The sequence below is a fragment of the Carassius auratus genome, chromosome 2 (assembly GCF_003368295.1).
Source record: "Carassius auratus strain Wakin chromosome 2, ASM336829v1, whole genome shotgun sequence".
NCBI classification, from domain to species: domain Eukaryota; kingdom Metazoa; phylum Chordata; class Actinopteri; order Cypriniformes; family Cyprinidae; genus Carassius; species Carassius auratus.
Genome location: NC_039244.1, coordinates 12353411 through 12459026, shown reverse-complemented (window position 1 = coordinate 12459026; position 105616 = coordinate 12353411). Strand labels below are relative to the sequence as shown.

The 105616-nt window shown below is 37.1% G+C and overlaps 5 protein-coding genes across 9 annotated transcripts; 1 reads left to right on the top strand and 4 right to left on the bottom strand.

Moving 5' to 3' along the window:
- Window positions 1-17624: 17624 nt before the first annotated feature.
- Window positions 17625-24728, bottom strand: LOC113115877 (olfactomedin-like protein 2B). Its single transcript, XM_026283573.1, has 8 exons — window positions 24337-24728; window positions 23082-23348; window positions 22864-22971; window positions 22033-22194; window positions 21452-21641; window positions 20113-20550; window positions 19838-20014; window positions 17625-19048 (listed from the first exon to the last, which is right to left on the bottom strand). Exons 1-8 carry the CDS (start codon window positions 24481-24483, stop codon window positions 18450-18452), a joined length of 2088 nt encoding a protein of 695 aa, XP_026139358.1. The 5' UTR covers window positions 24484-24728; the 3' UTR covers window positions 17625-18449.
- A 3530-nt stretch (window positions 24729-28258) lies between these two features.
- Window positions 28259-46532, top strand: LOC113115870 (ADAMTS-like protein 2). The gene is made up of 18 exons (XM_026283558.1): window positions 28259-28387; window positions 32785-32921; window positions 34155-34230; window positions 34456-34558; window positions 34794-34939; window positions 35394-35517; window positions 36196-36276; window positions 36375-36550; window positions 36667-37084; window positions 38161-38500; window positions 38870-38973; window positions 39053-39179; window positions 39325-39538; window positions 40186-40341; window positions 40444-40614; window positions 40963-41139; window positions 42825-42972; window positions 46009-46532. Exons 1-18 carry the CDS (start codon window positions 28289-28291, stop codon window positions 46128-46130), a joined length of 2919 nt encoding a protein of 972 aa, XP_026139343.1. The 5' UTR covers window positions 28259-28288; the 3' UTR covers window positions 46131-46532.
- Window positions 46533-50057: 3525 nt separating this feature from the next.
- LOC113115849 (glycogen debranching enzyme-like) lies at window positions 50058-75879 on the bottom strand. Of its 4 annotated transcripts, none has more exons than XM_026283531.1 (34): window positions 75773-75879; window positions 74777-74922; window positions 66748-66958; window positions 66504-66673; window positions 65805-66008; window positions 63755-63936; window positions 63542-63653; window positions 63338-63464; window positions 63125-63227; window positions 62953-63050; window positions 62697-62836; window positions 61699-61886; window positions 60785-60908; window positions 59236-59399; window positions 59067-59168; window positions 58823-58978; window positions 57812-57962; window positions 57521-57645; window positions 57158-57270; window positions 56275-56409; window positions 55893-56023; window positions 55627-55763; window positions 55340-55473; window positions 54586-54761; window positions 54277-54379; window positions 53650-53875; window positions 52967-53078; window positions 52751-52886; window positions 52514-52626; window positions 52030-52241; window positions 51159-51256; window positions 50982-51069; window positions 50762-50895; window positions 50058-50662 (listed from the first exon to the last, which is right to left on the bottom strand). In XM_026283531.1, the coding sequence occupies exons 2-34, from the start codon at window positions 74853-74855 to the stop codon at window positions 50545-50547; spliced, it is 4602 nt and encodes a 1533-aa protein (XP_026139316.1). In that variant the 5' UTR covers window positions 74856-74922; window positions 75773-75879; the 3' UTR covers window positions 50058-50544. The 4 variants fall into 4 exon arrangements, with proteins under 4 accessions (XP_026139316.1, XP_026139306.1, XP_026139333.1 ...); XM_026283521.1 differs by lacking the exon at window positions 60785-60908 and adding an exon at window positions 60418-60541; XM_026283548.1 differs by lacking the exons at window positions 60785-60908; window positions 75773-75879 and adding exons at window positions 60418-60541; window positions 75180-75313.
- Window positions 75880-79825: 3946 nt separating this feature from the next.
- Window positions 79826-85174, bottom strand: LOC113115842 (uncharacterized). The gene is made up of 4 exons (XM_026283510.1): window positions 85147-85174; window positions 81018-83040; window positions 80840-80928; window positions 79826-80618 (listed from the first exon to the last, which is right to left on the bottom strand). Exons 2-4 carry the CDS (start codon window positions 82930-82932, stop codon window positions 80523-80525), a joined length of 2100 nt encoding a protein of 699 aa, XP_026139295.1. The 5' UTR covers window positions 82933-83040; window positions 85147-85174; the 3' UTR covers window positions 79826-80522.
- A 4516-nt stretch (window positions 85175-89690) lies between these two features.
- LOC113115835 (palmdelphin-like) lies at window positions 89691-98865 on the bottom strand. 2 transcript variants are annotated; one of them, XM_026283497.1, is made up of 9 exons: window positions 98804-98865; window positions 96396-96447; window positions 95957-96037; window positions 95740-95858; window positions 95248-95362; window positions 95114-95138; window positions 94896-95012; window positions 93299-94174; window positions 89691-90679 (listed from the first exon to the last, which is right to left on the bottom strand). In XM_026283497.1, the coding sequence occupies exons 2-9, from the start codon at window positions 96438-96440 to the stop codon at window positions 90639-90641; spliced, it is 1419 nt and encodes a 472-aa protein (XP_026139282.1). In that variant the 5' UTR covers window positions 96441-96447; window positions 98804-98865; the 3' UTR covers window positions 89691-90638. The 2 variants fall into 2 exon arrangements, with proteins under 2 accessions (XP_026139282.1, XP_026139271.1); XM_026283486.1 differs by lacking the exon at window positions 89691-90679 and having other exon boundaries at window positions 92717-94174.
- Window positions 98866-105616: the final 6751 nt, after the last annotated feature.

Genomic DNA, 105616 nt, shown 5'->3' with positions numbered 1-105616 from the left:
TAATTATGTATTAAGTAATGTGTATGTAATAAAAGTATGTAATCCCACAGCCCATTAATGAATACACATTCAGATAATTAACTATTTGATAAAGTATCAATGTATTCATTGAAATATTTAGATTCAGATTTGTATAATTAATTTAAAAAGCCATGTAAGGCAAAGCAGAAGTGCTGGGGCCTGTACCATGGTGGTAGCTGAACAAATTCAGAGTTACAGGATTAGTTTTGAGTTGACAAAACCAAACCTCTCCAATCCGGCTTTGTTGGTACCATGATGCTGTTCATCAACTTTCTTTGTCAACTCAGGCTTTGATCCTGAGTTTGTGGAGCGCGTGTACATGAATGTGTGACATCACTGGCGAACAACCAATCACGAGCCTTGCAACACAAAGCTGTTTGATTTACTTCTCGTGAGAGACCCAGCGAGATTCAAAACTAAAGGTTAAAGGTTTTGCTAAAGGTTAAGAGATTGAAGAATATGACAAATTTAAATGTCATATGAAAAATGAAGGAGGACTTATAAAATAAATTATCTTGCTCCATCAGTGTAGTCACAAGTGGAACTTGTTAACTAAGTTTATACATTTTGAAAAAATATAGTGATAGAGACTTGAACATGTAAGGTCAGATTTGTAATTTTTAAAATAGTGCAATCTTTTGATACTACAGCTTATTTACATTACATTATATGTATACATTAATATGTATTTAAAATAATGTATAATAACTGTTAAACTAAAATGGCTTAATAATAAGGATAAATAATATATGAATCACAATAATTATTTAAATCATAAAATGACTCAGTTATTATCATTAAAGCCAGACTTCTATTTTTTTTTTTTTTTTTTTTAGCATTAGTGACCTTTGGAGCAAGATAAACTGGAGTGACTTTGTGTCAGACATGTGTCACTTCTCTCACATCTGATTGGTTCACCTTCAGTTTGAGACCTTGAATCCAGAACATAACCTGCCCCGGAGCAGGTTAGCCGTGCAGCGTAAGATACCATGGCAACGAACACCGATTAAAGCCGAGCTACTTTCATAGTACCTAAAACCCAGGGTTGGCGGAAACTAAGCTGAAACATAGCTGGCTAGCCACCTAATCCAGCTTCATGGTACAGGGCCCTGCTGTGGTGACTGCTCACCTGATGAAAACACAAGATCGGAATTTACAGGATGCATATACTATGCATATACTAACCACTTGTGAGAGCATTATTATTGAATAGAGTTCCACTCATTTTCTCAGAATGAATGAAGCATTTATGGACCAGCTGGCACCCCTTACGAAAGGAAAATATATTTACCAATATATTTCTTAAAATATATTGTGATATATTGTAATATATTATTTTCCCTTTTTAGGCGCCACAGATCTGTTATATAAACAGTTTAGGTTGAAGAAAATGACAGAAATATACTGGTTTGTACATAATTTCCTTTTTTGCTTAAAACAGTGTACTGTGATTTTCATTCAGCTTTCTACACCCTTTAATATGAATACACTAATGAAAGAAAGTTATACAGAAGTCACGTGTTTCGATCAATTCAGAACTCCAGAATGTGCCTAAAGATGTCTTCGCTGTTGACCCTGCACAAACCCAGAATGCAGAAGCTGTATAGAGATGTAGAAAGTGCAGGTGAATTGTTTTTAGTTTTAAAAAAAATTCTGTTGATATCCTCTCAAGTTATTTTGAATTCACGACACTGCAGTCACAACCTGCTGTTGTCTTGTTCCCTACAGATGCACACTTTTCCGTCGCTCCAGCATTCTCCGTCACTGTGTGGGAAGTGGAGCCTCTGCGTTCTCTCATAAGAAGATGAGGATAGTGAGTGATAGTGAGGATCAGAGACAGTGCACATCTTACTTTATAGAGCCGTTGCAGTGGATGGAGCCTTACTGGGTGTTATGGAAGACAGGTAATACCTCACTGCTTCACACATCTGGACACACAATTAATAGAATTATCAAAACATTGTTCTCAACTGTACATTTGTTTAATGCTAAGCGTATATTCTTTGATTATTGAGAAAGAAAATGGAGTTAGATTTAATATTGATTTATCCTTTATTTAAAAGTTAAAGATATTGCATGATATTTTGTGCTTGGGAGGCCAGAGATTGTATTTGCTGTGCAATAAATGTGTGTACTTTTCTGTTTCTTTGTTTTTTAAATGACATTTCCAAAAAATATCTCTCTTGTGGCTTTTGTGTCCCAGGTGTAGCTCAAAGCTGGGCTCCTTTAACTGGTCTGGTGAGCAGTGTTTGTGTGGGAGCTGGGTAACACCAGCCTTGCAGATGCACAAGAACAGAGTGGATTAAGTCAAACACATCAGTATGTCTGAACTCAAATGACCCGCCATTAAAGATCTGTATCATATGAGTTTCTAGTGTCACAAGCTCCTTCAGAAATCATTTCTCATAGGCTAATGTACTGCTCAGGTAACATTATATAATTATCAGTGTTGAAAATCAGTGTTGCAATTTTTTCAGGATTGTTTGATGAGTAGAAAGTAAAAAAAAAAAAAACAGTTTTAAATAGAAATCTCTTGTAACATGATCATTTTCTTTACTGTTACGTTGTCTTTTTAACAGTTTAATGCATCCTTGTGAGTTTTTTTTTAGAAAAAAATCTTACTGACCCTAGGACTGTCGTAATAATATATCGATTTATTACACAATATATGTACAAGATCTCAATAATTTTTGGTGATGCAATATATTGCCCATTATATTTACATAAAAATGTGTAAAAATTTACATAATGTGGTGTAGTTGGTGCTAGTTCAAAATGCATATACAAAAAAGTTTAATCTGCAGATATGGCCTTGTTAAGTGCTTTTGTGCATATGGAAATATGCAGAATACTGGGGCAAAATATCTCAAAACAAAAAGTTGTTATCGCGACAGGCCTAACTGACCCCAAACATAAGTCTATATTCAGGATATATTTAATTGGTTCTGTCTTTGTTCATGAGAAGCCGAGTATGGTTAATTCAACCAACTTTTGCATCACACTGTAAATTAACAAAGATCTCAATTGTGAAAAACATGGGTTTTTCCATCCTGTAGGTGGCGACAGATAGCTAGTACTGTACAGTTGGATTACATTTTGCGTGATAATCAAAACTGAGAAGGACAAAGGAGTATTAATTTTCGTTTACAGTGGTGCTATAGATGACATATGATCAGCATTTAATGCAAATGTGAGACTATTTGTCTTGGTTATGAAGTAATAGATGTGTTAGTGTAATGCGTTAATCTCTTCTAACGGTTTTGGCTTCTGGCTCGCTTAATCTGCTGCTGTATAAAAAAAAATAAAAATAAACTGCTCACAGAAATTATAAATTGCACTGAAGTGCCACACAGAAAACAGTTCCTCCATTGGAGATCATGTACTGTATATTTGTTTGAAATGTAGCACTAGTACAGATTCATGACCATGTGGTTTCTTCCTGGCCCTAAGTTCATGGATGTTTATATGATGTTTATTGAGGGAGTCTGAGTGACATTGTGGGTGGTTATGGCATTGAGTTGTGAGATCCTGTTGTGTTTATGAGGGTCATATCCTTCATGTAATGACCTGAACTCTCTCTGTGAAGTGTGAAGGAGTGAAGAGCACCCGCTGCACACGTGCATAATAAGTGAGACTCCATCAGCTGAGAGAGGAGCAGGATTTCAGGAACACACTCCTCAAAATGAAATTCTTACACAGACTAGTTGTTTTTGTTTTGCCAAGAACATTTAAAAATTAAAATAATCAATTGGTGTTTGGCAGGAATATACGTGGTTTATTTGGTTAGAGCTGAGATGGAGGTGTGGAAAAGCTAGGCGTCTGATTGGATCAGAGACTCACTTAAAGCTGTAATTCGGCACTTTTGTGCATGTACCAGTCTTCACCTTTTCAATAGTAGCAATTTAGCTAAAAAAAAAACTTAGAGTAGTGTAAATAACAGTTTTTACAGACATGCCACACATCTGAAATTAAGAAAAGATGCTGTTCTTATAAGTCAAGTCGAGGTGAGTTTATTAATATTAGTACATTTCGTACACAATGGTAATTAAATGTGCCTTTACATAAAAGAAAATAAAATAATCATGAAAAAGAATAACGAAAATAAAAACGTATTTATTTTATTTAGACTTATTTAAAATGAATTTAAAACAGTTAAAAATAGAAAATGATTTTACTTAAAATACAGTGAATACGTAAAATACAGTGCAGTCGGTTCGGACATAGCACAGTGCTCATTCAAGAAATGCACAGCTAAACAGATGAGTTTTGAGTCTAGATTTAAATGATTTAATGTTTTAGCACATCTAAACTCTTCTGCAAGCTGATTCCAACTGCGGGCAGCATAGTAACTAAAGGCGGACTCCTCTTGTTTTGTGTGAACCCTTGGTATTTCTAACTGACTTGACCCTAATGATCTGAGTGGTCTGTCTAAGTTTATATTCAGTGAACATATCTGCAATAAATTTTGGTCCTAGGTCATTGAGTGATTTATAAACGAGTAAAAGTACTTTAAATCCTAAATGTAACTGAAAGGCCAGTGTAAGGACCTGAGGACTGGTGTGATATGCTCAGATTTTCTGGTTCTAGTCAGAATCCTGGCAGCAGCGCTCTGGATGAGCTGCAGCTGTCTAATGGTCTTTTTGGGAAGGCCGGTGAGGAGCCCATTACAATAGTCCACCCTGCTGGTGATAAAGGCATGAACAAGTTTCTCCAAGTCTTGACTGGAAACAAAACATCTAATTCTTGCAATGTTTTTTAAATGATAGTATGCTGATTTAGTTACTGATTTGACATGACTACTGAAACTAAGGTCTGTCTCCAGAATCACACCAAGATTACTGACTTGATTTTTATTTGTTTGACCCCTAGAGCCAAGGTATGCATTCACCTTGAAAACTTCATCTTTGTTTCCAAATGCAATAATTTCATTTTTTCCTTGTTTAACTGAAGAAAGTTTTGGCACATCCAACTGATAATTTCATTATTGCATTGGCAGAGGGAGTCAATGGGGCTGTAGTCATTTGGAGATAAGGCTAGGTAAATCTGGGGATCATCAGCATAGCTGTGATAGGCAATTTGGTTATTTCTCATTATTTGACTTAGTGGGAGCATATACAGGCTAAACAAGAGCGGTGCAAGAATTGAGCCTTGTGGGACTCCACATGTCATGGACGTCCACTTAGACATTTGCTCTTCCTAGACTCACATAATAACATCTCCCTTCTAAGTATGACCTGAACCTTTTGAGAACCATCCCAGAAAGCCCAACCCAGTTTTCCAGTCTCTCTAGAAGTATGTTATGATCGATAGTGTCAAACGCAGCACTGAGATCTAGCAATACCAGCACCGATATTTTGTTGAGTTAGAATTTAAGCGAATATAATTTATTATCTTTAATGAGTGCTGTCTCTGTGCTGTTATGCGGTCGGAAACCAGATTGAAAATTGTCCAGGTATCCATTTGAGTTTACTTATTTGTTCAGCTGATTAAAAACTACCTTTTCTATAATTTTGCCTATAAAAGGAAGATTTGATATTGGTCTATAATTGCTGAAAATGGTGTTATCAAGATTGCTCTTTTCAGGAGGGTCTTAACAACTGCAGTTTTCAGAGAGTTGGAAATGTCCCAGAAATAAGTGAGGCGTTCACCACTTCTAAGAGATCTGCTTTTAAGCAATCAAGCCACACTTTTGAAAAAAGATGTGGGAAGTGTATCAAGGTAGCAGGTTTGACGATTTTAGGTGCTTGCACTATTGCTTCCCAAAATTTTTTCTATCAATTGCTTCAAAAGTAGACATATCTTTTTGAAACTGTGACCAAATCTGTGTGACCTCTGCATTGCTTGATGATGTGCTAATCACCTTCCTGATATTGATGATCTTCTCAGAAAAGAAGGAAGCAAACTCATTGCATTTTGCTGTCTGAGAGCATTTCACTGGGATTCTGACTATAAATGGAACAGACAGTATTACCTTAATTGTGAAACTGGTATTGGCTGGGTGTGTGAGACTGAAGCACAAGAGAGTGTACATGTAGATACTGTACACTTACCTATATTACACTGTGTCCCAGTGTAAGGACTTTTTTCTATCAAGCATTTAATATCAATATAACAGTTGTTAAGCCTGGCTGTTAGCATTTTCAAAAGTAATTCCAAAATCAAAATGTTAATATAACATAAATGTGTAAAAGAATAAGACAATGTGCCACAGCATATTCATAAAGGCATCCTGTTTACTGTTGAAAACATCAACTCTCCAAGTAAATACAGTTTTAAAGAGATTTTGTTATTTAGGACCCTTGAACAGTTGTTCAAAATCAAACAAAACTATGTCAGGAAACATTGTTCAAAATATATTTGTGTTTTAAGAAAGAAAGATTTAATTTTTGGGGGGTAAACTATCCTTGTAAAATGACCCACATATAATATTTTACTTAAAGCTGCAGTAACTTTTGTAAAAATATATTTTTTACATATTTGCTAAACCTGTCATTATGTCCTGACAGTAGAATATGAGACAGTTAATCTGTGAAAAAATCAAGCTCCTCTGGCTCCTCCCAGTGGTCTATTGCCATTTGCAGAAAGCCATCCGCTCCCGGTAAAAAAATAACCAGAGCTGCGGTCCGTAACTTTGTTTGTGTTCAAAATGTAAAAAAAATGTATATAATAAGCGAGTACACCATGAATCCATTTTCCAAACCGTGCTTTTGGCTTGTCCTGAATCACTAGGGTGCACCTATAATAAGTGTTTATATTCGGACTATTTTAGATTGCTTCGGGGGCACCGCGGCGGAGTAACCCAGTACCTTTGTGATTCTTCATAGACATAAACAGACAGAAGTAGTTCCAGCTACAATGTTCTTCCGCAAGACGCAAGCAGTTCTGTTTATTAACCAAAAAAAGTTAATAAACCGACTGCAGTCAAAAGTTACCGACTGCAGCTTTAAATTTTATATACAGATGTGCATGATAGCAATACATATGCTTATAATGCATATAATTAACATTGGCAAAAAAAAATTCTTAAATGAGTCCATGTAGTTACACAAACAAGCTATAGACAGTTTCCCTCGTTCTTGAATGTGACAGCAGTAGTAAACCACAAAATTATATGGATCAAATGTTGAGCACATGGATGGAAAACAAGGAGAGGAGGATCTCTTGCAGAATTGCAGCTCTTTTATTTTAAAAAAAAAAAAAAAACACAGGAGAAACCACATGACAATATACTGTAGTAAAGACAAAGAACTGAACTGAATGAGTGCAAGATGTTACACAAAATAAAGTTGATGTAAAACTATGGACAGGTGTAAGAAATCAATGAACAAATCAGTAACCATGGTAACAAATGTAAGGTGTCAGTTTTTGGTATTGGTATTTTCTCTTTAGTTTATCACAGAAGTTAAAAAAAAATTCTGCCCTTGTTTTAAATGAAATGTTTTTTATTTTGATCTATTAATATTAATCTATAATAATATTAATATAATAAATAATAATTATAATAATTAAGATTCTGTTGTCCAAACAATTAAAGTGGCTGTCAATAAATATTTTTTAGGTAAGATTTCTTACATTGTTGTCTTAGACCTAAACTATCATATGGGCTTCAGAAGTCTTGGAAAATACAGTAGCACAACACAATCACTGAAATTTATAACCATTTTGTTTTGGTGAATTGGTGAAATCGCATGAATTTGTACAATCTCATTTAGACATTTTTGTACGATCTGCTTGTGCTCCGCTGAGGGTTCGGTTTAGGAGTGGACCTTAATGTTTAGTTTTCCCCCCCTATAAATTGTATTTTTCCATGAAACAGATTTTCATTTATGGGTGAATTATTCCCCACAGTGATGTTGACTACAAACCAGACTGGCATTTTAAATTAACAGTTTAGCCCTTTTACAATATGAAACGTCAATGTTTTCTATGAGCTTTTTCAGCAAGGCAAGAGCTGATTCTCAACTATATCCAGCACATTCCATTTTGTCCATGTGTCTCCAGCCAACCCTGTTCTGCAGTCCGCATTAAACACATGGCATGTATTAAGACACTGTCTTAAATAAATTAACCTTGGATTAGTTTTAATTCATTTCAGGGGATAGACCTCTTCATGCCTCGTCTCCAAATGTTCCCCTACAGAAATGTGATAGCACTGATACATGCTTCTTTCAACCAAAGACACAAACTGCAAGTGGCCACAAAGCAGCTGCAGAAAATTGAATCAAGCTGATCCGTCTGCTCTATCTTTAGCATATCTGGCATGAGCAGCTGCTCTCATTTTACACATATAAGGTCATCATACTCCACTAATGACCAGTTAGGCAATTTATTTGTACCTCAGACCAGTCATTTCATTAAATAATTGTTTAATGTACCATTTCATCTTTATATCCATCAGAAACTACTGTAATATTTCAATAGATAAATACTTCACTGTCATCCTTATGACAAAATGTGTTACTTTTCACCAAGTCAAAATCAACATTAACATTAACGTTTTGAAAGGGGTCTCTCATGTTAACTTAAGCATTCGATAATATTTTTTTTTTTAAACTGTTATTTTGTGAAATATCATTACACTTGATCCTTCAGAAATCATTTTAATATTTTCGCATGTTGGAAACAGTCGGGCTACTTATTCATTTTGGCGAAACCATGATACATTTTCATTGACGAATAGAAAGTTTTGTCAGTTTTGATCAAATTAATGTGTCCTTGCTGAATAAAAGCGGTGTATATGTGGTGTTAATTTAAACAAATATTATCTAAAAATCACCAAAAATTAATCACTCAACTAATGATCATGAATGTTATTTGAGTGAAACTGGCAGGCTTTGTGTATTTTTGCATTTTGGTATTGCATTTGTGTACTTAGCCTTTTTTTATAATATAATCTTACAGTCCTTCATCGTTTTTTCTCTGGAGCTGTTTGATCTTTAATGCAGGATGCGGTCAGTGGAAAAGCACTCCGATTCCCCTGTGTCCCCCAGAATTTACAGCATCTTTCTCTTTGAAACCCAGATTTGTTTCTGCGGTTGTTGAGGAGGTAGACGTGAAAGCCCTAAAGTAATTCTCTCTTTAAAGGCAGGATTTTCTTCTGTCACCAAATGTAAACAGACTCTTAGAGGTTTAGTCAGTTACTGTGCTACTACAGTATAACTGATTCACTTATCAAATCATTAAGAATGCATTTGGAAAAAAAGTGTTCCTCAGGGGTGGCCTCATAAACTCTTTCACCCCTATTTAAAGTGCAATAAGTCAAAATATTTGGCATTTGTTGAAAAGGCTCAGGAGACATCCAATACATCCTGTGTCAGTGGTCTTTTTTTAGGTCATTGGAGAGCCTCAGAGTCTAATACTGAAGAAGCTTGTGTTGCCACAAAGAGGATATTTGTGAGGTTTTGCAACGTGTTTTTCAATTGAGAATTGGTTCTTAAAGAGTTTGCTGCAGTAAGCAGAGCACAGAGAAAACAAATAGGTCTACAAACTTGCACGACCATCAGATTAGCATTAAAAATTATGATTTAACTAAACAAGATGTATTCATTTTGCATCAATTGTTTGTTGTGTTCGTCTCAGTGTTTACAGTAGCATGATTCGAACAATAAGGTTCCTGTCTCCATCTTGCTATATTTACAAGTGGGTAGGTTTTTTTTTTTTTTGCTGAGCATGATTGCTAAGGTTTTTTCCTCAATACATAATCAGTCCTTTATTCCAATTCCAGAAAAGTGTTTTTTTTTTTTTTTTTTCCTACGGACCACACAGATGGCTGTGCTCCCAGATTGAAAAGGTTTCTTTGGAAACCAAATACAACATTGTGGTTGGAACCCAAACTGCTTTAAAGTCAACGCTATTAGATGGCCCACACAAACTGACCCCAGAGCAGGTCTGAAGATGAGCTGAGTGAGGGCTTTCTGCTGCAGGAGGACACTGAAGTCATCCTCTTTTGACTTTTTATGTGTATCTGTGAATGGATGGACAGTGAGGATACATCAAATTACTTCTCCATTCCACACTATATTCCACAGCTATAATATAATGTTTGTTAATATCTATGGGACTTGGAAAATTGCTTAATTTTTTTATAGCAAGCTGTGATAATTAAGCTACATTTAACGACTGTATATGTCATTCTTTCCATTGCTGCAGCGGCACCTGTTTGTTAGGTGTTGTTTGTTAGGTCTGTAACTCATCATACCACATGTTGGCTGGATGATAGTCTTTTGTCAATTCAGAAAATGTCTGGACACTGCAAAATATAGACTTATGCAATAACCAGCTGAATGAGATTTAGCTGCCGTCTGGCCTCAGTTTTCAGGGTTATTTAGAGATTTGCCACATTGTATTTGCTTTAGACAGTGCAGAGTAGAAAATGACAACATAAAACTTACATTTCCAACTTGCTTTGACTCCAAACCCACACTGAATTTAATTGTAATTTTGAAAAACAAATGGCTATTCATCTCTCATGTCATGCGTGTGTGTTTCTGAGACACTGATTCTATAATCAGTGAAATTGTCAGTCACACTTATCCTGCTTTACAGGCTTTGATTTGTGCGCATGGCTTTATTTTTCAAGTCTCTTGAAACCACCCAGTCAACGGGAGCACAGAACCCCTGACTGAAAACACTGACCACATGAAAGGAACCTAAACTACCTTTGAAATTCTGTTACCAATGCAATATCCATAGCCAAAATAAGCCAAGAGCATTTTAATTGAACTTGATTGTTTGTAATAAGGCTTGACAACCAGAAGACACAGAGAACATTGCGGAAAATAGTGAGCTGGTAAGGGTGCAGTAATACAGTTGTACAGTCATGGAAAATGCTAAAATTACTAAAATATCTTGGAAAAACAGTCGCTTGAATAGTTCCGAAATGGCCTGTTTTACTCTGATATTCTCCAAAGTGTGTTTGTAAGAAAGTGTTTTCTAACATATGGCATATTTCCATGGGTCCTGTACCAGAGATTCTAATGGAATGCTAATTATAAATCTCTTTAGTTCCCTAAATGTCCGGAAATATAATGTCTTGAAAATAGTGGAAACCCTGAGAGAAATCCAAACAAGTCTGACTTTGGTTTCTTGATAGTATGCTCTAGTAATGTTGTGATTCAATGAGAGATGCTCAATGCTGCATGTCGTCCATTGTTCCGTGAACAACCTTCTTGAATTAAGTTCATATTTTCATTTCTTTCTCCTCATAAATGTGTGGAAAAGCCACCTTTGAAACAGCAGTTTCTGATGGATGCTCTATAAAATTGGCCCACCGGTACTCTGGGCCGCTCGGACTTTCCATTCGCTCAGGCTTCTTGGAACCCGGAATGCTGAGATGTCAACTGAAACAAACACGCTTACATTTAGAAATAAAGCGCTCAGTCGAACCCAAGCTGCCACTTCAATTCCAACCAATCTCCAATGTTTGTTAAATAAACTGAGAGAACGAATGTAACTGTAAGCTTTTCCTGGCTGTGCTGCTAATTGGCAAGCGCTGTTGTTTGCTCTCATCGCTGACCGCCAAGGATTTGCTTATTAACAAAAGTCTGCAGAGTTTATCATAAGTTTTAAGTACCCCATTCAAATAGAAGAGATTTCAAGATAACTTTCAAGCCGAAGGTCAGTCATGTGACTTTGTGGACTTGTGTGCATCAATGCATAAGTCTATATGTACAGCAAGAAGCAGATGTCAGGAATGTTGTCTGGTGTTGCTTGTCTTTCAGGGTCTTTTAAAGTTGCTGAAAGTTGGCTTACGGGTGCCCCTTAACTGTCAGGCTTGCTTGTGTTTTAAGATTAAATGAATAGTTCAGTATATTTAACAGAAATGTACTGAAGCATGAAACTTGTAAGTAATTTCAAATTTTTGTGGTTAATTAGAATGTTATGTTTTTTTGTATTGTTAATCAGTATTATACAATTTTTTTCACAACAGCCCTTTTAAGAATCACCGATCTCAAAGCAGTCTTTCTTCTTTCTATCTCAGCACATTTGGTAACCTCTGTGTAGTCATCATCATGGGGTGGTCTGGTGGGCTTCTGGGTGACGTATGAAGATTTTCAATGCAGTTGGTCTGTGTGAATGTGGCTGATGGAGAAGTGGAGTGTAAAGAGCAGACCTGCTTATGTAACCAGAGTCTCTCTCTGAGTTATGGCCCAGCTTTCTAGTTTTGGCAGCCCTTCTGCTGTAGAGTGCTCCCTGATGGCACAAAATTACTCCACAACCACCGCAGACCTTCATCCTGTACAGATCTCAACGATAGCATTTATTAATGTCACAAGGTCATCTTGGCTCATTGCTTTTTTCTATTTCATCCCCAAAGTCTTTCAATGTTAGCTTAATAGTGCACACAGCTCTGCATAGTTTATTTTATTATAAACAGTGAGATCTGTTGCTCAATCTGTCAACAGTAGAGAGTTCAATTTAACACTGGAAATGGCTGCAAGAGGTATTGTGTACTTCTTCCCTGTTGATTGTATTGTTCAAGAAACCTCTAACAGGAGTGTGGTTATTGGTCTACTTAGTTTTGGACCCGTTTTTCTTCGGAACCCTTTTATTATTTTGAAGTGCTTTTCTAGGGACTGTTCGGAGCATGTGAGGAAAGCTCTCTACACACTGGAGAATATATACCGTAAGCATGCTGTCAAACATCAGCTGTCAGTCTCATCTTACCACATAATGATCTTACAACTGCAGAGCCCTTACGAAAGGAAAATATATTTACCAATATATTTCTTAAAATATATTGTGATATATTGTGATACATTATTTTCCCTTTTTATTTTCTAATATTTTATATATTTGAATACATTTAATAATATATTGATGATACATATATTATATAATGTATTGCAAAATATACAAATGATTGCCACTTTAAATATACTGCAATATATTGGAAAAAAAAAATATAAGAATATATACCTAATATATATACATGATATTTTCCAATATACTGCAATATATTTTTGTTTCATAAGGGAGAATCCTTTTTGGCCTGGTTTCATGCTTGTCTTTCTGTCTTAATCAGTCTTACTTTTCAAAATTGTTATGACCAGTCTGAAGGATAAAAATTAGATGACTCACAACATTAGACTTAGCAGTTTATGCAACTGTATAGCCACAGTTTATTGTTTATGTCTTCTAAAGTCACAAAATTAGATCTACAAATGGTAGATGTATTTATATGTGCATGGAGAACCTGAATGATAAAAGTTGAACTCTTTAAATTATATTAGCAACAGTTGCTGTGGGCTATATCTTTTTTGCTAGCTGGATGAAACATCAACACTTCAAATTAATATTGTTGCGTGAATTATACATCTGGCATTTACTGAATTCTTATCTCATCCAGCCTTTCCACTAGTTTTTTTGGTGTAATATAAATTCGCTATAGCTACGGTTTCAGGGGAGGTTCACCCTGTAAATGATTTTAACAAATATCAAGCTTTTATTGGTCCTCAGTTTTAACACCCCATCGAGCTCAATGAAATGCTCTGTAAAGCACAGGCTTGGAAAGTTTCACTTGTTTCTGACTTAAGGAGCTTTGGAAATCAGCATAAACGTCACCTTGTATGAGGACAGGACGCGAGAGAAAGAAAAATCTTTTGCACGTTTGGTTCTTCAAATCACAGACAGGCTAAACCATACCCATTCTAAACATACCCATGGGCCCCAGCAGGCACATAACTGTAATATATAGAAAAATCATGCATTCAAGCAGTAGATATCGGTGACGTGTCACACAGCTGGCCAGCAGAGCTCTCTCACTACTATCAAACAGATGGTGCCTCATTTTAAACAGACTATTAGAGCTTCATCAGACTCACAAATGATCTCCGTTCAGAGCCAGGGATCTCACAGATGAGACTCTACATGGGAGTCCTTTTCTCCACCTGCTGTTATTTCATTAATCACCCTGTACAACAGTGTTTGTGACTCTACATCATTCTCCACCGGCTGCAGGCGGAAGAATCCCCTCTTCTGTGTAATGGGAGAGTCCTGAGAGGGTCATGGAATGTCAGTGGAAATCCTGGACGTGATGAGGCCTGATTTCTGAAAATCAGTAACCGTGTGTTGATTCAGCTGCATCTGAATGTGCCCTGACTTCCAATGTGTTTAAGATCTAAATCCTGTAAATATGAATATAAATAGAATTATATTTCGAGGCTGACTAGCTGAAACTAACTAGAGTAATAAAGCATTTAACTATAAAAAGGTTGAATGCAATTTAGCTTGAATGCAAGGTAAGTCGCTTTGGATAAAACCATCCGCTAAATGCATAAAAGTAAATGTCAATGTTCAATTCTGTTTCTCCTTGTCCGCTTCTTTATATGCTACCAATTAAAGTTTTCAAGATTTATTTTTATTTTTTAAAGAAGTCCCCTCGTCAAGTTGGCATTTATTTAATCAACGATACAGTAAAAACATTAACATTGCAAAATATTAATTCAATAAAAAATAAAAATAAAAGCCTTTTTCTTTTTTTCTTTTATTTTAAAATGTATTTTATTTCTGTAATTGCAAAGCTGAAATTTCAGCGTCACGTGATCCTACAGAAGCCATTCTTAAGTGTTGATTTGAAACATTTCGTAATGTTTTTATGGAAACTGATATTTATTTTTCAAAATTCTTTGATGAACGGAACGTTCAAAAGATCAGCATTTATTTAAAATGGAAATCTTTTGTAACATAAATGTCTTCACTGCCACTGTTGATCAGTTCAGTTTATCCTTTCTGAACTATTAAACTATTTAAAAGTTTTAAAGATCACAAACTTTTTGAATGGTAGTGTGTGTTGGAAAATGTAATATAATTATGAGCAAATGTGGAACTGAGAGAATATTATACAAGCATATTTGCAACCTCCAAAATAATAAGTTGTTTATTTTATTTTTTTATTAAATGAGTACTGGAGCTGCTGTAACAGGTGATTGTCTGTGGAAGCAGTGGAAATATGGAAAAACTGAATAAATGTACAGATGCTTTGGTTGTTCTTTAAAATAATTTATAAAATAAAACTTGCTCTTCAATGAAGTTGTGTAATATTTTACTAACATTTGGTTTTTCTTCAGGTACGATTGATGTAAGTATTAGCATTATCTCAGAATACACAATTTAAATACACAACACTATTTAAAATTGATTACAGTAAAAAAAAATTAAAATAAATAAAAAATCAAATGTTTTGCCTTTTCAAACCTGCAGTGCTCAGTGCTAGTAAAAAGCATGCCATCCTTATAGCCCAAATGGGAATAACTGCATTCACTTCAAAGAATGATCTGTAAAGCCTGATCTAATACAGATACAGCGTGTTGAGTTCCCCTCTGAAAGGTCTCCAGGAATGCTGTGTTTGATGGTTGCATATACAGGCTGATGAGGTTTGGTAAAAGCATTCTCTTGATCCTAATCTGACAAATCACCATTGAGTCTCACAGTGAAAGGAGTCCTAATGCCATGCAGGGATAACACTCCCACATTTAGCTGTATTCAGACAGCTCCTCTGAAGTTTCAGACCTGATTTTCAGCGTTATTTCGAGCTGATGACTACTAGATGAGCAGACGAATGTGTTCTGTCTGATGATGTGCCAGACTGGGGCTCATGGGAACTCATGAGAGAAAATCACCATGCCTGATTTCAATCTCTGGACTTTTAGAGTGGCAGTTCTATTATGAGGTTTATATGCATGTGTGTAGTTTCTCGTGTGTTTTTTTTTAATGCTCTTGACTGCTTATAAAATATACAGTTATGTCTTACAAAAAAAACAAAAAAAAAAAACAAATTCAAGCCCAGCCCTACTTTCAGCTGTTTCAGACAGATATAGGTCACAAAAGGAAAAAGAAGCTCAACTTCCATTTCATGTTGAATTTAATAAGTACTGGCAAATACCGTATAAGTAAGCCATATGTTGAGTGACTGTGGCACAAAAGCCTAAACCGAATGGTACTTTTTCGGGTTTGGATGACCAGTTGTTTTATCTGGGAGTTAGTGTATTAGGAGAAAAGATCCTAATACAGAGTTCCTTTTAGGTCAAAGCTAAAGAAAAGAAGTTCTGCTCTCAGAACCTTCATGGGCTGATTATATGGTCAGACCACATTCACGTACATTATACCACTGTTGCAGTGATAGAAAGCACAGACTGGGACCACATTGGTATGGTAAACTGCTCTGGGATTGAAAAGCTGGAACTAAAGGCTTTGTTGGATAGCAATCGTGAAAATACAGCCATCCAACGAGACACAGCATTTTTCCATAATGTCTGAATGTAATTGGCTCAGAGTTTCTCCACGTCCAATGACCCATGAGTATATATGAATATACATTTGCTAAATCCTACGCTATCCTTGTAGTTTAAGGTGTATTGATCTAGCCAAGGACTAAATAGAATGATACAGAATGTCCTGCCCCAACATCCTATTTCAGTTGGAAATGTGTGAACACAGGGAAGGACATTGTAAAGCCATTTCACATAGTCTATAAAGACTATCTTAAAAGTCTGGAGCTGTTTTTTCATGGCCTAGTGGTCGAACCACCCTGGTAATTGTGAGTATGAAGAGGCCCACAGTAAGAATCAGACAAAAACCCAAACATATTTCTATAGTTCTTGACAGTATGGTGGGATTCATGACCTTCATCACTCATCTTGTTTTTCTGCACAATGTCAACACAGTTCATTCATTTTTCATTGTTGGTAGTAAATGTTTAATTCATAAATGTTTCATTTAATTTTATTGTTTTAAGCCACGACAGTTACCAATGATTTCTTACCAATGATTTCTTTGGTAGAATTATTTATTTTCACTTGATGGCTATTCATTTTGTATTTTGGTTAACAAGTAATGTAGTAGGTCCCTAGCTGTCAAGGGTTCATGGTAAAGGGTTATTGATCTATCCAACAGGAGAATGAGAATAAGAGCAGGGAACCCCATCATCAACATGAATGAATGACTTTGGCTGACATCAGACTGTGTTAGCATATGAATTCTTTGGAGTAGTGTGACACCATCAGCTTCCTCAGACCTGCAGCACAGCCAATGCTTTTCCCTGCCATTTTTCATAATGCTTTAAGGTCATTTAAACCACAAGGTTGTCATATATGTCATACATACAGTATATACATTATGTTGAGAGCTGTCACTTCATCTTATCTAAATCTCTATTAAGTTTTTCTTTTCCACTCAAGAAGTCATTTCCTCAAACCAGACTGACATTAATGGAGCAGATTTAACCAAAAAGGAAACTGAATGCACACGTTTGATAAGGAGAAAGACCGAGCATGCTGTTTTTCATTGAGACCATTTCAACCAAGCTGAATGCAAATAACTGAGAATCTATTTATAGGCTTTTATTTATAAATGATATTCCGATCACAGGTCTCCCTTTGATTTGTCAGTTATATAATATATAATATAACAATGCTATATATAATATTTAATATACATGGTCTGGTCAAATGAAGTAACAGAATAAACACGTAAGTTACTATTTCTTCCCACTATACGTTTGCATCTTTGAACATTTATAGTGTTGTCCAAACCACGGTACTTGGTACCAATTTTGAAATGAACTGTTAACTGTTTAATAAAATGTCCAAAAAGGTTTTGCTTTCATACCTAAATTTGTACAGAGACGGGTTACATTTACTGCCATTCGTACTCACCACTGAAATGTTGGTATTGTGACAAAAGTAGTACTGCTTTGTAATAGTGATTTAAAAAAAAAAAAATTAACAACCACAAGGTGCTCTCAAGCTCAAGATCCTTCCTCTTTCTCACTAGGTTTTCTTTGGAATTTTTCTGAGGAGAGAGGCACAGTAGAGTTTGCTAATATCATATACTATATTCTGAAACATATCGACCATAGGAACAATGCACAATATTTAATGCACAATTCATGGTCTGGAAGGGTTTCAGTTGTGGCTGGTATCACAAATCCTTCATATTTTTCTGCCCACTGCTAAACAGAAAACATATTTCATAATCTAGTCAGTTTCTCCTCTCGTTTGAGTATCTTGTTTCATTTCGAAGTATGCAAAATCTTATGGAAGTTAAATTGAAATTGCTAATGACGTTTTATGATGACCTTAAAAGAAGCTAAAGCAGTGACACTCCCCAGGTTTAGAGGAGCTTGCTATAAGGTTATATTTTTAATTACATTATATACATCATACATTTACACTTCATATAAGCGGTGAGAACCTTGTCATGAATAGCTCAATCATATTTTTACCACTGTGAGATCAATAAACATCTACTAAAAAGCAAATACAAAAGACATGCAAACAGACAAAAAGACAAAATAAAGGCATAATGAAACATCTATAAAAATATCTGTCATGTAGACTGATCTACAATCCACTTAGACACATAATCTTTTGACTATTTTATACAGAAAGTGCTGCATACAGTACTTTAATAAAGTGTTTAAATTACCGTTAATAAGCAAATATCACATCGTAGGTCACCTGATGGCCATTGTCCCATGCATATAGCATACGTTCCTTAGGATTGTAGTCGATTTGTGTGGTGTAGGTGTAGTTGTTTACAAAAGGGAGGCGGGGAATCATCTGGGTGTGTGTATGCGTGTCGAATGCATAGGAAATATTGGCCTGCGTGTGCTGGAAACTGTCGACGGCGTACAGAACGCCACAGATGATGAAGCAGTTTCCGTAGTAGTTCCTCCTCAGGCCCGTCCTCCAGCTCTCCTCTTTCTGTAAGTCAGAAGGTCGGAGCTTGCTCAGGATGATCACTTCCTGGTGAAACCCCTCTTCATCCAGAGCTGGGTACACTAACCATAACCCGCTCTCATCCACACCAAAATCAAAGTCTGAACGTCCTCCCCAACTCCAGGGAGCATCCTCCTCCTCTAATACTGCGTCATGAAGGGTGCTCCAAGCTGCTACATAACGGAGACGAAGATCAAACCTGATTATATCACGAGAAAAGGCTCTATTGTAAAAGAAAGAGCCACCGTAGACCACATGGCCAGTGCCAATCCAGTTGTAGGGGAGTTTGTAGGAGTTGCTAAACTGCCCTGAGAGAAAAAGAAGAGAAACAAATGTCACGATGCTCCTGCAAGGGACCTCCTTCATAAAATATAAAAGCAGCTGTTTATATTTAGCAAGTATGACATCATGGCATATTGTTTTATGAGAAACATCTTTCATTGAGAAAAATCTTAATAAGATATTGTTTTTTCCACACAAGACTACACAACCAATTAAAAGTTTGGGATCTGTAAGAATTTGTAATGTTTTTGAAAGAAGCATGCTCACCAAGACTCTATACATTTGATCTAAACTAAAATAAAATAAGTTTTTAAAATAAATAAAACTATTTTTCAATTTAGAAATAACATTTTCAATTTGAATAAATTCTGAAATGTAATTTATTTCTTTGATTGCAAATCACTCCAATCTTCAAAAAAAATAAATAAATGTTTAATGCATTTAGCAGACGCTTTTATCCAAACATTTTTTTTACCTAACATGCGTTCCCTGTGAATTGAACCCACAACCACAACACAATGCTCCACCACTGAGCCACAGGAACACTGTCAATGTCACATGACACTTCATATTCTCTTGGAAACTGTGAAACATTTTTTCAGCATTGTTCGATGAACAGCATTTATTTGAAATAGAAATGTTTTGTAACATTGTAAATTGCTTTACTGTCGCTTTTAATCAATTTAATGTGTCCATGCTGAATAAATGTATTGATTTCTTAAAAAAAAAAAGGCATATACACTGAATGGCAGTTATTATAATTATTTGTTACTATTATTAAAATAAAGCAGTATCGATTTTAATGTTACACGTACCTCGTTTAAAGGAGTCCATATCACGGAATTCCAGAAGCTGTTTTCCATAGTAGTAGTCAGTCACATAAATAACTTTTCCATTGCCCTTTGGGTCTTTCATCCATGCACCTTCATTTTTGCCATATGTGTTGTGTGTAACAGGATCAGCAATGCTTGCTAATGTGTCCTTGCAGATCCCTGTAAACAACCAAACCAGAGAGGAAGCATCTATATACCACGGCCCCTCTAAACTCTAAGTTTACTTTCTTCTAAACTTGATGTGGAATCAAGCTTACCTTGTTCTTTGGTCTTCTTTGGAGGTTGTGTGCTTGTTTGAGTTGTAGCTTCATCCCAGGTAAGTTTGGACTTCTTTGCAGGTGCTGTGACACTGGCCAGCTGTGGCACTGCAAGAGGAGTCGAGGATGCTGCTTTGGTGCTTGGTGACTTTATGGTAGTTAAAGGGATTGAGGTTGGCAGGACTGTCCTTGTTGTTGTAATTGTGCTTGACTTCTTGGCTTTTACAGTCTCTTCTTCCGTTTGTCTTGTTAGATTTGGCATGATTGCAGCAGTAGGGTCTCCATTCTGTGTGTTGAGGGTCGTTGACGGTGTCTGGGTCACTGTCGCAGCGGTTCCAGGTCTAGTAACAGATGCAGGCAGCTCTTGCTTATGGAGCTGGTCTTCAATGATTAAATCCACAGAGCCATCGCCTCTCACAACCTCATGTGCTGCTGTGGCTAATGAGAGAACAAACACAAAATGCTTAGTTTAACTTCAGCCTACTCTTGTTTGTACAGTTTCACCTATAACCTGAAAAAAAAAATGCTGTTGACAATATTACAGAAATCTACATTCTTTAAATTCATATTTTTATTTAGCCAAAACACATTAAATTGATCAAAAGTGGCAGTAAAACATTTGCTATGTTTCAAAGGATTCCTTAAAAAAAAACAAGAAATGTCTCTTAAGCACCAAATTAGCAATGATTTCTTAAAGAGTGTGACACTAAAGACTAGTACTTTTTAAACTAGTATATTTTTTCAAAAACTAGTAATATTTTTTTATCAAATAATTGTAGACTTTACGAGGATATTAGACTCCTTTCAAAATATTTAAATACAGTAATGCATTTATATGAAATAAAATAATAAATAAATATAAATATTTAACAACAAATTTGAAATGTACTTTTGACTATAAACGAATAGTTGTTTATTGTATACAGAAATGTGATTTTCATTTACAGTGCATTATGGGAATGTAGTTCATTTAAGTAAATGTCGTGATAACACCCCCCACCCACATTTTCATATGACTATTTTTTCTTAAATCAATCTTTATTTTAAATCAAATATTGCGGGGTTTTTTAATCCCTATAGATTAAATAAATGGGGAAAATACTTCTGGAACCAAGGTTGCTGAGAAAATAATAAGGGTGGTCACTGTGTAATGATAATAAGTGATATTAACTTGCATTTGGCTTCTCAACATTTTTCGTACTAAACCTTAACCCTAAACATGAGAACATGTTGTTGATCCTTCTCAGTATTTTTCTCAGTTGACATCCCATAAGAGCTGCAACCACAAAAGTTGCAATTCTAGTGATTATTACATTAAAACGAGCTGTTGGACACTCACTATGCTCTTCCCATTCACTGTCCTCCATTGTGTTGGCCTTGTAGAAGGTCATGCTTTTGATGGTCATGCCATTGGGACCTGCTTTGGTCTTTGCTGGTTTATGCTTCTCCTCCTGTCCCTCAGAGTTGCTTCTCTTCAGCACAGGTTTGTTGGAGCCCTGACTCCCAACAAACTTCTCCTCATATTTCCTCTGGCCAGGAAGAAACACAAATGCATGTGATTAACCCGAATCAAATTACTGTATCAAATAAGAAGCATTAATTGTCTCTTTCAAAAATCGCCCAGTTTGTGGCTGCATAAATGTCCTGAATGAGATGAAGGGGAATTTGTGGTGTATTAATGACTTGAGCATGTTGTGGGGAAGTTGCATGGCTTTGTTGCCTATTTCTTCCAGACTCTCTGGAACAGTTAATCTGACCACTGTTTCCACTGGGGAAAGTTTGGTACTGGGGGTAATGTAGATGACATTTGCAGCATGTATTTGTGCATATATTTCGGCAGTTGTCATCTGTGAAGTGAGACTAATATGAGCCTATAAAGGCCTTTCTAATGGACTGAGCTAGTGTGTGCTGTATCTGTACCTCAGTGTGAGCAAAAGCAGCTGCCGCAGTCTTCTGCAGTGAGGGCTCCAGCACGCTGAGACGTTTCTTCTTCTCTTCCCGTTGGTTGGACCGAGGCCCCTTCCCTTGCACTTTTTCACCTTTCACGCTCACTTTGTCTTTTGTGGGGTTTCCTGAAAAAGACTGTAAGGAGAATGTAAACACAGTGGAGGTCCATGGGAGGCAGTTCCACCCAACCACCTGAACTCAATTCCACTTTGTCCAATGGCAACATTTGAAAGCAGACAGCGATTTCTGTTGCCTTGGTAATACTAAATAGTGTATAGAAAGCACTTTATATATATTTTTATATATACCATGACTGGATTGGTCTTCTTGTGATGGTGCTTATGTGGAAAAGGAGGCTCTAAATTAAACCAAATTATATTGTGTCAAAAAGTGTGGGTATATACACTCTTAATCAAAAATTAAGCTTCCAAAAGAGATTTATTTTACTGATTGATTGATTGAAGAACCATTTTGGGTTTTTTAACTTTTTGTGAACAAATCCTAAAAGAACCATTTTTTTTCTTAGTGTGAGCAACATAAAAAAAGACCTTTAATGCAATATATTCATGGGTAATGGAACTATGGATGGCAATGAAGAGCCTTTATTTTTTTAAAGTGTATATATATATATATATATATACCGTATGTGTGTGTGTGTGTGTGTGTGTGTGTACATTTATAAATGAAATGTACTATATATTCTTATAAGCATTAGATAAGACATAACTCAGAACCACTGTTTATAGTTCACAAATATTTATACATGCTAATATTTCTGAAAACAAGTTTTAATATTGCACTCACTTTCTCTATATTATCAACCCGTTCCAGAAGCTTTGTTGTGACGGAGTGAAGCTTTAACAAGTCCATCCCATAAAATGCTCCCTCTAGCAGGTCCATTATGGTCGAGAGCTGAACCATCAAGATATAAATAAATCAATACGATCAAGTATCTTCTATCAACATCAGTGCATGAATCTGGTCTCTGTCTCCCCATGAGCCCTGAGTTCAAAACTCTTTACCTTCACATCATCCCGTCCGGCTTCTTGCAGCTTCTTAAACCTGAAGTCTCCCTCACAGGGATTGAGGGCAGAGGGAGGGGCGATGCAGGCACACTTCTTACAGCTGGGTCCTGCAGTGACTGTCTCCACTGTGTAGAAGTCCTCAGCCCTGGCATGGCCCTCTTCAATGCGCTTGCATGAGCTCCTGCTTAGAGGCTTTACTACACACTTACACTGACAGCCTGAGCCCTCAGACAGAGTCTTAACTTTATCATAGTCCCCAATGAGCTATTGGAGGAAATAATGACAGTGAATAATGCAATCATATATACAGTACAGACCAAAAGTTTGGACACAGCTTCTCATACAAAGAGTTTTCTTTATTTTCATGACTATGAAAATTGTAGAGTCACACTGAAGGCATCAAGGGCTATTTGACCAAGAAGGAGAGTGATGGGGTGCTGCGCCAGATGACCTGGCCTCCACAGTCACCGGACCTGAACCCAATCGAGATGGTTTAGGGGTGAGCTGGACCGCAGACCGAAGGCAAAAGGGCCAACAAGTGCTAAGCATCTCTCGGGGAACTCCTTCAAGACTGTTGGAAGACCATTTCAGGTGACTACCTCTTGAAGCTCATCAAGAGAAAGCCAAGAGTGTGCAAAGCAGTAATCAAAGCAAAAGGTGGCTACTTTGAAGAACCTAGAATATGACATATTTTTTGTTGTTTCACACATTTTTGTTATGTATATAATTCCATATATAATTCCACATGTGTTAATTCATAGTTTTGATGCCTTCAGTGTGACTCTACAATTTTCATAGTCATGAAAATAAAGAAAACTCTTTGAATGAGAAGGTGTGTCCAAACTTTTGGTCTGTACTAATATATATATATATATATATATATATATATATATATATATATATATATATAAAGATCAACCCTAATTAAAGTTTAAAATAGTGCTTTTAAAATAGGCTTATAGCTATTATTAGATTTACATACGTATTTTACTACTTTTTTTGGGTCAAAACCCACTTAAATAACTTAAATAGTCTATTACATATAAATTTAAATAATTTAAATAATCGAACACGTTATTATTATCATTATTTCTACATTTTTTTTTTTTTTTACTTTTTTTGGTCAGAAATCACTATATATATAATTTAGTATTTACATAAATTAATAATAATAATAATGCAAAATACACTCTCACACTGACTATCCTATGTTCATGTAATCATCATTTAATTTTTGATCAAGAGGAATTACCTGTGTTAAGATGTTTTCTTGATTGTCCATTTCGTCTTCTAGAGTTGAACGGCTGTCTATATCGTCAGCAGTCTGTTGCTCCATCAGATTGGCTCGTGTCAAACAAAATGCGCCCCAGCAAAAAATTAAAAACAATAATTCCATCATGCAAATCGATCAGACAAGAAGAGTTGCTAATTTTTAGTAAGTTAACGTGGAGTCTTTTGTTTTCTTCGCAGACAAAAATGCAGTTAGGCTGCTCTTTATGAAACCTATGTACTTCGAAATATCAATCAATAGTCAATTCATTAATTAATATGTAAAGTGTTGATGATGACGTCAAAAATGTCCTAAGTTTGGTGAAAGCAGTTGCTTATGGTTTCTACAGACAGAAAGAAGACCTGCGTGTTGGATTGCCGGTGATGAATGGATATTTGAAAGGTTTGCTGCAAGTCGATGGGGAGGAACCTAAAAACAGGGAGGAGTTCTGCCATTAGATCAATGACAAACCCATGCTTTACTGCTCCACAATAAATAAATGTGGTACAAAGATTACAAAATTATTTAATGATGATAATAATAATAATAATTATTATTATTATTAATAATAATAATAATAATAATAATAATAATAATAATAATAAAACCACACAGGTAATGTAAACATAAAATACCATGTTCATACAAAGTATTCAAAATCATTATGGCAACATGTCTTATGAAAAAAATATTTTAGATAAATTCAATAGTTATAGTATAAAACAAACAAACACAAACAAACAAACTCTATTTTAGAAAGACATCATGATTTTACTGAATAAACTCTCATAACACCTAAGAAGCTTCCTCTGAAGTAGAGCTTTTACGCCATCTACTGACAATTTTATTAATTGCAGGTCTTCAAATGCCCTTTTCCACTCCACTGAATAATGTAAGACATATGTACTTTTCTTCGTACATCACAAGCAAATCAGTGGCGAAATGATTATATTCTAGCTGTAATTGATGTAATTGAGATGACACTCGGCTAATGTCTCTAACTTGTATAACAGGACCCCCGCAATGGCCAGATACACAATATAATAAGGGAAAATAAATAAATAATGTAAGAAAATAAGTAGTGTAAGAAAACATTAATTTGTTGAACTTATGAAAAATAAATAATTATTATTATTAACCTTTTTTTTTCTTCAGTGAAACTGTATGATTTTAATAACCATTGGTGTTGGACATGGTGGTATTTTTCGAAGAGACTCATAAGATGAAGACATTAAGAGATATGCTTATGTTACATGTGTTATTCAACATCCTTGCTACTTGTGTAAAACTGGATATGCAACTAACTCTCTCTCTCTCTCTCTTTCTCTCTCACTCACCCATTCATATCTCATGTACACATGCTCTCTCTACTGCATAAGAACACTTAAATTAGGGGGGCACAGACTGTCCTAAATCTCAAAGTGAACTGTCCTGGATTACCAAAAGCAAACGCTTTTTCTTTTTTCAGTTTTTAGATTTGTTTTAAGCAGAAACAATCTTACCAAAACAGTATGATTAGTTAGTACTGACTACCTGAGCATAATAATAATAAACTAAAATAAATAGCTGGATGTCTGTTACAGTAGGTCTCAAATAATAAACCACAATATGTGTACTTTACAATGAATTTTGAAAAGAATACACTTTCTGGTTGTCAAAACGTGTAGTACATCAGTGGATATACTGTATGTACTCTTCTAAGATGCCTGTAACCTGAGGCAAACTGACTTTTAGCTAAAAGTCACTGCAGATATTTCTAAAAATAGGAACTAAAGAAGACTGTCCTGAGAAAAGTTGTAGTATTTTGATTGATTAATTTATTTTGTATCTAATGCACAAAACACTCCATAGTGTCCAAATACAATTTTAAGGTCACTGTAGAGTCATTCTTAATGCCAAATATGTAAAGAAGTTCATCCTCTATTGATGGGGTAGTCTGTGTGTTTCATTTCTAATTCTGCTTCCATTACAAAAGCATGTAAACTCCTTACACTGTACAGGATTGCTTCATGATGGAACATATGTAAACATATTCATCCAATATCATAACTGTCGAACATAATGATGGTGTCATGGATTTTGAGGTGTCCTGGGTACTCTAAAATACCTGACAGATAGCTCTTTGTAATTTTATGATTACATTTTATGTAATCATAAAAAGCCTATTGTGTAGCAATGCCCTACAGCAGTGTGAAGCTTTTCTTGACACTGACTCACACCTACAAGTATGTTGTCATAGGTCTTTAATCAAAAGCTATGGTTTTCATCACAGGTGTCTATTGTTTCATATATCAGGTATCAGCAATAGCCTGGCATTGTTCCAGCGTGGAGGTTGTTTAAAGAAATTTACATTAGCCCAAAATTGCTGAAATTGTGAATGAGTCTGTTTCTTCATCAGAACAGATTTGGAGAAATTTACCATTACATCACTTGTTTTCCAATATATCCTCTGCAGTGAATGGGTGCCGTCAGAACGAGAGTCCAAACAGCTGATTAAAACATCACACTAACTCACAAGTACGACTCAGTTTATCAGTTGAGATCTTATGAAGTGAAAAACTGTTTTTAAGAAACAAATCCATCATTAAGGTGTTTTTAAACCTTAAACAGTGCTTGATCTGTGCATATTTTTCTCCTGATTCAGCTGAGACAAACTTTTCACTGGAGAACGCGATAGCCTATTATGGATAGTGGACTTTGACGGTAAAAAAGTCCTACTGGATTTGTTTTATTATAAACATACAGCTTTTCATTCACAAGATGTTGATTGATGGACTGGAGTCGTGTGGATTATTCTGATGTTTTTATCAGCTGTTTGAACTTTCATTCTGACAGCAGCCAATCACTGCAGAGAATCCTCTGGTGAGTAAGAAAAGCTAAATTTCTCAAAATCTGTTCCAATAATAATAATAATAATAAAAACGCATCTTGGATGAGGCCTGAGGGGGAGTAGATTTTAATGCAAATTTTAATGTTTGTGTTTTACTTTGACTGCATCTTATTATGCTACTGAGTGGATTGCTTTGATGTTTTATTTAACAAATGTAATCCTCATTTATATTGGAAGCAATAGCAAAAGAATAGTGGAATGCACAGTCAGGGAAATCAGTGGTGTGACACAGGCTCTTTGGTGGGGTGTCTGAACATGCTTTTGTTGTCAAAAACCTACATTTATTGTGGCATGAGAAGAACAGATTCATTATCTAAAGTGTTAATTTATGTGATTGTAACACGTCCAAGGTTCCAATAATGAGCATTGTGTTTAGCTCTTAATCTTAAAAAAGTTTTTAACCAGAATTTTCTGGCTGTTAAATAACATAATAAATGAAACAACAATAACAACAACAACAGCAGACCTTATGCAATTTAAATGTAAATTTGCATCAAATTGGTGTTTAGACATACATTTTCCCATTGCAACTGACAGCATTAATTTATAATTTTCTATATGCAGAGGAAGAAACATGCCACAATAACCCCTTAAAATTCTAAGATTTAACCCTTTATAAACATTGTCTCTGCATATGTAACTTATTAATTTGATTTGTTATAAAAAGAATATGGCAATTACATGAAACTGACAGGCTGTGATCAGCTGATAAAAACTGCCAGGTAATTTCTAAGGCATTTGTTGAACTTTTTCCTGTAGTTTACTCAGACCGTTTACATTACTAATTTTGGCAAACTTCTGTTTCTGGATCTTCAATGAGATGGATTGCAGTAGGCTACTTATTATTATTATTTTTTAATCTACAAGGTCAATAACAGTGGGTCTGACCAACCCCCTTTTCTTTTCTTCCAGCAGGTTGTAAAGCCATTAGTCTAATACATCAAGGGTTTCCTTCACCGTTAGACCTCAAAGTGCGAGCCCCTCTCTCTCTTTAGACTTTGGTTAAGATCAGGGGGGCGAGGTCTCCTTGTTCTCAAATGAACCATGTACTGTCTCTGGACTGCAAGACTCGGACATATTGTACTGCACTACTTTGTCTTACACTTATGGATTATTAATACGGCAACAGGTGCAAATGTTAAGGTAAATCGCGTTTAATTTTGTACAGAACGTTGTGAAACAATCTTTGGGCTTGAAGTCCAAGGTTTGATCTACTAACGCTGGTTTGAATAAGCGCTGAGTTACAAATGCCGGTTACAATGCGGGAAAAGAGAAGAGCCACTGTGGCGGGCGTAACGTCAAACTTTCACACCAAAACACGGTTTTGACCACATCCACGAGCACTGCATTGCAAAGACCAGATGAGTTCCTTATGTCTGGAATTACCAAATTAAAGATGCAGATTATTTTTTACGATTTTGATAGCGATTTATTAAACCACAAGCACGTTTTGATGTTTCACGAGCATATTTTAACAATTCGCTAGCTAATAATGAATTAAAAGTTAATTGAAAATATCGTTTTTACTTTGCTTCGGGACTCCGTGCCGATGACTGCCTTTCTTGCTGTTGCATGTTTGAGTCAAGAGTGAGTTGAATCGAGGTGAATCTATGGTGAGAACTGCGACTCATTGCCGCGAATCGATTCTTTCGAACAGTTTAGTTTCAGAGAACCTTATTAAAATATATGTATTCCAGTTGTCACGTAAACTGTTATGCGGCCCGTTATCCTATGTTTACACACTCTTTAAGGTTGCTTTTAATTTTTTCCCAGCTACCGTGTACGTTCTCACAGCTTTCACGTTTTTGTAAAGTTTTATAAACAAACTTTCTTTAAGTAATGTTTATGGAACGTTCTTGCAACTTTATTAACATCTAATTTACGTTCTAATAACGTTGGAAGAAAACGTCATGAGATCAACATGAAGTTATTTGTAGGCCTATGATTGAGGCTCTAATAAACCTTCAAATAATAGGCTATATTTTAATAATTTAATAATTAATTTAAATAATTCTAATCATGGAAAAAAATGAAATAAAACTGTGTTTATAAAGCTGTTATTAAGTCAAGTTGTTCAGGTGCTGTTCATATAATTTGAATATCATCAAAAAGTTGATTTATTTCACTAATTCCATTCAAAAAGCGAAAATTGTATATTCATTCATTACACACAGACTGATATATATCAAATGTTTATTTTTCTTAATTTTGATGATTATTACTGACAACTAAGCAAAATCCAAAATTCAGTATCTCAGGAAATATGAATATTGTGAAAAGGTTCAATATTGAAGACACCTGGTGCAACACCCTAATCAGCTAATTAACTCAAAACACCTGCAAAGGCCTTTAAATGGTCTCTCAGTCTAGTTCTGTAGGCTACACAATCATGGGGAAGACTGCTGACTTGACAGTTGTCCAAAAGACGACTATTGACACTTGCACAAAGACACAAAAGCCCCTTTCACACTGCACGTCGGACCCGGCATATTGCCGGAACATTGCCGGGTCGCCTTCTGTGTAAGAGCAAACACGTCCCGTGATTGATTCCGGCATTGAACCCGGGTCGGGGACCTAGTAACATTGCCGGGTTCAACCCGGGATGAGCGCTGTGTGAAGCCAGATCTAAAGCCGTGTTGAAGTATTGACGTGCATTTTACCTGCTGTTTTGAAGGAAGATCAACGTTCGCGACAAAAAAATATGTGCAAACTGTAATAAAGCAGAGATCAGTTTGTTCCTCACTTTCCGCGCTGACGCCGAGATCGTTCGCTTTCTTCAGTGAAAGTATAACGTTTTCAACTCATACATTACACGTCACTCCCTGCATGTCACGTGTCATTACGGGATCTTTACGGGTTGTGTGTGAAAGCACGCACATATCCCGGATAATCATTGGCAGTGTGAAAGTGCAAAATCTAGGGACCCGGGAACAATTGCCGGAACACTTTACCCGTGTATTTCCCGGAATGGCGATGTGAAAGGGGCTAAAAGGTCATTTACAAAAGAGGCTAGCTGTTCACAGAGCTCTGTTTCCAAGCACATTAATAGAGAGGCGAAGGGCAGGAAAAGATGTGGTAGAAAAAAGTGTACAAGCAATAGGGATAACTGCACCCTGGTGAGGAGTGTGAAACAAAACCCATTCAAAAATGTGGGGGAGATTCACAAAGAGTGGACTGCAGCTGGAGTCGGTGCTTCAAGAACCACTACGCACAGACATATGCAAGACATGGTTTCAGCTGTGTCAAGGCACTCTTGACCAACAGACAGCGTCAGAAGTGTCTTGCCTTGACTAAAGCCAAAAAGGACTGGACTGCTGCTGAGTGGTCCAAAGTTATGTTCTCTGATGAAAGTAAATTTTGCATTTCCTTTGGAAATCAGGGTCCCAGAGTCTGGAGGAAGAGAGGAGAGGTACACAATCCACGTTAATTGAGGTCCAGTGTAAAGTTTCCACAGTCAGTGATGGTTTGGGGTGCCATGTCATCTGCTGGTGTTTGCCCACTGTGTTTTCTGAGGTCCATGGTCAACGCAGCCGTATACCAGGAAGTTTTAGAGCACATCATGCTTCCTGCTGCTGACCAACTTTATGGAGATGCAGATTTCATTTTCCAACAGGACTTGACACCTGCACACAGTGCCAAAGCTAACAGTACCTGGTTAAAGGACCATGGTATCCCTGTTCTTAATTGGCCAGCAGACTTGCCTGACCTTAACCCCATAGATTTTCTTTTATTTTGAAGAGAAAGATGCGATATGCCAGACCCAAGAATGCAGAAAAGCTGAAGGCCAGTATCAGAGCAACCTGGGCTCTCATAACACCTGAGCAGTGCCACAGAATGATCGACTCCATGCCACGCCGCATTGCTGCAGTAATTCAGACAAAAGGAGCCCCAACTAAGTATTGAGTGCGGTACATGCTCATACTTTTCATGTTCATACTTTTCAGTTGGCCAAGATTTCTAAAAATCCTTTCTTTGTAGTGGTCTTAAGTATTGGTCCTAAGTTTAATTTTCTTTGGGATTTTCCTTAGTTGTCAGATATAATCATCAAATGTAAAATAAATAAACATTTTAAATATCAGTCTGTGTGTAATGCATGAATATAATATACATGTTTCACTTTTTGAATGGAATTAGTGAAATAAATCAACTTTTTGATGATATTCTAATTATATGACCAGCACCTCTATTTATTAACATTTCTCCCTCGAACTTCCTTTTCACTCCATCAATGTTGACTCTATAACCAGTGATTAGTTTTGATTCATGAAGTAATCGTTCAAACAGCTTAACAGAATCTACCGAGCACTGAAAAGATCAGAATCAAAGAATGATTTATTATTTAAAGCTTTAGTCTTATCATGCCATAGCAGTCCATAAACAGAGCATTGTCATTCCCTTGTCTGTTTGGTCTAACATTTATGGGCTCTATTCATACATGCTGTTGGAAAGCACTATTACTGTTGTGCTAAAAAACATGTTTTGATGCTCAGTTCAGCACATTTATTACCGGTTCGAACTGACTGGCGCCGTGTTCAAGCATCAGCAGACTAAACTCAACTGAAGTGGCATTTGGAAACTCATCAGGCCCATGTGGTCTCCCTAGGGGGTCTCTGTTTTCGGATGTATAAGAAAGTGGGGAAAAGTCTATCGTCTATTTAGAATCTAAACAACCATAGGGCATTCAGATAAAAAACATATGGACATGCAGACTCTTGTTTGGACAAGACCCCCCTAACATCCCCTGTGTTTGGGCCGGGGGACACTGAATTAGCTCTTGCCAAACTATTTGGGTTTGTAGAAATGGGCTGCTAAACTCCCTTACAACTAAACAAACCATAATGCTTTCAACAAGCCTGCAGGACAAATCAGTGTTCTTACTTAAAGGGTCATATTTTGCTGTGAGCCCTGTGCTTCTAAAGAGACTCAGTCATTAAAAAAAAGATACTCAGTGGACATCTATGTCAAAATATCACTTTAAGAAAAGTGGATTTCATGCTTAAATATACTATAACTTTCCAAATGTCATTTGTGGACTAAACAGCACACTCTTCAAGTCAACGGGTGCATAGAGCTCTAGGAAGAAAATGGTCATTGTGTAAATCCGCCTCCTTATTTCAAAATCCAACGTTGACCATTAAAGCTGGTATGAGATCAACCATGCTGGGCAGCTCTTCTCTTTTGAGAGCTTCACAAGACTTTCCATGGAGCCGTACCTTTGTTGTGTAAATGTTCACTGATGCCTGGCTTGAAGAGGAGTGATTATCCTGCTTTCTAGACAGGAGTCTACTAAACAGGAGTCTACTAAATTTGCCTACAGTCACTGGCCCTTTCATCTGGGCTGTTAGGGGGGCTCCATCCACCTTCGACTCCATCTCTTCCCTAAAACAAAACAAATAAATGTCCTGAGAGTCATGACCGCTTTTACCCACAAGTTGCACAGAGAAGTGCTTGTGTCTGACAATAATTGCCATTGTTTACAGATTTTCCATGTTATCATGCAAGTGTGCAGCAGTGAAGCACTGTGTCTCTGTCTTTGCCAGGACAGCAGTGAGGGGAGGGAGGACTTCCAGTCAGATGAGGTAGCGCAGTGGTGGGGTGAATGGAGCAGCTGGTCCACCTGTTCCCGTACCTGCGGAGGAGGAGTGCGCTCTCAAGAGCGTCACTGTCTGCAACAGAGGTAAACCGCTCTCAGCTGCTGCACAACCCCGGGGAAAAATGACCCTCTGATTCTGTATTAATCAGAAGTGACAGGTCTGATGCTTTGTGCACGGTTCTCCACTATGGGTTGAGAGCTGTCAATTTGACCCTGGTCTGAACCCACTTTTCACACTGTTTAATGTGGGATTATTTGGCCTTGAATCCTCAGTCTCTTTCACATTTTTACTTTGATTGATAGATTTTTTTTTATTATTATTTTTTTTTACCAAAATGTGATCTGCAACTGGTTTTAAATGTACGTTTAATTTTTTTTTATGTATTATTTTAATTTTTTATTGCATATATTTAATTATGAATTAGTTTATTATTTTGTTCTATCCACTAAAGATAAACCATTTATAGATCAACGTTTACCAGGTGGACCCTCACATGAGAAAGGGAGGGGGGGGAGTGAGAGGGAATTCCCTTGACTAATATCCTCCAGAGCACCCAGAGGAATGTCATGTGGAATGAACATCAGTCCACTGGCCCACATGACACAGGGAATTCTGCTCAGAATGACAAACATATTTATGAAATGGCTTTTAGAGCAAATGGTCAAACGTTTCGGGGAGATTCCACTGGAGATAAGGGCCCTAGCTGAGCCACTCCAGCTGGCTCCCATTACAATTCCCAGTATGGTGGAGGTAGCGAAAGGTGTGTGTGTGGGACACGGGGGAGGAGACAGAGAGAGCCAGACAGATGAGAAGAATCATGTATGGAAACGTTTAGAGGGATCCCAGTGGCATATGCTGTGGATATGGATGCTGGTTACCAGTATGGGATGCTAAATTATTCCTGTTCACAGTTAACTAGTTTAGTAGCTAAAACTAAAACTATATATAAAAAAAAAAGTAAAGTGGAATTAATCTGAAAACAATTATAAAACTAAACAACAACAACAAAAAAGAATAAATATTTATTTTATATTAACATATAAATACATTTTATATTATTTTTTTTATTTTTTTTGCATGTTGAGATGCCTAAATTCACTTGTAGCATTTAAAATAACTGATTCATGTTTTAAGTGTTTTATTGAATTTAATTTATTTATACTATTATTTAAAGACAAAATAGAATTTAATATCGGCTACGTGTTGGTGGTTCACTAAAACAGTCAAATAAAAATGAGCTCATGCATTTGTATAATTTTGAATTGAATGTCTCATCAAAATGTTGGAGGACTTATACACAGATGACATGTTTTCAGACTGACGTCGACCCAAAACATCAACAGTTCATTCTGCACGGGACCGTCCAAACAGTATCAGCTGTGCACAAATCAGGTATGGCCTAAAGTTTATGAGATCTTCATAAAGATGGTTGCGTATGATTAAAGGATGATCCATAATAATGTGTCTGTGTTACTGTGTGGAATACTCCATCCAAGCCAACTGGCATATCTGTGCATTTTTACACATGTTGGCTTGAAGCTCTAATATCTGCAGGCTGTTTGCCCTGCTGCCTGGCTCTCGAGCTGTGTCTTTATTGTTGTCTGGTTGTTTGCCTAGCCGTGCCCAAACAGCAGAATCAGCTTCAAACAGCACCAGTGCTCTCAATTCAATGCCAAAGCCTTCGGCAGGAAGCACTATGAGTGGGTTCCACTTTATCCAGGTAAAAAAAACGTCCCTCAGTGTTTTCTTTTTCCCCCTCTCTCTCTTTTTTCTTGTCTTGGCCCCTGGCCAGCTATATTAAAGCTCACAGATGCCCCTTTAGGTTTATTTCCTCAGCCCATAGCCCCCCCATGCACAAAAGAGGCCTCTCAATGCCACAAAGACCTATTATCTCTAGAGGAATTCTCTAAAGCCAAGATCATACTGATGTTTTGCTGATGTCACCTCCTGTTCAGATGATTACATCAACATCTCCAATAAGCCATGTGACCTCCAGTGCACCACAACCACAGGAGAACGGCAGCTGTTGGTGCCTGCCCATGACGGGACGTTCTGCAGGGACCGGATCTACCAGGGTGTTTGCATCGAGGGCCAGTGTCAGGTGTGTCAGAATAATATTTGGTGAAAGATTATTCCAAGCTTCAAGCAGTCAAGATCCTGTAAGGTGAGAAGCTTAGATTAATGCTATATTTAGGTTGCTTGTTTTCAACTGACAAACGCTTTATTGGTTGATGCCCAAAACAAAAAAAACAAGAATCGTCATCAGTTCTTTTCAAAATGTATATAGAAACATGGAATCTGTTTAAGCTGAAATGTATATATTGTAAAAAATGTATTTGAGATTTGAGAAGGTTATTCAATTATTACTGTTTTGAAAGATTAATTCGGTAATCGAAATGTAATAACAGAGGAAATGCAAATTAATAATTAAATATCTTCTAAATATGAGGTGCTGTATGGGTAAGTGTACTCTGATGGGACAGAGATCAGTTCTTTGGGGACCTGTGTTTGTGAGCTTGTGCTCAGCGCTAACTGTTCTATTCTCTTGGTTGCAGGTGGTAGGGTGCGATGGGAAATTGTATTCCAGTAAAACCATAGACAAATGTGGAGTCTGTGGTGGAAACGGAGGTTCTTGTTATCGTGTCTCAGGATCTTACCGGAAAGGGATCACACAGTTAGGTATACATTATATTAGCATTAAGGGGTTGAAAAGACCGTCTCTGGCCAATTTGTTGCTTTTTATCCATGTATTTTATAAATGAAAGGGATAGTTCAGCCAAAAATGTGTCATTAAAATTCTGTCATTAAGTTTGTACCCCCCTGTCTTTCCAAACCTGCATAACTTACTTTGTTCTTTAGAACATAAAAGAATAAGAGTGTTGGTAACCAAACAATTTCAGTTCCCATTGACATCTTTAATACTTTTCGACATTCAATGGAAGTCATTGGGAATCGAAACTGTTTGGTTACCAACATTATTCAAAATATATTATTTTGCATTCCACAGAACAAATTAATAAGTTATACATGTTTGGAACGATATCAGAGTGAGTCAGTAATGACAAAATATTCATTTTTATCTGAACTATCACTTTAACAACTATCACTTTAGCGTTCCTGTCGCTCAATTGGTAGAGCATTGCATTGCCAAGGTTGGGGGTTCGGTTCCCCGGGAACACATGATAGGTAAAAATTGAAGTCGCATTGGATATAAGCGTCTGCTAAATGCATACATTTAATTAAATTTTTTTATTTAACAAAGATGTCTCATTTGACAACTATTACACACAAATATTATGTAGAAATAATTAACATAACAAATGGTTTAAAATGTATTAATTTGTCTTTGTGTCCTAGGTTATGTGTTCATAACCAATATACCGGTTGGTGCTACCGATATCCAAATCATAGAGCGGCGGAAAACTGAAAATATCTTGGGTAAGTGTTTCTTGGGTTAATCTGTCAAAATTCAGGTGGGCACAGAGAAGAGAAGAGAGAGAGAGAGACGATTAAATGTAACTTTCATAATTTTCCAGCTCTGTCTGATGAAGCTGGTCACTTCTTCTTCAATGGGAACAGTGTGATTGACAATCCACAGAACTTCCATGTTGCTGGGACAGTCTTTAAGTATAGGAGGCCAGCTAACCTCTTCTCCGATGGCTTTGAGTACATCATGGCTCAGGGTCCCACCCTTCAGGCCCTGAATGTCATGGTAGGTATATAGGTATGTAAAATCATCATCCCATGTGTAACTATCTCAGCCAGCATGTAGTATGTAGTATATATTTTCTGTTTTTTTTCTAAGCACCTGTTTTCTTTTTTTTTCAGTATTACAACCTCAATGGAAAGATGCCTCACATCACATATGAGTACACAGTTCCTCGAGCTCCGGAGCTGAGGGCAGCACCTCCTATGACCTCTACACCTGAGCAACCTCAAATAAGCAACCTGATGTCAAAGACACCGTCAGAGCAGAAGGTTAACATGTCCTCTACGGAGCTGTCCTCCACTCATAATGAAATCGAGGCTCGTAAGGAGTATGGAAAGAAAGGCAATCAGAGCACTTCATTGGGACTTCAAGATAACGTGGAGGTGCATGTGGGCCACGAGGAGCTGTTGTGGGAACTTCAGGCCTCTGTAAACTTCAGTGAGCTGCCTGGTCTGGTATTGTTCAGACCTGCCAGTGAGGCTCTCCAGAACGAGCTAGATGCTGAAATGCACCATCTTGAGACACAAGGCAGTTTTGGTATGTAAGCTTTATTCATTGGCATTTCATGTTGCTTTCACACTCCAGGTTTTGGTGCGGACAAGGGTTTGACTGACCATAAAGTTAAGCTTTGTTTGATTTGCGTAAAAGCTATTTGCTTGGAAAGTGCTTTTGTTTTTTGTTTTTGGAAAACTGTACAGAACATGTGAACTACAGTATGGTTCATGATGGTTGTAAAAGCAGGAATATTTTGACAATATGAAACATGATTTCAAACTCAAGTAAATGTAGAGTGAAAAGCAAAGTGTTAAAACAACTTGTATTACAGTTTATTACAGATGTAGCTACAGCTATAAAAATCAGTTAATATTAGCTTTACTGTAAACTAGCATTGAAGGGTTTATTAAAAATATGGTTTTTTACTGTAAATACTTAATATATATGTATGAAAAATATTGGTGTTGGTTTTTTTTTTTATACACTTACATACACTAAATGTTTGGGTTCAGAAAGATGCTTTTTATGTCTTTGAAAAAAGTCTCTTATGCTCACCAAGTGTGCAATAATAAAACTGTAATATTGTAAAATATTAATACAATTAAAAATAAGTTTTTTATTTCATGTTATATATATATATATATATAAAAATACTCCTGTGATGGCTAAAATGAATTTTCAGCAGTAAATTTTCAGTGTCACGTGACCCTTCAGAAATCACTATAATTTGGTGCTAATTTCTTTTTTTTAATCAATTTTGAAAACTTTAGTGTTTGTTAATATTGTTGTGGAAAACATCACAGTTTTTTTTCAGTATTCTTTGGTGAATATAACATTTAAAAGAACAGCATTTATTTATCTTTTACACATTTTTTTTTAATTTAATTTAATAATAAAAAAAAAAAATCAAATTTTACCAACCCCAAACTTTTGAATGGTAGAGTGTATGTTGTTACATGTATAGTACATTCTATAAAAGTTTTTTTTTTTTTTTCTTTTGTATTAAGTTAATGTATACTGTACAGAAATTATATACTTTAAAGGAAAGCTAATCTTGGCTAAGATGTCATGTATTGATTGATTGATTTAACATTTAAACATGTTTTGCTGTTGTCTAGGCCCTGATTCCAACCTGATTGATGGTGATTCATCTGTAAGTGACTCCAATGACACATCTACACCGGTTCTGAAGGGTCTCTTCTATGATGGAGCATCATGGCCCTCAGGCTCCAGAAAGCCCTGTAAAGAAGGTTCTGCACTCATGGGCTGTGCCGTACACAAGCTCAACTCTTCACTGGACAACAGCCTGACACTGGAGATCTACCCGGGCAACCTGGACATCCACGGCCCAGATGGAGAGCGTGCATATGAGCCCAGGACTAATCACTCAACAAATCAACGGTCCAATCTTCTTCAGCTCCACCAGGTGGATGCAGTGCAGACCCCCAACAGTGAGAGGTCAGACGGAGGGCATATGAGCAGATTGAGCCTTTAGATGAATGCTCTGACATATTTATTGACATGGTCTGGCTTGAGTTGTTATGAATGGAAATGAGTTACACCAATCTTTCAAAACTTCACTGCATCCCTTCCACAGGTGTGCTTGTTAGGGTAGAAAAAGGTAGAAATCTTTTCCTTTCCCAGCCTTCTGTTCTCAAAGGGAAAGTTAACATGAAATAATGAAAAATAAATGAACCTTTTCTTAAATTATGGATATGCAGGAACTTTGGGGATTTACATTCTCTGCTATAGTAACTGTACTGATGATAATGTGGTTCAATGAATCAAATTCCTGGTCACCATCTTTTTGTCTTTCTCTTTTCTCAGTAATGAGTTTGAGGTGGAATCCCTAGATCGTGACATCAGCATGTCTGACATGTACAGATGGAAGGTCTCTGCGTATGCGCCCTGCAGCTCAACGTGTACAACAGGTGAAATCACAAGTACACACAGACAGTGAGAGACACTTGCATTTTACAGCCAACCTGACATTATACTCTGTTTCTGCAGGCATAAGCACATCTTATGCCTTATGTGTGAAGCATGATGGGTCAGAGGTGGATGAGAGCTATTGCGACGCTTTGACCAGGCCAGAACCCACACATGAGTTCTGCACGGGGAAAGAGTGCCTTCCCAGGTTTGATACTGAAAACTTCAAGCGGTTATTTACATTTTGATAGAATTTGCTTTATTATAAGTAAATCCATAATCATAGATGTTTGGAAGCTGCAGATGCTGTTGATAACAGATCTGAATTCGTTGTGTCCTGTATTCTGAGGCAGGTGGGAAACTAGTCGCTGGAGCGAGTGTTCTCGGACATGTGGAGAGGGGTTTCAGTTCCGCACGGTGCGCTGCTGGAAGATGATGGCGCCAGGATTTGACAGCTCTGTTTATGATGAGCTGTGTCTGGCTGTGGAGCTGCAGAAGCCCATCACACGGAAAGCCTGCAAGAGCAAAAGCTGCGGGCCGCAGTGGGAGATCTCAGACTGGTCTGAGGTCAGTGTGTAAAGCCTTTAGTCCCAAGACTTTATTTCAAATGTTCATGTGAATTGAATATTAGCTGCCAATTAGCGTTGCTTTGATTATAATTCATTTAATCTATTTAACAGTTTTCACAATACACATCGCTCCAAAGCGGCTTTACAAAGTAAAACTTTGTGAAAAAGAAGTACATTTTAGCATGCTTTTAAAAAGAGCACTTATCACAGAAATAATAAAGAATATGCTTATGTGTGAATCATATGTGATTTTTTTCAGACACTTAAATGCATGTTAAGTGCAAATGAATGAAAATGTTTTTTTTCTTGAAAAATATTGATTTTTTTTTGTATTTTCCATTTCATTTAAAATTTTAGCCTGTTTTATAATTTCTTTGTGTGTTTTTGCCATTTTCCTAGCTTCTTTTCTCTCTCTCTCTCTCTCTCTCTCTATATATATATATATATTATATATTATATATATTATATATGTTTAATTTTGTTTTAGTTTAGTACATAAACTGCATTTTAGTATCTTAGTACATTAAGTAAAAAATAAGTAATATGCTAGATAAATGCTAGCTGATATATATATATATTTTATTTTTATTTTTTTTCAGTTATTGCTGATATTATTTCTAGTAGTTATTTTTTTCATTCTGACAGTGTTCAGCGCGATGTGGCAGTCGAGGAGTGAGGAGACGTGAGGTGCGCTGCTCTATGGAGGCCAGCCTCTGTAACGAGTCCACCAGACCAGTCAACCAGAGAGAGTGCGAGGGGCCGCCCTGTGACCGCAGGTGGACCGTCTCTGACTGGGGGCCGGTGGGTTTCAGAAAATGTCCTGTAAAATATCACATAGAAATTTTAAACATTAGATTGTCCATTAAACATGACATTATGTGTCTTTGCTTCTCCCTCTCTAAGTGCTCAGGCCCTTGTGGGGAGGGCAGGATGAGACGCTACGTGATGTGTAAGAACAGTAATGGGAAGGTGATTTCTGATGGCCAGTGTGATCCAGAGCTCAAGCCGCTGGCCGTGCATCCATGCGGAGACAAAAACTGCCCCGCCCACTGGGTGGAGCAAGAGTGGGAAAAGGTGAACTGCCCCTTGTACTGCAGTTTATGGGAACTCTTCCCATCCATTGCCTATGCATTGTAATTTTTTGGCTTTTTATATATTAATTATATTACACTTTACAATAAGTTTATATTTGTTAACATTAGTTAACTACATTAGATAACATGAAATAACAATTAAAATACTTGTAATTTTGTAATTGCTCGTTGTTAATGTTAGTTAAGACATTACTTAACATTAACTAACTAATTACTTAATTGTAAAGTGTTACCAACAATTTTTTAGCAGTTTTTGTTTAATTTAACAATAGCAACTCCTATGTGTTTAGAGATGTTTACTGTAATATTTTGTCTTGAATATTCCCAGTGTAATGCCACGTGTGGCCGTGGGGTGAAGACACGTCAGGTGGTGTGTGCAGGGCTAGAGGGTGGTGTGTACAAGGAGTATCCCGAACGGATGTGCGACAGAGACCTCAGACCTGTGGACAGTGCGGCCTGTTTTGAGAGACCCTGCTCCAAGTGGTTCACCACATCCTGGTCCCAGGTTAGGAGGGGTTATTATAGTTTACCGGGTTTGGCAACTCTTCTAATTAATCTTTTTATGTTCTTTTATGCCATTTGTAGCATAATCATTGGGATTCATACAGGTTCATAGGTTCATAGTTTATACAGTGATCGGCTGGACTAAATACTAACATTATAAAAGGATGATACAACATACGCCAAAAAAATGTCATATGCCATTCTTAAACAAATAATGTGTTCTTCACATCAGTTACAATCGTTTTTGTGAGATATAAAGTCAGAAAGAAATAAAGTGACAATAAGAAATCATGATAATTGTGAGATTATTGTGGAATTAGTTGTATGAGACAATATAAAGTAAAAAAGTGAGGTAAAGCCACAATTAGAGATATCATGAGAGTTAATTGCAATTACGAGAAATAAGTCACAATTACAAGAAATTGGTATTTAAAGTCACAATCATGAGAAATAAAGTTGTGCAAAACATTATATGTCAAAATTTGGAGATAAAGCCTCAGTCATGAGATAATGTGGGATATAATTGCAATTACAAGAAATAAAAGTTGCGATTACAGAGAAAATTGCAGTTGGGAGAAATAATGTTGTGTAAAATTATTTAAGATAAGAAAGTAAAAATTGTTGGATGAGGCCACAGTTATTAGATATTATGGGATTTTGATGAAATTAAGAAAAATAAAAGGCACAATTACAAGAAATTATGGGATTTCGAGTTGCAATTACAAGAAATAAAGTAATGTGAGATTGTATAAAGTGACAATTTGGGAGATAAAGCATTAAATATGACAAATGGGAAGATAAATCCTTAGTTATGCGATTCTGTGGAATTTAACTGCGATTACAATAAATGGAAGTTGCAATTACAAAAGTTGCATTTGTGAGAAATAAAATCACAATTCTGAGATAAAATCTCAATAGTGAGCTGAAGAATATGTCCAATATGAACACCTCCTCAAGGTGCAATCACTTTTACCATTGCTCAGCAAAATTTCGAAGTGAAAATTCAGTCATTTCAATAAGAATCTGCACAAGTTCATGTGAGGTCTAAAAAGTTCCCCTCATTTTTGACGTTGGTTAAATTCACAGTGAAAATTTACTGTGTTAAAATTAGGGATTCAACAATACCATTTTTTTCTGATCCAATCCGATCCGATCCTGAAAATTCAGAGTATCTGCCGATAACTATCCAATCCAATACAAGCACAGTTTTTTTTAAACAATGTAGAATTTCCATACTTTTCTGTGTTGACCTGATCATCACTATTTTGTGTGTTAAACACTTCTTTTACACATAAATAACTTAATGTGAATTAAAAATAACAGATTTAAAAATATCTAATCATAATCTATGACAAAATACTGTTATAAACTAGGTTAGTGGATAATTCAGCAGCAAAAGATACTCTACATTCTAGAAAAATCACGGGTGTAAAATAAATTTATAAAATAGTGAAATATATTTTTTTAACAAATAAAATTGAATAAGTCTAAAATCTGGTTAAATGTTACACATTGCTCTTTGTAATAATAACTGGAGCCGCGAACCTGTACAAACGATTCAGAAGTGATTAGTTATGCACTTTGCTTTGAAAGTCATCGCTGCAGATAGGGTGGGATTTCTCTGTCCGGGATAATGGTTCATTAAAATGTTTGCCTCTCTCAACTGTTTGTGAATGTGCCCTACAGTGCAGTAAGACATGTGGAATAGGAGTGCGTGTGCGAGAGGTGAAGTGTTATCAAGGAGAAGAACTGGGCCATAGCTGTGATTCAACGCTGAGACCAGAGGCCAGGCAGAGTTGTGAGGTGCAGCCCTGCACTACTACTGATCCACCAGGTACTGTTATAGCAAACCACAGCCCTACAGATACAAACAGATTGAGTTCCCTTTCAGTCGGTCACTCTCGACGCCATGTCGGTGACCGACGAATTCAGGGATCCCAATGGACATTGGCACGCGATGACTGCATCCAGATGCAGCATGATCACAGTGTGAGCATACCAGCTTTTCGCTTCACAGCCAAGCGATAACATCATCCTGCTCCTACCAGAATCTTCTGTGAACAGCGAGTTCAACTCACTCTAGGAAGCTTTTTGTGTTGGCGGACGGCGCTTCAGTAGTGGTCGTTCCTGTGTCGAGTGGGTTCCGCACTTCAGGCTGCACTACCCCCTGTCATGCTGCAAGCGACAATGTCCCCTGTGTGTCTCAGCACGTAAAAGAGCATTTCCCTGAAAGAGCAAATTTCTCCAAAAGAGCTTACATGGGTGCATCTTTGTAAAGATGACGGATTGTATTTTTAAAGATGCTGATTAAACCGTACGTTTCTATATGCGGCCATTACCTGGTGAGGTGTGATGGTCATGATTGCTGCCTCACATGTCTGGGCGTTAAACAGGTTGAGGTGTTACTGCAGGTTCAGCAGGCCAATGCACTGAAGGACCTGCATGAGGGTGGTCACGATACGCAGGTCTAGAGTTCTCTGGGTCATGCAATGTCCATGCTTGTGATCCAGGAGCATCATCTCTGGTTGTGTCTGGCTGATATGAGGGACACTGACTGAAGGTACGGTTCCTCAGTGCCCCATGACCCAGATCGGCCTCTTCAGTTACGCAGTCGAGAGCTTTGCCCAGCAGTTCTCGGTTGCACAGAAGCAGACTGCCAAGGGCAGCGCCCTGTGACTCCACTCCAGAGCCGCATTCACAGCAACCTCCAGCTAAGCAGCGCCGTGAAACCGGGCATAGGCAGGCCACCCCACCCATTCAGGCTCCTGTCTGACCTGGTGGTAAGCAGGTGGCCCTGAGACGGGTGACCCAGAGATAGAGGGATCTGCTCTTCGGGAGATGGTGAACGCACCTTGATGAATCCGTGAGAATCAGTAGAGGGATGAGTTCCAGATGTAGAGACCTAAGTAGATCCCAAATTTGTAAAGTCCACGGTATAGCCTTAAAGCCTGTGTTTTCCTGGGCAGACTCTCTTCCACCTCTGATCTTCCATATGCACCTAAACGGTTGTTCATGTGTGTAAGTGCTTCTGAAACCTCCTCCGGGAAGGATGGAACTTCTGCAATGTTCCTGTTCCAAGTGGTACAGGTAAGTTTTCCCAGTGTTATCCAATCTCAATGAGTGGGTAATGCTACGACAACAGTGACTGGCCTTCTTGTTGCGAGCTCTAACCTTCAGCAGAAAGGGGCGCAGGCGGCTCGCGCAGGACGCTTGTAGGGTCAGCATCCATGGCGCTTTTGTAGGGATCCCTATTTTTTTGGTCACCAACATCTAAAGTGATAGACTGAAAGGGAATGTCTTGGTTACATATGTAACCCTCATCCTCTGCAGGAAGAAATGGAGATGTCACAACCTGTCACCACGGCTGCTGTACCACCGCTGAGCAGTCAGGTTCCCGGCTCGACTCCTCAGTGAAATCCGTATGTGGTGCACCGGCTGCCTTTTAATGCTCATGCTGTGATAGGCTGCAGCTGGATGCAATCACCGCATGCCAATTTCCATTGGCTTGTTTAGTTTATGCTCAAAGTAGATTGGTCTCTAGAAGCGAGATCCCAATTCGTCGGTCACTGACTTGACGTCTCTGTTCCCTCCTTCAGGGAACAAGGGTTACATACATAACAGAGACCGTCTCCAAACTAACTTGAGACTGTCTAAATCTTAAATATGCATTGCAGACTTTCAACAAGGCAGGCATTGAGTGAATTGAAAAGAAATCCAATCTATCTTTATTTGGAAAGATGCTGTAAGGACACACCCTGGCATAGCTGTTATTTGATCATGCCAGTTGTAAGTAGTTTACAGCGTTGTACCTTTTAATGGAACACATGAACGAGTGTGTGTTAAAACACTTGGCTCAATGAAAAGCACATGTGGATCTATTTTGGGACAACACAAGCTAATTCCTGTGAAATTTAGACCAGATTAATGCTTTGTTGTTTTTAAGCTTTGCAAGGCAAGTGCATCAAGCATGTCGTCAATTTGGCAGCAAATTTTGTGCCTTTGGACAGCAATAATATTCCTTAGAAGAGAGAGTTTGGTATGTAACTGATGTTCATTGAAATATACAGTACTTAAAGCACTTTCCTTGACATCTCTGCAAATATTTGCCTAATGAAGGTGAAGTGTGTCTGTGCCACAATGGAACTGACAAAATCATGATTGTTTACAATAATTTCCCCTACACTTTCCGCCCATTCAACTGTGTTCCATTTTTTGGTCAAACAAGCAGACTTTATTGGAGCAACAGCCTTGTGTGAAGAACTTTGAAATATAGTTCAACTGTGCCTGGTCCTTTAACTGTCCTGTCCCGGTATCGCTACTGTTCTCCTATCTCATTATTTTCTTTATCGTCTAAATTGTCCTATCTAATAAAGGCATATAAAAACGTTTTAAATATAAGTTTTAAAAAAAGGTATCCCTGCCCCAAACTGTAGTAGAAAAAAAATATTTAAAAATTTATATATGCATATATTAATTAATTTATTTACTCAGTTATTAAACTGGGATTTTGATATGGGAATAAATAAACATAAATATTGCATTTATGTATTTATTTATCGTATTAAAGATATTTTAACCTGGGAATAAAAAAAAGTAAATATGTAAATGTATGGTATTTAAGTAGTTTTTATTTTTATTTGAGAACAATTCATGTAAATGTGTAAATGTGTGTATGTTTTTACTATATAACTTTTTAAAACTAGCATTGAAAAAGTACATTTAAATATGAATTTTATTTATTTATAATATTTGCTATTGGGATTTTAACATGTAAATACATTATTTATATTGTTAATTTAATACAAATTAATGATGTAAGAATCAAGTTTTCATATCTTTTGAATATCACGTCTTTTTGTTTTTCTCCCAGCTCAGGATGCTTGTCAGGATAAAGTGACAGCTAACTGTGCCCTTGTCCTGCGGGTGAAGTTGTGCACACACTGGTACTACAGGAAGGCCTGCTGTCTATCCTGCAGGAGCAAGAGACAGTGAAGGCTGTCTGGCTCCTCACTGTGGTCTTGCAGTTAATGTGAAGACCCTCCTCCATGTACTGGATGGGCTGAACCCAGAACTGTACCCCTCCCTGACCATATCCAGCCCTCAAACTACATTGCTGTTAATCTCTCCTCCATAAAGAAAGGTGCTATATCAAAAGGGCACTGGCCCTAGTCGTGGTCCTGCAGGGACCTGGTAAAGGCAGCTCCTGTTACTGGACTGCAGAGGAGCTGTGGGTCTACTGATGAAAGACACACAGTCCTCTGATCAAACAATTGTATTGTGTACTGTAGAAGCCTTGATTCTGCTCTTACACACTTCAAAATAAATACACACACATAGTATGATATATGTACAAAGTTTTTTAAAATTTTGTTTGTCTTGGTGTAGAAGAAGAAATAAAACTAAAGTGGTTTTGTGATCTGGGTTGTAGTTTTTAATACACAAATATTCACACATACTGTAAACATTCATTCAGTATTTTCATGCCTTTGTCATTGAATATTCTTAACATTTTATACAAATCCATTTATTTATTATTACATTTTGAATATGGATATCTTTCTTACAAAAAATGCATCGATAGCTGATGTTCATCAGGAACATGAGGGTTTTATATGCGCTTGATATCAGTCATGTAAACAATAAGTAGACAGACAACTGTCCTTATAACTAACTGGGAAATCATAAAGGAAAGGTGGAGGATTTGTGAAATGTAAGGATATAAAAGCACTGAATAATGAAGACAAAAAAAAAAAACAATAATTATGCTCCTTCCTGCAAAAAAAAAAAAAAAAAAAAACTTGTATGAAGAATTCCACCATAGCACTGAAGCTGCGCTTGCTAAAATTACAAATAACTTGCTTCTTGCGTAAGACCAAGGCTGCCTCTCATTGCTAGTTTTACTTGATCTTAGTGCTGCGTCTGACATAAGAGATCATGATATACTCATAGATCGATTACAAAACAGGTATTCAGGTATTCAAGAGCAGGCTTTAAGATGACTATGATTAGATTCTACTTACCCGATCGCTACCACTTTGTTTATTTAAATGGCAAGTAATCTCATTTATCACCAGTAAAATATGGAGTGCCACAAGGATCTATCCTTGGTCCTCTGCTATTTTCAGTATACACTTTGCCCCTTGGTAATTTAATTAGAAAATATGGGATTAGTTTCCACTGTTATGCTGATGAAACTCAACTTTATATCTCAACAAGACCAGATGAAACTTCTAAATTATCTAAGATAACAGAGTGTGTTAAAAATATAAAAGACTGGATGACCAATCATTTTCTCCTATTAAATTTGGATGAGACAGAAATATTACTTATTGGACCAAAAAACAGTACACAGAATCTTGTAGATTACAATGTGCAAATTGACGGATATACTGTTACTTCTACTGTCAAATATATGGGTGTTATATTAGACAGCAACTTGTCTTTTGAAAATCACATTTCCCATGTTACAAAAACAAAATTCTTCCATCTTAGAGACATTGCCAAGTTACGAAACATGTTACCTGTTTCTGATGCAGAAAAGCTAGTTCATCCATTCATGACCTCTAGACTGGACTATTGTAATTCACTGCTGGTGGTTGTCCTGCATCTTCAATAAACAAGCTACGGGTAGTCCAAAATCATATTACCCCAATTTTACAGTCTCTGCACGGCTACCTATTAAGTAAAGGAGGTAGAGCTTTTTCGCATTTGGCTCCCAAACTGTGGAACAGCCTTCCTGATAATGTTTGAGGTTCAGACACACTATCCATGTTTAAATCTAGATTAAAAACACATCTCTTTCGCCAAGCATTCAAATAATGCATCTCGTAATCTTTGACTGCAGTTATATCCGATTTAATTATTCTTTAGCTTGGGTTAAACTAATGAATTTTACTTGGTTAGAACAGCAGCTACACTAATTATGTCTAAATATTTGTTTCTCTGTTTTTGAAATCCTGTGGTTACTAGGATTTACACAAGCTTCAGTCTGGATCCAGAACACCTGAAAAGAGATTATGCCAACCCCTCAGAGGACCTCAGATGATGCTAACCCTGAAACAACATACAGAACTACCAAATATTGCTATAAGTTTGATTGCATCACATAAAAATAGCTGTTAATAATGTTCATAGTCTATTTGATTACATCTTCAATTTATTTTTCCATACATTTCTGCCATATGCACATAATCTGACAGTCACCACTGATAAGCTACTACTAAATATTGTAGAAACTTAATTTTCTTTGAAGTTGCTTTGCAAAAATTTGTATCGTAAAAAGCTCTATACAAATAAACTTGAACTGAACACCTTGTAGAAACGTGTAATATAGCACATCATTTAGCAGTTCAGTAAACTAGTCAGTCAATTTCAGCAGCTTTAAGCAGCATTTTTTTTTAAATAAAGCATTAAGAACTTTTCCTAACAGCAAGCATCAAGTTTACAACTATAAAGTTGAACTGCATGGTGCATTTATTTTACATATTATAGACCTATTTGTTAAAACTAGATTCTATGTATTTATTATTACAATATATTTTAATAGCCCTGTGTGAGGACATGGAATACAGTATGCACGTTCTAAATTCCAATAAGCACATGATTTTGTGACTTCTGGGACAATTTTAAGATAAATGTTAAGGATATATTTAGCGAAAATGACATTTTTATTTGATATAAGAGGACAACAGACAGGGGATGGACCTTTTTACTGGAGGCATTAACTATTATAAATACAGATCCAGATCCTTGTGGAACTCCATATTTTACTGGTGATAAATGAGATGACTCCCCATTTAAATAAACAAAATGGTATTGATAGGACAGGTAGGATCTAAACCATCTTAGAGCCTGCCCTTGAATACCTGTATAGTTTTGTAATCGATCTATGAGTATGTCATGATCTATGGTGTCGAACGCAGCACTAAGTTCAAGTAAAACTAGAAATGAAATGCAGCCTTGATCTGATGCAAGAAGCAGGTCATTTGTAATTCTAACAACTGCAGTTTCTGTGCTATGGTGGGGCCTGAAACCTGACTGAAATTCTTTATACAGATACAAAACATTAATTTACAATAACTGCTATGGGTGTGAGTGATCTAATGTGTATGAGTCCAAACTTAAAAAAGAATAAGAAAAAAAAAAGAATTATTTCCTATGACAAAGGATTTTCAGGCAGGACATATAAAAGAACTCAACATACCAAAGAAAAACCAATAGATATAACAACTGTGAGCATGGTGGTATTGGGGTAAGAACTTTATCATTTTGGAGAGCATTTGATTGGACAAAAATCTGTGCGGTGCAGGATGAGTCAGCATTAATCAAACACTTGATCAAAATTCTCTATGATTTCAAAGCCCTTACAGTATGACATTTGGGAACTTGGTGAACCTCTCTACAGTTGGGCCAATTGGCAATCAGTCCACTCGGAGCACATCACCATCAACTAACAAAACCACATCTACAATAATAAAACCACCAGCTGCTTCTCTGCACACTAGTTCTTTACCAGTGAGTATTCTAATTGACATGCTCCCATTTTCTCATAATCAGGCACTTAAATGTAGTTTTATGTTGTTTTTTTTTCCAAACAGAGCTCCAACCATAAAAACAGACATTTCAGTGTGATGTGGCTCAGTGTGATTCTCCATGCACTAATTTTGCACTCACTTTTACTTGTATTTTTTATCTTACCTTTGACATCATTTAGTTTTAAAGAAAAAACACTGAATGTTTTTTTAAAAGTAATAAAATTGATCATAAAAGTTTTATTGCATTTATAGAATAAACTGTGGAGGATGTGAACACTTGAATTATGTACAGTAATAAAATAAATAATGGTCAACAAAAATGTCTGCGCTTTCTGAATTAAAAACAAGAAGTTATAGTTAATAAAAATAAAACATTGTCCAGATACTCAGTCTTTAAACATTCTTTTTATTTCACATTGATCCGTTTTTAGTTTTCCTAATTATTCAGTCATTTTGAAACATGCAAACGAAAACATTTGGTGAGTTTCAAAAGTTGCATCCTAACCTTAAATCAGTGTGAAAGACATCTGTGTGCAAAGAAGTAGGACAAACACTACACATTAACTAATTATAGATTACTCTAGACACGTTCTGAATACTCTGGCAGAACAACATCAACATTTTAACAATGTACCTAAATTCAGCTACATAAAGGGCAGACTCACAGTCTCAAGTAGTCTAGTAGAAGCTGGATGAGTAAGGGAACAAGGAAAGCTCATACTAATTCTAAAGTAAGGGAAGTTTTTTGTACTTTACACTCTTTTAGCTATGAGTTCAGGGTTGTAACGTGTCCTCAGACCTATTTAAGTAAACAGCACACAAACATGATTACACAGGAACACTTGTGGAAGAAAAGGGTGCATGATCTCTGCTCACAGATCATGAAGAACCTCGAGCACGGTGGCAAGAGACCAGGCTTGTGTTTCACAGCTAAAAGAGCAGTACTGGCCATTCTCATTAGTGAGCTCCGGCAGTCCCTTCCATGATGACCTGAGGAACAGAGGACAGATATATTAGATCCGGATTTCATGGTCAGAGATGATATGGTTTACTGGTTCTGAGGGCAACAATTGTTCATGCAGTGTTTACCGTTCCATGTGGACATAATGGCGAGAGAGGACATTCTTCACCAAATACACTGTTTTGTCATAGGTGTCTTTTCCAAGCTTCTTTGCAAAGTTGATCTTTGCACGCAGGAAGTAACCAATAGGCCAAAGCCACTCCTGATTAGGGAAAATAAATATAAAGGTTAGGAATCTACCAAAAAAGGCTGAAATTGTTCCAATGAAGCAGTACAAATGCATCATACAGGGCCTTGATGGTAGTTGAAGCCCCTGGCGAGGTTGTAGTTGTCATTGTCCAGAGAATTGTCATAAACGCCACAGTAAACCATGTCACTATTAAAACAATGAAAATCATGAGTCACACACAGGAAGTAGGAAGAATGTTACAGGTAATGCAGCAGAATTAGTTTTGGGACTCTCACTCTGGGTCTAAGGTCTTCATCCCGAGAGGTCCAAGCAGTTTCTCTTCTGCAATGTTCAGTGCTTCCCAAGCGTGCTCCACAGTAAACAGCTCTGGAGCCTAGGAATGAAAACCATTAGAAATATACTAAATACAAACTATTAAGCTTTTAATCATTTAGGCCTGGGACACATTAGACGATTTTCAAATCTTAATTGATTTTAAATCCATGGGAGACCACAGACATGAAGACAGTTTCAACTTTGACACGCACACTAGGTGATTAGACCAGACCGCGAGACCACACAAACTTGTTTATTTTACTTGGAATGATTTCACAGGGACAAAAAGAAGAATATGGGTGATGTCCTTTCTCAGTTGTCTACTTTCATGGAATGTTTGAGGCTGCCTAATTTTAGCTATAGAAGCACACATCTGGTAGGTGATGCAGAAACAATAGATTTGCTCCCAAAAATAGATTTTCACTTATATTTTTTCTACTCATATAAAAACATGCATGTCAACAGTTTTTACACAGACTTGGGGGGCCTATGTTAACAATGCATTGCATTGCGCAATTGTGCTAAGGGCATGTCCGAATCCACTTTTGCTAGTTTAAGGACGGGGAAAAAAGATCAAAAAGGGTAGTCCCTGTTTTCTTAATGAGTAATGGGTGTGTTTTGGGCATAATGTGCCATAAACCAATCAGAGTCTCATCTCCCATTCTCTGTAAAGGCAGTTGCACTTGAGTCATGTAGGGTTCACTATTTACATGGCGGAATAAAATTTTTCATTTTTAAAAAAGGTTTGTGTGCTGTTGTGCATGCCTGCATGTGTAATAAGCAAAGTGTAGCCGCCTATAGGTGCATATTACTAATGCGTTAAGTCCTCACCACCACCATGGCAATGGAAAAGTTGGGTCTGAGCTGGTAGTCACACCAGGGGCTGGACGCTCCGTAGCTGTCTTTGTAAATCCCCCTCTTATGAACCAACTCAGGATGCTTCTCATTGGGGTCATTTGGGTCATGGGACACATAGAACATCTTCTCAAAGTTCTGCTGGATTTTTCTGTCCCATTCTTCATAGGACATAGAGAGCTGTTTGCCTACAGATATAACGTAAATGTTTGTGATTCAGAGATTCTGTATTTGTGCCTTTGGAGTAAATCACCAATATTAGCTTTGATCCAAAGCTTCCTTGCTGTCTACTTAGGCAGCTATATTTTAAGGCAGCATTACTTTGCTTTCTACCTTTTGAAACAACCTGCACATTGGGAGAGTGTCTGATGATGCCTTAAAATGCTGTGTAGAAGGTCAGCCCGCTAAGTTTTGGAACAAACTAATGTAATGAGTACTAGTAAGGTCCATCTGAGCTCACCGTCTTTGTGTATGGCCACACTATTGTAAGGAAAGAGTCCTTGTTTATGTAGCTCCACCAGCCAACGCAAGGCAGATTTGCATAGACCCACTATTTCCACCGCTGATCCATCTCTGCATTAGGAAAACAAGAGTCATATTGATTGGCAACAGTCATAGAAAATGAGGCAGAGAAAAGAGATCCACTTATAAATGGCCTCTTATAAATAGAATATATTAAAGAGATTTCAGTGTATGCCTGGGTGTAGCTGGTATCCCTTTGTTGCGGGCCCTCTCACTCTCCCCCATTTTGTCCATCCAGGTCCCACAGTTGAACCGATTTCCACCATACACAAAGCCGGTGTCTGGGTTCACCTTAGCCACAATGTTGAAGCCTGAGAGGGTTCAGAATACAACAGATTCAACATTTTCTCAAAGGACTCTTTAAAAAAAATTTTTTTTTAAAAGGCTGTACCTTCGTCTCTCATGTTGCAGTCAATCTGTGGTCCGGCGTTCCTCTCTCTGAACTCTATACCCTGCATGTGGCGCTCCATGGCCTCATGAATGACCTCATACAGCAGCTGATCCTGTGACCGAAACGAAACAATACAGGTGACATCTGGGTAAAAGTGAAACCAAAATTTGAATTTACAATGCATTATATTTTACAACTACGACTGATTTTTTTTTTTTCTTTTAAGAAAGTAATACTTTTAGTCAGCAAGAACACTAAACTGATAAAATGTGACAGAAATGTTTTCTAAGGGTGCGTCTCAGTCAGCTCCCTAGTTCAGTAGTCAGGGCACGGATCAGGCCATTTAAAGTGCTGTCTCAATCGGCAAATCCTTCCGGTGCACTGGAACGTTCGCTCCTTGAAAAGTCCCACAGTGCAAAATCAAAACTAGGGAGAATCTCCATTACTGGAAATTGTGTCACATTTCTGAAGCGCTACAAATAAACCACACAAGGCAAATATAATGACGGGATAGAATATTTGAAAACAAACCGTTTTTTTTTTTTTTTTTTTTGTGTATATTTTGACATAAATGCATAGCTAAACAGGTAGTGAACATATCTTTCTACTTAATATTTATAACTGATCTTCAGCTGAAATGTAAGAACATGAAACAGAACAATGTGTTTTGGCGGTGTACTCACTACAGTGCCAGCTGTCAGGGGTTTAGAGTCATCTGTGGGGTACATCCTGGACACAGGGCACTGGAGGATGTCAGTGCCGCTGGGTACCATGGTACAGTAGTCCTGAATGCACTGCAGCCACCACCACACCGCATCACGGCAATTAAAACGGGCCCCTACACCCTCTCCCAGCAGGTTGGGAATCAATCCATGTCTCAGTGTGCCAGCGAAGGCCAGGATGATGTTCCTGTAAAGCAGGATAAAGAGGAAAGAAAAGAACTAAGAGGGAGAAATCTTATCTTTAGACATTCGAGAATAAAATGATTTGATCTTTTTCTCAAATCTAAGGTCTTCCATAGAGGGGGAAAATAATGCATTACAGCTAATTCTCAAATGATTCTGGATGGATTGATATTGATATTTTAAGATTATAAATTATAAAAGCATACTGTATGCAGAACTTACTCCTTAACTTGCCAAAAATGTGTCCATCTGCACGGTTGATGAAAAACTGATATGCTCTGAGAACCATTTTTTAATATGATAGCGATTCCCTAAATTAAAATCAAACTGAGATGTTGCTAAGGATTCTTATGCATATTGGTCTTGGATAATTATTGTAGTAATGAACTGAACTGAAATGGATACCTGGCTTCCAAGTGACGGCCTGTGACCAGCATTAGTCCTCGCAGGGCGATGAATGTGTCCCTTCCCCAACAACGGAAGATTCCAGCGGAGAAATGAGGTAGGCCTGTGGAATGAGGAAGTCATCAAGACCAAGAATAAGAACAGATCGCTGTACCAGGTCATTGTTAAGTTTAATCCTACAATCCTGTGTAAGCAGCCTAGATACTTTGGCTATTCGGCTAGCAACACTTAACAATTCATTTAGTCTAGCAACTTGTGGAACTTCATTCTGACATATTGAGAGTTTTCTGTGGGTTACTAAGTAGTCACCTGCCGCCAAGGAAACACAGCACTGCTCTTTCTGCATTGTGATCTCACTGACACGGTAAGGCACGTCACTCAGGGCTGGTGAGAGAGGCGGAAGAGCTGGAAAACGTCCAACGGCACACATTTGGACCGATCCAAGAGCCAACAGCTTCACAAAAGTTGAGCCATTCTGCACAAAACTAACACAAACACATGCACATGCTCACAATAAGGGAATGCTATATTAGACACTTGAGTATACTTTCAATAATGACAACTTAAAATAAAATAGATTTTAACAGAATTTTAGTGAAAAGAACAGTGTAGGTAAGATTGACCCTGACTAGGTTGTTGGAATGAGAGAATGCTTACTGCTGGAACATGCTAATAATTACAGGGACTAGGATTTGTTATGCTACTGCAAATTAAAGGAGATCGAACCCAGAAGCAGATCTAGACAGGTGGTGCTGGGGAGGAGGAGGGCTGAAGAAAATTCACATGGCACACAGTACTGAGACAGACCAGGTTTAAAGTAAATTAAAAAAAGCTTGCTACATAACAGATTGATTGGCTGAACCACTGGCTTGTGAGAACCAATTAGCTTAAGAGAAAATATCTTTTTTTAGGATTATATAATCATAGATTATTCTCCATAAAAAAATTAATCTTCAGGTATTAATAAAGGAACCTTGACCTCGACCTAGAAGCAATCACTGGATAGGACAGAATTAGACACAAATGCCAGGATGATCTGCCTCAGTCCTCTTGAGACACTGACCTCGACATCTGTTTAAAGGTCACATCAAGTGCAGTAGTGTAGGCCCCAACCAGGATGGCATCAAAGTAACAGGGGATGAGGTAGCGAGGGATGTGCTTCAGGTAGGCAAACATAGCCTGGAACCACTGACCCACCTAAGGACACATTAGTGACAAATTTACCTACTGGACTTAAGAACAGGAGTAGCAATGGGTAACTCTGGATCTTTCCAAAGACTTTAACCGCAGCTAACAGCCTGAGATTATCAGCTACATACAGTATTTATTTTGATCGCTTGACTCATTTACCTCAGCTAGTGTGCCCCCATGTGATATCAGTCTATTGCTCACATAGTCAATCATCCAATCCCCTTGTCTTAGGTTGTCACAGAATGGGTGGCCAAGATCATTTTTAGGTCGAACGTCTGCCATCACTGACAACAGACCTGTGAGAATGAAATGACAACATATTTTTTGCCAGTGTGGTTTCTTTAAGACACCTTTAAAACCACTAAATATAACCCTGCTGTATATTTTCCTGTTGAATACAAGTTTCATCTTCAGCTTTCATCTACCTTGCAGACCACCGTATTTGAGTGGCTTCCAGCCGGGGATGTTGTAGCAGCCCCCTCCGTCTTCCTTCTCCTCTGCATCACAGCGAAACAGAAGAGCGTTCATATCAGCCAGAGTCATCTTAGACATAATCCTGGTGTGGAGATGAAACACAAAAAAGCATCTTCAGAACTCCTCAATAATGACCAAAGACATAAATGTACAGTTCTATGAAGTAAATCTATGTAGGAGATCTAGACTATAAGGCTGCAGCAGCTCTTAAGCACAGCAAAAACAGGATCGGGATGTCCATTAGCTTCAGTGGAAATTTGCAGATATGATCTAGACAGGGCTCCAGCACCATGATGGTGGAAAAGCATAAATGTGGATGAAGCGTGAACTCACTCTGTCAGTGGACTCTTCAGTATGTCCGGTGTGTTTGGATCAGTCTGACTTCCTGCTTTATACAGCGGATTGAACTGAATGAGATGGTGCCTTAACACACCAACCAGCTCCTGAGATTTGGGGTCTAGACTCACCCTGAGAAAGAAAGAAACTTCGTAAACGTATGATTAAAAACAACTTAATTAACACTACTGTTCAAAACCAGTGGTCAGTAAGTTTTTTTAAAAAGTAATTAATACTTTTAGTCAACAAAGACATAACATTGATCACAAGTGACAGGAAAGAATCTATAATATTACAAACGTTTTCTATTTTTAAATAAATACTGTTCTTTTAGATTTCTATTCATTCAGGATATCTGATGAATTTCTATTAACCAAATATCCTGAAAAAAAAAAAACAACCAACAACACTGTTTCAATTAAAATATTAAGCTAGACAAATGTTTTCCACATTGATAATAATAAGACATTTCTTGAACACCAGATATTAAAATACATTTCAGAACAAACAAGCTCCACTGAAGATGACTTTTGAAAATTCAGCTTTGACAAATTAACTTTTAAAATATATTCAAATGGAAAAGTTATTTGAAGTTGTAGTAATATTTAACAATACTATTGCTTTAACAAATAAACATGAGCATATTAAAACTAGTTTTTAAAAAACCCACACTTTTTAAAACACTTTCAATCTTTTGTTGATGATGTCAAAGATTGTGTGTCCTATCAAGGCAACTATCCAATAATATTTAATGTCAATCCCTGCGTAAAAAAGTCAGTAGCCTATTCCTATGCAGTTCATGTTGATATAAGCACATTTCAAGTTTTTGATGCTTTTTGTAAAAAAAAAAAAAAAAAAAGTCTAAAATTTGAAGTCTAACCTGAAAGCAATAACACTTCCAGGTGTCAGCTGCTCAAACACGATCTCCTGCACATATTCACTGCGCCCTCGAGACGTCACCCCAGCCTGCCGCACCACCTTACTGTCCTTCAGCTGAGAAAAGACAGAGATGCAAACAAAGGAACTTCTGAGACCAAAAGATAAGATTTACTCGTGCAGTGTTGACAGTACAGGCAATCAAAAAGCCATGCAAGCGCCGGCCGGCAGATATGTACAACTAGGTAGGCTGTGGTGCTTAAACTGCAGGGTAGGGGTTGAGCTTTACTGTTTTGTGAATGAGTGTTCTCAGCGGAGGCCATAGTGTTGGCTTTGGACAGTTATAATTAGAGCGGTCTCAGGTTACCTGGATGTGCTCTTTAATCTCCACTGTGTACCCGGGCATGCCATTAATGCTCCTCTCGTCTTTTATGTAGGAGCCGGCCTGCCTCTCCATGGTACGTGCCTCCAGCACCACCTCCTCTATCTTACCTGTGAGATTTCAGAGAGATTTCAGGGTTTGGCTTCCAGTCAGGCGTGATGTCCAAGGACACATAATCGAGACAGAATAAAAGCAGATGCTAGAACAGAATCTCATCGAGTTAAACCTGAAGAAGGATCAGCCACTCTGATCAGGAGAAGCGAATCTTTGACACACCTGGGATGCACATTGACGGAACCTCGTTTGAGTAGCGATGGTGTTTGGGGTTCTTGAATGCAGTGCGGCACACAGCCACCACTGACTGGTGTGTACTGGGACAATGACGGGTGACCGCCACAATGTCCTCATCCACTTGGTCCACAAACACCTAAGAAAATACAAATTTTTTAAAGTTTAACTTCTAGCATTTTCTTAAACTTAGACCTCATCAATATGCATTTTCATTCATTTATAGGCTGCATGGTTACAGACACTATTAAAGGCAGTGACGATGTTGTTGGTGATCCTGAGTGTAATTTAGTTATATTTTTAATAGTTTTAGTGTTATGTGGCGAGTCGGAGTATAGTTTTACACATCAGCACAGTCTGTTCTTGTAATGTAAGTGATATGCAGACTTAAAGAGTTTTTTTGCACATTAATCTGACAATAAATTTGGCACACCCAGTTTTTCTGATGCACACGATACTGTGTGTAATGAATGAATATAATATACAAGTTTCACTTTTTGAATGGAAATTAGTGAAATAAATCAACTTTTTTTTGATAGTCTAATTATATGACCAGCACCTGTATGTGGCATAACTGTTACTGTGGACCACCAGAGGACCTCATGTAACGGAGGCCAGCGAGTAGTGATTTAGCCTCCCTGTTAGTGTGTCCGCCTCCCATGCCGAAGACCTGGGTTCGAGCCCCACTCGGAGCGAGTGCAAGGAGCGTCAGAGAGGACCCGGGGGAGAGTTGGTGCCGTGACCCGGATGGGAGTGAGGTTTAGGGGGGTGAGTGTGACAGAGGCCAGCGAGTAGTGCTGTGCAGGTAAAACCTCCCTCCCCGATCTCAAGTGACGCACTAGCGACAGATACTAGTGACTGTAGCCATTTAGCCTCCTTGTTATTGCGTCTGCCTCCCATGCCGAAGACCCGGGTTCGAGCCCCACTCGGAGCGAGTGCGAGGAGCGTCAGAAAGGACCCGGGAGAGAGGGGTTACACTCAGACTGACTTTGCATTTACCTGGTTGAAGCCTTTTGTTGCCAGTTCCTGGTGTAGCCGGTTGAGGGCCAGCTTTCCAGCGATGATTCCAGACTGAAGGTTGACCTCTTCAGGGGATGAAGGCTTAGCCTGAGGATTCCATTTGCTATAGAAGCGCTCCTCTGATACCACTGAGATCTGATGGCAGATACAAAAGAGAAGGACTTTTAAGATGTTCTCATAAAATGAACTCAATTGTGGGTGTGTGTGAAGTTAAATCTCTTGCCTGGTGGGGTACTAACTCATCGTAGCCTCTGGTGCTACCAGTAGCACAGCAGGCCATGGAAACAATAGCAGAGCTGGGCAGTGAATCATATACAGAGCGGATCTACAACACAAAACATCAAAATAAGAACTCCATCAACATACTGGATTATGTGTTTGAAACACTGTACCTGAATAGGGCACTCATTATCATGTGTGACGTCCAGGAACATGGCGTGGGCAATGCTGGGCACCAGAGGCCTGAGACTGGGCTGAAGAAAAGCCCCCACAGGTTCCCCTCCATACCGGTATACCAGCCTACCCTCCTCATGACTGTCTCCTGCACTCATCGCCTCTACAACAGCACAAAGAACAACACAATGCAAAGTACGGAAGTGGAATCATTTTAATACGAGCTACTTATTTCCCCCCCAAAATGAAAACTTTATCACTATTTATCACTCACATTCACAGAATTGCGAACCTGTACGACTTTCAGTTTTCAAAATTCAAATTATATGTAAACAAATCATTTGGACTGGTTTTGCTAAGCATACCAATAGATTCATTGAAAAAATCTAAACAACTAAAAAAAAAAAGATTTTTCATGAAGTGGACATTGCCATTTCACATGACCGCACCAAGCAGAGCTAGATGTCAAGATTTTCAATAAATGACTTCAAATTAGGACCATTTCACAAGCAAATATATTTTTTTGTGTGTATGTAATATGGACTACTTGTAATTTTTTCTGGTTTGTTTTATGGTGCACTTGTATCTTTTATGCTTGAAAGCTCCAATCCCAAAAAAAAAAAAAAAAAAAAAAAAACCTCATACAGATTTGGCACAACATGAGGTGAGTAAATAATGACAAAGCTAAAGAACACTGGGTAGAATAGTTTCTGTACACTTAAACTACCATTCAAAAGTTTGAGGTCATTAAGATTTTTATTTTGAAATAAATTCATACTTTTATACACTTTTTCAAAAGTAAATACATTTATAATGTTACAGGAGACTTCTATTTCAAACAAATGCTGTTCTTCTGAACTCACTCTTCACTGAAGAATACTGAAAAAAAATCATAAGTGATTGATAAGTGCTGTATAAGAAATGTTACTTCAGCACCAAATTAGCAATAAAACATTTTACAATATTCCTCTTTTTAAAAAAAAAAAAATGCAGTGTTGATGAGCCTGAAAGATTTCTTTCAAAACTTAAAAATCTTATGGACCCCAAACTTTTGATTGATGATCATAGTGTAACAATTCAAAGTGTTTGATGGAGTTAGATTTCATGTCATACACTCATGTAACAAAAACATTATTACAAAACAGCCACAATGCAAGACCAGGATTATTAGAAGGCCATACCTCTGATGAGTGAAGAGATTCCTAATCTAGTTACAAAGACATTATCCAGCTCCTCGCTGCCTGTGAAGAGCTCGGCCATCACGTACAGGTCAGGTCTGAGGGTGCGGGCAGCATCCAGCATGAACTGCAGCAAGCAGGGTTAGGGCAAGACACGCAGCCAAGAGGAAACCAAACCACGGTTGTTAGTGTGTCAGATGGAGTGTGAAAAACGGGTTCAGAAAGGGAGAGAGTCATGCCTCAAATGAAGATTTTGGACATATATATTTAGGAGAGATAGTTCAGAGAGAGAATCACAGGTGATGCATTGCAAAAAGAAAGACAAACAAAAAAGACATTGTTAGTGTAATGCTAAAAGACTCTTCAATACCTCTGATAAGACTAGTTATTCCCAGCCGGTTAACAAACACATTGTCAATCAGCTCGCTGCCTGTAAAGAGCTCGGCTATCACATAGAGATTGGGTCTGACTGATCTGGCTGCTGCCAACATGGCCTGCAGAGCACAACATGAGTTAAAAGTCAGAGGGGTTGCTGGCTTAAAAAAACTGTGAACTGATCCTAAAGGATTTTGTTAGGTGATATTTGAGTCCCTTATACACATACGTGTTAAAATAACTTTAACAATAAACAGCTGTTACCGATTTAGAATTGTACATTTCAGCCATATGGACATTACTTTGACACAGTCCCCTCTGATGACAGGTCACTCTTAATTGTAAATGTAGAAACATTCATTTTCTATCACAATTAGTCTTTTTTTAATGAAAAGGAATTGCATTACTAGTATGATTGTGATGTTTTTAGCAGCTGTTTGAAATCTCATTCTGACGGCACCCATTCACTGCAGAGGAACGCAATGTTAGATTTCTCCAAATTTGTTTTGACGAAGCAGAAAACTGAATTATGAAATCACTCATCTTGGATGGCTTGAGGGTAAGTAAATGTTGAGCAAATTAAAAAATTTTGTGTGTCCATTAAGTCCACTAGACCGTAGGGTGTCCCAACAAGCAAAGGATTGAGAACAAGCCACTCTTAATATTTTTTGTGAGTGAAGTACAGCCTGTGATGTCAATCAGTGGATGGGGAACAATCACTATCCAAATCGTACGAACTAGGACAGTAACTAACGAACCTGTCATAAAAAAAATGTATAAAGAAAATAAAAAAACATCCTGCACCCCTATGTCTAATATTCATCTTTACACATAGTTAATCTCAAAACACGTTATTCATCTGTGATCTAGCCAAAAGTAATAATCCATCTTTTAACACTGTCACGGTACCTCAGCCACATGCAGTGGAGTTGAATGGCAGTTGTCCAGACGCACTCCCACAAAGTGCTTGGCCGTGATCTCTGTGTATTTCTGCATGTGGGCCCACAGGTAGGGGCAGTCCTCGGGGCCATTGCCATACCGCAGTTTAACGCTGTCATCCCAGCAGATCAGCTCCCTCCTGATGTAGACGTTGGACCCTAACCAGAATAAGGAGAAGAAAAGCAACTTTTTTGATTCAACTTACTAAAAAAGGCTTGGCAAGTTATGCCAATGATCAGGGTTGAGTAAATGTGTTGATCACCTTGTGTTTACAATCAGAATTACATCAATGCTCTCATAGAAATCCACTGTGACATTATTAATTTGTACAAGAAGGCCTATAATCTGCACAATTTTTAGGAGAAAATCTGTGGATTTCTGAGGACTGGGTTTAAATATGGTTAAAGAGTTGTTTTCAATATTGTAGCTGAAAAAGTTTGTGATTGATAATATTACCCAACAAGTTTTCATTTATTTGTTTAAAAAACAATAAAAACAGTACAACGGTGAATGCAATTTATTCCTGTTTCCAGCATCCATTACTTCAGTTTTCAGTGTCACATGATCATTCAGAAATTACTCTAATGTGCTAATTTGCGACTTAAGAAACATGTCTTATTATTATCAGTCTTTAAAACTGCTACCTAAAATTTCTGTGGGTAATTTAAATAATTGAAAGTTAAAAAAATGTCCATGTCCAAATTAATTTGCAATATTATTCATGTCTCTACTGTCACTTTTGATCAAATAAATGCCATCCTTGCTAAATAAAAGTCATTTATTTAAAAAAAGATCTTACTGACCCCAAACATTTGAACAGTTATACATGTTCAAAGATCTTCAAACTGCAATTTTAGTAAGCAAAACATGCAATTAAGTGAAATGCTTTGTTTTTAGCCACTGAAAGAACAGCTGTTGTTATTCCAGCTCTATGTTTTTATGTGGATCAGAAAAGCAAACTGGTAAACCTGGCTCTGCAAAGTTCCTCAAGGGATCGTCCCCCATGACCCAGCCATTATGGGCCAGGAAGTGACATGACTTTTCTGGTTGGTTAATCAGCTCCAGATCCTGCTCCAAAGTTGCGCTCTCAAATGGGAACGTGAAATATCTGTATATAGACAAAACAGCATTAGATATCATAGCATACATAACGAACAAACTTTATTACACAAATGAATACATTGCAAAATCTTCAGAAGAGGCTGATGGAATGAACCGTGATACCTAGTAACCAGAGGATGTTTCCTGGTGACGGGGCCCAACTTGGGTCCGTGGTCAGCTATTCTGTCATAGCTTACAGTTCCATCAATGCAGTTAGTAGCCTGAAGGGAAATAAATGACATCAATGCATTGGATTCCCTAGAAATTAGAAGTAAAGGAATAGAGAGAGACTCACCTGCTCCTGATGGTGCCGAATTTCATGATACTGTTCATTATTGAGTTCCTCCAGTCTTCTCCTCAGCCAGTTACAGCAATCCTCAATGGCACCAGGACTGTTGCTATAACAACATAAAACTAATGTTTCATTCAGCACCATAAATTCATTGCATAAAGAATAATAAGCATACTATAGTGAACACATGCTCAATGCATACAGCAGCATACTGACCCATGGGGCACAAAGGTTTCTAGAGCGGAGTTCATGTCCACCGTGTTACCAAAACGTCTGTACTGAGGGTCCTGGATGATCTTCAGTTGCTGCTTGCCCTCAGTCTTGCTCCTATCAGGTTTGGCTCCTGTGCACAAACCACTAAACACATTAACATTTTAATTTCTCTTAACGTATGTGTCTGAGAACCTCTCAGGAACTCACCACTTTGGAGTAAATCTCTGAACTGCTCCACCATCGGTTCCACTTTGACTTGGAAGAACTCCCACAGTTTAATCTTAGGAAACACATCCTGCCAGAGAACTCCACGAATGGCCTAGTGAAAACACATAAGAGTTTGTCTTGAAAAAAATAAGAGCACTTTATACTTCATAAAGAATTCTGTTTTAAGGGTTCTACAGGTACTGATTCACTCACATGGAGGTGTTCGTGATTCTGGATTAGGGCTGGGAGACCCCTGTCTTCGTATTTGCCATCAGCTATAGCACAGGTGATGTGCCACAGGGCTCTATCCAAGACCCAGGCCGGTTTCAGATGGGGAGAGTTCACCAGGTTATAACCACACTCGGGATGTTTCTTAATCCATTTGCTGTTAGCAGCTGAGAAAAGCAGGAAAACAAAAAGGTTATCATGGCATTGTCAAACAAATAAACGAAAATGAACAAAAATAAAGAAAGAGAGAGACATCACAGAAAAGCGACTGAATTAGTGATTCAAACTTTTGTTGAAATTTTCTTTCAGATGTACTGCTGTATTTTAAGAGCAAATTGCAGGTCCTTGAGAGACAGAGTGAACAATGATTGGATATATTACAAGCCATACACAATGAGGTCCAAAAGTCTGAGATCATTAATGAAAATGTCTGTATTTATCATTTTCTTAATTTAATGCAACATTAATAATACCATCAGTAGTTTCAAAGTAACGTAGAACCTTAAATATTATAATAAATAATATTTATTTTAATTTATTTATCATCTACACCATCCTTCAAATGTTACAAAAGGTTGTAATAAACTGATCAAAAGTGACAGTGAAGACATTTATAATCTTTCTATTTCTAAATAAAATGCTGTTCTTTTGAGCAATTTATTCATCAAAAATGGATTCATCTGAAATTTCCCTGAAAAACAAAAAATGTTAAGCAGCACAACTGTTTAACTGCTATAATAATAAGAAATGATTCTCAAGCAGCAAATCCGCATATGAGAATGATTTCTGAAGGATCATGTGACACTGGAGACTGGAGTAATGATGCTGAAAATACAGCTTTGCCATCACAGGAATACATTTAATTTTACAATATATTCAAATAGAAAAAGGATATTTGAAAGTGATAATACTTCTCAATATTACATATTTTTACTGTATTCTTGATCAAATAAATGCAGACATGGTGAGCATAAGAGACTTCATTCAAAAATATAAAAAATTTTTTACCAATACCAACCCCAAACTTTTGAACAAAAGTGTGTATTTATTTAACGTCACATAATTTTTTTTTTTTACTTTTTAAAATTTGACTTTGATTCACAAAATCATAATGTAGCCTCAGATTTTAGACCCCACTGCATATATATAACCTGTATAAATGCACATACAGCACACAGCACTGGACTTCCCCTTGTTTAAATGTGTGGCATTAGCACAGAGCTTCAGATAAGGTATCACACACTCCTTGACCTTTAACTCTGCTGAACTCTGGTATAAGCGATGAACTATGAACTTTGCTTTCTATTTGAGCCTGACCACCCGAACACTTCAATGAAGAGTGTAACTCAAGGAAAAAGTTCAAGGGTTCAAGGAAAAAGAACCGTGGTCTTACAGTGGTCTTAGTGATGTCGAACAGAGAAAAAACTAAGCACAGCGAGTTAACATTTAAAAATCCCCTGCAGTAAGTAATTTCTAAGCACGTTTTTCTCTAAACCTCCACTATCAGTCAGCAGATCTGAATAAAAGTTTTAAATGTTCCTCTTTAGTATTCTGTTCACATATTGAGACTCTAGCAGCTCTATACAACTGCTGAAATGCAGCATGGCACTAAATCAGACAGGCCAAATGTTGCGCCAACAGTTCATGTTCTCTGTAAATAAACTATTTTTAGAATTGAAGTCAATGTGAAGGCTTTTAGCGGGGGCTTACAGGAGATTACAGTCAATCGGTTGGAACTGTGGCCTTTTCCATTGGAATATGAGAACCCACTATAGCTGGACTCAGCAGACAGATAATTTACATGCAATACTTATTGGAAGTCCAGTGGGTGTGACTTTTTTTTAAAATTCTTTGGGTGGTAATCCAGTGGGTGGTAACTTTTTAAAATACTTTAGATAGAAGTGTCAGCCAATTGAAAAAAAAAGAGAATAAAACAACAGAAATATGAATGTGTCTAAAAACATACAGAAAAGATAATAGAAAATGAAAACAAACACACACACACACACGCACGCACACACGAACACACACACACCCGTATGATTGTAAACCACATCCGTGATGCAAAGCATATTCCACTCATTCTTTATTTTCTCCACCAGGTTGCCAACATCTGTCCAGGTGTAAGTTTGCCCAGGAGGAGAGAAGTCTGGGTTGAGCTCCAGCTGATCGGCCAGAGAGTAACAGGAGCGAGACTCTCCCAGCGTCTGCAACGGTGTGAAGTGAATCATATTATACCCTAAAAAGATGCACATGAAATACAAAATCAGTTACCTTGAAACAGATTACTAACTGAATGTTATAAAACATGTCAGTTAATGTGCCAATGTGATGAAACCACATAAATGAAATTCACAGCAAACTGTGTATGAAGGCACTGCTCATGTGAAACACTAATCAGTTAGTTTAGAGAACTTAGATTTCAACTATAGGACTCACTGTTAAAAGTGTAAAGTAACACATGATTTACATACTGTTATTACTTTGAAATAAAGAACTCAATAAAAATGGTTCACATCCAAAAACTGCAGACATTACAGTTGCTTTCGGCCTATTAACTTGGACTGACTTAAACTTTTTACATATATTTGCTGAGTTTCTACATGTTTATTTGTCTGTTATTGATTTGTTAATTTAAGGAGATAAGAAAAGTTCAAATGCAGTTAATGTTGAAATTTTGGTAAACAACTGGGTAAAAGAGTAACTAATATAATACCACCGGCTGTCTTTTTACCTGTCTCTTTGGTGACTCTCAGCCTGTCCAGCCACTCATCCAGGGGCCCGAGGCATTTGGACAGGTATGTCTGGATACTGATGCAGTCCAGGGGCAAGACGTGGTTGTCCGCCCCTACCCGGAGCACTGGGTCCACCACAATATACCCACCATCAGACTTCTCCTTATCTCTGAAGAGTAAAAAACAAATGATATGATGTACAGTCTTACTAAAATATAGATGTATAGATGGCATCTAACTGACCCATGGCCAAAGTAATACTGGTAAGAGCCTGAAATCTTGAGGTCAAGGGTGCAGAACTTGTCAGAATCATCCTCTCTTTCAGTAGGGTTAATCCAGTCTAAGGCATGGAACTTGTGGTGCTCAAATCGCTCCCCTTCTGCGGGGTAGTTGGTGTGAACATGCACGTGTTTCCCCTGAAGAGTGGGGCCCAGACGAAACTGGAGCTCATACCCTGATCAGAAACACAACAGAAGCTTCACAACTCATATTTTGTTGTTTTTAGGGTACAATAAATAAATCACTTATCTGCAGGATTTTTAAGCTTAAATGTAAGACTTTTACAGACCTTTTCAAGACCTGCACAAAAACAATAATACCATATGAGTGGGGTAGGGCAATGTCTATTACATATTAACTGCAAAATGACTGTAAAGGAGCATGATTTACAGTTCAGACATAGGTTTTCTCAAAAACAAAAAGTTAATAAAAAAAACATGTTGATAAAAATTCACGTCAGCCATTTTCTTAAAACTATTTTTAAGAAAATGGGAGTCAAAAGTAACAATTACTATATTCATTTAAAAAAAAAATACAATAAATCATTATATTAATTAAATAACAAAATATATTTGACGGTCTTAATTTTAAGATTTTTATAATGCATTATCTTCTGATTTTCACATTGGTCTGAAGAAAAACATTTCTTATTGAAAATGCACATTCAATTTCTGCCAGCAGGAGGCACTTTTGGAAGGGAAGAAATATAGTGGTTGTACACAATACACAATGCAGCGCAGCATATGACTTTGAGATGACCAGCGCTCATGTTAATTTAACTCTTTCTCTACCATTGACAAGTTATCTTGTCATTTAGAAGACAATACACTCGGAGGCACTATTACACATCTTCTGAATGAGTACAAAACCTCCTGAACAAAAACACATATGAACAGGATAGAGAAATGATCGATCTCTTATGTTAACAGATGAAAAAAATGCAATCATCAGCAACAGACAGCATATAAATGAAAACTGCATAATGTTATGAAGTAAAATGTTGATCTAGGAAGTGGTATATGTATGTGCAAGCCTTGGGGGTATTACTGGAAGCGATTTACTGGATTAATGCTTTGATAATTGTACTGAATATTATCCAGATGTAGTTTTCGATAAAAGATAAAAAAAAAGACTTCTCAACTTTTTGTTCAAAATTATGCATTTTTATGAAACCTACCTATATGCTTTATGAAACCTACCTGTATATGCTTTAACCTCGAATGAAACATAAATTTTTTGATCAAAAGTAGAGGCTTTGATCTTCATTTTGGTATATTGCATATACAAATATTCAAACAGCAAAATATATTGGAGGCAATCAAAGTTGAGTGAAAATAATCAAAATCGCTGGTAGTGGTTTGCATCTTTTTTTAAAAATGCTGGAAGGGAAAGAGTTAATGAAATGGTGGTCTTTTGAAGTTTAATCATTAAGCCTTGTTTCTTGTTTTTCGTACCCAAATTTAACATTAAATTTTACCGTGGCCTAGTGGTAAGAGAGTTTGACTCCTAACCCTAGGGTTGTGGGTTTAAGTCTCGGGCCGGCAATACCAAGACTGAGGTGCCCTTGAGCAAGGCATCGAACCCCCAACTGCTCCCTGGGCACCACAGCATAAATGGCTGCCCACTGCTCCAGTTGTGTGTTCATGGTGTGTGTGTGTTCACTGCTGTGTGTGTGTTCACTGCTGTGTGTGCACTTTGGTTGGGTTAAATGCAGAGCACGCATTCTGAGTATGGGTCACCATACTTGGCTGTATGTCACGTCACTTTTTTCCCTTTTTTATTATGGGACTCACAATTGAAAGTGCCACAATTGAAGTGAAATCTAATTTAAAAATGTAACCGTTTCTTACTTCAGTGTGTTACGCACATAACTTTTCTTTGGAAAGAAGATGCTTTGGGCTTTACTTTTTATCAACTAGATTTGATAATGCTCAAAAATATTAAAAGTTAAAGACACTGAAGTGCCTTGAAAACTTTTTTTTACCACACTGAATTGTTTTTCAATTTGATATAAAAATGGAGCAGGTTAGGGTTAACTTTTCTGGAGCAATCTAGAAAAGTTATTGGTTTAAAGTGACATATTTCATGAGTTTCTATTCTATTTCTATTTCAAATCTGTTTCAAACCATGAAAAAATAGATTCCTGCAACCATTTTTCCGAGACTATGTCTACCCCCCCCGCCCAAATATAAAGGTTCTACAAACTTTTTTTAGTTATTAAACATAGCACTGCGTAGTTTTTTTTTATTATAGAACAATAGACAAACTTAGCCATCATATAAGTTAGGGGTGCTCCGATCACGATCGGCCGATCGGTATGCGCATCTCGTCAGTAAAGCCGGTTCACTAATCAGCGGTAAATTCCATCAGGTGCGTGATTTCACATAGAACAGCTGTTACTACACGGAGCCATTGTTACCTGAGAAGATGCGCAAATCCACTTCATTTTCAGCGTTTATTTGCACATCTTCTCAGTTAACAACGGCTCCGTGTATTAACCTGAGGGAATTCACCGCTGATTAGAGAACCGGACGAGATGCGCATTAACGATCGGCCGATCATGATCAGAGCAGCCCTAATATAAGTGATTTATTTGAGCACTAGAAAGATACAATAAAAAAATTTTTAGTAAGAAAAATAAGAAATGCCGCATTTACAATGAATTCTGGTCATAATAACTAAATTATCAAAGTGCTGATGGCCAGTTATAGAGATAATACAAATGCGCCATAAAGTCAAAAATCACACTCTATTCATATAGACGGCGTTCACATTGATAGCTGTGATTACACAGTAATAGTGAGCTGATTTGCGCTCAAACAGACAGTAATCATGCAGATACAGGCACATTCAACATAAAACACACTCACACATAGGGATGGGTATCGTTAAGGTTTTAACGGCAGTGTTGGGGGTAACGCATTACGAGTAGCTCGAGTTACGTAATCAGATTACTTTTTTCAAGTAACTAGTAAAGTAACGCATTACTTTTTAATTTACAAGAAAATATCTGAGTTACTTTTTTAAAAAAGTAACGCCAGTTTCTTTGTTTTTCCATTTATTGACTGACAAGTCTCCAGTCCCCATACTGAGAGAAATCAGAAGTACAGAGGCGTTGTGTGCAATGTGAGAACATGATGTAGTTCTAGACTAAATGTGAATGTGTATTAATTCATCCTACTCACAAAAGAATTTAGAGTTAGTATTCATCAAAATGAATTAAAACAGTGAAATACAAACTTAAAATGACACAAACCTGCAACGATTAAATGTTAAAGAACACAAATGTATCTAATCCCATTTTATTAACTTTGCTGCTGTCCTTTGATGATCCAGTTCAACCATACTAATAAGCAAAAATTACTTTAGATAAACTAACAATTGTGCTTAATTGTTTTTTTAATTGCTGAAGAGTGTTGAATCTTCTTCTCCTGTGTGCTACGGTACAGACGTGAATTTACTTTTCCTTCAGCGTGAGGTTTATTCTTTACACTTTTTGGTGTGAAAGGGCTTTTACATTTGCTATAAATAGAACTTCTTATATTAAAAACAATCAAGCCCTGCTCATATTTAAAAAGTAACGCAAAAGTAACGTAATGCATTACTTTCCATAAAAAGTAACTAAGTAACGTAATTAGTTACTTTTTTGGGGAGTAACGCAATATTGTAATGCATTACTTTTAAAAGTAACTTTCCCCAACACTGTTTAACGGTATTACTACCCTTATAGATACTGCTTAACGGTCCGGTACTTTAACGGTATTCTTATCGGTACTTTGTGTTGTGTTAGCCAGTCGAAAACTTTGCATTTCTCTGTCTGCACATAATGCACTTTTGAAAGATGCTTTGACATATTGCTTGTGTTTTCGCCCTTGCATGCTAAAATTTTGTTGCACTTATGATCGACTCTAGACTCTGCATCGACTCTAGTTAAGTTTAACCACATTTTGGAACGTTTTGCTCTCTCCGCCATCGTCACTCTTTGTATTAAAGGTCCCGTTTTACGCGCTTTTTTGTAGCTTTGATTGTGTTTACAATGTGCAATATAACATGTGTTCATGTTTCGCGTGTAAAAAAAACTGTATTTTTCACACAATTCAACTATCTGTATACTGCTGTTTTCACTGTCACAAAAACGGGCTCATGACTTCCTTGTTCTATGAAGCCTCTCCTTCAGAAATACGTGACGAGTTCTGATTGGGCCAGCGGTTCCTGTGTAGTGAACAGCAGCTGAGAGCAGGCTGCCCTCCTGGTAACGTGATTGGGCTAGAACGCACGTGCTGGAGATGTATTTATAGTCACAGGAGCATTTTACTGACGAGATGCGCATGAAAACCGCATTTGTTTTTTTTTTGCACAGCCCTAACATCTAGTTAACAAAGCTAAACAGCAATGCCCTTTGTGTAATAAGTTACAGAAACTGTTAAACGCACCAACTTAAATAATAAAATACACTTACTAGATGCGGTCCATAAACAACGCGTTCTCCAGACAAAGAGGGAACTGCTCCATCTTTCAAGAATAATCTTTGTGCAAATCCAGCATTAAACTGATTGAGATTGAGAAAGTTGTCCTCAGCAAGCTGTCCTCAGCAAAATGAGCTGCACATAGTTTTACATGTGCATTATAATTTTCGGGAACCGAGTTAAACATAAATTGTAACCATTAATCTCAAAGTACAGCGTTCCTGGGAAGCCCAAACAAAGGTGATTGGACTCAGAGATGAAAATAACAGCGTTTCAAGGACATGGCGACAAAAACAAACAGCTCTTCCTTCTTCTCCGTAGGAGCGCAACAAGGCCACGCCCCCTGTTTGTGAGTTCATGTGGGCGGAGGTTAGTCAAAAAAATTGTTTTAGTGACGTCATTACTACAGGAACTAGAGGGCTGTAGTCCAAACGGGTCGTTTTTTGTAGGCGAATTCTGTTAAATCAAAGATCTCGCTTGGCATTGAACTTTGAGCTTTAGCATTTTACAGATATTATTTATACTCTAACAACAACATTACACACTAACTCAAGTTTAAAACATGGAATCACGAAGAAGGGGACCTTTAAGCGGGAGTTTTCGTACTATAAGGGGCCGTTCACATATCGCGTCTAAAAACGCGTGGAAAACGCTAGGCGCACTGCTTTCTGATTTTTTTCCCCAAATCCTTCGGGCACTTGCGCTCCTGAGGCTTCTGCCATTGCTAAGCAACCATGACCTGCTCTCTCCATGAAGACGCGGAAATTTCAGCAATGGATAAATGGTTTTGCAGCAATAAAAATTGCTTGCAGTAGCTCTGCTACTAAATTAATAAAAAAAATCTACATACAGCTATGATCAGCTGTTCCTTCATCTTGGCTGAGCTTTCAACGTTGTTACGGAAAGGTGAGGAAGCTACATGACCTGTCGTGCGCTTGCGGCATTCTGAAAAGTTGAGATGTTTTTAACTCGATGCGGTGCGGACGCGCCTGGAAAAAACGAGCGCGTCACACTGCGCGCCTACATTTAAAATATAGATTGATGCTTGAGGCTTAGATCTTTATAATGATATATAGTTTGTCAAGATTAAATTTGTCCGGTTTCATTTAATCTATTCATAATTATTGACACGTGTAAACAAGGGGAGTTCAGGACGCCGGCGTTCGGGTGCAGGTTAACAGGTTAATATAAGTAATGGTAGAACTTGGCCCAAAACTGTTAATGACAAACTCACCAGTCATTTTATTAGGTACAACTGTTCAACTTCTCAATAATGAAAATATCTAATCAGCCAATCACACAATTGTAGCATAAAATGATTCAGTTCGATTTGGTGAACTGGTTCAAAAAGATCCAGTTACATCGAATGATTCGTTCGCGAACCGGATATCACAAACTTATTTGTTTTGAACTCTCTCTCACAACAGACACGGAAGAGAAGACAATGCTGAATAAAGTCATAGTTTTTGCTATTTTTGGACCAAAATGTATTTTCGATGCTTCAAAAAATTCTAACTGACCCTCTGATGTGACATGGACTACTTTGATGATGTTTCTCTTACATTTCTGGACATGGACAGTAGACCATTTACACAGTCTCAATGGAGGGACTGAGAGCTCTCAGACTAAATCTAAAATATCTTAAACTGTGTTCCGAAGATAAAAGGAGGTCTTACTGGTTTGGAACAACATGATGGTGAGTTATTAATGACAGAATTTTACTATTTGGGTGAACTATCCCTTTAATTTGCTTTCTTGGGTTGTCACTTTTATGAAAAAAATCCTGTTTGATTTGAGTGACAAGTTCATTGAATCGACTGTAAAATCGATTTTGCATGTCTAAATACGTTTTATACGGCAAATAACACCAAATATAGGTAAATCCACAGATGGTAACAATGCAAAACATTTACTGCAGGCTTCAACATGGCAGTGTTTACGATTAGAAATTTCAACAACAAAAAATCGAATAGGCTATTCTAGCCCGAATCTGTATGCATGAGACAGTCTAAATACCGGCAGAATTCACATTTCTGTTGTAAAAAGAGAAACATTGTGCAGAAGTATTATTTGCTGTTATGCGTGTGTGTCCGAAGCTGCAGTTGCTGTGTAACACGTGTTCCAAAAAAAAAAAAAAAAAACCTGGACGCGCTTCAAGAGAAGGTCGTCAAAATCAATTTCCTATTTTCATTTCCAAAACTTGTGTTGGTTGCTCCAGTCGATTCGTACAATAGATTTTCGAACATAAAGTGATAGTCGACACGGTCACGGTTTTAGACTACATGGGAGAACGGATGGGAAAAGATCTGGGCACAGTTTTCCAGAACTTCGTGCCAAGTAAAAGCGGTGTTGAGCTGTTTTAATGAATTTTTTACATTTATTATGGTGCCCGAACCCGTGTGACTTTGAACAGTGACTGCAAATATTTAGTTTACTGCAGCCGCAGCCATCATTACCAAGCACGAACCTTTAACTCTGACAGTGAATGAGAGTATGAGACGAAGCCAACGCACAGTCCATAGTGTGACATCCGTGACCAATAGTGTAAACATAGATGACATCACTTTTTTTTTTTTAAAGAAAGAACGTAGCCTTCGTTTGTATGTAGGCCTAGGCAAATTATATATTTACAATACTTAATAAAATATAATTAATATTATTTTATTGCTTTTGTATTAGTTGTTTGAAGAGTAAAAAAATAAATTGGTCGGTCTTAGCACAAATTTACAACCTGCAAAAAAATATTTTGAGTTGGTCCTAAATTGACAGGGTCGGTCGGGTTACGGCAAACAAGAATATTTTTAAGGATGGCCTTACCATTTACCATTATAGTAGTGCTCAAAAATGCATTGTGTTAGCATGATAAAATTGAAAAATGAATAAATAAATGAAACTGTTACCATCAAAAACAAGTATGCACTTATTGTACTATTGTCCTTATTCAATTATTATCATTATTACTGCACTATATTATAAATATAATATTGTTGAGGCAAATAAAAGCCTATTCCATATAGGCTACAACCTTTCCTCACCTCACAGATTTCACATTCAGCGTGAAACTTTTTTATTTTTATTTTTAAACGGAGACGTTTGTCTCTTAAAGGATCTAGAATTGCGATCTTGATAAAAATTAGATGCCAGCTATATTCAGCTCAATTGAAAGTGTTCATTAACAGCATCTGAGAATGAGGATGCATATGATTTTCAAAAAAGTAAGACAAATAATAACCTCCTCAAAATGTTAAAAGTGAAAAGTTCTTCAGATTTGTTTGCTCTAATGTTTCATTATGATTTTTTCAAATGGACGCATTATAGTGACCTTCTCATATAGTCGGTGCAGATTTCTTCTGCAATATATTTACTATTTATTAGTGCATGAATAAAAGGAGCCATAAAGTTGGCACCTGAGAGCACAACACAGTTTATAAATAACCACAAATGTTCCGCACTTAACATTATCACACTATAATGCACAAATCATATTTGAGGATGATGCAACGCGATAAACACAAGTTAAAACTTGCCTTGTTCCATACGGAAGAGTGTCCTGTCGAGTTTCTCCATGTCGTTGAGGACCATCACTCTTACTTGTTTAGCTGTCATGATTGCCTGCTTATTTTAGAACGTACTTAACGCAGTGAAGAGCAGGAAATCAACAGGAACCCCTTCACTGAAAAGTGAACCAAAGATATGCAAATCATCACACTGTACTACTTAATAGATGACATTTAAATCAGCTTAACATAATCCCTACTGTAGCTTCTGAATAACTAAACAATTGCAACCATTTCCAATAGAACGTTACGAGGGCAAATTATTACAACATTTTACCGTTTGACAGCGTGCAAGAGCCATAACGTGACATAACGAGTGAGCACTACAACAACCCAAACTGCCGGAGAGTTCTGCAGTAATACATGAATATACCTCCGTCAGGAATTGTATCCGTATGTACACAATCACCACCTCTGGTAGTTTGACATTAGCACTGTCCGTTTTGAACGAATCATTCGTTTGAGTCGGATCTTTTCAATCGGTTGAACTTGTTCACTCCAATTCGTAATGAGTCGAGAACGGATGTGTGAACTGATAACAAGAGATTTGATTCATGGAGCTGATACACATCAATATGTATACGTATATACCGCGATATTTTCGTTCAGAGCGAAAATAATAACTGAATCGTTTTTTTTCCGGTTCTTTGAAACGAACTGTTCGAAAGAACCGATTGGCGGAAATGAATCAGACTTCCCATCACTACTGTAAACATGACATGACTGGCATTTAAATGCACTGCCAGAAAGTATACTCTAACTCAGACTGGTCCAGGCTAAGAATCTAGCAGATAAAGACCAAGCAATTTAAGTAATCAGGAGACCAGAAACATTTGCCAAGCCAAGTCAGTACACTGCAACATGCGTACAATTCTCCTCAGATACACGACAGTCTGAAATCCTAATTGGTATAAACATTTCGACCATTTTTAGCACGACTATGAGCAGCAGAGTTTAAAGACACACCAAGTATCTTCCTGTGTTTGGCCGTTCTGAAGGACGTTCTCGTCGCTGGTGAAGGAGGCGTGTGCACGGCTGTCGGCTGTTATTCTCCGCTTCCCTCTAACGTTACCGTAAATACACTGATACAGGACACAGTTGCCATTTGAATAAAATGTTTTAGACACAGTGCATGTTTATAAAAATAATTGATGTTTAGATAGAAACATGTGTAGGCCAGTCACGTATTGACATTACATTCGTTTAATAAATAAACAAACAAGCAAATAAATAAATAGATTACAACAAACAACCGCAGGGATTTGTTTCAGGTAGTGTCTCCATCTTGTGGTGATGGACCTACAGAGGCCTAATTTGTGACATGACCCCCCTATTCATGTTCAAACCATACAAGTGTTATCTGCCAGCAATACCTGAGCAGACAGGTTGCTGCCAAAGTAAGAGCAGTACTATATCCTGATATTTATCAGTGTTTGACATGGAACAAAACAAAATAGAGGTACAGTACATGGTATAAACAAATTTACATTGACGTTTAAAATATAAGGGTCAGTAAAAATACTTTTATTTAGTGAGGGCACAAAAAAACTGATCTATAATGACAGACCTTTAAATTGTTATTTAAAAAAAAATTTTTTTTTAGTAAAAATGCTGTTCTTTTGAACTTTCTATTCTGAAGAAAAATCTATTATGGTTTCTGCAAAAAAAAAAAAAAAAAAAAAATTAAGCAGCACAATGGTTTTCAGTATTGATGATAATAAGAAATGTTTCTTGAGCACCAAATCAGCATATGAGAGTGATTTATTAATGATCATATGACTGAAGACTAGAGTAATGGCTGCTAAAAATGTCAGGAATAATTTCAGAAATAAATTAAGATTACAAATTTAAATTATATTTTAATTTAAAAATAAGTGTGTATGTGTGTGTTTTGAACTGAATAGCCTATTTCACAGTATTACTGTTTTTACTGTGCTTTTATTAAATAAATGCAGTCTTGGTGAGTATAATATACTTTTTGTTTGTGTATTTAAGCAATATCATATGAGCAAAAATGCTGTCATACTAAATATCATTTGATGATACTGTATGATGAGTTTGCATAAATTACAATTGGTTTGGATTATTTTCTTTACAAACTATTTTGTAAGAAAAATGTGGTTCAAAATCTGCTTCTAATGTAAAGGGTTCTGCAGTTAGCCACACCAGCAATGCCAAAAAGACAGAAATTCAGGTGATTTGGAAAGCCCCGTCCAATGCTCCTCCCACTGTACAGTGTCTGTGAGTGCCATTCTGCTCTTACTTTGTCTTTCAATATTGAAAATATTTAGAAATGTGGCAAGTTGAAGTGAGCCTGTATACTGTAACCCTTCTGTGAACACAGTCTGCTCTATCCTTTCTTATTCTGCTTTGGGCCAGACTGTTTCATTTTGAGCTCAGTGGCCCTGCATACACCTCCTTTGCTCTGTCCAAGGATGAATGGATGGTGAGCATGATCAAATGCATACTGTACCTGCATCATAATGAACTGACTAGATATATTCATGTGACCCTGAAGATCTTGATGTTTGGTTGAGAGATGATGATGTGTACTTGTGGATAAATGGGCAGGGTCATGTTAGTGTTGAAGCTGCACACATATAGGCCCGACATATCCAGAGATATCATCCAAGGTGATGATAAACCACTTTATGGTTGTATTCTTTTTAAGTTTTTACTATTGCATTATGTTACGACTTACTTTAAAGACCTATATAAACGTTAAAGTCCAAAAAGACGGCAGCATGTTTTATGCAGTCGCAAATGTAATCAGTATGATTCACTTCCCCTGCAGTCTGTGCTGACTGATGTAGGCTGGAGAGTTCGGTGCAAGTTCTCTAGATCCTGAGTTTCCTGTCATGAAATCCATCAGCATTTTCCAAAAGGGATGTATTTCTCCTTCTCTGAAAAAGTTTTGGCAAATGGTTGTGTCTCATCAGATACAGTGTGGCACATAACTGTTTTTATGGCCTCCCCACTGCGTGTTAATCCACAGATTCTGACTTCTCACTTTACTAACAAGTGTCTGTGACGACCTCAGCAATCAGGACTCGTTTCCTGTCATTTATTTTATGACAGGGTCGCTGAGTGCACACTGAATAAAATAGTTACAGCTAGCTTGATGAAGCCGAAATGAAACTTTAAATAGAAACAGGCACAAATACATTTTTAAATCACTTTAACCAGGTGTTGTACTGAAAGATGGCACAGGTTTATAGTAAATTTTAATGCCTTTTTTAATATGCTACTTTTATGATATAATTGAAATGATGTTTGACATTATCTCATGAGTTTTTTTGATGTGCTGCAGGTATGATCCGGAGACACACGCGGCACCCACTGATATCATCCCATCATCAGATCATTACCGGCCCTCCTGAGATTCTGACAGGTTCTCGATCTCCGCTGCTCATGAAATGTCATGGTATGTGTTTGGCTGTAAACAAGTTTACTCCAGGATGCCGATAATTCCCTGTATGGTTAAATATATGGTCAGGAAATGGAGATGGTTTATGTTCAAACCCTGCAATGGGCAACTTAAGAATTATCACAACTTTACCCTTGAAAAGTTATTGTAGTTGCTATGGATAAAGCATCCATGGGGTTATTAGAAAAGGTTTGTTTATGTAACTATTTCACATTTAATAAGTTTTAAAGACTCATTTAATTGTATTTTAATTTGATTTGTTTCAAGGTTTTTGGTTTATACTGTAAGTGATTAGTTCCAATCTGATTCAGCTGGAAGTATGTGCGTGTTGAGTCACGTTCCCTCTGCCTGTGGTTCAGACAGAAATTGTAAGATGATTCAAACTGAGAGTGAAATGAAGCAAAACATGTTGTTTAGCAATCTCTCTTGTTTCAACAGGAAGTGCACATGAGGATGAACTTCCAGTTCTCTCAGACAATTTAGGGGATGTAAACTGTGTGAGTTTAAACTTTACTCTACGTAAAATGAAAAGTTGGCTAAAATTGGCTCACCCTCAGGTCATCCAAGAAGCAGCTGAGTAGGTTTCTTCATTTGAACAGGTTTGGATAAGTTCAGAATTACATCACTTGCTCACCAATGGATCCTCTGGAGTGAATGGGTGCCGTCATATTGAGAGTCCAAACAGTAAAAAAAAAAAAAAAAATTCACAATAATCCACAAGTAAACCACATGATTCCAGTCCATCAGTTTACATCTTGCGGAGCAGAAAGCTGTGAGTTTATAAAAAGGAAATCCATCATTGAACAAATTTAACTTTAAAACGGTCGCTTCGAACCAAAATAAGTCCATTATAAGTCCAATACTTCTTCCATTGTAAAAGCCCATCTCCGCACCAGAATATTTGTTTAGAACTGTTTTAACAAGTAAATAGTGCTTTATTTGTACATTTTTCTCTCCTGATTGAGACGAGGCAACTTTGTCACTGGAGAAAGCTATATTATGAATAGAGGACTCTTATTTTATCTGAAAGCAACAGTTTGAAGTTTAAATACATCTAATTGATAAATTTGTTTCTTTCAAACACACAGCTTTCTGTTCACAAGACATACATTTCTGTACTGGAGTTGTGTTGATTAACTTTGGATTGTTGTGATGGTTTGAACTCTCATTCTTATGGCACCCATTTACTGCAGAGGATCCACTGGTAAGCAAATGATGTAATGCTAAATTTCTCCAAATTTCTTCCAACAAAGAAATAAACTAACCTAGATCTTCATATAGAAATAAGTTAATTTTTTGGGGTGGACTCTTCCTTTAATTTTAATCATAAAAGGAAAAAGGTGGAATATGCAGAACAAAAACAATCAAGGCCTACCTCATGCATTAGCATCTTGACCAATTGCTATCATTTCTGCTTCCACAGGATACTAAGTTTAGAGTGGCTATCCTTGCTGTTTTTGTGCTTGGAAACTCAGCATTCTGTATCTCACTGCTCACCTGAATTGGGGATGTATAACCAATGAATCATATGGCAGTACAGAAACTGGAATAAAGACCTAATTATTTAAAGAGCAAGACAAGTAATTATCCGTTTCATTTTATTTGAGGTTTGAACAGAATATTGCATTGAAAACATCCTGCAAGGAAGAAACATATCTATTAAAACATTTCAAACATGAGTTTTATGAAGTAAAATTCACATACCTTTTAAAAGATTTTCACAGAAGAATAAATGCACATTATATCCAGACAATCAAAGCATAAAATATTTAAAAGTCTCACAATGTAATTATTGTACAGAAGCCAGCTACTTTTCTTGTAACACCTCTGCAAGCTACAGTACATCCACAATATACTCTTAGACGTTCCGAGCATCGGTCTTCCTTGTCTTAAATTGCACTTTTAATCAGATTAAATCAAAGATAAATGTATTTTTATTTGCTTCGGCTCTCCACTGTATGGTTAATATAACATGTTATGTAATGTGAAATTAGAATAATACATTTTAATGTTTGGCGTAATTGTTGTACATAGTGCAATTTAAATATACATTATGGTATAAATTCTTAATCTGGAATAATATAAAAGTATATCTAGGATAAATTTCAGAGTGAAAATACCAGCATCCAACATTTTTTTAAAGGTATGACATCAGTTGTTAATATTTTTCCTCAACTATTATTTTTCCAGGTTTGTACTAGTAATGAATGTTTTACTCTAAAACCATTTGCACATGCTTATACTGTAATGGAACCTTGATTTGCGGTTCGATGCTTCATTTAGCCAAATTCAGTCTTGTTGCTGATGATTGGCAAAGATACCTGCTTCCCACCTCTGGGCCAGTGCACTCTTCCGCCTGACTCGAGGGTAAGGTGCATCAGGGAACTAAAGGAGAAAGCTTCACCTGTAAAACTGCATGCAGTTTCCAGTTTCAAGGTGAAATGGGCACAGATAAATGAGATGTCAAAGACATGTGAATGGAAAACAGAAAGATACACCTCAATGGAATTCATGACAGTTATAAATGATACATGAGAGGAAAAACAGAAAAATATCTACAGTATGCAACTTTGAATCATAGCATGACTAAATATAATATAGTGTACCTTGTGGTCGCAGGAGAAAGTTGAGTGGTCCATTTTGCGTGCCATAGATGGAGATGAAGGGGATGACTTAGATTTTGCTCGCACATCTCCTGTAAAGTGTCCAAATAAGAGAAAGGACTACATCTTTATGTAATGACATCAATAAGGTAAATATGCTTATGGTTGCTAAATGTGGTACCTGTTTTCTCATAAGTGAAATTCTGCAGTTGGCTGGGGGACACGAGAATGGTGTCATATCTCTCCTTTACATATAGTTGTGCTCTCTGCCTTCTAAGCTCCTCTTCTCTTTGCCTCACCAACTTGATCTCCTGATCCACCAGAGACTGGGTGCTGTGGGAGCGCAGTTTGAAAAAGGGATTGTTCTGAAAGGTGCTCTCTTGTGTCTCTTGACATGCAGTGCTCAGGCAGAATTCCGAGGCACTTCGGATGATGAGATTCGAGGTCTCCAGGATAATGACATTATTCATGTCGGATGGCCATTCTTGGAAACTGCTCGTCCCAGGAGAAAGCATCCCACCTTTTCTTTGGCTCCGTGGGCTGCTAGGGTACGAATCCGGCTCAAGTATTATGACATTGTTGGCGGTCATTTCATGGTATGTAGGACTTCTTCCAGATGAAGCTGTGATGGACAAAGTTGGAGTTCTTGCACTGGGAGGTCTCGGAGATCTGGGTCTGCCCTCCGGTGTGTCAAACATCAGACTTTTCTCCCCAGATCTGTTGTGGTGAAGAACGACAGGCTTTTGTTTAATTTGCATAGTGTCGCCAGCAGACATCTTCGCCATTGCCCTCTCTCGTCTGAAAATCTCTTCTCGTTCGAGAGCTTCGCGAATCTCCCTCTCCACTGGAGTTTCTGGCTCATCGTAAGGAGACCTATAGCTTGTGTCATCTAGACCAGAGTCCTCTGAACAGGGGCTGAATTGAGTGTATTGGTAATCACCCAGACCAAGATTCTCTGTGTCAGGGTCTCTTCTGGGGCGATCAATGTTGCGAACAGGCTTGTACATTAAGCTGTGTCCACCCTGGCAAGATGCCTGTCTTATCGCTGGCCGGTGCACCAGACCTTTTGTTTGCTCTTCCATCTTCTGCCACTGCTTGCGAGCCACCCTAAAATCCAGATGCTCCGTGCTGACATTCTCGCTCTTTATTTCCTGAACCACGCAGAAGTCTTTTGGCAACTTTTTGTCGAGCTCTGAAGTTGAACAGGACAGACGCTGAAGGTTGTGCTTTGAGGTTTTACCAAGCTCTTCCTCATCCTCTGCAATCTTGGTTAAACTGCAGTAATGGGCAGAAGAGTCCAAAGAAATATCTTGTAGCTCACATTCAGTGGAACACTCTGGTTGTTCTAGAATCTCACTTTTATTAATGTTCAAAGTCAGAGCTACATCTTCAGGGTCAGCATTGCTTTCAATCACTTCATTGTCTTCCTGCCTTGCTTGGTCTTCTGAGTTTACCTCTGCTTCATCCATCCTCGAGAGATCACCGTTCTCCTCAATCTCTTCTTTATCTACAGCTGATGGATCTAAAGACCTCCACTGCTCTTCAGCATCACTGTCTGACGAAATGATGGCCATCTCTACTAGCAGACAATCACTTAGGTCATCTCCATCCATATCTGGACAAGATTCATTTGGGACTTCAGAAATCACCAACTCATTCATTTGCTGTTCCAGCACAGATTCTTCTTGTGCTTCCAGCCTCTCCTCAGGTTCATTGGGTTCTTCCTCTTGTGTATCCTTGAAATTGTTGATTTCCATTTCTTCCTCTGGTTTGTCATTCACAAGAGGCTCTTCATGAGACTCAAAGGCCAAAGATTCTCTGGCATCTGGTTCATCTTGTTCATTGACCTTCACCGTAATGCCTTCTTGGGAGTCTTTGCTTCCATCAGATTCACCTGAGCTATCACATTCTTTGTTTTCTTGCCCATCCAGATCTTCATGGGGGTTGCTCTGTTTGGTATCCAGGCACTCTGGCAAATATGTGGCAAAACATTCATTCACCTCCTCAGTGAATTGACATCTCTGGTCCTCTGTACACCAAGGATTCATTTTACAGTCTGTTAGATCAGCCATTTCTGCAAGCTGGTTGGTGTCCATGGTAACTGCTTCAGACAAGTATTCCTGCTCTTTTTGCTGCTGATTTACAGAGGTGCTTTTGCTTTCATTCACTTCACTTCCATATGATCGCGCACCAGCTGTGGCTCTCTATGGAAGTCACATTGAAAAGATCTGTTTAGAATTAAAGGAACACCAAACTTAAGAATTCTGAGACCATTAAATATTTCAAACTCTAGCAATTTTCTCCTAGTCTTGCTCCTTGAAAAGCTCTGGACGCAATTAATACAACAGCATTACGTTAGAAGAACCAGTCTTGTGCTGTTTCTTTAGCAGAACTGCATGTGCCACTTTTTTAGCTTGATCAAGCTATTCTTGTATTCATGCTGTGAGATATATGTGGGTGGACCTCTTTGATAGCAAATAACCATGAGAAGTTGTTTCTAACAGAGCATGCAATCTCAAAGAGCGCTGAAACAGTCACCAATCTACATTAAAGGATGTTTTAGTAGCCTCATAGAAGAGCCACTAAATATGAGACTTCTAAAAAAAAAAAAAAACAATTCTATTTTAATTGTACCCCTTATTTAATTTTAAATAAAAGCTATGAAATGAGCTGATGAGTTAATTCAACTGGGTTTAATAAGGGGGACACCCGAAATGTGCAGTGCTTTGGAAACATTCTTAAAACCCTGCTGTAATATACATGAAATACGTCTTTGGCAAGTTGCGATCACAACTTTCTAAGCTTAAACAAAGTGAAGGGAAGCACTTCTGAGGAAATACACTTCATTCTTGAGTATTATTTTATAAATTCAAAATCTAATTAGATGACTGCACTGTTATAAGACCTACCTAAAATGATTATAAATTCTTGTTTCCCCATTTATCATTTAGCAGTTTGCTATCCCTTTCTTCTGTGCTGCTTCAGTGCATAAAATACAAAGCTTACAGTATGTGGATGATCATAATACAATTTCATATGATACTGTGATAGTCATAATTAATTTGGAAGATACAGTATGATTTCAGAGAGTCTGTTTTGCATTCCCCCCCTAAAAAGTAATGGTTGCTTGGTAACATGTTAGATCTGAGGAGGCTGTCCTGTTTATGAGCCATGTAGAAGCAGCTTGCTAGTCAGAGCCAACCTATTCAAACTGCCATGCTGTAGGTTTATTATGGCTATCAGCCAGAGTTTATCCAGTGAGAGAGAAACAAATCTATTGCTCATATCGAGCAGATGGGATGTTCTTTTATGCATGCCTGCTGGTGCTGTGACCACCATTAACCCCAGACTCATCCTGCCTGATTTTGGAAAATACATTTCTGATGTCTGAATACAGGTGCATCTCAATAAATTAGAATGTCATGAAAAAGTTAATTTATTTCATTAATTCAACTAAAATTGTGAAACTTGTCTATTTAAAAAATTCAATGCACACTAGGGATGGGCGATATATCGCATGCTATTGTCACGCGCATTTCGTAGATCACTGACAAGCTACGCAATATCGCGTTCATTATCAAAGGCGATTCATCTGGGATAATGCACGCGATATTGCATAGCTTGTCAGTGATCTACGGCTCTGTCTATGAAATGCCACTCCATTTGAAAGTCGGTGATGGCGATTTACCGCTAATCAGGGAACTGGCTTTACTGACGAAATGCACGTGACAATCGCATGCGTTATATCGCCCATCTCTAATGCACACAGACTGAAGTCTTTGGTTCTTTTAATTGTGATGATTTTGGCTCACATTTAACAAAAACCCACCAATTCACTATCTCAACAAATTAGATGGTGACATGCCAGTCAGCTAATCAACTAAAAACAACTGCAAAGGTTTCCTGAGCCTTCAAAATGGTCTCTCAGTTTTTTTCTCAGACTGCTGATCTGACAGTTGTCCAGAAGACAATCATTGACACCCTTCACAAGGAGGTAAGCTACAAACATTCATTGCCAAAGAAGCTGGCTGTTCACAGAGTGCTGTATCCAAGCATGTTAACAGAAAGTTGAGTGGAATGAAAAAGTGTGGAAGGAAAAAATATGCACAACATAAGAACCGTAGCCTTATGAGGATTGTCAAGCAAAATCGATTCAAGAATTTGAGTGAACTTCACAAGGAATGGACTGAGGCTGGGGTCAAGGCATCAAGAGCCACCACACACAGATGTGTCAGAGAATTTGGCTACAGTTGTCGTATTCTTCTTGCTAAGCCATTCCTGAACCACAGATAACATCAGAGGCATCTTACCTGGGCTAAGGAGAAGAAAAACTGGACTGTTGCCCAGTGGTCCAAAGTCCTCTTTTCAGATGAGAGCAAGTTTTGTATTTCATTTGGAAACCAAGGTCCTAGAGTCTGGAGGAAAGGTGGAGAAGCTCATAGCCCAAGTTGCTTGTCCAGTGTGGCTTGTGTCCAGTGTTAAGTTTCCACAGTCTGTGATGATTTGGGGTGCAGTGTCATCTACTGGTGTTGGTCCATTGTCCATTGGATCAAAGTCACTGCAGCCGTTTACCAAGAAATTTTGGAGCACTTCATGCTTCCTTCTGCTGACCAGCTTTCTGAAGATGCTGATTTTATTTCCAGCAGGATATAGCACCTGACCACACTGCCAAAAGCACCAAAAGTTGGTTAAATGACCATGGTGTTGATGTGCTTGAATGGCCAGCAAACTCCCAGACCTGAACCCCATAGAAAATCTATGGGGTACTGTCAAGAGGAAAATGAGTAACAAGAGACCAAAAATGCAGATGAGCTAAAGGCCACTGTCAAAGAAAGCTGGGCTTCCATTCCACCTCAGCAGTGCAACAAACTGATCACCTCCATGTCATGCCAAATTGAGGCAGTAATTAAAGCAAACGGAGCCCCTACCAAGTATTGAGTACATGTACAGTAAATTAACATACTTTCCAGAAGGCCAACAATTTTTTTTTTTAATCGAAAAGTATTCTAATTTGTTGAGATAATCCCATTTAAAAGAACCAAAGACTTAAACTACTTCAGTCTATGTGCATGGCATTTATTTAATACACGAGTTACACAATTTAAGTTGCATCTGTATATTACATCCACTTTTCCAGAGGTGGAATTCTGCAGAGCGCAAAATGATGTTATCAGCTATTATGCAATAAGTGTTACTGTGACTGTTATGTTAAAGGGATAGCTAACCCTAAAACTGTAGGGACTAGGGATCAAGGACTAACAGCCTCAGTCACCATTCACTTTCAGTGCAACTTGTTTCCATTCAATGAAAGTGAATGGTGACTTATATCATTCTGCCTAGCATCTCCTTTTCTTTTGACACAGAACTTAATACGGGTTTGCTTTTTTATGTGAAGGTGAATGATCCTTTTAAGTCAAACTCCTCTCTTGTAAATGGTAAATAGCCAATACCGAAGTGAACTTGATTTTTGAAAAAAATCGGAGTGTTTATTTTGTACATTGCAGCACTAACACTGCAAGCAGATTTGGAATGTATTACCAATCAATCTCGAAATATCGGATGGAGACATATAGCAGCATCTCAACCGGTTAATTATTATTATTATTTTTTTTAAATACACTGGCCACTTGGCCAAGCACGAGACAAACGCAGCACAATGAATTCCTGCATCATTCCCTCTGTGCCTTGCGCATGCAGATGTTCGCCAAAGCAGATACAGTTGCAACAGATGCACATAGCTTCAGTATTTTCATACCTACCAGCAGCTTTAAAAACAGGAGCCAAACGGATATCATCTCCAATCTACCGCAATACGCGCATGCATATATGATTTGTACAGATAACGACAGTAACCAAATGGCGACGCGTCGGGAGTAATTCATATGGTTGAACTCGGAAGAAGGAAAAACAAGCTCGCGACGAACTCCTGTTCAGACCTATCGATCCGTCAGCGATTGTCAAAAGTGAAACAGAGCGGACAGAACAGCGGATATTGACAGAAACCGCCGCAACTGAATGCCTGAGCCCCGCCAGCACTGGTTCCACTGAGCTAGATCGTTCTGTCCCTCTGAGCCCACGCTTTCTCAACCAACTATTGAACGCTTAGATTTTCCTATGAGATTTTGAACATATAGGTACATTCTTAAACGCTTAACGTGAAAAACGCTTAACGTTGTTTACTAATAGTGATATTAACAGACCAAAATTACTAAACATACCAATAAAAGCCTATACTATCTACAAAAAATCAGATGAGCCCTGAATATGAATACAACGCGTTTAATAACAAGTTAAGCCTTTTCCCATATAACCGTTATAAGAAAACGCTTAATGTGGCTTAATGAACTAAGACAGTGACAGACCAATCTCACTAAACATTATACTAATTAAGTATAGCCTACCATCTATCTATCTATCTATCTATCTATCTATCTATCTATCTATCTATCTATCTATCTATCTATCTATCTATCTATCTATCTATCTATCTATCTATCTATATATATATATATATATATATATATATATATATATATATAAAACAGATGAGCCCTGAATATGATCTCAACGTGTTTAATAACACATTAAGCTTTTAGAAAACCATTATGAGAAAACGCTTAAACTTGGCTTAATGTAGCTACTAAGACAATGATAAAAAAAAAAAAAAAAAAACTCACTAAACATCATACTAATAAAGTATACTATGTACAAAAAAATCAGATGATCCATGAATATGAATGCAACTCGTTTAATAACACGTTAAGCCTTATGATGGTTTCTATAATTGTGGCAAGGTCACTCTCGCTGTGCAACATTATTCTCACATGTTAATATAGGCTATATGCATATGTACAATGAAAAAACATTTCCGTTTACATTTATTAGCTAATTTAATAATATGAATATATCCATATTTTTATTTACCTAATGGCACCTATGAAACATGAGAAATCGGTTGTATATTATTTATATTCATTCTGTGATTATGACCATCTGAATGTATACTAATAATAAAAAAATGACAACGTGTGAATATGCATTTATATGTGCTTTTTCAGAAAATAAAAGAGAAAATCTATCATCTGATGCTTTATTTTCAACTCTGAATCCTCTATGCTGACATAGACAAATCTCTTACATTTGGTTTTGGAATAATAAAGTTAGATATGATGCTGGGATATATTGATTTACCATCTCTGTAGACTTATCCTCCATTAGTAAAGTCAAGGACTTAGACTCTATAAGCCAAACCAATCCTCATGTCATCATGTTTTCCAGGAATAACCCAGAAATCTGTATTACTCACCCGCCACATCTGTTCTATTGCAGTGATGTCAGCTGAGATGCAAACTCTAAACTTTTGGGTAATTCAAAATTATCCACATCTTTAAAGTAAAAATAAAAATAAAAAATCCAAAATTAGCAAGGGTTAAAGGTTAGAGTGCCAAAATTTGTTTTGATAATGCGTGCAAACTGATACATAATCTTAGACCATGTTTACTTATTATTAACATACATCTTGGGTGATCTGATTGTAAAATGGCAAATGTACATTTCCATTATATTGCAAATAAATTGAAATGAAATTTTTGGATGTGTCATGGGAATGAGGCAAAGCTTTATTCCTGAATATGCAGTTCCAATCTTCTTGCAGAACAACATGGTAAAAATAACGACAGTAAGTTTGGTGAAGGTTATTCTGTCTGTTTGCTCCCTGTCTTACTGGCTCGGGCTCTGCATGTTTTTCCCTGTCTTCTGTTTTTTTGTAGCTATACCATCCCACACGCTTGACAGGAAAGCAGCATGAATACACTCCAACAAATTGAAAATGTAACACCAAGGCATCGTCTTTCTCTCCTCCCTGTGTTTTATATTTAAGACCTTCCCACCACAAGGCACAAATTTGCTAAATCTCTATATCTGACCGCTTTTTAAACTCTCTTTTAAGATGCATAAAAATGCTTTTCATCAGACACAGGTGTACAATGACTCATCTCTCCGTCTAGAGACTGACAGATGTGTCACATATTCCATAGACATCAATAGAAAAGTTGGGAATCTGGATACTTACTGTCAGTGATGGAGCTTTGAGGTCAGCTGGTTGAACAGTGAAGGTCTCGTTTCTTCCTCTGAGTGCATGTATGTGTGTGTGTGTGTGTGTGTGTGTGAATGTGTGTGACACAAGCCACAGCTGTGATTGAATGTGTGGGAATCGACCAATGGCAGCACAGTCCACTGACAGGCATGACAAGCTCCAGATCTCACACACACAGACACATATACCTACGGAGAATATACCTAAAAATATATTTGCACAAAATCCTCACTGCTCTAAAAAAAAAAAAAAAAAAAAAACTCACACCAGACGTCTGTTATCAGACAGGTTGCTGTAAATCGTCAGTACACAGAATCAAATACAGAAGCTCAGTGTATTAAAGGATCAGGTTTAATCTCATTTATTTGATTTTTTTTTTTTTACACATCACTCTACAATCAGTTTTGCAATGCTAGAGACACCAAAAACAACATTATGGGTGTTTATTCATCAAAAAGTTAAGATTCCATCACAATTTAATCACCATTATGTTGTTACCAACCCCCCCCCCTTTTTTTTTCTTCTGTGAAACACAAAAGTAGATATTTAGCAGATTGTACAAGCTGCTCTTTTCCATATAATGAGAATGAATAAACGACAACTATCCCTGGTCCCAATCTACTTTCACAAAAAAATATCAGAAATGTCAACTTTAATGTTGAAAATGTAATTAATATATATATATATATATATATATATATATATATATATATATATATATATATATATATATATATATATATATATATATAAGCTAAAAAACACATTTTTGTTTTTCACAGAAGATATAAAAAATTGAGGATGAAAAAGTGATCAGTTTCATTCTGGGTGGAATATCTATTTAATGTGTCAGTCGTTTTAATAAAAGCACTATCTAATAATAATAATTTTTTCGAATAAGGACTCACAAAGATGACCTTGACATGGACATCTGATAAAAAAAAAAAAAAAATTGTAAAAACAAAAGACTCAAAAGATTCATTCATTAGCACAGGTAATAAAGATGTCTCAAACAGCTGTCAGCCACATATCCAGACTCACCGTGCGGTCCGATTGTCATTCTGGGTTTTCCTCTACAAGGAGAACACATCTGAAAGATGCCTCATGCAGTATTTTGACATATCGCAGCAATATTTTCCCTTTTGGAGGATCAGTCTTATAGCTCTCATTCATAGCTTTCATAATATCGGCTGTCTCTCAATTCAAAAGCTCCTGATTTCATTTGTCTGCCGAATACGTCATTTAGGAAAAGTAACCATTATATTGCAGAGTATGAAATAAATTACAGTAATTTATGCCTCACAAGGAATAACAGTCAATTTTATAATGGTACATTCTCTTGAATGAGGTATGTGGCCGTCAAACGCAATCTCTTCAAAATCACACATCGCTATTGAGTTTATTGGCTTGTTCTTTCAAACATTAGATGATGACATATCTTACAGCAGATATGTGTGTAGTATTTCTGTTAAGTATTATTCGTCATTCAACATTTTTTATTTAAAATGGGTGGGAATAAATTAAATTGACTGCAAAATTAACAAAGTATTTTTGGTGAAATATTTTCTTGAAAACTGTTAATAGCACATGCATCCTCATTTCAGTTTCAAAAGACTGTTGATTCACGTTCCTTGATCCGCTGGCCACTTTGGACAATTGGTGTAAGAGCCTCAAAGTTCCCAGAGTGTGAGTGCCACCAAATGTGTGTCATGCGGTTTGGCCCAGTTTCTCCATCTGTATCTGTAATGCTGCAGGGAGCATGAGAGAAAAGACATCGATTTAGCTGCTCAATTCTATCCTCCCAACCAAACAGATGTTTATGGACAGCTTGGACATGCTGATGCACACCAGATCCTGCACCAGTAGCTTTTCACCGATAGCCCTCAGAAGCTCTGCACTTCCTCATCCATTAATCCTTTTGTTAGGTTTAAGTAAAAGGATCATTTTAATAAACTCTAGCTATGAAGACATTTTGTCCTCAGAAAAAAAGCTCTCCACATTTATATAATCCCCAAGATTGATTATATAAGAGTGTTTCAGCACATGACCCAGCCTTCTTAAAAGCCTCTTAAGGTTGGAAGACATGCACTGCAAATTATCTGCCCACCACTGGAGTGTGTGTGTGTGTGTGTGTGCTTCTGAAGATTGACAGGGCTTGATTGTGTAATCTACAATGAAGAGATTACATAGAGGGGGTCATGTGTGGGAGTGTCCCCCCATTCTCTAGATAAAGCATACTGTTAAATGACATCATTCATATCAAGTCTATAGCAGCGAAATATTGCCATACTGGCTTTAAGTTAGTGTGGTGTCAAAGGCTGTGTCGCTTATCTTTTCATGCAACATTTGTGTGGGTGGTGACGTTGTAATAAGTCTGTTTTTCAGCAGTAAAGGAATAGATCACTCAGAAAAATGATTATTCTGTCATTTACTCATGACTTTCAAAATCTCTGCTGTACTATGTTTCCTGTGGAACACAAAATAACTTTTTCAAAAAACCTTAATACAGCTCTTATAATATAACAACAATTAAGTGACCACAAATTCACACTTACCTTGGCAAAAAAAAAAAAAAAAAACATATTTTTAATACATATTTTTGGGTGAACTATCCCTTTATAAAAGAAGACATTTTCATTCATTCAGTCAGTTTTATGACAAAGGTTCATCTGTCATGCTTTTCAAAAAACATTCATATACACAAAGTCAAAGCAAAAGAAAGAGGATGCTTGACAAAACAAGCACAATCCATGATAGCAAGCACGGCTGTACGTCACAGAAAATTGCATGCCGTCATGCTAATTATTGCAAATGGCAAAAGCACAGTTAAAATATGCAAAAATGTCAAAAGTATTAGCATAGAACGTTTGGCAGGTGAAAAATCAGAGTGGTTGCAAATTGCATGCATTGTTTTGAAAAATATGTGAATTTCCACCCCTTCACCACTAGAGGGACGTAAAGCTCTAAATCAGGGGTCTTCAACCTTTTTCAAGGATCCTTTGGTGGATTATAGATATTTTATGTAAAATTAAAGAGATGCGTTCTAAGCATGATCATTAATAACATGTATATAATCCCTACAGAATGCAGTTTCATACCTATGATGCTTACATTCAAAATCGGTACTGATCACATACTTGTATCAAGTGAAATTAAAATGTACAATAACATACATCTTAATGAGGGAGGCACAATGACATGCACTACTGCTCAAAAGTCTGGAATCATATAAAATTATTAGAATTGATTTTTATTTAACAAGCACACATTTACTTGATCAGAAATGACAATCTTTGACTATTTTAAATAAATGCTGTTCTTTTGATCTTTCCGTTCACCAAATATTTCTGAAAAATATGCCTCACCATTTCCACAAAATAATAGGCAGCACAAGAACCTTCAAAACGGATAAGAAATGTTTCTTTGGCACCATATCGGCATTTTAGATTGATTTCTGAATGATCATATGACTGGATTAATGGAGCTTTGCTATCACAGAAAAAAGTTACATGACTCCGGACCACAAAATCAGTCAAAAATGTTCTAAATTGAGATGTATACATAATCTGGATAAATAAACTTTCCATTAATGTATGGCTCGTTAGGTTAGGACAATATTTGGCCAAGATACAACTGTTTGAAAATCTGGAATCTGAGGGTGCAAAAAATCTAAATATTGAGAAAATTACCTTTAAAGTCGTCCAAATTAAGTTCTTAGCAATGCATATTACTAATAAAAAATTACGTTTTATTTACAATAGAAAAAATTACAATTTTTTTCATACAATGAATTTTTGGCTATTGCTACAAATAAACCCCTGTGACTAAAGACTGCTTTAGTGGTCCAGGGTCACATATATCAAAACAGAAAATAGTTATTTTAAATCTTTATAATGTAATAATATTTTAAAATATTACAGTTCTTACTGGGGTTTTGATCAAATAAATGCAGCCTAGGTGAGCAAGAGATTAAAAAATATATAAAAATCTAAACGACCCCAAACTTTTGAACAGTAGTATATTGTAGTTAATATGATACTGTTTTTTATTCAATATTTCCACAAAAATGTAATTGAGATTAGATTACAGTACCACCTTTCGAAGACCCCAGCTCTAAAGTCTTTCTACACATACTATCAGAAAAAGAAAACATAAGCAGATGCCAACATGAAGGATAGAAAGCAGTTTGTTAAGACACTGAAAAACTCAAAACCACAACGTAAGACAACAGTGTCCAGCATGCAGAGCGAGAGAAGCCAGTCTGGTGAGAAGCTGCATCATAGAAGAGCTGATAGAGTGTTAGTGAAACTACATCAACACACAGCAGTGCTTGTGTCTCCTTTTGACCTTTTTGACCTTTGGGGTACCTGTAGCTGACGGGTTTTCCGTGCTGTCTCTCTTGCCCTTTCGTCCAGCAGAGTAGGGAAAGGCGTTGTTGGCATTGCAGTTCTCATGGCGGTTGAAGCTCTTGCTCGCTTCATCTTCACCATCTCCAATAATCACCAACTCTGCCCGAACTGAGCCTTCATAGCTCTGGCTGTCATCTTCAGCATTCTGGTAGCCCATGAAGATCATGGTGACGGGCTCGTCTGATGGCATGGCGTTCAGTACGCTGAGATTGGAGTCCTCCGAGTAGGTTGAACACAGGCTTTGTTTTTTGCTGTCATAATCCAAACGTTGCATTCCCCTGTGGTTCTCTCTTTGGTTGTAATACGGTCCATGTGCATATCTTTCCCCTCTGTGTAGCTCACGGCTGTCGTGATAGTATTCGTCTGGTCTGTCGTTGTAATTAGGCATTGGCAGGAGAGGAAGTCTGTGACCCGCGTCATCTGGACAGCACACGCCATCATTGTACACAAGCTCAGGCCATGTCGATAAGTCAAAGCTATAGGGATCTTGGTATCCGTTGGATTCATGGTTCTCCCTGTTTTCAGTGGCGGATTGTAATTCATGGGAGAGGTTGTAAGGATATGAAGGGTCCATCTGAACCTGATTGGACCTCTTCTTTTTCTCAGAGGCCTGCCTCAGCAGCTCTTCGACCTCCACAGGACTAAGTTCATCCACTCCATTCGCACCTGGCTGGTGGCCGTCTGTACGCAGGGCGTAGACGGACTTCCGGCCATCATCGTAGACCTTGATGCCTTTCTGCTGGAGCTCTTGGGGAGAAATGGTGGAGGTGGAGAGAACTTGGCTTTCACCTGTGCGCAAGTCCTTCTGAACGTTAATTTCCATGGCGAACAAAGCTGTAAGAGACAAATGGAATGTATGCAATACATTTGAATTATTTAAAAGGTTTCATTCTTTCTTTTATCCAAGTTCAATATGCAAAATTAAAAGTAAATAAGACATTTGTGTGTCCATGTCCATATAGCGTGGCTATATTGCCATCACAACATTAAAACATTATCTCAACCAATGGGGCAAGTCTGGAGGAAGGACTATCTGTTTGACCAACTGATGGCAGTGGGACTGCAAAGCAAACCTGTTTTGACAATTTTTGAACAATTATTATTATTTATTTTTGATTGGTGGTGACACAGAAATGACGCACTTCATCTTTGCACAATATTTAAACAGTGATTCCCACGTTTTTTTCATCCAAACCCCTTTGATCTAAAATATTTACTTCTAATACGCTCAAATAATGTTTTAAGTTAACACCACATTTGCATGTTGACGATTAAATGCTTTTGTTCAATGGTCACAAGACAAGACGGAAAACAAATAAAATGTTTGATCTTGGTACGGTAAGATTAATTTAAATGTTTTAAATTATTGCAATTTTACAGTTTTTATAATTTAATTCACTTTTTTAATTAACTTAAGCAACGAATGAACCCCTTGGAGTTTAGCATGGATTTTTTTTAGCCTGGAAAACCCTATTTAAAACATTTATTTTGCTGTTCTACATTAAGGGAATATAGTACTGTATATTGTACACTTTGAAGTCTTCTTTCAGTTTACCAGGTTTGGTTTGGTCAGTTTTTGCTTCAGTTTCCAGATTTAGTTTTCTCCTCTGCTTTAATAGTGGTGTGCTGGGCTTTAGCATATTTGGAATTGTTGAATGAATATAGATCGGCTCTGAAAAAAAGAGTGAAAATAATCATAAATATGGCAAAATGTAACACAAAAATATATGGCAATTTGATTTATCGTCCATACTTCTATGGAGTTTTAGTTACCTGATATGAAATCTGCATTCGCTGCCTGTGGAGACACAAACAGAGTCATGTCCTAATATAAAGTCTATATAGGTAAAGCAAAAAGCACGGTCTCTGATCATTTTCATTTCTTAACCACATCAAAAACGGTGTACCTTAATGATATCCTCTGGAGACTTTTCAATGGCTTTTAGCCTCTTTAGAATCAGCCCTTCATTTGTCGAGATGTTCATTTCCTCTCTCTCCAATGCTTCAATCTCTTTCTCTATCCTACAGAGAATTTGTTACAATAACTGTTTAAATAAAACTTTTTAAATATGCAGTCCTCTTACAGTTTTCCTGGCGTGCACACACACACACACACACACACACACACACACAAACACACCTCTATTACCAGGTCAAATCACACAAGAGTGCCATCCCTGACAAAGCACCTGTCACTCTGATTGCATTGTTTGTTGCATAGACATGCTGGACCCAGGAAACAATGAGATGTTAAGTGGTTATGAATGCAATATAAACAAATATTTCTCTCAATATAAAAAAAGAATATCTCATACGACTGATGTTCACTCAGAATCACTGTAAATAATGATACAGTAATGAACCCTTACAATAAATGTGACTTTACTCTTTCATCTTACCGATGTATGCTGCTCTTGAGGTGTTTCGTTTGTTGTGCATCTTCAAGAGCTTTTTGTGTTTCCTGTGCATTACTGCTGTTCATCCCATCCATGAGCCACAGATCTCTCATGGACCTTTTCTATGAAAGACATATAGAGATGCTTCAAATCCAATACCATAACAATTCAGAAAATTGTTGATGAACAGGAAACTATATTTCTAACATCAAGAAGGTACCTTGACATGTTGAAGCTTTAGTTTCTCTCTGTCAATTTCAAGCCGTTTGTGGGCAATTTCTTCTTGGATTTTTTTCTTATTCTGTGGACAAATTAACATCTTTAAACTGAGACACTGAACTAGCATAGCTATGCACGTAACTGGTTGCAATACACTAATTGCAATAAACCAAAACGAATACAATAAGTATTAGCTAATTAAAACCAAGATACATTTTATTAAAAAAAAATAATAATAATAAAAAAAAAAAAATATATATATATATATATATATATATATATATATATATATATATTTATATTATAGTTTATAACTAATACTAAAATTATACAGTTCATTGAACAGTCTAGAAAATATTTATGGACAGAATGTAGTGTTTAACCAATCAGAATTAAGCATTCCAGAGCCTTGAAATAAGTTGACAATCCCATATGGCTACCGTAATAGCTTGAAGGCGTTCTTTTAAGAGTTCTGCTTCTTCCATCCTGCCTCTGGAGAATAAAAAAGAAACATTTATCCTTTATGTGACACTATAAAATCATCATACATACTACTGCGGTTGTATTTTGACATCTGTCTAATGTCTCAAATGGTTGCTGGGCGATATATAGGTCAAACGCCACACAGTGACACTGATATTTGGCTACATGAGTTAATGTCCATTCATCACCACTTGCTTCCTGCTTTCTAAAGATCACTGTGGTTCCATGAATAGCAGCAGTGGTAAAACGGTCTCTGCGATGCAACATAAATAATCCGCCTGACAGGGTTTGGTTCCCCGTTTCTGAGTGGGTGACCCCTCTTAGACACTGCCAGGTTTCATAGACATCCAAGTAAGTCTTTAGGCTAGGACTTGAAGTACTCTAGCTTCTTGCTTCATTCACCTGATTTCCATTTAAATACCTCTTACAATAGGCCAGATTTGACCTCCTGTGATTGTCACATCAGTTGTAATGCAGGAATATAAAACAATATGGTAAAATTACAAGCAAAGCAATGAAAGGACCAGTGTTTCCTACAGAATTATTTTTCCAGCTGACTCCATTGAGTCTTTCTGACCTCATAAAGCAACAGTAGCTGCGTGTTGATTTGCGTATGCAACCACAAAGACAACAGAATTTAATGACATGCTGTCTTTGTTTTATTTTGCAGTACATATTACGAGGGTAAAATATGGTAGATTTAGCAGCGGAAAAGTACAGGAAACATGCAATGCACCATCAGTTACTATATAGAATAAGTTTAAATTCACCTCATGTAGCCTACTTCTGATACACTTTCAGTCATAAATACTACTTTAGACTAAATAGACTTTAGTTTAAGGGCTTTGACCCACACAAGTACGTGTCTAGAACACTTACACTAACTGTCATGTTATAGTGACAGCAGACCCTGTGTCTGTGGTGCCCAGGCTGCTTTTTCTTTTCCCAGGAAATGTGAGACCGACTCCAGACTTCCTGTCTCTGTCCATGTTTCACTCTTAGACAGTATCTATTGCTGACTCAACACAACCCTGCTCATCTGCTGCAGATATAAGGCTGTTCACTGCCACAGTTTAGCATTACAGTGTTCATTTAATTAACATTAAAAACACGTGCTATATACAGATCAAAAGAGAAAACACATTATCAATATGCAATCAGTTTTAATGCAAAAAATATAACTTAACACATATACACTATCATTCAAATGTTTACAGTCGGTATGATTATTTAAAAATGTTTTTATAAGAAATTTCTTATGCTCACCAAGGCTGCAGTTACTTGATCAGAAATACCGTCAAGCCAAGGATATTGTTAAATGCATGAAAACGGTTATGCTGCTTATATAATTTAGTGGAAACCTTGATTATTTTTTTTCAGCTTTCTTTGAATTGAAAGTTCAAATGAACAGTCTTTATTTGACATTTATACTTGCTTAGCATTATGCAAAAAATATATATTTTTTTAATCTGATTGATTATTTCAATTAATATCAAAGCATCATCTACAGATCTATGGATGAGTTTGGTAACCCCTTGTGCTCCAGAATTCCACTAGACTCAGGCAAATCTAAAAATAAGAAGGCCACCCAGGGGTACACTGCCTAATAAATCAAACACGGTCGGTGGCACACCAAACCATTAGGTCTCTGCTCTCTGTTCTCCCTGACACAAAAATTGTTCTGAAATGAAAAAACATAAAAGCCAGAGTAAAAAAATAAAATAAAAAATAAAATAAAAAATCTGCAAAACAATAGTGAAAGGATAAAATAAGGACACAATTAGATTGCACTGCATTTTACGGTGTAATTACAGTGAAAAAGGCACAAGATGAATTCTTACCAACAAACAGATAAAGTTAGCTCTGTCAGTTTATAGAAACAGCACAGATCCAAAGCAAACATATATGCTGATTGGCAGAAATGATCGTATGTGAATGACTGATATATTTATATATTTGTGTAAATACTGTATTCTCTGCATGCCTCTGCTGCACATGGTCAGTTTCCCTGTCAGTTTTATCCTAGAGGAAGTTTCTCTCTAATCTCCTCTAATCTGATCACCAGTCAGTTAAGATGTAAATCTCATGTGGCATCTGTTCCCATAACAATATCCTGACTGGAACATCCAGGAATTGTACACTTGACCAACTCTTTTGAATGACTTGTTAAAATAATAGGTGAAATCCACAGGGTCCGTGAAAGTGTTATTTGAAGATGAGTCGAGAACATCGATTAATGTGCAAATTAACTATACAAAACTTTAGACAAATGTTCAGTAGGTTATGAGATGGGTTAATTGACCTTCACACTATTTTATCTTTAAATCCTCTCTAAGAAAAGTGAAACGGCAGGAAACACACTTACCAGGCCAATGAAGACGAACAGATATCCAGAAGGGTTTTCTGAGTTCACGCGCAATCGTCAAGCGGCGCTCATTTAATGGCTCAGGCGCGCGCAGGTGCTGTAGGAATGATTGACAGGTGTTGGAGCCAATGAAATCCCAGTGAGCCGGTTCAGTTGTTCAGCCTCTATATGCTATAGTCTTTTTTTTTTTTTTTTTTTTTTTTTAATATGCTATAGTCTCATCAGTGGATGTTTGAAGTGAATGACGGCAGCCCACACCCGTTTTGTGAATTTATGCCTCTGTGTTTGTTATCTGAGGAGGTTAACAAACTTGAAATATAATTTTCTTGGAGACATTTTCTTAACACACAATAATAAAATGCTTAAAAATTATCTTCAATTAATTTACCTCGTAACTGTCTAACACAAAAGTTATTTAGTAAATACATACATTTTAATAATAATAATAATAATAAAACATAGGAACTACATTTTGTCAAAATTGAGTTTTGACTAAAATCTAGATCTGTGATCTGTCTAGTTTTGGCTCAGAAAACTCAGAATAATGAAAAAAAGAGTCTAAACATTGATATCAAATCAAACAATAGGCCTAATAATTTTGTTTATTTTTTTATGTTTTGGTGTAGTTATTGCATTTCACATTTTTATGGCAGAATAGGCTAGGATGGTAGGATGGTTTCACTAGCAAGCTGTTTTTAAAATCTAATTTAGTTTAATTTGAAAACACTTTACCGGGCTTTAGGGTGTACAACAGTGTCTCTTCACGCAAAACACCGTTAGGCTATACACTTCAAAGTTGCTTTCTGAGCAGAAAAACATAAATCATGTTGATGTGGGGCGACTCACAAGCTGCAGTCAGGTGTCAGACATTCCTACAGTACATGCATACTTCTGTTTATTCACACTAGCTGTAGAAAATGAGACCCGCAGCAAGACGGGACATTCCTTTTGCTGCATCTAATGAAGAGAATGAAGAATGCTGAGATCTTTCATGAACTTCACCAGCTCCTATTATTTACAGTGGGTATAGAAAAGAACACCCCCTTTGAAATAATCGCAATCTGTTGCGTTGGAGCCTGAACTGAAGACGGACACAATTTTGTTTTACCCAGCTGTTTTTACTCAGTGCAATTTATAACATCCAAGTGAAAGATATAACACCAACATGTCAGAAAAACAACAACAATAATAAAAAAAAAAAAAAAAAAAAAAAAAACCGAACCACTGAGTTGGAATATGGATACAAAAAAAAATAAAAATTCAAAGGCATTATCACTGCAGCACAGTGGAGTCTATTATTAAGAAGTGGAAGGTATTCCGTAACCCAGACCTTGAAGATTCTGAAGCAGATGAGATTAAAATTGAACTATTTGGCCTCAACACAAAACAATATGTCTAGTGAAAATCCAAGCTTAGCATTCAAAAAACAGCATTCCTCCAGTAAAGCATGGTTATTAGGTGTTTCTTTGCTGCAGGGACTGGATATAAGGAAAAATGGAGGGGGCAAAATACCAATCTGCTGCCCTCGGCCAGAAAGTTGTCAATGAGAAGAAGGTTTACCTTCCAACATGACAATGACCAAAAGCACATGACAAAACTCAACACACAGAGTTTGAAGGAGAAAAGAGAGAATGTCCTTGCATGGCCTCGTCAGAGATCAGACTAAAACCCCATTGAAAATCTGTGGAATGACTTAAAGACTGCAGTCCACAAACACTAACCATCAAATTTGAGCAGTTCTGTAAAGAAGAGTGAGCAAATATTACAAAGTTAGTAGAGACATATACCAACAGACTAAAGGCTGTAATTAAAACAAATGGTGGTTCAACAAAATACTAACATAATCCTTTTTCCAACCCAGTGATTCTGTTTTTTTCTTTACTTGACACGCTGGTGTTGTCTCTTTCACTTGGATGTTATAAGCTGCACTGAGTAAATACAGCTGGATACAACAGAAACGGTCTCCATCTTCATTTCAGGCTGCAAAACAACAAAATGTGATTATTTTGAAGGGGGTTATTCTTTTCTATACCCACTGTGTATCCTTAATGGCCCATGCATTTCAAGCATTAACATGCATATTTTAATTGAATGTAGTTGATGAGTTTTTGTCTAATTAAAACTAATCAAAAATTTGCCAATTCACCAAAAGAGATAAAGTAAAACCAAAATTAAGATTCAAGAATATACACGTTTGTGTGCAAGACAGACCCTGCAAATGTAAAACAACATGACACAAGTCTCCCTGCAGGAGCATCTGCCATACTTTCTACTTTCTGATCAAATGACACATGCATTTAGATATTTAGGGTGTGTGAGGTGGGCCGTTCACGGGCTCGTGCCCTACTGACAGCTGAGGTCACCCAGTGCTTTTACAGAGACCTCCAGAACAAAACTGACTGCAAGCCTGCTTCATATAGCATAATGTTACCATTGGATTTGTTGTAAAAGTTAAGATAGAGACTCCTCATTCTAGACTTCGGTTAATTTTGTTACTTGTTGTTTTACTGATGACTTTTATTTTTGAGGTGACCTGAAATATATGTAATACAGTATCTGCCAATGTTACTGTAAAATTGGATGTGAATGAATGATAAAAAAAAAACTAAAAAATATATATATATATATATATATATATATATATATATATATATTGATATAATGATAATTATTATTATAATACTTGATATCATAATATTAAATTATATATATATAATACAACGTCAACAAAATATTATAAAATATAAATGTAAAATAGATTTTTTAATGAATATGAATGAATAATTTGTGTGAATTTGATGTTCTAATACAAGATTTACTGATCTGATCAGACTTATAGGCCTATTCTGTACTGACTTCTAGAGATGAGACTTCTAGTTCCTTATGATAAGCATACACTATCATTTTCCCACAACCTGTCATTTTTAACTCATAAATCTATGGGGGCCACATGTTTCACAGCAGAAAGGCATTTGTGTGGTTCTTGTGAGACAACCAAGGTCTGGTCATGCCCATAAAAATGGACATCTGATTTTCGAGCTCTGTTGTCATGTCATACAAGATGACTTCAGTGAGGCCTTACTTCTCAAGAACATTTTGTGACGTAACATTTACAGTAGAAGAAACAAAACAGAGACAGGAATCTAATGAGAGGTGAGAAAGTTGATTTTATATAGTTTAAGTGGATATTCTAAAGCTGAACTATTTTCCTCCTCTTTTCGGGTGAAGCACTGATATCTGATACAGGGCAGTGTGATTAAAAGAACATTTTCAGATTATTCCAAGGTATTAGTGTTACCCATATTCAACAGCAAATGAGAATAAGGCAAGTGCAGAAGCTGTTGTTCATTGTTGTTTCTATTGCCATGGACACCACATTCTAGCATTCTAGCAGCCTGTCATTAGTCGCAGTGATCTAGTCCTTGACAGACTGAGTTCGCTACATTAGCTTTGGCACTACTTTTAGTAAAATGAATGTAAATCTAAAATGTACAGCCTGCACAAGAGAATGAATTCCTGTCATAGCTCTGCTCACCAGCCTGAATCATCCGTTGTTTCTTTATATTAGATTTTTGACCTTTAATTGATTTGTCCTGATTGCTTCATGATATGCTTGCAGAAGCATGATATTTTATTCATGAATTCTTGTTTTAATAGTGACAGAGTGTTATATGTAGGACAACAGTCTCATTTCTTGCATTGCTAGCAAAACAGTATAGGGGAGATCTTTAGCATTAACAGACTTAAAATGAGAAAGACTCATTTACAATATCAAATTTAACGCAAGAATTTTGCAGTGTTGCAGTCTGAACTCTCATTCTGACGGCACCCATTCACTGCAGAGGATCCATTGGTGAGCAAGTGATGCTACATTTTCCCAAATATGTTCCAATGAAGAAACAAATTCATTTATCTCTGATGAGTGAATTTTCAGCACATTTTCATTGTTGGCCAAACTATTCCTTTAACCCACTGTATCTAAAATAGGAGCACACCCCAGATGAATAATATTATTGCTTTAATACTTATGTGACAATTTTAATACTTTATTAGGCATTCTTCTTCTTCTTCTTCTTCAAAAAAAAAAAAACATCCTCACCTTGTCATGCAGTCTGTCCAGACTCATTTGAGATTAAAAATAACAATGGATTTTCTTCACCATTGGAACAGATGGCTTTAATATGCTAATGCCTATGATGTAGCCTTAATCAGACACTTCAATTTGCTTTAACTGAAGTGTTTAAAGGTTTTGGGGCAGCTCCAACTAACACTTCAGTGTTCTTTGAAATGGGTTGTGATGATAATACACCTACACCTGCTTACCTTCACATATGCACACTTCCACTCTCTCTCTCTCTCTCTCTCTCTCTCTCTCTCTCTCTCTCACACACACACACACACACACACACAAACATTGCCTATTGTCATTGTGCACATTAGGAAACAAACAATACATGCTAAGACGTGCATGGTAATTTGAATGAATTGAACGCATAATCAATTGCTTTATAAATATTGTAAAGTATACTGTACATATTAAAAGATTAATCTGCAGAATGCAGGGATGTGACTGTGCTGTGTCAAGCTGAGTCGTCTATTGCAGTGAATGAGCTCAGATGCTTCAGTGGCATGGTTGCTATAGTGAATTTTCACATGGGCAACAGTGGATTGCATGTTCTCTAGTGCCCTCCACAGTATGTCATGCAGCTAACTATGAAAACTCTTTAAAAAACAAGGTCTTTTATGCCTTGTAAAAATGATTCAAGCACTTTGTTTTTTCTCTGCTCCTGGATCTCAATTATAAAGACAGTTTTCTTAGATTATGTGAATATTATTTATAATCAAACGAGACACTGTCAAACCAGAACCCCTTTCAAGAGTCATTAATATAAATACATTGATATGTTGTATAAAACTGTGTGTTGCATTTCACACCTTAACCTAACATAGAGAGCCATATTAAAGCATTTACATATTATTATTATTGATTACAGCCATTGTTTATTTTTTATTTATTTATATCTCTTATGCTCACCAAGGCTGAATTGATTTGATAAAACAAAAATGCAATAAAAAAACAGCACAAATGCAAACTATTGTTATCATTTCAAATAACCATTTTCTATTTGAATATATTTTTAGATGCCATTTATTCCTGTGATGATGAGAAAGCTGAATTTTCAGCAGCCATCACTCTCCGGTCACTTGATCCTTCAAAAATCATGCTGATTGCTGCTCAGGAAACATCTCTTATTATTATTATTAAAGTTGAAAACAGTTTTTGTAGCTTATTATCTTTGAGGAAACGGTGATACATTTTGTTTCAAGATAGTTTGATAAATAGAATGCACACATTTATTTTAACCAGCAAATCCAAGAGCAAAAAAACAACAACAACAACAACAGCAACAAAAAAAAAAACATGTTGGTAGGGGATCAATTGCTTTCAGTAAAAGTCCAATAATTGATTAAACATATGTTTTATTGCTTTAGCATTGTTTAAAACTTCATATCAAGCAATGCTGGAAATATCAGAAAACATGAAGAGTTTGCAAAGCAATTTATGGACATAAAGTTTTATTTAAGACAGCGATCAAGCAATATAATTTATTCCTGATATATGAATGCTGAATCTTCTGCATTATTACTCAAGAATTCAGTGTCACATGATCCTTCAGAAATCATTCTAATATGCTAACTTACTGCTTAAAAACAATTCTTTTTATTATTAGTGTTAAAACTATATATTATAATATTTGTGGAAATATTATGATATGTTGTTTCAGAATTCTTTGATTAATAGAAATGTATAAATGATCAATTTAACATATCTAGATGTTATCATATCTAATAATATTTTCTGAATAAACTATTAATTTTGAATGGTAATGCAAATCCAGTTGTGCTTATATGAACGACAGATGCTCAAGCATTCCAGCATCTCCTTTTGTGTTACACAGAAGAATAAAATATAATTCAAGACTGAAAAGACCTGGGAATGACTACACAATAAAAAGCTTTTCATATAATTGAACCCTTTATATCAATTTTGCCCTGGGAACTACAGCCCTTGTGTGTTTGAGATCTTCATCACAGCCTGTAACACACACTTACTTTACCACTCAATTCAAACTCTTCTGACTCTCATCCAGGCCAAGGCGTAACTTCCTACATACAGGCTTCTGCCAGTTCTGTGCAGTTCTGTGTGTGTGTGTGCTGCCCTGCAGGGGGGAGGCTAAGAATTTTTATAATTTTTTTTTTTTTTGCAAAAAGGCTGCTGCACGTTCACATGCATGGGAACAGTTTCTTCCCCTGCAGGCAATGAAATAAGCCCCTGCTGATCATTTGCAAACACTATACGCATTTCTCTTCAACGTTGCAGAGGGTCTGTGCAGAAACTAAATATGACATATAACAACCCATTCTCACTCCAAAGGCGTCAAAAACCGAAGCATGGTCAAGCGCCCCTAGCGTCACTTTTATGACGCCAAATGTGCCTCTCGGCGTCGAATATCGAAGCACTACGACCTTCATTGCTTTCAGTGGGAAACTTTTGGCGTCAGAATTCGACACGAAGACATGAGATGTTTATCGCTATGATCCTAGAGGGAAATCTTTTTGGAATGCACAAATTGATGATATTCGTTGGAAAGAAACATGGTTAAATCCAAACAAATTTTGTATGCTAAATAAAGTTAAAGAGTTACACTTTAAAATACTTCACAAAATCTACCCATGTAAAGCTTTGTTATCAAAATTCATGGACATTGACAGCAAGTGTATTTTTTGTAATGTACACGAGGAAGACTTGGC

Bases quoted from the DNA above. Each gene is read 5' to 3' on its own strand.
- LOC113115877 (XM_026283573.1), bottom strand. From the start codon at position 24,483: ATGATGGAATTATTGTTTTTAATTTTTTGCTGGGGCGCATTTTGTTTG. The intron at 22,195-22,863 runs GTGAGTGCAATA...TTCTCCTTACAG, and splicing joins GGGTTGATAATATAGAGAAA to TCTTTTTCAGGAAACCCCAC. The intron at 21,642-22,032 runs GTACAGATACAG...CTTCCTGGCCAG, and splicing joins CTGCTTTTGCTCACACTGAG to AGGAAATATGAGGAGAAGTT.
- LOC113115870 (XM_026283558.1), top strand. From the start codon at position 28,289: ATGTACTGTCTCTGGACTGCAAGACTCGGACATATTGTACTGCACTAC. The intron at 28,388-32,784 runs GTAAATCGCGTT...TGTCTTTGCCAG, and splicing joins CAACAGGTGCAAATGTTAAG to GACAGCAGTGAGGGGAGGGA. The intron at 37,085-38,160 runs GTATGTAAGCTT...GCTGTTGTCTAG, and splicing joins TGAGACACAAGGCAGTTTTG to GCCCTGATTCCAACCTGATT.
- LOC113115849 (XM_026283531.1), bottom strand. From the start codon at position 74,855: ATGACAGCTAAACAAGTAAGAGTGATGGTCCTCAACGACATGGAGAAA. The intron at 55,764-55,892 runs GTAGATGAAAGC...TCATTCTCACAG, and splicing joins CAAATACGGTGGTCTGCAAG to GTCTGTTGTCAGTGATGGCA. The intron at 53,079-53,649 runs GTGAGTACACCG...TTTCGGTCACAG, and splicing joins CCCTGACAGCTGGCACTGTA to GATCAGCTGCTGTATGAGGT.
- LOC113115842 (XM_026283510.1), bottom strand. From the start codon at position 82,932: ATGGACACCAACCAGCTTGCAGAAATGGCTGATCTAACAGACTGTAAA. The intron at 80,929-81,017 runs GTACCACATTTA...GACACTTTACAG, and splicing joins TTTCACTTATGAGAAAACAG to GAGATGTGCGAGCAAAATCT. The intron at 80,619-80,839 runs GTACACTATATT...TTTCTCCTTTAG, and splicing joins CTTTCTCCTGCGACCACAAG to TTCCCTGATGCACCTTACCC.
- LOC113115835 (XM_026283486.1), bottom strand. From the start codon at position 96,440: ATGGAAGAAGCAGAACTCTTAAAAGAACGCCTTCAAGCTATTACG. The intron at 95,139-95,247 runs GTACACCGTTTT...GTGTCTCCACAG, and splicing joins CTCCAGAGGATATCATTAAG to GCAGCGAATGCAGATTTCAT. The intron at 95,013-95,113 runs GTAACTAAAACT...TCTTTTTTTCAG, and splicing joins GAATGCAGATTTCATATCAG to AGCCGATCTATATTCATTCA.